The sequence below is a fragment of the Camelus dromedarius genome, chromosome 3, assembly GCF_036321535.1.
Source record: "Camelus dromedarius isolate mCamDro1 chromosome 3, mCamDro1.pat, whole genome shotgun sequence".
In the NCBI taxonomy this organism is placed as follows: domain Eukaryota; kingdom Metazoa; phylum Chordata; class Mammalia; order Artiodactyla; family Camelidae; genus Camelus; species Camelus dromedarius.
This window is the reverse complement of record NC_087438.1, coordinates 555,404-679,196: the sequence shown is the minus strand read 5'-3', so window position 1 is coordinate 679,196 and position 123,793 is coordinate 555,404. Positions and strand designations below refer to the sequence as shown.

Genomic DNA, 123,793 nt, shown 5'->3' with positions numbered 1-123,793 from the left:
AGGAACACGGTGGGCGCAGCGGGCGAGCAGGAGGCCTGGGGACCCCGAGGCCTGCCGGGAGCCCAGGGCCCGCCCACAGAGCCCTCCGGCTTATTCTCATGGTTAGAAAAAGCAGACAAGACAGAAGCTAAAGGGTCTAAAGTGATCTGGCCAGGTCAGTAGTGGCATGTGCACATTTGTCTTTTTGCCGCTTCTGTGATTATGAAATTAACACATTTGTGTAATGGAAATGTGTCATGTAACTTGGAAGATTCAGAACAAACGCAAGAGATGAGTAAAAAGCATTCGTGATTTCACGATCCGTAGATGGCGGTAAAAAACCAGTCCAGCATTTTTATCCTCATGTACGTGTGCACACACACACGTGCACACATGCTGCACGTACATGCTGATACTCATACATAACGGGTGTCATTCTGCATTTTTCCGCCTAACGTGTTATTTTCCCACACCACAAAATTCACACTGCCCACTGGCCCTCATGTGGGGCCGTACTGGAGTTTGTGTGACCATGTTACCCATTTTTCTATTGTTGGGCAGTTCTGGTGTTTGAGATTTTAGTTATTATAAATACTGCTGCAATAAACATCTTTGTTCAAAAACCCTTCTCCCCATCTTTGAACTCCTGGGATGGATTTTTCTAGAAGTGGCTCAGGAGGCTGAAGGAAATGAAAGCTGCTTTCTGGAAAGACCTCGGCGCAGGAGTGCTGACTCCACGTGCCCCTGGGAAGCACTGGACGTCACTCCAACCGTTGCCGGCTTAAGTAGGAGTTCGTGGCTAAGATACTGGTTTGTGTGTCTCGTTTCTGGCTGCATTAAGGTTTTTCAGGTCCCTCAGCTACTTACGTATTTTCAGTAGGTTAACTGAAAACAGTAAACAGCCAATTATTTTTTACCAGAAATCAGATTCGCTCAAGAACAGCAAAGAAGTGCGATTCTGGACACGCGAGTGTGGTGACGTGTGAGCACCGTCTTCTGGAGGAAACGGGTTTCGCGGGGGTGGGTTTTCATTGGCTGAGCGGTCGCCGGGCGTGGGGCATCTTTCCTCCTCCCGCTGGTGTGAGGAGGTGGTGACGTCCTGACTCCCTGCCGGCACCTGTACTGATGTGAGTGGTCCCTGCTGGAGGAACCCCCCACCCCTCGGTTCTAGCTGGGGTCTCTTCCATTGATTTTCATGATTGCAGTTGCCACTACCCTCCTTCTGAGAGGTGAGGGCACTGGGCTGTTTTCCCACCTCTCTGTGTCGGGGAGTCACACCCGAGGCTCAGAGCACTTGGCCCCGGGGCCTCCCAGAGCAGAGCAGCGGCCTGACCCGCCCTCCCCAGCGAGGCGGGAGTTTCTGGGCAGGGCGGAGGGCTGCCCCACGGTCAGTGCCCAGCTGTCACCAGCTGCCCCTGCTCAGGGCATTCCCAGAAACGGGTCAGATTGTTTTCCAGCCGACGAGCAGGATTAACCATCAACCTGAGGAGATGACTTCTCAGCGGACGTCCAGCCCAGTAATTTTCCACGAGACCCTGCACCCCACCCCTAACTAGTGTCCTTGGAGAGAAACCCTGAGGGGCGGGCAGGAACCTTGGGGGTGGGACAGTCTGGGAACCTGGCCTTTACACCTGTGGCCCCTTCAAGGGTCCCCACATGACACCCCCACCCCTATTCCAGGACCCTCTTCCACAAACCTCTGGCCCCTCAGCCCTCGTCCTGCCCTCCCGGACTCACCTGGACCAGTCCCAGAGCCTCAGGCCCCTGCAACCGCCCCTGACCCTGGAAGTCAGCCCCCTCCTGCACCCAGCTCCCTCGAGATGCTGACAGCCTTTCCTCAGTCCTCGCAGAACGAGCTCAGCAGACCCCCAGCCCTGGGCTGCCCTCCCCACAGCCCCCTCCTCACTGGGCGCCCTGCATCCCCCCGGGGAGGCAGGGATCCCCACTTCACAGCTGCCCTGTTTGGGTTTCAGAGCAGATCTTAGGTGCACAGAGACACACAGAGCAGGTCCCGGGGGTCCATCGTGGGGAGGGGCACAGAGCCCACAACTGTGCCCTTACGTCCATGCCCAGCCTCCAGGCTGGCCGCCGCCCACAAGCCGCTGCCGTGCCCTCGGGGACACGTGAGCTGCGTGTGAGCAGGACCCGTCACTCTGGAATTTGGCTGAGGCTCACTGTTGACCTCTGGCAGGCAGGGTGGGTGCCAGTGCACCCAAGCCTCGTAACAGAGGCGCTTTGAAGGGAATGCGGTTTGGGAGGAACATTTCTATCACAAGAACAAAATTCGAGGTTCACCCCAACGACCATTTTGGAACCGTTTCTCCGTAATCCCACAGCTCCTGTGCACCAGGGCCCGCCCGAGACGGACCTCACTGGAGGCTACACTGACCGCGGGCCAGAGCGCTGGTTCTCAGGCTCTCTCAGTGTGGACTCTGCCGGGGTTCCCGTGGCCCCTTTAACAGATGGGGCACAGCCGAGCCAAGAAGCTGGCGTCTGTGTGGCTGCGTTCACTGGTAGATCTTAAAGTGCCTTGCAGAGCTGCCCTGTATGGCCCTCAACACAACGGCCCCATCAGGTGCCATTCAGTGGTAGACAGGCCCGGGGGTGGGGGGGGCGGGGCGGAAGCAGAGAAGAGCCAGGCGAGGAGCCCCAGGGCACCCCCCACCATGTTCAGGGAGGACCAACGGAGTCAGGGGCAGAGAGCAGGGCCTGAGAGGCCGGCAAGGGTCAGGCCAGAGGCCAGGATCACTACCCAAGGGTGAGAGGCATTCCAAGCCAGGCAGGTTGGGGGAGCCCTCCCCATCAGAGTTCCTGGGGCTGAGATGGTGCTGGCTGCAGTGAGGGTGTGAGTGGAAAGGGCGGAGGGACAACCCCACCAGGGAGGGAGCCTTGGGGCCCAGGCCGGGGGTGGGGCCTGGACATGCATGTCTAGGGGACACTGGAGGACCTGGGGCTGATGCCCCAAGAGGGACACAGGAGGGGGGCTACAAAGACCCTGCCCCGTGTGCCAGCCTCCCTGAGGTGCACACGGGTGTGGGAGATGACCCACCTCCTGTCCTCTGCAGCCACTGGAGGACAGGCCTGGGGCTCCCAGGCAGGGAGGCGGGCAGACCCCAGCAGTTAGAATTCAAGGGTGGACTCTAAAGAGATAGCTGAGCAGGAAGAGTGAGAGAGAGAAGGGAGCCCAGCACAGGAGACCACTTTCACAACTTCAGCTGCGCATTTTGCAAGAACTCGTGTGAAGGAGAGTTAATTCTTTTAGAAGAGCTTCCCTGGCAGGGACGGGCAGTGGGGATTAGCCGGCCACAGGGGTGCGGTCAGCTCCGCCACTCAGGCTGCCTGAGGCAGGCGAGGGGGGCGAGGAGGGGGAGGGGAGCAGCACACAGAGTGGGGCTACGGGATCTAGACCCCACCCGCAAACTTCGGGGCAGGGAGGTGGTCAGGAGAGGCCAGGCTGGACGTCAGGGTCAAGGACATGAGGAAAGCCTGAGGTGGGGGAGGGGAAGGAAATCAGGCTCTGGGGACCCTCCTGGAGGTCAGAGGGTCAGAGGGCCCCCGGAGGACATAGGGCTGCCCAGAGCCGACTCAGGGAACTCCGAGGTGGCTCAGGCCGAGGGCCAGGGCCCTGTCAGGGAAGTCACCCCCGGCCCAACAGGGCGTCAGAGTTGGCAGGGCCGAGCTAGGGGATCTGGGCCCAGGGCACCAGGTCATGGACCAGGCGCTCTGGGCTGGACACGGTCTGGGGGTCAGATATGACCCCGGATGGGGTGGGCTTGGGGAGCATCAGGCCTGGGTGTTGTCTTGGGTGGTGGCCAGGGTTCAGAGGGCAAGGTCACGGGGGTTAGGGGACAGTGCCTGAGTCAGCTCCACACGTGAGAGGCTGGGAAAAGTGTCCAGGAGGGTGGGGGCCTGACCAGAGTCTTCAGAGGAGGGAGCCAGGGCAAGGTCAGAGGGTGGAGGAAGGAGGAGGGGCCGCATGTGTGACCTGCTCCCTCTGGCCCTGGGACTCCCCAGGTCAGCCCCACGCCCTGTCCCTCTGGCTCACCTCAGCCCCGGGGGAGGCCTGGCACCCCCATAGGCCCTTAGTCACCGCGGCTCAGACTTAAGTCTCACCTGCCGCGCAGCTCAGGAAAACTGCAATCTTTGGAGCAGGTCTCCCGGGGCCTCTGCCAACCCAAGGGTGAGATTGGACGGCCCAGGAAGACGGTCCAGGAGAGGCATCCCGGAGCCACCTGACCCCGCCCTGCACGGCAGTCTGCAGTGCCAACAGACAAGCTTGTCTCCACCGCAGGGATAGTGCCCAGCCTTCAGTGTGCGGAGGCGGGGGGGAACCAAAGGAGGGGTGCCAGGGAGAGTTCCAGCAAAGGGACCACCGGCTGAGGCAGCGGGAGGGGAGGGGAGCCTATGGAATCGCCTCCTGGGAGGGGTCTCAGACTGCTCCCCACCACCTGCACTCATGGGAAACTCTCAGATGAAGCCAGGCCATCTTTGTGGGGTCATGCTGTCCTGGCGGAGGTGGGGGTGGAGGGTCCCCAGACCCAGGGCACGGGGGGGAGGGGGTGTTCAGCCAACCATGGCTTCAGGGAATGCAGCCCACACACCCTCCAGGGGCAGCCCCCTCCCAGCTGGATGCCAGCACGCTCACCCCCGGGGTTGAACTGCAGGACCAGAAGCCCCGCCCTGGACACCCTCCTCTCCCCTTGCCCCTCCACCCCAGGACAGGGGGTCCTGACCCCTCTACCACGGCTGACCCCACGGTGGGCACAGATTGTCCTGGCCCACCCACTGCTCCTCCATGCCCCCTGGCCTCCGACTGCAGTCTCTTCCTTCCTCTTCCACGCCTCCTGTCCCCCGGGACTCCACCCCTGCTCTGCCCAGAGGCCAGGTGGGTGGCCGGGTTCTCAGCCAGTCCCCTGTGTATACCCCACAGGCTCTGGACCCCTGCGGGCGTTGGGTGTGGGTCGCTCCCTGACACGTCTGTCCTGGCTGCACTAGGTCACGCGGGGAATGGTGCGGGCGGTAATTCCACAATGAGCCAGCAGGGGGAGCAAGCACTCCAAGATAATGAGATTTTACTCACACGGCACAGGGGCACGGATGGACACAGATGCACACGGACACGCACACTCACTGACAGGGCCCCCGAGACCCCTCCCCCGAGATTAAGGTTTGCAAGCCATCTGATGAAAGCCATGCAGACCCAGCACTGCACCATCCCTGCAGCAGGTCCCCCTACAGACCCAGGCTCCGTGGGACCCGGGAGACAACGGGAGCGGCAGCCTGGGGGTGGGCGGGGCTGCTTGCACCCACCCCACGGTCGACTCGCCCCCAGGCTCCCATTCCCCAAGATGACAGGCCTGGGTGCAGGGGTGACAACACCGAGGAGCCCTCAGGGCCTTTCGCTGTGCCTCTGCGGCACCCCAGCTCCCCACACTCTCAGCACATCTCTCCGGGGAGAGAAGCACCAAAGTCTCATTCAAGTTTAAAATATGTTCATTCTTCAACACGTAGCACTTAGCTCTTGTTCCCAAAGCTCCAAAGATCTTGGAAATGACATTCAGCCTCTGTCTCTGTGTCTCTCAGACCCGCTGCCAGGAAGGGCCTGGGTGCTCCCAGGGAGGGGACAGTCATCCAGCAGGGGAAGGGTCAGTGCAGAGGGCCCTGGGGGTGGGGGTGGAGGTGGGAAGGGAGGAGCCCCAGGGACACCCTGTGGCCCTAAGTCAGCAGGTGGTGAGCTCTGGGGCTGCCAGGCAGGAAATGGCCGCAGGAGGGCCCCCTGGTGCCCGCCTGGCCCAGCCTCTTCAGGCGGGATGGCTCAGACCCACCCAGAGTGAGTGTGTGCCAGCCTGGTGGCCATGGGCCCGAGGCCCCTCGCATGCAGGGTGAGGGCTCAGCCCCGGGGGGTCTGCAGGTGCCCCACGCAGACCCATGTGCCCAGGCCTGGGAGCAGCAGCCTAACGGCGGGTTTTCAACAGTTCAGCCAAGTGGGTGTTTGTGGTGGCCCCTCCCGCAGGGCACTGAGGTGGGTTTGATGTCTGCTCCTGTCCTGACGGCCCCCCAGGCCGGGCAGCCATGCATCAGCGTGGGTCTGCTGTCCTCCATGTCCACTGTCTCTGGGCCTCCAGGCAGCTGTGGGGCTGGTCCTCAGTCCATGGCCCGTGGCCTCCTGACCTGCTGCGGGGTCCTCCCCATCCTGCGTGCTCTCTGCTCTCAGGTCCAGAATATCCGGGGTGGGGGGTGGTTCTCTGCCATGCAGACCCCACTGGTCTTTTCTGCTCTGCTTGAGCCGACTCAACCTGGAATTCTGCCTGCGATTGGGACCAGGCCCCTGTGGAGGCTCGTGAGGACCCCCAGGAGCTGTCCGCCATTGCGAATGGCCCCAGTGCTCACCTCCTAGTGAGGCTGGTGACCTGCCCTATGTAAGCAGTGCACAGTTCGCAGTGTTTGCCACCTTCTGGGGTACAGGCATCCCACGTGGCTGATTTCAAGCCACCCCTGGTTAACTGTGGGCCCCCAGTTCCTGAGGATCCAGCAATTGCTCCTGTACTGGGACGGGGTGCCCGCATCCAGGAGGGGGCCCAGGCCTGAGCCCACGACTGACACTGGGGTGACACAGGGAGGGGGGCCAACCTGTGTGGGGTGCAGAGCAGGCCCAGCGCTGCAAAGGGGCAGATGGCAGCTCCTCACGCCACGTCCCAAGGGGACAGGGAGCTTCTGTCCAGGCCGGGGGGACAGGTGTCTATGGGCGGCCCTCCCCTTCCCTTCAGCACAAGCCCCTCACCTCCACGTGCCCTCTGCCTCCAGGCCCCCAAGAGGCCAGGCTTCCACTGCTCTGTGTGGCCTGGACTGGTGATGGGGGCTCCCCCAGTAAGGGCTGCTGGGGGTCCTGTGTTCATCCTTGTGGGGTCCTGTATCCGGGGCTGTATTACATAGGAAGCAAGTTCAGTGTTTGTCCCCTGGTTTCTCCAACAGAATGTGGGGTGCATGAAGGGGAAGTGAGGTCAAGGTTCCCCCCCGCTGTGGAGGGGGGCTCTGAGGTGATGTCACTGGGTCCCCTTCCGGGGTTGAGCACTTTTGGGCTGTGTAGAGACCCCTGCCACGTACCTTTGACACCAGCACTGCCTCGTCCAGCCCAGGCCCCGGGCACCGGTTCCTGTCACCCTGCACAGGCAGACCTTGGGTGGGAGCTTCTCCCCTTTACTCCCCAGGCTTCGGGGTCCCACAGCCCAGACACGAGCCAGACACACCCTCAAGACAGGGCCTCCCAGCCCAATGGAGGGGCTGGCTGTCTCCAGACCCTCACTCAGGTCTCCCCTCGCCCCCCTCCCCATCACTGCCCTGGCTCTGGGGGAGGGGAATCCCTAGTCTGGGGCCTCGGGACCCCCTGCAGCCAAGTACCTTTCATTAGGGTGAGGGGAGCCATCAGGTCCGGCTCAGTGGGGCCCCCAGATGAAACCAGGAGTCTTTCCACACCTGCTGCGCCCACGAGGTCACTCACCTGCTCTCTCACACACACACACACACACGCACGCACACACACTGTCTCACACACTCACACACACACACACATACATCCTCGTAAACCCCCCCAGTCAGCCCCACGGGGGGAGCCTGTCATTGCAAAAAGAGGGAGACAGTGCAGCTCCTGCCCTGTGCGGGGCTGGGGGCTCACAGACGCCACCCCCCCCAGGCCTGGCAGCCCCAAAGCAGGCACGTCTAAGCCAGGCTGTTTGAGGGGAGGACTCTTGAAAAGTGATGCCAAGGGCCACGGGGAGGGGACTCAGACCCCAGCAGACGCCTGGGCGGCGGGACCTGATGCAGAGCCTCGTGGTTGGGGATGCAGGCTCAACACCCACCAGCTGGGAGCCAGGGAAGTTGTCACCTGCTCCGAGCCTGTATCCTCATTTGTAAGTTGCAACGTTTGTGCCTCTGGGGGATTCTACAAAGACGGCGTCAGGCACGTCCATCGGGTGTGGCCCCCAGCCCGGACGACAGTGGGGGGTGCTTTTCTCCGTGAAGCCAACTGAAGGCCAAGTAGGAGAGAGGCCAGGAGCCTCGGGGACCACCTGCCCCGTGAAGCTGGGGAGGGGCCCAGGGTGTGAGACAGCACCACCTGAGCAGAGAAAAGGAAGCACCTGGGTCTGGTCATTTCAGTTGTTTCAGCATCTCTCCCATCTGCTCTGAACCCCCATCTTTGGCCTGACGGGAATGTGGGCCCCACGCGCCCTTCCCTATGTACTGCCTACCACGACTTTGCCCTGCTTCTGGCGCCTTACTCACCCTCCGCTTTCCTGACAGCAGGCCCCTCAGAAGAGCCACCACAGGGGCTCCCACTAGTGTCCCCAGGCCTGTGTGCCCCATCCCATTCTCTGCAGGCCTTGTGCTGCAGATGGACGGACGGATGGACAGACGGTGAGAAAGTATGGATCGTGCACTAGGTACATTCTGTCTTAGACCTTCTCAAAGAGCAGGCTGTCTGTGACGTGAGGAGACTTTGAGACTCAGACTGCCCACCTGCGGGCAGTGCCCGGCCACTCAGCACGGGAGGCAGAGCCAACTGGTGTCTGCTGTCCCTTGAGGCTTGAGGGTCACAGGCTGCAGCGCACCACGTACCCCCAAGCCACGGGAGTGACCTCAGGGAGGCTCAGGGCCAGGGTCACCCCGGGCTTCTGCCGCTTGAGCAGGCTGAGCCGCCCAGCCCAGGAAACCTGACCCTCCAAGGGAGTGAGGAGGGGCTGGAGGAGCCCAAGGGATCAGGTCGCGGTGCTGAGCGCGGCCGCAGGTCGGGTGGCCCAAGTTTCCGTGTTTACACGTCCAAAGTGGGGCAGGTCTCACTGCAGGGAGGGTCCCAAGGCTGACAACTGACTCGATGACCTGGGCACAACGTGGTCAGAGGAAGACTGGGGTTTCCAGGTCGGGGAGGCACATGGGTCCACCATGGAGGGTCCTGAGCACCCTGACCCCTCATCCCCAGACACTGATCTAGAACCAGGCAGGCCTGTCTGAGGCTGATCCGACCCCCACAGCACTGGACACTGGACCGGGGCCACCTCTAACTGCACTGGCCACAGACTAGCAAGCAGACAGACCCCATGCCCAGGGGTAAGTCCCAGACCCCTGCCCGGGCCTGAGGAGGAAAGTGCCTCTCCAGCTGCGACCTCCTTGCCTGGCCCTGCAGAAATCATTCTCAGAAATGTTCCTTTTCTCCCAACCCTCACCCTCACACCTACCCCCACCCCCAGCTCACTGCCCAGCAAAAGCGGGGGGGGGGGGGGTTAGCTGCAGGGATGGGCTCAGAGCCTCGCCACCTGCTGAAGTCCTTCCAGAGAGGGAGCAGCCAGGACAAACCCGGGCTTCCCCAGAAGGGCAGAATGATGGGAGGGGATGACCGCGGAGGGGAGGGCAGCGAGGCCACCCCCCACTACAACCGGCCCCTCCTGCTCCATCTCCCTAGCCCTGCTCAGAGAAAATCGCAGCAGCCTCAGGGTCGCCCACCATCCCTGGGACCAGGCCTGGCATCTCCCCTACGTGCCCCTGCCCACACCCCGCCTCCCGTGGGCCTGGTTCCTGACTGCTCTCTTTCTCCCTCTCTTCATCTAAACTCCTTGAGGGCAGTTACACTGCCTGATCTCAGCACACAATTCAAGGTAGAGAGGCAGAGCTTAAGCCAAATAGCCATCAGGGTCCAGGGCAAACCAAAACCATTTTGACACTTTCTAGAAGAAAAGAAGGATGAAAATTAGGTTTTCTGAGTGCCAGCTGTGCTAGAAAGAAGGCTCCAGGCATTTATTCTTCCACCCATCATCCATCCACCCCTCCATCCATCGACAATCCATCTTCCCTGCATCCGTTCACCCCTCTGTTTCTCCGTCATCCACCCACCCATCACTGCACGCTAATTTCTGAGCGTCAGAGGCACTGCACACCATCTCATGTGCTGGAGCAAAGCAGGAAATAGAACAGAAGGGCCCACTGGGAGAACCAGGGCCACAGGCGGCTGCCTCATCCCAGAGAGGTGTGCTGGGCTGGCAGGACCCACCGGAAAGGTTCAGAACCTGAAGAGAACATTCTAAAGGTGGGAGAGTGACCCCAAAAGAAAACTAGCTCCCCCTGGGGACTAGCTCCTGCGGACTCTGGGAGGCACCTGCTGTGGCCCTGCATGTACAGGTCCAGCCCTACTTCCCCTCCTTCTTGGCACAGTGAGGACCCTCAAGTCAGGAATCATCTTTCTGACTCCTCCTGAGCCCCCCGTCACCTCCTCAGTCTTCAGCAAAATCACTCCCTGGCCAGCGTCACAGCTCAGCACACATCCAGCACCAGCCATCACACCCCCACCCCCAGCCTCACCCAAACCCCCCTCACCGCTGCTCTCCCTTAGACTCCTGATGGTCAGCAACAGAGGACCAGGCTGGCCAGCTTGGCTGGAACGTGGCCCTCGTGCTCCAGGGCCCAGGAGGCAGCCCGACCTCCAGGGCTGGGGATGGGGTGGCCGCTGTGGTTCTCTGCCCTTCCTGGCTGCGGGGAGGTGAGTCCTGAGGCAGGAAGGACCGCTCAGCCGGTGCCCCTGCCCGGGGTTGGAGGCACCGACCTCCCCGTCAGGGCTCTGTGTCCTGCAGCCGGAGGGGCCCCCTTTTCCCAAGGGCAGGGCCATTCCCGTAACAAGCCCAACCCTGAGCCTGTCCCTCTCCAGGCAACGTCTCAGTGCTGCAGACAGGAACCAAGCCTTCCATAGACTCACAGGGAGCAGCCGGCCAAAGGGATCCTTCACCTTCAGCAGACAAGGTGGTCGCTGCCTCTCAAAGTCTGGAGTCACGAAGGAAGCCTGTCTTCCTGCTCCTCTTGGCAGTCCCTGCCTCCCCTTGGTTACCAACGGGTCACACGTTTGCCATTTCTTCATTTTGTACCTACATGAGATGATGGGTGTTCACTAAACTTGTCGTGGTCCTCATTTCATGATGCATGTAAATCAGCTCATTATGCTGCACACCTGAAACATGCAGGGCTGTGTGTCAGTTACATCTCAATAAACGGATTGAGAAAAAATATGAATCTCCCAGGACGTCGTAGCCAGCTGGCGCGCTTCAGTGTCTTACAGAATGTAGCGCTTTCCCATCCCCTTGATGTTTTAAACTTACGGACTTAATTCTCTTACAGCAGGTCTAGGCTTGCAGAGAACACCGGTGGCGGGTACAAGCAGCCCCCGTACGCCTCCTCTCCTCGCTACGTGGTTTCTCCGCTAGGAACACCTTGCCTTAGTTTGTTACAACTGACGAGCCAACACTGATACATCGTTATTAACTCAAGTCTGTCATAATGTAATGTTCACTCCTTCGTGAACTCGCCTGAGTATTAGTGAGAGAAGGAGGTGGCTCCTGGCTCCTGGGCTCAAAAGACTGGACTGAGGGGCTGGGGGCGGGGAGAGGCCAAGGCCTCACTGTCCTGCCAGCTGGGACCCCTTGACCTGGCCTGTCCCCCAGAACACAGTGGGGTGCAGTGGGGTGGGCAGCATTAAAAAGACAGCTACAGAACAGAGAGAACTTTCACTGCAACGGGATCCGAGCTCTGTCCTCAGAGCACGAGGACGCAGGCACCCCCTCCACTCCCTGCCAGGCGTGTGGTGGGGCCCCTCACAGGAGGACGGTGCTTTCCTCACAAGGTGGGCTCAGGTCTGTGTCCCCCGGAAGATCCGCCTCCAGCCAGGCGTTTGAGGGCACCAATGTTGTGTCCACCAGGACGCAGGGATGCAGCAGAGGAGCTGGGTTTACCAGATGAAAGGGAATCTGAACACTTGCTGCTGAAACCCTCTGACGGCTGGGTTGTGGGTGGATGGGCCGTGTGGTGGTAGGTCAGGCTGTCTGCTTCATGCACGTCCAGACCCTTGCAGTGCAGCCGGGGAGAGCCTGTGACACTGCCGGCTCCCGCATTGGCGGCCGGTCCATAGCGTGGACCCCTCGCCACACGGCCTCCTCACTGCCCCATCCCGCCAGGAGACCCACTGGCAGCTTGTGACTCCGAGGTGGCATATAAAACAGTGACACTGAGAAGGTACCCAGAAAAGATCAACCTGAGAGATGAGGCCAAATGTATTTTCAGAGTAAAAGTGTGGTCTTCAATCTTTTCTTTATTTACCAAGACATAATGCAGATCAAGTTTTTAAAACTGAGTATCCAGACCACGACAGTAGAAAGGAGTATAAAGGAGGAGGTCGCGGGACGGCAGCAGACTCAGTGAACCAGAGAGGAGGGAAACGGGACGCCAGCTAGCTCACCCTCCTCCTCCAACCCCAGCCCCATGCCCTGCCCCAGGGCTGCCTCCTGTGCCCCGGCGTGTCTCTCGCGCTGGGTGTCCCCCCGCCGCCATCACTCTGCCCTCCATTCTTCACTTCTCTCTCACCAGGCACGAGGGAACTTACGTGGGCCAGGCTGTATTTTTCTGTTTCAAACATTTTAAAGAAAAAATCAATATTTTCCATTTTTTCTCTCTTGCTGCTATGCAGGCAGGCTCTGGAGTCACATGGTCCCACCCACACCACCAGGACAGGGTGAGGGGCCCTGGCCAAGGACCTCTCAGATTAGGCCATGCGGCCACTGCCCACGTGGCACCGAGAGGATGGTGGATGCAGCAAGCCCATTCGTCCGAGGTCCACTGGCCGAGGTCGGCATGGCCAGTGGTTTCCATGCACTTCCAGAGTGGTCCGGAATTCTAGGTCATCCAGGCGAGAGGCTCTGGTGGGCGTTGCAGAGGGAAAGCTGGAAACACAAGCCCAGGCTGGGAGGGACCCTCCCCTGATGGCACCTAGACAGAGGGAGGAACAGGCTTGAGGGCCAAGCGCTGCGGAGCCTCCCCGAAGCCTCGCTCCAGACCTCCTTGGTCAAGCCGGCCCACAGTGGCCGCCGGGTCCGAAGGCTGGCACTCAGGGCCGAGCGGGGCTGGTGGCCTTTCAGCGGCTTGGGGGGCTTCCGGTGACTGACAGCGACCACCAGGGCGGTTTCCATCTCAGTTCTGACCAGACAAGGAGCTCTAGCCAACATGTGATTTCACCTTGCCCTGGAATTTCTCGAAAATCCCAAAACAAGAACAAAGGGAGGAATGAAAACAAAGAAAGACAAAGCTATCGTCCTTTACAGGTAAAAAGATTCCCCTGCAAAACCTCAGAGGCTGAACTGGAAAAACAAGTGAGTAGTAGAATTGAGAGTTCTGGGAGGTGGCAGGTTACAAAATAAATACACAACAGCCCATAATGTTTGTTTTGTTTTTGTTTTTATATTTCAGTATAGTTGCAAGACCCCTTACATTAGTAACAAAAAATGTGAATGCATATGAATTAACTTAACGAGAAAGCCGTGTGGGAGCAGGGTAGAAAGCACTGACACCAGAAAGACATGTTTCCAGCAAATTTACTTTTAAATTGAATGCCTTTTGATCAAAACATAAAAGTACTTGGGGGAAAACTTTCCAAAATGATTCCAACATTCATCTTGAGAAAAAAAATTAATGGAGAGGGGAGAGAATATTGAAGACTGGGATAGTGGGGGGGGGGGCAGGTCCCCATGAATCATGAAGAACTGGAGACCTGTGGAAGCTGAAGAGCCCAAGAAGGTTGTGCAGGAATAAGAGGGGGCGGCCAGGTGTGCCTGCACGTGTGAGAACTCAGGCCTGACTGTCCCTGCTGCTCCCATGTGAAGGGAGGTGGGGGTGATGAGAGGCTGGGTGCAAGAAAGGAGGCTTCACCGTCCAAAGCCCCTGAACTCTCCTCCTGTGCTCAACGTGCCTCTAATACCTAACCTCTCACTCCTCCTCATTACCAGAGACACCAAACACTGGCAGGCACAGTTCCTGTCTTCTTAACAGGCGGGTGTAGTCACATGACAAAGTTCCGGCTAATGCGTTAAGCAAAGGTGCTGTGTGCAACTTCTGGGTCATGTTCTTGGGAGGGGTGCTCATTGCCCTTCCACGGTTTCCTCCCTCCCCTGCTGGAATACAAATGTGATGGCTGGACCAGAAGCAGCCATCATGGATCATGAGGGGAGTGAATGGAAACCATACACAGCTGACACCTACCTCCTTTAAGTTATTGCTTGAATATCATCTTCTCCCAGCACTGCTCCAGACATCCCGTTTAAAATCCGCCCCCCCACCAGACTCCTCTTTGTTTGCCTCTTACTCAGAGTTCTTATCTCTGCTGCTCCTCTAGAATGCATGCTTCAAAGAAGCAGGGGTTTCTGTCTTTTGCCATCCACAGGCCTGGCATTTCTAGGCACTAATAAACATTCACTGAACGAATGAATGAATGTGAAAAACACACTGAGTCTTGCTAAGTGCAACACAAATGAATGTGAGGTGGTGGCAATACTGACCTGAGCCTCGGAGGGAACGCAAACTGGAGAGCGCCTGGGGTGCCTGGAGAACAGAGTGGGCTGGTTCTGCCCAGTTCCTCCTGCCTCCCCACCCCCGCCTCTGCCCTGGGCCCTGTGCCCTCCAGGGGCTTGTTTCCAGGTAGAAGTTCCAGGGAAGCCATCTACCTGACCTCCTGGGCTGAATGGCCGGACCCCTGGCTGCCATGAGGCCAAAGTTGGTGGGGAGCAGGGGGGTGGCCATGCCAGGCCAGGTTCCCTCCCTCAGACCCTCCCCACTGGAGGCCTCCCCTCAGTTCACTCTGGGAATCTCTGTGGGTACCCTCAGTGTCTGGCACTGGGGGTGGTCGCCCTCCCCACACCAAAGACAGGTCTCCAGCGTCCCTGGCCTGTCCCTTCCCCAGACCAGGGCGTGGTGCTCTGACTTCTGGCGCCGGGGGTGGGCCCTCCAAGGTCTTGCAAGGAGACCCCAGGCTGTGCTTTTCTGAAGGGGCACTCAAGGCTTCTGTGTCTCATGGTGGGCAGGAGAACTCGCGAAGGTGGGCCACTGCCTCTACCCGGCCGCCGCATGACTTTCTCTGCTGCCCGCGCCCTGGCCGCTCCCCTGGCTGTCCCCTCGCCGCTCCCCGACGTCCTCGCTCGCTCCCAGGTCCCTGCCGGCTCGAGGCCGTCCACCCTCTTCCCCCGGTGCCCGCCCCGCCCCTCCCCGCCCCTCCAGCCTCGCGCCTCCCTACCCCACCCCGCCCCGTCCTCCCGGCCCCGCCCCCGCATCTGCCCGCCCCCTCCCTCCCCCCACTCCCACGCCTGGGGCCCCGCCCGCGGCCAGCTGGCTCCCATCCCGCAGCCTTCGCGGCGCTCGGGCTACCATGTCCCAGCGCTTCGTGGTGACACCCGCGGCCGGCGGGGCAAAGGACGCAGGGCCCAGGCCTGGGGGCGGCGGCAGCCAGAGCTCCGGCTCCGGCCGAGCCCCCGACTCGGACCTCGCAGCCTCTCCGCAGCCGCTGGGGATGGACGCGCTGCCCATCCTGCACTACTGCCGCGAGCCGAGCCGCTACGGTAGGTGCGGACCGTCCCCTCGGGGATGCTCGTCCTCCGCGTCCGGGGCCCGGTGGGAGGCGGGCAGTGGCTGGTGGCCGCTGGTCAGGCTGAAGGGCTGCTGAGGTGCTGGCTTTGGGGATAGCCGAGTGTCACTGCGTGGTGGAGCTGGTGTCGAGCTGCTGCCCCAGGGCCCTCCAGGCTCTCCTCCCGGGGACCTTGGCCAGATGCCCCCATCACTGGTCCCCCTCTGGCGAGGCTTGGACAGGACTGTGAGTCCTGGGTCATTGTCTGCTGGGACTGGCTGGTGCCAGCCCCCGGGGCACCCTCTGACCTCATTGCTCCTGGAGTGCAGAGCCCAGCCCAAGTCACATTGGGTGTGGGGGGTGGGGGGAGCTTGGAGACCACCAAGGAAGCGCCGGCTCCTCCTGTCAGGCTGGCGCCACTTGGCCTTCTGGTCAGTGAGGCCTGGGTCACAGCTGTGCTTGTGTAACTGCACCACCCTCCGGCCAGTCCCTTGGGTTGTGTCCTTTCCCTGTGCCCCATCCCTGCCTTTAATCACTGAACCACCTGCCACTCACCTTCGGTCTTGAGAACTCTGGTCAGCGTGATGGCGCGGGGGCACGCGCCTCCATCAGACCTGCTCTGAGGCCAGAGTCAGGTGTGGACCCAACACTGGTCACTCAGTGGCCGCTGGTTCTCAGGTCACCCTCTTGGCCCCGGGAGCCATTTCGTGGGCTCCAGGAGGGGGGTGTGCGGCACCTGATGTGTGGCCTGTGGTCTTAACCCCAGAGCCGAGGGGACCCTCCCCACGGCACCTCGGACACCGCGCAGACCCGGGAACAGGTGCTTTTCTGTTTCTCTGTGAGCAGCTGATTTCCACAGGTCGTCAATTAGTATGAGTCAGAGCAACTCATTATTTAGTTATTTCTGGGGTGTTGTGCCAGCATCCAATCCGTTCTAGGGGAAGTGTCTTTGACAAAGGGTGTCCCAGCGAGAGCAGCACTCAGCGGAGGGGTCTTGCTGACTGTGGCCAGCACAGTGAGCGGTGCCGGTTCTCCTGGACCCTGAGGGCCCCAGTCCAGGCTCCCCACTGACCTCAGGCTGGGCTGGCTGGGCCCCCACGGGCCTCCCCACGGAAACTGGGGCCTCCACGGGCCTCAGCCTTGCCTCTCAGCTGGCCTCCCAGTGGGCACCCTCTTGCGTGGGGCTGCTCTTCTGCCAGCAGAGCCTGGCCGTGGGGACAGCCCTGGGTCAGGCTGACCCGCCGGGCCTCCTTGCACCTGTGGCCCTTTCTGGCCCATCTTCTGTGCCTGCCCACGGTGCCCACGGTGCTGGCCTTTGCCCCGGGGAAGCCCCCTGTTTGGTTCTTGGCCTCTTCATCCTCTCCCGATGGGGGAGAAGAGGGTGTTGCCCAGGGTACGTGACGCTGCGTGGGGGAGAAAGCAGGCTGTTCGGGGCCAGGGATCCACCTGACCCTAGAATTGCCCATACCCATTCCCCTCTTCTCGTGGGCCAGCTGTCCAGGGTCCGTCCTCCTCCTCCCTCCCTCCCCTGCCCTCACTTGGGGCCAGAGGACCCAGGCAGGATGTGGGCCACCCCACCCTGCCCTCCACTCCCAGCCTCCAGTGTGGAAACTGTGCTGAGCCAATGCCAGTCGGCCATGGGCTCCAGTGGTGCGGGAGTTGCAGGGGCACCCAGCCAGCAAGGATCAATCAGTGGTTTTCTGTCATCCCCACTCCATGAGAACAAAAGACCTAGTGTCTGACGCTGCTGTGAAGACCATGCAGCCTAAGTTTACAAAAGCAAACGCAGGTTCTGTCGGCACGCCCTGGGGGGCAGCCAGGAAGCGGAGCGGTGGGATGCCGTCCTGTCTCCCTCTCACACTCGGGTGTGTGTCGGTGGCCGAGCGGAGGCTGTGTCAGCCCTCCTGGGCTCCTGCCGCTCCCGACCCAGAGGGGACCCCAGCACGTCTGGTCACAGGCGTGGCCCCCGCTCCCTGGGGGGAGTCTGGTTTGGCTGCGCTGGCCAGCGGTGGGCTCTCCCTTCCCTCTGCCTCAGACAGGGTGTCCACCAACTCTGGTGGCCATCACCCCGCATGCCCGGCTCCGCAAGCCGGCGGCACACACCGGGCCTGATGCTGCGCTTCAGAGCCACCTCTGTGCGCTCCGCGGAGGTGCCGAGATTTTGTGCTGGGACAGGAGCCGCCGGTGGCTTCTTCACCCAGGGGAGGCGGGAGCTGCTGTCTCCAGGTGTGACCACCGCCCTGCAGCCCCTGAGCTGTGAGCAGACAGGAGCGGGGCTGAGGGCGGCAGGGGGCACCTGCAGAGCCTCCGTCTCAGAAGAGAGGCCGGGCTCTGTGTGGTGACGGTGTCACGAGTGCCTGGGGGTGGGGGTGGTGGCCGGGGGATGGGCCTGGTGAACCGTCTTCCTCCCACTCTGCCCGGGAAAGGGGTGCTAGCGAGCATCCCCAGTGCAGTTCCTTCAGGGGAATCGACAGGGGGGTTCAGGGCCCCCACCTGCCCCCCTTCCCCCGTGTTCCCCCCCATCCTGAGTGCCACACTCCCCTCGGCCACCTCCGCCTCTCTGTGGCCGGGGTGGGCTGCGTCTGAAACAGACTCTGAGTGAAAGGTTCTGGACGTGGGAGCTGTGGCCAGGCGCCGTGGCTCAGGGCCAGTGCACAGTGGCCTGTCCCTTCCACGGGGAGGGACATCCTCCTGGCTGTAGGGCCTGCGGGAGGCCATTGGCATTGGCCAAGGGGACACGGGGCCCAGACAGCCCGTCCATCTGGGCAGTGGGAGCCCAGGGACCCAGTCTGGTCAGGCACTACCCTCAGCCAGGGTGGGTGGGCATCTCAACCACCAGCCCCAAAGCTGCCCGTGGACAAGGGTGGGTGTGGGCTGGCAAGGCGGCTGAGGACCCAGCAGGCTCTCCCTGGGATTCTCAGCAGCACCCACAGCCCGGGGCCTTCAGAGCCTCTGTCCTGCCTGGTCTGAGCCTGACGCCCCTACCCGATGTTGGCCTGAGCTGGTCTGCAGGCCTGGGAGCAGCGGACAGGGGCCTGAGGCAGAGGGGCTCCAGAGAGCTTCCTCCTGCCCACTCTATGGGCCGCCCTCTGCCCGGCTTCCCTGGCTCCCCGCTCCCAGCACAGCCCACAGGCATCTCCCTGCCCTCACCCTGCTTCCACCTGGATCTGACGCTGGGGCTGTCCTGGCAGTGGGGCAGCAGAGTCCCACAGACCCTCCCTCAGAGTTGTACCTGGAGGGCTGTAGCGCAGGCCGCCAGCTCCGAATACTTGTGTGAGTGTGTGTCTGTGTGTGTGCGTCCATGTGTGTCTATTGTCTCTGTGTGCACTTTGGTTTTCAGTGCTAGGGGGTGAAGGGCTGCCCCCCAAGCCTTGGAGATGCTCTGGCTGGAGAACAACACTGTGTGACAGAAGGCTCATACTCGAGGGGACGAGGCTTCTTCATGATTTGGGATCTGGGGGCCCCGGGACATGAAGGGGACGAGGCTGAGAACGGTCCTCAGGTCCTGCCCACGGTCCCTGCTCTGCCAGGCACAAGGACGCTTCCATGCATGGAGAGCTGGCTCCCCAGGTCCACTTCCGTGATGGGCTCGGGGCGGCCTGCACTGTGGGGGAGCCCACCTCCCCGCCCAGACGGTGCCACTGAAGGTCGTGCGTGTTGAAGGGAGGTTCGGGGAGCGGGTCGTAGTTTCTGCTCAAGGTGCATTTCAGGGAAAAGTCTGTTTCCCTGCCTGAATCAGTGCTTTCGCATCAGAACGAGGTTGGCGACCCTGTCCCGAGGGGACACACCCGAGCTGCTGTCCAGGGTCCAGGGGGAGGCCGCCCCGGCCCTGGAGTCAGAATGCCCGCCACCCGGGGCCAACCTGGCCCCTTTGGCGGAACTGCTTCCTGGCTCTCGGCCGCGTGTTCCTGGGGGAACCGCCCCGCCGCTCGCGGGCTCCGAGCTGCTGCTGAAGGGCCCGGCGTGGTGATTTCTGGCACGGCCTAAAGGGCACCATATGGGCATGTCCAGCCTTTCTCTTCTCTACTGCTTAACGTCCAGCTCGGCTTCTCTTTTGGGGGGGTGGGGGGGTGTAACTGTGGTGGGCTTTGAGGTACCAGCTCCCTTTACACATCAAACTTTTCTTTAAATAAAAGCTGTAACACCCCCAAGAGAGAATCAGGACTTGGTCTCAGAGTCGAATCCACACAGCAGGGCGGGGCCTCAGCCCCGGAGGCCCTGGGTGAGCCCGGCCCCCGTCCTCACTGCCCAGCCCCACACCTGCTCGGTTCGCGCAGGAAACAAGCACGAGGACGTGTGTGTCCGGGCGGCCACGCCGACGTCCCTCACCCGCCGCAAGGCTGCCAGGGCAGGCCAGCCTCTGGGGGCCCCCGCTGCCCTGCCCTCGCCCCTCCCACATGGGGCCATGTCCCCATGAGCGAAGGCTGCGCCTGCAAACGTGGGCGCAGGCTGGGCGACTGGACGTGTGCCCATGGGTGTTGGCTGCTGTGCAAATTGGGGGGGGGCAGTAAAAAGGTATCTGTAGACCCAGGGCTGAAAATTGCAGACAGGCATCGGAGGACGCTACCGAAGACGACACGCAGAAGGGAGGAAACGTCTGCAGCTCGCACATGTGATGAGGGGTTGGTACCCGAAACACGGCAGAGCCCCCACAGCTCGGCAACAAACAGCAAACCAACTTAAATGTGGCCGGAGGAATTGAATGGACCTGGCTCCAGAGAAGACACGTGGCTGGCTGATACGCACATGGGAGGGTGAGCAGCATCCCTGGTCGTTAGGGAAGTGCAGGCCGGTGCCACAAAGAGAAACCACCTCTCACCCACCTGAATGGCTGCTGTGAATAAGTACAAAGTAACAGGTGCTGACAAGGAAGTGGAGGAACAGTAGCACTGTGCACTGTTGGCAGGAACACAAAATGGCACGGGCCTGTGGAAAAGGGCACGGCAGTCCCTCAGAAAGTTAGGGAATTACCATGAGGCTCAGAGATGCCACTCCTGAGTGTGCACACAGAGGAGCTGACAGCGAGGACATGGACAGAACCTGCACCCCATGCGCACAGCTGTGTCGCTCCCAGCAGCTGAACGTGGAGACAACACAGGCGTCCGTCAGCAGGTGATGGACAAACACAGCGTGATCCATCCATGCGGTGGAGTATTATTCAGCCTTGAAAAGGAAGGACGTTCTGGCACACTGCACACGGATGACCTTGAGGCCGTGTTGCTCAGTGAAAGAAGCCGGTCACAGAGGCACAAATCCTGTTTGAGCCCGTTTCTGTGAGGTCCCCAGAGAGGCCAGATCCATAGAGACAGAGGGCTGGTGGGGGCCAGGGCTGGGGGGGTAGTGTTTCACAAGGACAGAGCATCAGTTTGGGAAGATGAGGTGGCTCTAGAGGTGGCGGTGACACAGCTGTGTGGCTGTGCTTGACGGCACTGAGCTGGCCCTTTCAAATGCCTGAAAATGCTCCGTTTTATATTGTCTGTGTGTTACCATGATATAGGGAAGTACTCAAAAGAGTGCAAGCAGGAGAGCAGGGCCAGGCTGAGAGGAAACACCCCTCCCCACCTGTTCCTCTGACAGAGCCCTGTGTCTCGTCTTCCGGGAGAGGCCAGATTGATTAAATCCAGTCGCACCACGCAGGCGTTCCCAGGAGTGGTCCTTGCTAATCTGAATTATTCTCTGCAGGGTGTGAGTTCAGGCCTCTTGTAGGAGTGTGTTTGTCCAGGGACCTTCCTGTTTCAAATGACTCCATGGGTGACCCTTCCAGCTGGTCAGGGAATGTGTCTGTGTGCATGTGTGTATGCACACGTGTCTGTGTGCATGTGTTTATGCACACGTGTGTGTGCATGTGTGCGAACACGCGTCTGCGTGCATGTGCACACATATATCTCTGTGTGTACGCATGTCTGTGTGCACGTGTGTGTGTTTGTGCACGTGTGTCTCTGGGCGTGCACATGCGTGCATGCACATGCATGAGTGAGGTTTCTCCTGCCCCAGCAGAGCCACCATCACACTGGGTCCTCACGTGGCACAGTTGCTAGGCCACACCACGTCATCATCTCCTGTGACCACCCAGTGAGCAAGGGGACGAGGGGAGCTGGCCTCCAGGACGTTCTCCAGAGCTGGGCAGACTCAGGCCCCCGTCCTCCAGGTGGGGAAGCCAGAGCCCTGCCTTGTAGCAACCTGGCCCCACATCATCCCCACTGGGAGCTGAGCCTGCATTGAAGGGCTCTGGGAAGTTCCCTCAGAGCCAGGACGGAGCAGCGATGCTCACAGACAAGATGTGGGATGTGTAGTGTTGGGCCCAGAGAAGAAGCCCAGCAGTATGTGTGGATACAGAGAGAGATTTACTCTAAGGAACTGGTCCATGAGACCCTGGCTTGGAGAGTCCAAAATCTGCAGGGAGGGCAGTGGGCTGGAGGATCAGGAAGGGCTGACATTTGAGTCCACAGGTCCCCTGCTCAGGGAGGTCAGCCTCCATTCTGTCCAGGCCGTCAACTGATTGGACGAAGCCCACCTACATCAGGGAAGGTAGCCTGCTCACTCCGTCCACCAATTTAAATGTTAACCTCACCCAAAAACACCTCACAGAAACATCCAGAAAAATCCTTGACCCAAGATCTGGGCACCATGGCCCAGCCAAGGTGACACATAAAATTACCACCACAACAGTGAGAAGAAAGTGCTAGAAACAGCTGCCATGGAAACCTCTCCTGGGGGTGGCTTTGTGTGCACCTTGCCCCTCCCCAGCTGGTGACCTGCCAGTGTGGACACTGGGGGACAGGCGCTCGTCATGGTGGTGAAGAGCCGTGGCCTCTGCTCCCCGGATGTCACTTTCCAGTTGCCTACAGGTAACCTGCCCCATCATTTAATCACCATCCTGTGTGTCCCCACCATGCACCCTCCACCTGCCACGACGTTTCCGTGCTTGCATTCCTGCCTCCAAACTGCAGTGATGATGCTCAGGCCAAGAACTGTCCGGGGCGGGGGGACCAGTTTAAAGTTGGAATTTGTGACTTGTGGATTTCACTCAAAGGGGCCTCTGCTGAGGATGCCCCTGGGCCGGGCAGACCGAGCTGGTGGGGCGGCGGCGAGGCCCCTGCAGGGGAGGGGAGCCTGGCAGCCGTCCTTTCTTGCTGTGCAGCTGCCCTTGGACTTGCTGTCTGTGTGGCTGGCGGGCCCGTTCGGGCAGCCTCTGTGCAACACCAGGTTGTGGTGCCCAGGCCCCTGCCCTGAGCTCGAGGGCAGGCGGGGCCCTCGGTGGACGAGCGGGGCTGGGAGGTGGGAGAATCGGGGGAGGTGCACAGCTCAGAGCTTCTCCGGCTTCTTTTGGGAAGGATGCCCGGTATGGCCCAGGTGTCCCAGGAAGCTCTGGGACACTGCACGCTGGCTCATCTTCCAGAGGGGCTTCCAGGGACCCTGAGAGCGGGGTCCACCAGACCCACCCTTAGCTCAGTGACACCTGAGACACCATGATGGCTGTGACCACTGTGACCACTGTGGACTGAGTCACGTCCCCAAATTCTTCTGTAGGAGTCCTAACCCCAGGAGCTCCGCGTGTCACTGTCTGTGGAGCTGGAACTTTAAACAGGCTGTTAGGGGAAACGAGGTCACAAGGGGGCCCTTCCAGCTCGTCCTGGTAAGGAGAGGCCAGGACACAGATGCGCACAGAGGGATGACCACGTGAGGACACGGTTTGTTCCGCCTGAGCTGATGAGGGCCGCAGGCACCCACTGCCCCCGCCAGATAGGCCTGTCTTGGCTCAGCCTCCTCGGTGACCCTGCCCTGAGCACCCAGCTGGCTCCCCTAATAGCCTCCCCATAGTGGTCCACCCGAGGTCACTCTGAGCCATCACAGATGTGCAGGGACTGTGTCAGGTGCTCCTGACACAGTCAGGACCGACGCTCCCTCCCCTGAAGCCTCCTCCACTGGCTCCCGGCCCCTCCCCCGCTGGCCACCTGAGCCCTCCCCAGGGCCGGGCTGCTGTCTTCCCGTTGCCTGGAGACCCGAGAGCTCTTGTCCCCCTGGACTAGATGGAGACCAGGCGGCACCACCATCCTGAGCAGAGGCCATGCTGGGCACTCTGGGCGGCGGCTGAGCCCTGTCCCCCGTCCCCCATCCCCCATTTAGGAAGGACACCTCTGAGGGGCTGCTGGGAGGGACCGGGGAACCAGCAGGCAATACCAGTGGCCCACCTCCATTCCCGTCCACCTGTGTCCACTGGCCTGGGGGTGTTAATGAGCCAAGGGTGCCCAGACGGTCTTCCACAGGGGCCCTCAGAGGGGCAGTCAGGACTAACTCAGGGACTGCCAGGCCACACTGCCCGGGCGGACACGGGGGCTGCCTTCCTCCACAGGACTAGCCTGGGGCCACACAGGCCCGTGGGCCTGGGTCTCCCCCTGGCAGGCTGCCTTCCATGGACGAGCCTGTGCACACTGGCCTGCAGAAAGGGGTCCCCCAGCCTCTGGGGTGTGCACCTGCCCCATGGGCATGCTGTCTGCAGGGTTCCTACCTGTGAACCTGCCCCGGGCTTGGGGCCATGCAGGGAAGGGATCGCTGTGTCCTGGAGCTGGTGGACTGGGCGGCTGCCTCCCACTTGGTCCTGACGGGTGACGCTCCGGAGTGAGCAGGAAGGGCCTCAGCTGCAAAGGTTGCTTCCAGGAACAGTGCCCTAGGCTGCCCAGTGTCCACCAAGGACAAAGGCCCTGGAGCGGTGCCAGCTTTAGGACATGGCTGTGGACGTGAGTGAAGACCGCCTGGTGGGTAGGTGGTGGCCGTGCCCCCGAGCTAGCAGGACGAGGGGGTCGCCCTGCCGTGCCACTCGTTTGACAGAGAGGCCGATGGGCAGAGGAGTGGCAGGGGGTCCCCGCCAAGAGGGGGTGCAGGTGTCCCGATGGGGCCGTGGCCTGGGGAGGCCGAGGGGCCGTGAGGAGTGGGCGTCGTCTGAGGTCGGCGAGGGTGGCCCTGAGCTGGAGGAGGCATCGCTGGGCAAGTCCCGAGCTTCAGGAGGCATCGCTGCTGAGGCTGTGGTCTGGCTTTGGGGATGGTGGCTGCAGAGGCCGTGGGCCGTGGATCCTTGTCACTGTGTCTCGGGAGCGCGGTGGGGCTGCGAGGAGGGTGGGCTCTGGGTCTTACTGGACTCGAATGTTTCGGTTATTGGCTTGTGTTTAGGTTCCCAGAGGGGACCCGTGTGCCCACCCGTGGGGGTGGACACCCCGCTGTTGAGAGAGTGTGCTTCAGGGGGACCGGGGGGACAGAGCCCCGCAGTGACCAGGGGAACGTTGCAGGCCAGGCCCCGTGGGGCGCTCCCGCCGCCGTCCGAGAGAGGCACGTACCCCAGAGCCGCGCCCCCGCCGCTGCGGACGCCCCGGGGTGATTGCTCCGCTGGATGGAGAAGCGGGCGGCGGCGGGCACGTGCCTCCTGCTTTCTCTTTCACTCTCGGGGCCCTGACTGTCCCTCTCCCAGGTCACTGGCCTCCTTGCGGCTGGAGGGTGCCATTCTGCTCCTCAGAGAAGCCCGTGGACGCTGAGTCATAAGCCGCTCGCAGCCACAGGAACACAGTGCCCTGTCACGCAGCCGGGCCCTGGCGGCCATGGGGGCCCGCGGGTGTGGGGAGGAAGTCCCCCTTTCCCTGGGTGTGCCCGCAGTGGAAACACCCTGCAGACGGAGGTGCCCTTTGCCCTCGTCCTCCCTGCAGCCCTTGGGCCCGGGCGCGGTGGCTCTGCCGCTGCCTCTTCCTTCCCCTCGTCCAGCCCTGCCTCCCGGGCTGCCCCAGCTCACCACTGACCCCAGGGTCCTCCCACAGCTGTCCCAGGGGAGCAGCCCCGACCCCATCAGGTGTCTGGCTGTGACGCCTGGTCTGACCCAGCTGCCACCCGAGAGGGTCCACTCACCTCCCTGCGCTGGGCAGCAGTGGGTCCCATGGCGGTGCAGAGAGGATGCCGGGGGAGAGGGGACTGGAGGGTGATGCGCACTCCTGGGGGGGCAGGAGCGACGCCCAGATGAAGGAGGGTGTCTGTTAGGGGGTGTCGCCTATCTGTGCATGTACATGTGTGCCTGTGGGTGTGTGTGTGTGCAGGTATCTGTGTATGTCCATGTGTCTGTGCATCTGTGTGTGTGCACACCTGTGTACTTCTCTGTGTGGGCATATGTGTCTCTGTGTCCATGTGTGTCTTGTGTACATGTGTGTGCACATATGTCTGTGTGTGTGTGTCTGTTTACGTGTGTGCATGTGCGTCTGTGTGCATGTGTGCCACGTGTGTCTGTTTACATGTGTGTGCACGTATGTCTACATGTGTGTCTGTTTACGTGTGTGCGTGTGTGTGTACGTGTGTGTGCGTGTGTGTCTGTTTGTGTGTGTGTGCGTGTGTGTCTGTGTGCACGTGTGTTGGGGCTGAGTTGGCCCAGGTGGGCAGCTGGCCTGGGTCTGACAGGCCAAGGCGTCAGCAGGGACTGGAGCGGGAAGTGGCCTGATCAGAAGGAGGCCGTGGGGCCCTCCCAAGGATGGGCTCAGGGTGAGGAGATGGGGAGCCAGGCCTGGCTGAGCAGGGAAAGTAAGTTTCAGGAGAGAATCAGGGGTCCTGGGGGCAAGGAATGAGGTGCTGACCCCACTGCACAGCCCACCTCAGGGCAGGGACCCTGTGGACATCACGGGGTGGGGGTGGCTGACAGTCCCACAGCCGCAGGCGCTAGAGCCGGGCTGAGGGCCTGGGATGACTCGCTGGCCCCATGCTGCGTGCTGAGGCCAGAAGAGCCTCCTGGTGACCACTCACCGAGCCAGCTGGACCTCGGGCACCTTGGGGGGGGGTGGGACCTGCAGGAGCCCCCCACTGGCTAGAGCTTTCTTTCTGTGGTGAAATACACAGAACATAAAGTTCACTCTCAACCATTTTTGTGCACAGCTCAGTGGGGTCAAGCACAGTCACACAGTGTGCAGCTGCCACCACCACCTCCAGAAAATTCTCATCTCCCCAGAGTGATAGGGGCACCCATTAACGCTAACTCCCCGGCCCCGGCCCGTTCCTGGCCCCACCACCTGCCTGCTGTCTCTGTGACCCCGGTTCCCTGGGTCCCTCATGCAAGTGGGGTCCCGCTGTGACCGGCTTCTTTCACTGAGCATCACGTCCTCAGGGTCCCCCAGTCACTGCAGGAGTCAGAACTGCCTTCTGCTTTAAGGTTGCATAACATCTCCTCATATGATTGGACCGTGCTGTGTTCGCCCACCCTCTGCTGATGGACACAGGGTGGCTCCCGCCTCCCGGCTCCTGGGAACACGCTGCTGTGAACGTGGGGGCGGTTATCTCCCCAAGACCCTGCCTGCCGTTCTCCTGGGTAAATACCAGGCGCTGGATTGCTAGACTGAGCGGTGATTCTGTGTTTAATCTTTTGAGGGATCTTCACACTGTTTTCCACGGTGGCTGCACCGTCTTACATTCTCTCCAACAGTGCACCGGGTTCCCATCTCTCCACATCCTCGCCTGTTATTGTCTGCTTTCTTGATAATAGCCATCCTAACAGGTGTTGAAGTTTTGAACACTTTGGAACCGTGTCACTGGCCTGGCATCTGGGAACTGGAGCTGCGTGGGGACTAAGGACTGGTTCCCCCAGAGCAACGCCAGCCCGGAGCTTCCAGGGCATCCGGACACTTGCTCTCTGGTGGCTGGAGTCTGTCCTGAGAGCACCCGCGGTGCCGAGGGCTGGGCAGGTTTGGGGCCACCCCCAAGCGTTCTCTCCGCTGCACTTGTGTACCCCCAGCCAGCCTGTCCAGGTGCTCACTGCCTCTGTTGGCCAGGGTTGTAACCCGGCTCACCTTGGGAGTACTCAGGAAGGTAATGACAGAGTGACAGCTGGGCCGTGTGAATCCACCGTGCTTCCTGGGCCAAGCCCCCAGTCGCTAAGTTCTCTGAGCTTCCACCAAAGAAGAAAGCTTGAAACTCCAAGCTGAAGCTGAGGACCGTCTCCAGGTGCTTCCCGGTGATGCGGCCGTGGGGCTGCCAGCCAGCGAGCGCCCCCCAGTGGCAGGCCAGCACCGCTCTCAGGACCTGCCCTGGAGGCACTAAGCCAGGCACTCTTGCCGGTCTTGCAGCAGGGCCTGCTGACTAGAAAAGAGATGACCACGTGCACCTGAGTGCTGGGCGCCTCTTGTCGAATTGTCCCTGGGTAGGGGGCTGTGGGGTGGAGTCCCACGAGCGCACGTGAGAACCTTCCACCCCCTGGGAGAGGCAGGTGGGCGCAGAGGCCTGAAGCCGGGGCAGGCTTGTCTGCCTGCACCCCCACCACCACCACGTATTGCAGCCAGACCCGCCGATGACGCCAGGAGCTGGGAAAGCTAAGTTTCAGACAACTACAAGTAATTCTCATGGCAGGCGATTTGTGGGACATGCATACCCAAAAGCTCGGTATTTACCTGAAATTCAAATGTAACCAACGCCCTGTGCTTACCTGGCCACCCCCCTACTGGTGCCTGCACCACAGATGTCATCCTAGAGTGGCTTCAGGACCCCTGGAGGGAAGGAGGCTGGGACCTCGCGTAGCAGAAGGGGCCTGAACTGATGGAGGAGACAGGGGGGCAGTGGTCCAGGGCCACTTGGGAGCAGAGCACGGTCCAGCCTCCTCCTGGGACCGCCTCCTGAGGCCCTGTGAGCCCTAGAGAAGGCTGGACGCTGGGACAACTGGCAAGTGTGGCCCAAGGGCGGGTCCAGGGAGCAGCTGGAGTCTCCGTGGAAAGGAAAGAGGAGAAAACAGGACTGTGCACAGGTGACCTCCCGGCCCACTGGTTGGCCCTAAAGCACTGTCACTTGGGAGGCTGCTGCCGGGCTGCCTGCCTGTGAGCCCAGGTGGCCCAGCTGGGGAGCAGGGCGGAGCCGGCACCATACCTGGTCCAGGTGAGGGCCACGAGGTGAGAGAGGTCAGGGAAGGCCCCAGCTCAGAGCAGGCCGGGAGCCCCCAGGCCATCTGCCTCTGCTGTCCTCAGGGTCCGCGGTGACTGCCAACAAGGAGGGTGGCTGTGTGGGGCTCTGTATGTTGTGAGGCCAGCAAGGGGTTGAGTTTCCAGAATCTTCCACGTGTGGTGCCGACACTGGCCTCCTCCTAGGCCCTCCGTTGCAGGCTCCAGCATCCAGGCGTCTGGCCTCCAGGGGGCCATGGGGCGAGTGACAGGATGGCCAGCAGGGGGCAGGAGGACTGTGCAAGCCATCGCCTCCCAGTCAGGTCTGAGTCCTGCTGCGCGGCTCTGCCTGCAGCCGTTCTCCTGTGAGGCCTCCTGTCCTTGGGTTGCTCTGGGCCCCCATCCACCATGCTGCACCCTGCTGGTCACCCATGGTTTCTCTCAGATCCTGCCCAGAGGCCAGGCATTGTGGAGGTGTTCCAGAAGCTTCCAGCCCAGCCTCACAGCCCTCACTCCCAGACCCTCTCCCATCCTGCTCACCCTGCAGCTCAACTCAGGGTTGTCTCTTCCCCATCCCCACCCCACCACCCTGGGCCCACTGCAGCCCCCAGAACACTTCCCTGGACACATTTTTGCCAGGCCTCTGGCCTCCACCATCTGGCTCCCTGGACCACCCCCCTCAGACTGGCCTGAGCTCTGCCCCCCTCTCTGCCAGCTATGGCTGCATCCCCTCATGTCCCCTTGCCCTCACGCCTGGTGGTCCTTATCCTCTGCTTCCCCCTGCTTCCTCCCCAGGCCCTGGAAGCCTGGGGGTCTCTCCTCGCACCTGTCCAGGTGTGTCCGAGGCTGCACACAGGGGTGGGTGGAACCCCCACCCCTCCCCCCACCACCCGATTCAAGGTCCACCAGGTGTCCACTCTTGGGGGTTTGGAGACTTGAGCTGAGCCCCTCCCTCCCTCACTTCAGGCTGACCTTCCACTCTGCTGCCCATATGGGGGGGTCCTCCCATGTGTCAGGGCTCAGGGCCCCCATCAAGTTTCCCCTGACCCCGCAGAGGCTCTTCAGACTGGCCTGCCCACCCAGGACACTTGCCGAGGGGGCACCTCCTTCTAGCCAGCCTCCCCTGGGGGCCCCACAGGTCACCTGGTCAAGTTCTGTGGTCTCTGGAAGGTTCTGAAGGCTCTGGAGCTGCCAGTCGGCCACCTTGATGCGGCTGCAGAAGGCACCAGACGAGACTCCTGTGAACCACACAAGCACAGTGTTAGGTGACTTTTCAGCCCACCTTCTGAAACACGCCCAGAAGTGAAATTGTGGAGGTGCCATCAAAAGCTCCTCGGGTTTTTAACTCTCTCTGCTAGGGGACATGGAGATGTGAGCCCGGGCTGCCCTGGCGCGGACGCCCCCCCACATGGGCTGACCTTGCCCCTGGGCTCCCAGCCAGGAGTCGGTGACAGTGAGCAGCACTGCTTCCCAGCCTCTGACGACCGCCGACAGCCGGACTTCTTTTCCTTTTGAATCTCCTGGTTTTCGGGGCAGAAGAGTAATGCCGCGCGTGGAAGCCGGGCTCCCTGGTGTTTTCGAGTGTAATCTCAGCCGAAATCTTTTATTTCCTTCCTGTGCAACCTTGCGGGTCGCAGCCCACTGGAGCCGAAGCGGAGACTTTTCCCGAGACCGTGGCCTCTGGGCGCTCCCGCGCCTGTTCTGTGGCGACTTTGGAGACCCCGGCCCGGCCCCTGATTGAGGCCAGTGACGCTTGGGGTGCAGGCGCCTGGAGGCCACCCCTTCCCTCTGCGGGGGACCCTGGAGGTGATTCCATGATCTCTTCTTACTATGTGTATCAAGTTCTTAAAACTACCGTAACAAATGACCACAAACTGGTAGTTTGAAACAATATAAACGCATCCTCTCAGTCTGGAAGCTACAACTCCTGAATCAAGCGGAGGCCCGGGGGAGGGTCTTCCTGCCTCCGCCTCCAGCCCCTCCTCCAGCCCCTCCTCCTGCCCCTCTTCCTGCCCCGCCTCCAGCCCTGCCTCCTGACCTTCTTCCAGCCCCTCTTCCTGCCCCTCCTCCAGCCCCGCCTCCAGCCCCTCCTCCTGCCCCTCTTCCTGACCCTCCTCCAGCCCCTCCTCCTGCCCCTCTTCCTGACCCTCCTCCAGCCCCTCCTCCTGCCCCTCCTCCTGCCCCTCCTCCAGCCCCGCCTCCAGCCCCTCCTCCTGCCCCTCCTCCTGCCCCGCCTCCAGCCCCTCCTCCTGCCCCTCCTCCTGCCCCTCTTCCTGCCCCTCCTCCTGCCCCGTGTGGCTCCAGGCATCTCTGGCTTGTGGCTGCATCCCTCCACCCCCAGCCCCTGCGGACACTTGACCTCCCGCCCCGTGTTTCTCTGGTGACTCCACATCTCTCCTTTTAAAGCCACCCACTGTGTTGGATCAGGGCACCAGAGTCCCCAAGACCTGGCCTTGCATCTGTAATGGCCCTGTATCCAAAGAGGGCCACTTCTGAGCGTCTTCAGCCCTCTGTGCGCGTTCTCCTGTCACTCTCGTTACACGTGTGTGTGGTTCACGACTTTGTCTCTGCTGAGCTTGGTTTTCTCGTGTGTTTGCTTCTGCCCACTTGTTCTGTCCACCACTGAAAGCGTCTCAGAATAACTGTCCGTGTGGCAGCGCCCGCTTCTCGCTGGAGCTCTGTCAGGCCTGCCGTCTGGAGCTGAGGAGTCGGAAGGGCTCGCCTCCCACGGCGCCCCGCTCTCGCCTCCTCTCGCCTCCTTGGCTGTCAGCGTGTGCTTTTTACTTTCCGGTTCTCTCCCTCTGATACCTGGTCAGCTGCGCTTTCTCTCGTTCCCTGGGGTTGCCCTGTGCTTGCTTGGGGAAATTAGCACTTTCTCCCGGAGCTCAGGAGCCGGGGCCTCCCCCACCTCCCGACGTTGCTGCGTGTTAACTCCACAAACCTATTTAACGCTTCGACCGCTTAGACTCGCACCCTGGGCTGTTGCTGGCTTACGAGGTCCGTGTTCTGACGCATTTCCTCCATCCTCACCCTCTGGTTGTCCTGTGCTTCTGTGCTTCTGCTGGGAACCTCATTCCAGCCACCTTCAGCTTGGGAGGAACTCTCTCAGGTTTCACCCACCTGGAAGCGTCTTCATTCTGCCTTCCTTTCTGACTCCCAACCACGTTGCTGGTGTCGAGTCTGGGCGGCAGCCGCCGGCCCGCTGGCCTCTCTGGCCTCCGGGCTGAGGTGGCAGCGCCTTGCTGGTTCACTTCTCTGCTCCGTGGCCCCGTTCTCCTCGGAAGACGAGTGTCGCCGTTAGAAGGTCTTGTCCCCTGACTTTGCCTGCCCTCCCAGCTCACTGCTCCTGTGACCACAGGTTTTGGCCCGTGGACGTTGTCTCCGAGAGCGTCTGTCTCTTGCGTTGGGCACAGGCTGACTTGGTGGTTCTGAGCTGTGAGGCCCGCTTGACCTCGGCACCCTTCAGTGGCAATCAGAGCTTTTTAAATGTATTTTTAGCTCGTTGCCCTGAGAAAATAGTAATCAATGATGTGCACTATTTACACAAAAAAAGCTGTTCTCTACAGACACAGCTGCCCCCACCAGCACCGCCCTCGGTCCGCTCTCACGTGAGTCGAGCCAAAGATGAACGAGGGGATTAAACCAAGAGACAGTTCCCTAACCTGGAGATGGTTGATGGGGCATCCCTCCCTCTCTCTCCCCTTCGTGGAGAAGAAAGTGCAGAAGAAGAGGTGGTCTGGTTCAGTTCGTCAAGCAGATTTGAAGTTTAAAACATGCGGTGACACCTCAGCCAGTTTGGGAAACGTTTCGCAGAATCAAGCCTGTGGCCCCCCGGCCCCCACGCAGCCCCGGGTCCACGGCGCACAGACACACACGCGTGTGTCCCACGGAGACTCAGCCTGGAGCCCCCAGCCCATGGGCGCGGGGCCTCTCCCCTGGCCACAGGACCCCGGCTGTGACCTTGGGACAGGCCTCCCTCACCTTATCTGCGCTGTGGGTAATAATAGGGCACAAATCACCTTCCTGGGCGCCCGAGCGTGACCTGCTTATCTCCTGGCTGCGGCGGCCGTTTAGTTTAAATGGTTGTGAAGTATTTTTGTCTCGGCAGTGCTGGAACCTAGAGGGTCCAGGGCGCAGCCAGCGGAAATCAGCCCCCTTCCTCTGTCAACCGAGGTGTCTCCCGTATCCTCCCAGAGTCGTGTGTGTGCGCGTGTGATTCTTACAAAAATAGTAACGCAGTATGTACGCTTCTGTTTCTCACTTAGACAAATACCCTGGAAAGTGTTCCACACCACTTGACAGAAGGGAAGTCACGTGGTAAAGAAAATGTGTTCACAACGGTCAAGAGAAGGAAGCAACCCAGGCGTCCGTCCGTGGGTGATGGACAAACACAACGTGGCCCGTCCACATGCAGAATGTTATTCAGCCTTAAAAAGGAAGGGACCTCTGACACAGGCTGCAGCAGGGGTGCACCCCGAGGACGTTGTGCTGAGCTGGTCACAAGAGGACAAACACTGCAGGACTGCCCTTACCCGAGGGTCTGGAGGAGTCAGATCCATAGAGACCCAGAGCAGACGGTGGTCCTGGGCTGGGGAGAGGACGGGGAGTCACAGTCCAGTGGGGCGAGCCTCAGCTGTGCGTGACGAGACACTTCTGGAGACCGAGGCAGCGATGCTTGTGGGCCGTGTGGGGAGAGGTGGACTGAGGCACATGAAACATTTTCGTGGTGGAACATGGATTCGAATCTGGCAGAAGTGGTTGGGGGGCCCCCCAACAGGGGCGAGGGGGGAGGCTTCTGTGGAGAAGATGGGATGACCTGATGGCGGGAGCTCAGGTGTGGCCCTCTTGGGGAGAGGGCTTTCTGTGACAGCGGCCCTGTGCTGGTGACTGTGACAGTGGCCCTTGGTGATGGTGGCCCTCAGTGATGGTGGCCCTCTCACTCCCTGCACGCATAACATAAAATTGGCCATGTTAACCGTATGCGAGTGTGCAGTACAGTGGCGTCAAGTCCACTCACTCCTGTGAACGTACAAGGAGGCCAGAGGGCGGGGTCGCTCTGGTGCTGGCCCTGCCCATGCCCTGAGTCATCTCGGGCCGGGCTGGGGGTGGGGGTTGGGGGGAGCCCAGGGGCCTAGGGGCTGGATCAGAGATAGCAGAGGGACGGCAGGGTAGGGGAGATACTTGGCCCGGAGCCCCGTGGCCTGAGAGTCATTGCTGTTCCTGGGGCCTGACGGCTGAGCCGGGACTGGCTGCCTGGGCCCCCAGGGACCTCGAACACGGGTGAGACACAGTAGTGTATGTGGGCAGCGGTGGACGGAGGGGTAGCTTCAGACATTTCCACACGGCCAGCGGAGGTGTGTGCCTCTCCAGCGCTTCTGTGGGGCTGACGGCCCTCGGGGAGTCTGGGGATCGCCGTGTGGGTGCCAGGCGTCTGGGCTCCAGCCGTGGCCCGTGGACAGGGTTGGGAGAGGGTGGTGGCAGCTGTGGGTCTGGTGTCTGCATCCCCAGTGCCCAGGGGCTTGATACATGTCGACGTGTCGGTGGCACCTCTCTCATGTTCTGCCAAACAGAGGGTGAATTCTTCCAGCTTGCCAAAACCTCTTTATCTCCTCCGTGTACAGTCTCAGGTCGGGAGCAACACTTGTACTTTCACAGATCAGACTCTGGTTTCACAAGAAAGAGGCAGGGTCCTCCTTTCTGGGCCAGTTATAAAATGCCGCTCCACCCTCTTCGGGAACAGGCTACCCGTGGGGGACGGTCTGGCATGCTCGTCCCCAACAACTGCAGGCCACTTTCCTTTTTGAAAATTTAAACAATCGTGTCTATGATCGCGGAGGCTGCGAGCCTCCCGGGAGTTGGGCCTGCCTCTCTCCCCGCCCCTCCAGCGGCTGATCTGGACTGGCTCTGCCTTCCCCGGAAATCAGGCTGAGGCCCGCCAGTCGCCTCGCCACCCCTGGAAGAACCTCCTCAATGGTCAGCGTCTTTGGGGTTTCAGCCCAGTTTGTTCTGAGTGCGGTCGCCCAGGACCCTCCACTTTCAAGACCATGGCTGAGGACTCACCCCAGCCCCCTCGGGCCGTGCTGGCCAGGGCTCCACCTCCTGCAGACGCATTCTCACTTTCCTGGTGGGGTGCACCCTGTCTCCAGTGGGAGACTTCCCGAGACTGCCCGTGCCCAGGGCGAGGTCCTTGGCCCTGGTGTCAGGGTTTGTCCACTTGTCTGGCTCCCAGTTACTTTCCTGAACATCGTGCTGTTACTGCGGAGGACCCTGCTGGGTCTGGCGGCGGCTCCCCGCTTCACTTAGCAGGCTGCTTTCTTTTGCTGTAGTTTTTGGAACGTCTTTGCAAAGTCCTCAGGTTACAGGGAAAAGTTCTCCGGGCGGGGCCTTAGCACACTCTCATCCGGGCTCTGGGTCCTCCTAGAGGAGGACAGGCAGGAATCCCCTTCCAAGGTTGCAGGCCCAGCTCTCCCCACCCCTGGCCAAGGCTGTGTTCCACTCAACCCCCACCACCCACTAGACACCCCCACCTCCCACCCTCCCGTCCCTCAGCCGAGGCTGCCTGTGCTGCAGAGGGGAGGTCGACAGTTCCGGGGACCCCAAGTCAGTCCCAGGTTCACCCTCCGTCCGACTCTGGAGCTGGCTTCTCAGTGCCGGTTCAGATGGATCTAAACCCATTTGGACACTGGTGTGGACTTTCCTCTGAGCTGACAGCAAGCATTTATCCAAGACTCATTTGAAAAGAGATGACTTGTGGAGCCAGAAGGGGAGCTGGAGGACAAGACGGCATTTGGGCATCTCAGACTTTAAAGATACTGGAGCCTCCGGTTCGCTCCAGCTGGCAGCGTCCTGGGAGAGGGGCGGGAGTGAGGGCACGGCTCCCACGGCACAGAGCCCGAGCCGGCCGTGAAAGGGCTGTGACTCCTCTCCGGCGCTCGAGTCCCAGGCTTTCTAGCTTGCTCCTTCTTTTGATGTGACTTCCTTTGCTCTGTAGGAAATGAAGCCCAGCGAGGTCTCAAGGGCTCGGGGTCTGCAGCGGGGGTGGGGGTGGGGGTCCCACCTGGACGTCTTCAGATCAAACCTGACAATACTTCTTGGGGGTCTGCTCCCTGCTCCTCTGTGTGCACCCCGGTCCTGGGGGTGGTGGAGCAGGGGGGTGAGCCTGAGACATCCTGGAACCGGGAGTGGGCCACTCGGCCACAAGCACCAGACATCCTGAGCCGGGGACAGGCAGAGTGGGGCCAGCTGGGAGCAGGACGTCAGCACCACTCCCTGGGGGCACTGAAGGTTGTGGAGACAACATGTTTCAAGATATGGTTGTGTGTCACTCTGCAACGAGGAGCTTCTACCTAGAGTTAGAACATGGTTTTATTTTGAAAAATTCTGAAGCTCCAGGAAAGTGCAACAATAGTGTGAGGACTCCCATGTGCCCCATAATGTCCTTCACAGTTGCCCCTCCATTTCCCCTTCACCTCCTCACCCCTCTCGCCCGCCCGCTGAGGGCTGGGTCCTGTTTGCACTCTCAGGTGACAATGATGTGATTCAGCAGCCAGGCCATTGTTCTGCAGAACCCTGGAACCAGCGAGGCGCTGGGGGATGTGTTCCCAGGGTGGACTGCGGGCTTCTGAGTGGGCAGGGCTGGGGCACCACAGCAGGAGTCCTGGGGGTGGAGGGACCCAGATATAGGGTCACAGTGAGAATCTGAGGGAGTCTGGGGGTGAAGGGCCTGGACGTGGGGTCACAGAGGGGGTCACAGTGGGGAGCTGGCTGTGGGGTCACTGGCAAAGGCTTCTGCAGACTGAGCCCTGATTGCCACCCGAAGGAGGGTGAGGTTGTACTGGCAGAGCCCCAAGGGCAGGAGGGCAGCCACCTCCCAGGGTGGGTCTCGGCTCCGTCCAGCTGTGTTGATGACCACAGGAGCCAGCACAGGTCCAGCCCTTATCTTACAGATGAGGAAACTGTGGCCAGAGGTGAAGGATTGTTTGCAGGGGGCTGGGAGGGTGTCTCCCGTCTCTTTCAGAGGCTGTGGTTGGTCCTCCAACTTTGCCACCCCAGAGTCAGCTGTGGCCTCATCTTTCTGGGCTGCGGACCTGCTGTCCTGGAGGACATGTGGGGCCGGGGTCTCAGGTGTGGAGGTTCCCAGGTCCAGGGAAGAGGCCACAGCCCCTTCTGAGCCACTGCATGTGGGGCAGACATGGGGTCCTTGCGGGGCCTGGGGAGAGGGTGTGCCCAGCACCCAGTGGCAGGGGTGCAGGGGACCCTATGAGGTGCCTGTGCTCCCACCACCCACTTCAGCACCACATCCTTGGTTTCGCAGACTGATGCTCACACCTTTCCAAGAGGGCGGGCCGCCTCCCTGGGAAGGACACCTGGGGACCCCCCTGTCTTTTGGGGTGGTCTTTTTCCCACCTTCCATGCTGCTGACGTGGAGAAGGAGCTAACAGCCACCTAGTGCCACCCGCAGCCCTGACCTCTGCCATGTGACACTCCAGCCCCTTCCTTATGTGTAGGTGGGTGTGAGCGTGGCCCAACTCAGAAGGCTGGTGCTGGTTGGGGGCGGGGTCACAGGGAAACATCCCTGGAGGGCCCAGGTGCCCAGCTTCTGCCTAACTGAGACGCCCTACCTGCTTCTCCGTTGTCTTTTGCTGCGCGTGGCATTCCTCGTTGTGATTTTCTGTGGTTTGGCTGTTGAGGGGAGCACAGTGCCTGGAAGTGCAGAGCCCCTGGGGCCCCCACCCCGACGTACACAGCGCTTCCCTGCCTCAGGCCCGGAGAAGCCCACGCAGGTTCACGCTCGATCCCACCCGCGCATCTGCTTGTTGTTACAGTGTGTTGTGACCATCTTTGCCCACACCGCCTGTATTTCTGCTCTACTTTTGTAAAACTGTTTTGGGGTGATCATTGCATCCAAATGTCACAACTTTTTGGACCAACTTCTCTTTCATGGACATTGGTTGTTGCCGGCTTTCCTGTGTCTTTAATAAATTTCCAGGTGCTTGGAGGATACGAGGCCCCTAGATCCTGGTAAGTGCCTGGCTGGGGTCCCAAGCCCACCTTGCGGCCTTTCCTGCTCTGTACTGCAAGCTACCCTTGGGGCCTGCCCAGATGTGCCCCAGTGGGGTATGGGCAGGGGAGGGCTCCTCTGAGCCGCGGGGATGGGCCTGGGGTCCCCAGTGGGCAGAGGTCGTGTCCCAGAGCCCTGGTGACTTGTGTCTGTGGGGTTATGTCCGTTGTGCACGGAGCCCCTAGACTGGCCCCCCTGCTGGAAGCGCTTCCCTGGATCCCTGGCTGGTGAGCCTCAGCCCGGCGAGGGGGAGGGGAGGGGAGACCGGATCACCGCCCCAGGTGGTCAGTCCCACTCTCTGGCTGCAGGTGGGGGACAGAGAGGACTGGGGAGGGACAGTGAAGGCAGAGGTGGGTGCAGTTGCGGGAGGGGGTGGAAGTGCGGGCTTGGTGGGGGGACAGAGCAGGCAGAGGCCTGCTTGGGGCAGGAGGTGGGGCGGGCAGTGCAGGAACCGAGTCAGCCGCTGGGGGAGCGGCGGCACTGGGGTCCGGGGGCGCAGGCAGCCTCCGGGAGCAGGCTGGGAGAGGGGGGCTCTCTGCGGAAGGCGCTCCGCCACACCTCGCCCCGCCCCGCCAGGCGGCACGCAAACTTTTCCAGGGCCCGCGGGGACCGCAGGTGCGGTCACGTGGGGCGGGCGGGCCGGGGGCGGGCCTCGCGGACCCCGCCCCTGCGCTCTAGTCCCGGCGCGTTGGCCGGAGCGGGCGGAGCCGGGCCGGGGCGCGCGGAGCGGAGCGGAGCAGGGCGCTTTGAGCGGCCCGACTGCCGAGCGCGCCATGCCCACCAACTTCACCGTGGTGCCTGTGGAGGCGCGGGAGGACGGCGGCCAGGATGAGGTGGCCGAGCAGACCGAGGCGCCGGGTCCCCCCGAGGGCGGCGGGCCCGACTTCCCGAGTCCGGGTGAGCGCGGCCGCACCTGCCCGCCTGCGGGACAAAGGCGGAGGCCGGGCTGCGCACGGCCGGCTGGGGTGGCCAGGGCCGGCACGGGAGCGGAGGGTGGCCAGGGAGGAGGGGGCGGCCCTGGAAGGAGGAGGAGGGAGGCCCGGGAGGCGGGAGAGTTCCCCGCGGTGGGGAAGGGAGGGGGAGGGCGACCCGGGAGAGGCCCGGAGGGGGTGGGCCGGGACGCCGCCCGAAGAAGGGGTTTGGGGCTGCTCTCCGCCCCCTCCCCGCCTCCCCGGCCCCCTACCGGTTCCTCTTCTCCTCACTAGTCCCCACTGCTCTGTTTGCTCCTGTGGTTCCCCTCTCACCGCCCCCTCCCCTCCTGCCTCCAGAGCCCCGTCACCAAGCTTCGTGGTGGGGGCGCAAGGCGATAGGGCCCAGGGGCCTGTGGGTTCTCCTTTGCTGCGTCCCCGTTGCCCACCCCCTCGGGACACAGGAAGCACTTTTCCCTCACTCGGGATGGGGCACTTGGGGAGGTGTGGGACGCCTTGGGTAGCTATGGAGACGGAGGAGGAGCCTCTCTCTCCGGCCCGAGTTCCCAGGCCCCCCAGGCCCCCCAGGCTCCCCAGGCTTGTCAGCCAGTAGGGCCTCGGGATCTCGTGGTGAGGCTTCCCGGGGCTGGAGCGCCTGCCTGCTTCCTTCCCGGCCGCCTCCACCCTCGGCTCTGCTCTTGCGCGCTGGGGCAAAGGGCCACCAGTCAGATAAGCCCGGCTGACCGTGGTTAGGCCCAGGCTCTGCGGGGCCATCGGCAGAAGGACAGCAGGGCCCTGGCGGGTCGGGGAGGGGGCCCCGCCAAACCCCACGGAGCTAGTTCCGGCGGAGTGTCCTCGCCGTCTTTGCTTCTGGGATCAGGAGGTCCCTGGCACTTTCACTTTCTCGGGCGGGGTGGGGGTGGTCCCCATCCTGTTACTTCATCATCCAGGCTCCTAGCCCCACTTCTCTGCAGCTGAGGGATGGGTCACCCTGAGTGAGCTGCTTCATCTCTGGGTCAGCACCCCTGTAGAATTTGGGGGTCACTAGCCAGTGTTTGGGAGGGGCTGCCCTGCTCCAAGCAGGAAACAGGCTGAGATCAGTGGAGGCAGCAGGTCCTGGGCCCAGGCCTTGATCCTCTGGAGCCCCCTGTCCTGGCAGGAAAGCCGGGCAGCCCCTGGGGCACTGTTAGGAGCCCCTGTGAAGGTGCTGTCCCGGTGGGCGGGGGTGGGTTGGTGGGGTCCTGCCCCCTTCCTAAGGCGCCCATCCCGCTTTCCCCTGCATGTGGGTACGGGACTGGTCATGACTGCCGCCTGGCTGGGAGGCACAAAACCAGAGTCCACGGCCCAGCCTTTCTCTCACCATTGCTCCAGCCCGCCGGGCCGCACCTGATACCAGGAGCTGTTGTGTCCTCAGGGGACCCTGGGCACCTTCCTGGATGCCCGGCTCCCAGTCTGCTGGCCCTTCTCGGGTGGGCCATGCTCGCTCTCTGTAGGCTTGGAGTGTGGCTGGTTTTGGCCCCATTGTCTTTTCTGTCGAGCGGCGCCCCCGGGCCTGCGAGCATCGCCCGGCTGCCCTCAAGCCCCCAGCCCCTCTCACTCCGAGGCTCCTGCTTTCTCAGCCCTATTCCCACTTCAGCTCCACCAGCTCATCTGGAATCCTGTTTGCCTGCGTGACCTCAGGCAGGAGCACTGGCAAACGCCAAGGGCGGGCTCCCTGCACGCCTTTCAAGAAACCCTTTAGGGTCTGAGCTGAACTTGTGACACGTGGCTGAGCTGGCACAGAACTCAAACCCAGGATTTGCGTGCTCTGTGTTCTGCGCTGGGCAGGAAGACTTCCAGACTGGGTCCGAGCCCTTGTGGGGCCACAGGCATGCATGCTCTTGTCTTTTAGGGTCTGCTTGGCTGGACTTGAGTTTTACTGTAAGCCGTCAGGCCACAGTTGTTGCCCAGAGAGGTCCTTTGTTGGGCTCCATGAGGGGGGTCTGGGGAAGTGGTGTCACCCCCTGCTTGCTGATGGGACAGGAGCTGGGCAGCTGGCTGGAGCCCCCTCTGAGGGCCCATGTGGGGGTCCTTGCCCTGTGGTCCAGCCCGCGTTCACTGAAGTTCCTCTCCAACTCCGTGACTGGCCTTTGAACACACAGGGAGGCACCTGGCTTCCTGGGCAGGCCTCCGGGTGGTGGTGAAGCAAGTTTGGGGAGACCCTTCCTAGGTGTCCCTGGGGCTGCCGTGGAAGTAGGAGGCGTGGGACCCCCAGGTGAGGGGGGAGCAGCAGCCCCCTCTGCAGGCCCACCTGGCCTGGCCCAGAGCTTAGTGAGAGCAGGCTTGGGCCTGCCCGGCCGAGGCCGAGGGCATAGTTATGAACCTGTGACACCTGGAGGTGGAGGGAGCCGTCCGTCCGTGCATCCATCCTGGGCTGCTTCTGCTCCTGATGGGAGCCCTGTTGTCCGCATGTGGGGCCGGACCCATTCCGGCTGTTGGAGCCCTGCGCCTCCATCCGCACGGCTGGCCCACACCAGGCCTTGCCCTTGAATTGCCCCTGCTGCTTTGACTTGAGTCCTTCCGGCAGCTGGCCTGTGGGTGGTGCGGGGGGGGGGGGTCCCAGTGTCTTAGAAGTTGCCGCTTGCGCCCCCAGGAGGGTCTGCCCGACCCCGCCTGCCCTCCTCCGCAGGGCCCAGTAGGGCAGCCCTGGAGGGGTGGTGTTCCCGCCCGGCTGGGGCCTGTTCCTCCAGGAACTGCCTGCAGCTCTACTTGGGCTTCCTCTTCCTTCCTCATTGTTCCTCTTTTTGGATCTTTCTCTGTGATTTCATGCTCTGCTGCTCAGGTCCTGCTGGCCCCCCCGGGGGTCTCTGGCCCTCTGTGAAGGGGCGCTGTGTCCCCCACCCGCTGACCCAGGCTGCCCTGGGGAATATCACCTTTGACCCGCGGGGGCTCAGGAGGCACAGGGACCTCGGAGGCTGTCAGCACACTTTCTGCTGTTGTGTGTGAGACCCTTGAGGGGCTGCCGCTGCCAGATGGCTAGACCACAAAGCTGAGGCTCTGGGCCTGGGGACGTGGAGATCGGGGGCCGTGTGGCCGAAGATTGGGCCCGAGACAAAGCTTCCAGGTTCCGTCCGGCTGGGCGAGGCCTCGGAGCAGTAGCTCCCTCACTGGGTTGCAGGAAGGAAGGGACGCGTCACGCTGGCCTGGAGCAGAGCAGGAAGGGCAGGCGGCGCCGGCTGTCCAGCTGTCCCTTCGGGCTGAGGGGTCAGCGTCTGCCCGGTCTCCGTGGGAATCACCGTGGGTGGTCCAGGCTCTGGACGTCATTCGGGAAGATTTCGTGATGCTGGACGGAGGGCCAGGGGAGGTTACAGAACGTGTGTTTTGTGCCGGATCCTGCTTTTAAAGGCAAAGGACAGCAAAGGGGCTGGAGACTCGCGGAGAGTGGGGCGCTGCCTCCTGGCGCATAGCCTGGGTCTTGCACCCCCGGCGCTCACAGGGGCTCTGGGGCCAGCTCCAGGCAGCTGGTCCTTTTCTTAGAAATGGAGGGAGAATGTTCTAGGTTCTCCTGCCGAGCCCTTGCGTGACACGTGGGCACCCGTGTCTCTGCGTGTGTGCATGTGTGGGTGTGTGTGCACAGCGCACTTCTGTGCACGTTTGTATGAGCTTGTGTGCAGGTGTGTGTGTGTGCTCGCGGGCTGGTGGGTAGAGCACGCTTGGCGGTCACAGCGTTGGGTCACACACTGGGGTGTCAGGATTCCTGTTCTTTCCCTCTCGGCCCCCAGCAGACCCTGCTGGTTGAATGGCAGGAGCCACATCGCACTCGCAGAGGGCGGCCGTGCTGACACCTGCGTCCTGATCTGAACTCTGTTCCCAGCTTGCGTGCCCTTTTCCTAGCATGGGAAGCCTCTTCGATCCAGCTCTGTGGTCTCTTCCTCCGGGAAGTTCCCGGACCTCCTGATCTCGACGCTGTGCTGGGTGGGCATCTGTGGACAGTGGGGAGTCTGGGTGTGAGGGGTGCCTCCGAGGGTCCAGCTCTGCCCGCAGCGCCCCGAGGGGCTGGCCTAGTCCGGGCCGCTGGGCACTGGTTTCCATCAGCTACGGTCTGTTCAGTGAACACTGTGAGTGTCCACATCGGGTCCACTATGATCCTGGGGTGTATCACTGACCAGGAGGTCTCTGCCCTCTTCCTGGGGGTTCCAGCAGCTGCAGGAACCAGCACGTGATTTATGGTGCGATGGGGAAAGCAGGACACCACAGCACCTGGGCGGTGGTCAGCATGGTCTTTCAGAAGGGGACACTTGTGCAGGCAGGTTTTGGGCACTGAGGACAGTGCCACCAGCAGGTGGGGGTGGCCTTCAGATGTGAACCTCAGCCCCATCCACGCGGAGACCATGGGCTTTGGAGCCATTCTGGTTCTGATGTCCCGGCCATGTGACTGTCCAGACAAGTGGGCTTCTTTGAGCTGCAGCCTCCTCGTGCAGGTGGGGGCACCCAGTCACTGGGAGTGAAGGAGGCAGAAGGGGCTCCGTCCAGGCGAACCCACCACCCACCTGTCTCTATTCATAAGGTGGGCTGTGGCCTGGAGTGGGGAGCAGCTGGCCCTGCAGACAGACTGTTTGCTTGTGTGGCCACCTCCATTGATGTGGGCATGTGGCCGGTGGCTGTCCGTGTATTGTGTGCTGGGCCTGACCCCACGTGTGGGCCAGTGGGATGGTAACAAGGACCAGCAGTCTCCACCCCAGGAAATCAGCCCCCCTCATGCAGCCCCCTGGGGTGCAGCCCCTGCGTTGAGTGAAGTGCTGTGGCCTGCGAGGTGAGCCTGGCCTGAGACAGGCACCTTGGGGCAGTGAGTCAGGGTCTGAGGCCACGGGGCACTGAGTTGGCCCAGGGGGACTCCACGAAGGGCAGCCTGGAGGCACTGGGGCAGCCGTACTGTCCCGCGTGCGTGTTTGGGGGGCTGTGGGGGGACTGCCTGGTGTGTGGGTCCCGGGCCGTGTGCTCAGCTGGGCTCTCAGCACTGCTGGGGAAGTAGAGGGCCCTGGGGGCCAGTGGGGCTGGATGTGTGCCGAGTGTTCTAGGGCGTGCTAACCTGCCTCTGCCCGGCAGCCCTGCGGGGCTGGGTGGGCCCTGGAATTCCCTGCTGTCCCAGCGCTTGGATGGGTCCTGCTCATTGGTGGTGTCCTGTGTGCTGGTGGAGAGTGCGCCCCCTTCTCACTATGGAACCTGGGAGGGGCAGGAGCCACATGGCACCGTCTGTCCCTCCCTCAGTGGCTGAGGCTCAACTGAATCTCAGGGTATTTCTTTCAAGTACTTGATCCCAAATGTCCCCTCTTTGAGGGGTGGAGCGAGCTTACAGGCTACCGGGTAGGAGGCTGGATGAAGTACTTGCGGGGCCATTGGAAAGAGGGGGTGCCTGGGGAGGGTGAGGGGCCTTGTGTGGGCCAGAGCTGGTCAGGGCTGAGGCATCACAGACCACGGAGGGGATGGCTGGTGTGGCCAGAGGTGTCTGCCAGGTTAGGCCCCATGGGCAAGGGTCTGGCCTCGCCTCCCTCCTGCTGCAGAACCTGCCATGGAGGGGGCCTCTGCCCAGCAGACCTGGGGCCCCGGTCCTGAGCTGACCTCAGGAGGTTCCTGCAATGGGGGAGGGATGGCCTTGGGCTGGGGTTACCTTTGCAGGGCCACTGTCCACTGGGCTGCTGTCCACGAGGCCGCTGCAGACGGCCTCTCCACCCCGCCATGCAGCTGGGGTGCAGCAGCAGGGCAGCCAGGCTGGGGCGGAACTCGGAAGCGGAGGCCCACGGGAAGATGTGTGATGTCCAGCGGTGTAGACAGAACTCCTGTGTGCCACTGGCCAGCTGCCCGCGCCTCCTGTATCACCCGTGCTGGGATCTAAGTGGATCCAAGTCCTGGCCACCGATGTGAGGCTGGAGGGCAGGACTGATGTTCAGCGTTAAGTGTTAACCAGCATCCAGGCCGCAGATGCTCTGGGGCGTCCCTCCTGCAGGGCCGCTTTGCAGCAGGGGCAGTGGGGCAGGCGTCTGCAGGCCGCTCTGAGAGAGTGAGGCCAGTCTGGGGTCCCGAGAAGGAAGACCCCCTCCACGATGAGGCCCTGCCAGGCTGAGGCCAGGGTGCGGTCTGGGGTCCGGCGGGGCCTGGGAGTGGATAGCACTCAGGAATAGAAGCCGGGCGTGGGGCTCCCTTCTGGAGGACGCTGGGGCAGCGCCCTCTGTGGAGAGAGCAGAGTACAAAGGGTTAATGCCTCTCTTTTACGAGAAAGAGGGAACTCCCTCTTCAGAGCAGAGGTCTGGGCCGTGCAGATAGGCCTGCAGCGCCAGCCAGACCTGCGGAGCGATGAGGCGGCCCGGCTCCCCCAGCGTGGCTGCAGGTGCCAAGTGGGTCCCAGAGCCTCCTGCCGGGGGCCCTGTGGCGGCCGGGGCAGGGTGTCAGCAGGGCTGGGCGCCCGGCTGGGCAGGGTGTGAGCTGTTGGTGCTGGGGCCTTGCCGGGGTCTCGGCATCCGCGCGGGGCTCAGAGGCGAGGCCCTGGCGCCTCTGCTCCGGCTGCTGCCGCGGTTTGTTTCCCCTTTCCTCCCTCGGGTGGTCTCTATTTGAGAACGCAACTGGGGGGGCCGTGGAGGTGCCATTTCTGAGCTACGTGTGGCCTGGGGTGAGACCCGTGATCGTGGTCAGGCGGCAGTTACGAGTTTCCTGCCTTCTGGGTTCTGAGTTCCTCTGGAGCAAAATCCCCGATGGTCCTGGTTCCGTGTGCATGTGGCCCCTGGGGAGTCTCTGTTGGGTGTTGGGAGGAGAGCTGGATGGCCCCCTTGAGCCTGCGTTCACCATGCGTAGCCGGAATCACTTTCAGTCCGCCCGGCCTGCAGCCGCTCTGAGCTGGTCAGGCAGCGTGTTGCAGCCCAGCCTGTCTGGGCATCCGCGTGCGCGGGCAGCACGTGGTGGTAGCCTGGCGCCGTCCGCAAGGTGGGGGCACCCCCGCTGTCCACGTGAACCCCATGGCCATCCAGAGTGTCCTCCTGTTCGTTTCTCTCTCCTGGAGCCGGCCTGTCCCAGGGGTGGCCCCGTCCTGGGCTCCGTCCGGTCATGGCGCCTGCGGGTCAGGCCTGGGTTCTCAGGGAGGCTCTCAGGACGGTCACTGGGGAGGGATCACGTTGAGCCGAAATCAGAGGAGACAAGCGCCAGATGGTTCTTGGGTTTCCTCTTTCATCTGACGAAGGGTCTCGACCACAGCCAGACAGGAGCCTGTGTTGGAAACGGGAGCCGCCCCGGGGGGCTGGTGGGGGCCTGGCCGCCCGCCTCCTGCCTCTGCCTGCAGCAGGGCCAGCCCTTCCGCCCTGATCGGCATCCCACCCCGGGGCTCGGATCACAACTGCCACCCGAGGACGGGGAGGGCAGACCAGACCGTGAGCAGGCAGCCGTGGGACCGAGCAGTGGCGGGAGCCGGTTCCCGGAGTCCACCGGAGGCTCAGCCCCGCTGTTTCCCCGGAGGGGGCAGGTCCAGCTTGGGAGGGCGTGTCCTGTAGACGGGAAGTCCCCAGACAGGCTCTGCTCTTGAGCAGGTCTCGGAGCCATGGTCCCGGCCATGCCTGTGTGCACGTGCACGTGTGTTAACGTGTGGGTGCGTGTCCACGTGGTTTCTCCGTGCTGGTGCCTCTTTGTAGCTGAGTGCCTCTTCCCTTGCTTTCCCGACTGTGCGAGTGTCAGGTTTCAGTGGGATGAGCCACTGAAAGTTGAGTCTTTGGCTCAACTGCTGGGCCGAGGCCCTCTGGTTGGGGGCAGAGGAAGCTGGTGGTGGCCAGAGGCAGTGGTGGCAGTGTTAGTCCTGGTTGAAGGGTGGCCACGTCCCTCCAGCGTCCAGAGCCTTCCTGACTCCTCTCAGAGCCCCCAAGGAGAACCTTCACCCCAGGGCTGTGGGGTGGGCAGTGGTGGTGGGAGCCCTGTGGGACATGCTGGGTGGGGGTGTGCGGGGGATATACCTGGGCCAGGTGGCTTCTGCCCTGAGGCTGCACTGCCTGGTGTCAGGGGTTGCTGGAGACAGGATGCTTCTGGAAGTGAGGGCTGAGTCCCTTCAGGGAAGCTGCAGAGGTGCTGTGACAAGCCCTGCCACCTCTCCAAGTGGCATGTCCCCCCCCCCCCCCGCCAGGTGCTGGGCTCCGGTGTCCAGGTGCCTGTGGCTGTCACTCGGGTCTGGGGCCCCTGGCATGGGGACAAGTCGTGCCTCCGCCCTGGTCCCTGGGCCTGGACATTGCTGCCTTTAGTCCTGAGCAGCAGGGCTGTGTTTGCTGGAGGAGGCTGGAGGGCAGGGCAGGAGGGCCTGTGCCCAGAGTCACACATCAGGGCCTTTGGGAAGAAGCGTCTCTGGGTGTCTGGTCCTGTGTAGGATGGCACAGTGACCCCGCAGGCCATGCGAGGTCCAGCAGGGACACGTGGAGGCTCTGGGGGGACCAGGTCCAAGGGCACAAGGGGTGCGTCCCTTCTGTCCTCTGGGCTCCCACCTGCGGGCAGATGCCTCTCCCGCTGGAAACCCAGGATGAGAGAGGCTGGCCTGCCCTCCAGGGGATGCCACAGGCAAGCAGCCACATCTAGCTGGAGGGCTGTGGGTGATTCCTGGATTCTCAATGTTTCCTCTGTTTTTGCCATAGAATGGGTTTCTGTTTTAACCAGAAACTTGCTGTTAACAGCATGGGGACTCTTGGCCTTGGGCCTGGACACAGAGCTGTTTCTTCTCAGCCCATGTCCCTCGGGGACTCCCACCGCCCAGGTTGCCAGGCTGCTGGATTTCAGATTCCAGCACTGATCCTGGCTGCGCAGGCAGAAGGCAAGGGCCAGACGTCAGGAATTGACCTCAGACTCTATTCCAGTGCTTGATCACTGCAAAGAGAACCTGCCACCATGGACGTGGTTATATGGGTGCCCTGGGGTCCGGGGACGGGCCCCATTCTGCTGGCAGCACCCCAGGAGATCATGTGTCCCTCCCCCACTGCCAGTGCCACAGGGCAGACCCTGCCCTTGATGGCAGGGAGGGGCCGTGCTGCCGATGGTGGCCAGGCCCAGCTGACCCTTGGGAAGCTGTCTGGCTCAGGGCCCTGCCTGCCCCTCCCCTGGGAGCCGTCCTGGGAGAGATGGTGGTAAAATCCCAAGCCAGTCCTGGAGGGGGAGGACTCGGGGCAGAGAGCGCTGGCATGCCGGGAGTGGGAGACGGGAGAGGAGGTGGTGCGTGGAGATGGGGAGGCTGATGGGGGCTGTAACGAGGGACTCAACCAAGCGTCCACAGCAGACCGCTGACTGGGCTCCCAGGACCCGGCTGGACGGGGGTCTAACAGCGCTGCTTTGATGCTGAGCTGGGGCAACCTCCCCTCCGGCCCTGTGCCTCCCGCCCCACAGAAGGCTCTGCTGCCGTCACTCGCCGGTGCCAAGGACGCATGCTCTTCTCCAGGGACCGGCCCAGCGTGCCCGGCAGCTTCCTGTTCCCACCCCGTAGCCCAGAGCACCACGTCGCGTGCTGTCTCTGCTCAGCACTTCATGTTTACTGATGTCAGAGTTAAGTTTGCATTTCATGGAGCCAGAAACTGGGCATCAAAACCGATGTGGGAAAAAGAGCAGAGGCCTCCTCTGGGTTTGGGCGGGGGCCTTCTGGGCTGCGGTGTCGGGGGTGGTCCGCGTCTCCGCGGGGCCGGGCACACGGAGGTGGGGTGGCTGCTGTGCTCTGGGCCGCGTCCGGTCTCGGTTGGGGAGGGTCCGCGCGGCTGCGTGGCTAGCACTGGCGGGCGCGGGGCCTTCTCAGAGCGTCTGTGATGAGCTTGTGCAGAGCTGCCCTGCCGCTGCCTTCACTGGGATGGGGGTCAGGGCCGAGGGCCCTGCCTGCTGACCCCTTCCTGGCCCGTGTTGGCTCCCTGAGCCCTGGGTTCTCAATGGCCGTCCCATCCATTTCTGGGAGGGCTGGTCGGAGGCCCAGCTGCGTTGCTGTCAGTCAGGAAGTGCCTGCTTGGCCGCCATCCCCCGTCCAGAGCCATGACCTCTGGGGCTGGATGGGCTCAGGGTGCGCGTTTCCCAGGTGCTGCTGGAACTTCCCTTAGACTTTGAGGGAGCCCAGCGGGTGTGTGGACACCAGGGCCTGGCTTCCTCGGGCTTCCCAGGGCTGGCAAGCACGGGGGCACCAGAGAGGGGAGGCGGCTCTCCGCAGGCCCCTCTTGGGCCGTGAGCGTGTCTCAGACCCTCCTGTTTTGTGCCCTGGGCCGCTCTGAGCGGTGCTGGCCGGGTGTGGGTTTGGAGGAAGCCCCCGGAGGGCTGAATTCTCACCGTTTGACAAGGCGCCCGCTGTCACCAGGCTGGTTCCCCAGGGAAGCCCCTCTTCTCCTGCTGCATTTGTTCACAGGAAACACGACATCAAGTCCAGCCCCCCTCCCCGAGCCTTCTCATTCGCCTTTGAACCCGTGAGGCCTGGTTTTAGGAGTTCTTCCTCGGCCTGGGACCAGTCACCACAGCTGGTTTTGCTTCTCAGCCGGCCCCGTCTCTGGGGGCCACGCTGCGTTTCAAAGGTGTGGAAAGATGAATGACAGCGTGTGGCCGCCACGTCCTATAGGGCAGAACGGGTGTGAGTGGACGTGGGGGTCCAGAGCCAGCTGTGTGGCCCAGGGCCTGGGGCCCGTGCCAGCGGCCCGTGCTCAGGCCACGTGGCGCTGGTGTGCAGTGTCTTTAGGTGTTTGGATTCTGGTGGCTTTTCTGCTGAATTCACCACCTGTGGGGGGGGGCGGGGGGGACCGTCACAGGCTCCTGGGGTCCCTGACGAGGCAGCGCCCTGCGCACGGGTGCCAACGCCCCACTGGTGCCAGCACGTGGGGCTGTGTCGGTGAGAGCTCCCAGGTCCCTGCCGTCACCCTGGATCCTAGGTGCCCTTAGGCCCTCTCTTTCCCCCAGGGGCGTCTCTGGCGCTGGGAGCCCCGTCGTTTTGAGGCATTCGCGGGCAGGCCCTTGCGAGGGGTGGCGTGACATTCTGAGCCTTGTTTGTTCCACGCGGGTTCTATTGGCTGAAGGATCCTCGTTTTAAAACTGAGTCAGACCGTTTCCTGGATGATGAGAGGAGTGAGCCGCCGGCCTGGCCCCACCCTCACCCCAGCTCCACGGGGGCTCGAGTCACAACGGGGCCACCCGCCCGCTGCACCCACATGGCTGGACGCACGCCCTGCAACCTTTGATCACGTGGGTTGCGATTTCTGTGGGGTGGGCACCAGAGTCGCATCTGTCACAGGAAGTGAGCAGGTTTAAAGCTGCGTCTGAGCCTGGCTGTGTAGGCGAGTCAGGACCTGGCCGGTGGAGGGAGCCTCCAGGCCGTGTCTGTGGTTAAAAATCTGATGGCCGTGGCCGCGCCGGGCCGTTGTCCTGAGCACTCCTGCCCAGAGACAGCAGATGTGTGTCCTACCCTCCTAGCTGCCTTGGCCCAGGATACCTGACCCTTGTGGGGCCCTGCCTCCTCATGTGACCCGGCAGCCACTGTGTGGCTCAGGCACCCGGCGACCTCGGGGGTGCGTGCCTGACAGGGGTACCATGGGGGACCCGTCCCAGGAGGGCTGGTGAGACCAGCCGCCCTCCAGCACCTGCACCCCCAGGATTTCCTCCACTCAGGCTTGTCCTACGTCCTCATGTCATGAACGAGCGGAGTGATGAAGGGGGCACAGGCCCAGGTGAGTGACCCCTTCCCCAAAACAGAGTCTTGGCAGAGGAGGACCCCTGCCCTTTGGAGCAGCGACCAGACCCGGCAGGGTCGTGCCTGGTGCTGTCAGAGTCCACAGAGGGGTGGGGCCTTCAGAGCCCCCTGCGTATGTGAAAGGATCAGGCCCTGGGGATTTGGGGACTGTGGTTTCCTATGTGCAGATTTTCATTGTAACCTGTCCTCCCCTGAAAAGTGACAGCTGCAAGTTGCGTGTCCTCCAGTGGTGAAGGCAATGAGGAGACGCTGAAACTCACCCAGGTAACGGGTCACCGGTGTTTCCGTTTTTACGAAAGTGCAGGTGAGGCCCTCAGGTAGAAGTGTTTGGTTTTTAGCCAAGTCTTCCTCCGGCAGAACCGAGGAGTCGGCTGCCGCCCGGGGCTGCTGCCCTGTGCCTGTGGCCTCTGCCTGGAAACCCTCTCCCAGACGGGTTTCCTTTCCGTTTGTGAGAACGTCCTTGGGGGCTGACTGGCTGGAGAAGTGGTCCTTGAGAAATGAAGTGTGTTCCCTGTAAGGGCTGGTGATGAAGACGGCCACCCTGGCAGCAGGGCTGCTGTGTGGCTGGTGCGGCCCCCAGCGGGAGGGATCGCCCCCGACGCTGAGGGCGTGTGCTGTTACCTGTTTATTTTGTGAGAATTTCCCCCCCACTTTCTGTGCGCAGCGTACGTGTTACTCTGGCCATAAATCAGCAGCAGAATGGCAAAGCTGAGGTTCACAGTCGGGTGCTGGGCTTCCTGCGCACACGCGACCGGCCACTGTCCACGCTGGGTCGTGGCCGTCCTGGTCTCGTGGGGCCTCATCTCTCCGTTCCTTGTCTCGGTCCTCGGGTCTCCTGTGTGTGATAAGTTGCTGACGTGCACTGACGCGAACCGGTCGTTCCGGGTCCCGGGGAGCGTTCACGGTGCCCTTCTCACCTGTTCCATTCCTTTCGAGTCCTCCCTTCTGGGTGCTCTCAGTCACGGCGGGAAGGCGGGCGGGCTGTCTCAGCTCTCCTTTCACAAGGTCGTGACTGGCCTTCCCAGCCGGCGGCTCCGGGAGCATCAGATGCTCCGGGAAAGATGTTGCTTCTGTGGCTTTAACGTCGCTGCAGGTGCCCTCCCTGAGTCTGGCGGGTGCTCAGGTGAACCTTGGAGATCCCCCCAGGCCCAGGCTGTGCTGCCCACAGCTGCGCTGCGAGGAGGCCCTGCCCGCTCTGCCGCCCCTCCCCGGACCAGAAGCAGGAGACGAGGAGCCAAGAGTTTGTCCAAGGTCGTGGCAGAGGGCGAACCCAAAACTGGGTCGGCCCTCTCCCCGCCCCCACCCCGGGGGGCGGCCGTGCCCCGGCCTGCTTGTCCTCGAGTCTGTTCTGGAGAGAGCTTTCTTCATCTTCCGTTTACTGGTTGGAGCCGCTGATTTCTTGTCCCAGGAAAAGGATGGTTCTTACCGGAAAATAAAGTCGTTCTTACCGGGGAAGGATGCTGAGCAGAACAGGAAGGAGGCCCGGCCAGGGGCCGAGGTGGTGTGGGGAGAGGACTTTTAGAAATTATTTCTTTCTTATTTGAATGTATTTGTATTTTCAAGCTTTGTTTGGACCTAGTTTAGGCTCCAGAAAACTTCCAGGAGGAGCAGGGAATCGTGTCCTGGGCCCGCGTATTGGTGTGGCCGCGTGCTTGCGTCTCCTTTGCTGCCCCGTCTCACACCCTTCCTAACCTTCCCTAACCGCTGAGGATACAGCGCTGGTCTGACGCCCTCTCTGGGCGTGTTTACTAAAACACACAATCCCTGCGGTGCAGTCACCAAGGTGGGAAGCCTGCCCTGATTGAAGGTCTGACACGGTTCCCACCCTCAGCCCGGTGATGCCCTTCACCTGAGGAGCCGGTCCTCGCCCTCCTTCCTCCGGAACTTTCTGGAGCCGGCCTGGTTCTCTCTTGGCTCCCCCAGGAGGGCCGGTGCTGAAGGTTGTCCTTCCCGTGGGTCTGCTTGGGGCTTCCCTGTGATGGGGCTCAGGGACACTGTGTCTCCGGGTATCGGTCAGCTGTGACCGCGTGTTTACCTGGCCCCAGCGTGGGTGAGTGGGTCTCTCCTCCTGGCACTGCCCTGCACCCCCTGCCACCCCCGTTGTACTGAGTCGGTTCCCTGTGGGCCTTGGGTGCAGTCCCTGCCCTGTTCCCTCCACCTCCCACCGGGTTCCCTGAGTCTGCAGGCAGTTTCTGCCCCAAACCATCACTGCGGCTCAGGGTCCAGCAGGGCTTCTGCCCGTGCTGCTCCCACATTGGTAGCTGGGGCCTGGCAGTGAGGAGGCACCCGGGGTTCAGCAGTGGGCAGGGGTCTGCTGTCATGTGGCCCCACGGGTGGAGCCCTGGGAAACCTTCTGGGGAGGGTCCGGGAGGCCTTGGTGGGTGGGTGTGGGGCTGAGCGGGGTCTGTGGGATTTCGGGGCACTGGTCGGCTGAGAGGGGGTGAAGGGCCATGGCCCTGGACCCCCAAGGCCCCTGGCGTTGTCTCCCTGTGAGAGGCCGAGGACATAACCTAGAGCTTCCGTGAGGACGGACTGCGGGCGTCACCTCCCTGAGCGTCACACTTCAGTGCCCTGCCCGTCTCTTTGGGGAGTCTGTCAGGAGGTCAGGCCATGGCCAGTCACCCCCGGCCGGACCTGTGTGGGCCGGTGATTCCCTGCTAAGCTCATGCTCAGGTCGGCCCGGAGACCCTGGGGGCCTGATGCTCAGGTCGGCTCGGAGCCCCAGGGGCCTGAGAGAAGCCGGTTTTGGACACCTTTCCCTGGCGTCCTCCCTTGGTCCTTCTGATGTGGGGTTAGGCTGCAAGCAGAAGGCCTTGTGGGGCCCCCAGGCCCATGGGTGGTGCTTACTTGGAGGGTCAGACAGGGGTGCAGGCAGTCCCAGCCCCACTGCTCTCTGAGTCCGGCCTGTCCCTGCGGGTGGCTTCTGGGATGGCGTTGCCCCGTTGCAGTGGGATGGGCAGGGCTGGGGATCAGAGCCATGCCGTTTTGGTTTTTCTCTAAACTTTAAATTTGGAGCATGCGGTCGGGCCAGTGTTTGAGGGTCTGGGAGCGTTGTAGACTGAGTTGGGGCTGACCCTTGTTCCTCTGTGGTCTGGCCACGGTGAGGCCTTGATACACTCGAGCCTGGGGCTGGAGGGTCAGGCCCTCTGGACAGAAACAGCCATGAAGACAGCAGGGCAGCCCTGGGCCACCTGCCACTTGGGCTCCGTGACAGCCCCGTGGGGGAATCACCGGTGAGGCCACCAAAACCGACGGGATCAGAGGAGTTGGAAACCCACAGCTGCTGTCGAAACAGACATCAAACCTCGTGCCGCCCCGTCCACCGTGGACGGTCACGGCCGGGCTCTCGGGAGCTGCTGGTCCTGGGACGTTTATCCTGGGAATTTCAGCAAATCTGGGGTCTGCGGACTTGAAAGGGTGCGGGTGGGGCTTGAAGCCCTGGTGGGAGGAGCGCTGTCCTTGACTGTCTCCTGCCCGGGCCTCCTGCCCCGAGAGTCAGAGGCGTGCAAGGAAGCCCCTCCCCAGGGCCCCTCGGGGCCTCCTTCAGTCCCTTCCGAAACTGACCGATCTCTCCCTGCAGGAGATGGAACCCCCAGGGAGAACAGCCCGTTCATTCACGGCGTCGAGGTGGACAGGGAGAGTCTCTTTGAGCGAAAGAACATGGCGCTGTTTGAGGTAACTCGCACTTTCCCCTTCGGAGCAGGAGGTGCGAGAGAAGCTGTGGTTAGTTCAAGAAAAGAGGCCGTGGTCTCGAGGCCCCCAGTATCATGGAGAAACGCGGGTCATACAGAGGCCTTAGGGAGCCCCTCAGAGAAGCTGAATCCGGGCCGTCTGGGGACCCCCGGCCTCCCTCTCGGCTGGTGGCCCCACTCAGCGTGTCCTCGAGCCCCTGACTCTGACCTGCCGAGCGCGTGTCTGGGGCCTCAGACCCCTTTCAGGTCTGTTGACTTCAGGGCAGGTGGAGCTGAGGCCCCAGACAGCCCCGGAGTCGGCAGGGTCCCCACTGGGTGGTCAATCCCATTGGTCTGGGGGCGTCTTGGCTGGGGGTGAGTGTCTAGCTCCACGTCTTGGCCCCAAACAGGAGGAAATGGACAGCAACCCCATGGTGTCCTCACTGCTCAACAAGCTGGCCAACTACACCAACCTGAGCCAGGGCGTCGTGGAGCACGAGGAGGCCGAGGACAGCCGGCGGCGCGAGGCCAAGGTGGGGCCCCCCACCGCCCCGCCGCCGCCCCGGGACTCCTGGGCCCGCACCGCCCTGGGCCCCCCTCCCCCCGGGACTCCTGGCCCCCCCCCCCACTTTGTCTCCCATCGTGGGACTTACCCTGCACCCATCTTCCTCGGAGCTTTATTTCCTACTGGTTATTTCTGGGAATCTGTGCCAGGTGAAGCCACGCAGCCCTGAGGGCTCTGAGCGAGGATGCTGCTGGGGAGGCTTTGTAGGAGCCGCACCTGGAAGCATGGAGCTGCTCAGGAGAGGGGCCGTGGGGCTGGGGCGGCCGGGGCCGGACACCCGCCCTGCCTGCGGTAACTCGGGAGGGTGCTCAGGAAAAACACCTCAGGCCAATTTCCGGAAGAGTTATGCTCGTCCCTTCCTCTCTGGAATCTTGACCAAAAACCTGGCCTCTCACAGCGGTTTTTACCCTCTTCGACTCTGCTGCAGGCGGCTCGGCTGTCCCAGTCCTCAGCAGTAACATTTCCTTCTGTTTTCCCCAGCTCTCAGCTGGAGAGCAGGCTGCAGGTCCTGTTCTCAGAGGGAGCAGGAGGAGGGCAGGTGTGGCCTGAGCCCCGGCTTGCCTTGAGGGGTGGCCCCCAGCTCGGATGCTGAGACAAAGCTGGCGGGCGACCCTGGCCACCTCCCTGCCCTGCTGGTCCGTCCATCCCTGGGCCGAGGTGCCTGGCTCCCCGAGGGCCTCCTTCATGCCTGGTCCAGACTGACCCCGGCCCCCCGCGGCCGTCAGAAGTCGGGCCACGGGCAAGCACCCCCTCTCTTTCCTCCTCCTGTAAACCAGCAGGCTGCAGGCTGCGTCCTGTGCACCTGAGGGCGCCTGTGCGAGGGAAGAACCTGTTGTTCGGGAGGACGTAACAGAGGCGGGATGTGGGGTCTCGGCCTCCACTGGGCAGCCTGGAGCGCGCTCCTGTCCAGCCTCGCGCTGGCTGCCCTCCCCAGGCAGAGGGGCGGAGGCCACTTCAGTGGACCCCCACCAGGACCTCCCTGGGGCCTTCCCGGGAGTGGGGGACGCTGCCACGCTGGGAGGTGACCACTGCCGTGGTTGTGGGTGAACTGCTTCCGGGCACATTTCTGGGGTTTCAGGCTCTTGCTCTGGCTCTGGACCATGGGAGCCACAGGCTGTCCCTGTGCTGCATGTCTGTCCCTCTGTCTGTCTGTCGGAGATCGTGTCCCAGGGGAGCCCTGCCCTGCTCTGGGGAAAAGCTCCCAGGACCGACCCCCGGCCTCTGCCCGTGGCCCCAGCCCACTGCCGGGTCTCCCCATAGCCTTCCTCACGCACAGATGGAAATGCAGCCCACACTGCTGCTGTAAGTTGTGCTGTGAGCCCTGTCCAGGCTGTGGAATCTGCACACAGCACACAGCATGGGCAGGGCAGGGCCTAAAGTACCTGCCCTGGGGCAGGCAGCTGCCCGGCCTCCGTCCCCGGTGACCTGGGACCAGGTGCCACAGCTGGGCTTCTGCCCCAGGAGGGACCCAGCTGCTGCCCATAACCCTCAGCACAACTGCTGTGTGGCCAGCTGGGTGGGTTTGGTGGGGATGAACCGGAGCCCCACTTAGGACTGAGTGTCGGTCCCCTGGGGTGAGAGGGCGGAAGCCCCCTGCATGTCTGTCTGACCAGCTGGCACAGAGGTGAGGTGCTGGTCCCCCAAGAGGCACCTTTTCCAGGGCCCGGGTGGCCCTGGCATCATGGGCCTTGTGACCGGGTCAGATTGACCCTCAAAGCTGCCTTTTATGAGAGGGTTGGAGGCCCCATCCGGCCTTTCAGGACAACTCAAGGTCATCTCAGCCACTGGACAGAGAACAGCCCTGCACGAGCTGGGCCTGAGGCCGGGCGGGGGCCCTGCTGCCGCTCAGACAGGAGGGGTTGCATCCGGTGTCTCGCGCTCCCTGAGACCATGAAGCAGAGCTGGCGCTGCTGCCGCCTGTTGTGCGGATAAAAGCCCCCAGGACCGTGCACGCCTGCCCTGCGTGCAGGCTGCAGACCCACAGCAGCTTTTATCACCTGCTGGGCACGGGTGTGCTGCCCAGCTGCGGTGTCGCGCTGGCGCTGGGCAGGCCGGGCAGGCCCCTGGCCTTGTCCCCGAGCTTTCCTCTGGGCTGGTTTGCTTGGCTGTGGCCTTTCCAGGTTGCGGAAGATGTTTGAGTCAGGCGCCCTCCCCGACGTCACCCCGCGTTGGGCGGCCCTTTGGGGAGGGGTGACTCCGGAGTGTGCCTTCTCTGAGCTCCGGGTCCCTTGGTCGCTCCCACCAAGTGGGCAAGATGCTGTAGACTTCTGTCTGGACTTGGTGTTTCTGTACTTCCTGATGTTTTGGGAACGATGGCTGGACCCTAAGGATTCCTCTCTGTCTCGTTTCCCTCATGTCTGGTTTCCGGAGGCTCTATCTGGGCTGCGGGTGCAGTGAACAGAGCCTGGGGCAGCTTGTTCCCCATTCACCCCAACACGCCCACCTTCCCACAGAGGAGGCGCCAAGCCCTGCACCCCCGTCTGCCCGCTGGCGTGGTTCCCACTCTTGGGCAGCCAGGGTTCTTGCTCTTGCTTCTCCCATTTTCCCTGTAACTGAAGCTTGTGCGCTTTGCTGGTCTCCTTCCTCGCCCTCCCATCCCCCGACCTCGTCGCGGCCCCCAGGGCCCACGCTGTGGATTCGGCTCCTGGGGGAGACAGGGGAGGGGCTGGCGGCCCCCGGAACCCACCCGCTGTGCTCTCTTCCAGGGTCCCCGCATGGGCACCTTCATTGGCGTCTACCTGCCCTGCCTGCAGAACATCCTCGGGGTGATCCTCTTCCTGCGCCTGACCTGGATCGTGGGGGCGGCCGGCGTCCTGGAGTCCCTCCTCATCGTGTCCATGTGCTGCACCTGCGTGAGTGAGCCTGGCACCCTCGCTGGGGCACTCCAGGGGCCCCTGCGCTGGGCCAGTAGACTGTCCCCACGAGCAGTCCCTCCCAGGGCTGTGTGAGCACAGGACGATGGCCTCCCGGGCGGGCGGGACCAGGCCCATGAGGAGCCTGAGGGGGTGTCTGGGGCTGCATCTGCAGGAGCGCAGGGTGTGCGTCCCCCCCAGGCACAACTCACAGCCACTCGTCCTGCGTGTAGACGGGGTCCCCCTCCAGGTGGCTGTTCTCGGGGCCTCCCGTGGAGAGGAAGGGGCGCTCGCTGGCGGCACGCTCAGTCCTAGGTGCGTCTCCGTGGAGCACGTGTCTTCTTCCCACAGTTTGTCGGGCCTGGCTTAGCCTTCACGTGCCCTCAGCACTCAGCTCCACCTGCCTTGCTCCCCTCTACCCCTTCGTTTGTGACCAGGAGGGCAATTCAGCCCAAGTGCTGCCCGGAGATGCAGTGTCTGAAAGACTCAAGCGATGCAGTGGGGCCGCTCGGCCGCCCGCCCGTCCCCTGCTGCGTCCCCACTGCGCCCCCCGCCCGGGGCCCTCCGTGCCCACGGTCCTGGGCTGTCTGCCCCGAGGTCACGCCTTGTCCTTCCTGTCCTGAGTGCCTCTTACACTTAATGAGCCTGGAAGTATCTTCGGGGCAACTGCCCCCAAAACAGACAGAAAGCAGGATACGGGGCAGGGCCTCGTGAGGCTGGAAACGTGCCCAGGCAGGCACGGGTCAGGGGGTCACTGGGGCCTCACGCTTTCCCAGAGCTGTTCTTCTGGTCCTCGGGTTGTGAAGTGATCGTTCCCCAAGCTACAGGTGTGGCCCCTTCCCTGAGCAGGTGGTGCAAGCCGGAGGTAGCCCGCCTTGGGCAGGGTCCGGTGGTCCTCCAACCCCATGGGGGGTGGGCACCTAGAGGGGGTTCCCAGGGACCCCCTGGGCAGGTGAGTACTGGGCGGGGTCCTGCACACCCCACAGGGAGGTCAGCGCCACGAGAAGCCAGCCCTCCACTGTGGGACAGGGTCCGGGGTCAGTTGTTTTCTGAGCTGCCCTCGGGAGCTTAGCTTCGGGGGTCGAGGGGGAGAGAGTGGGGCTGAGGTTCTGGCGCCCGGGGGAGCTGAGGTCAGGAGCTGGGAGTTGGCAGCCAGCCTGCAGGTGGGCACCGCCCCAGCCGGAGCTGTCCTCGTGCGGGTGACTCTTCAGACGCTGTGTTTTCTGAAGGGCACCCATCCTCTTGCAGACGATGCTGACGGCCATCTCCATGAGTGCCATCGCGACCAACGGCGTGGTCCCAGGTATGGGGTGCCGCGCCTGGGGCGGCTGTGGGTGGCTGAGCAGGCCCTTCTGTGACCGCGTTGCGCACACGGTCTCCTTCCGTCCTTCGCCCCCTCCGACCCCAGCAGCCGCAGATGAGGCAGAAGGGGGTCCCGGTGTGGACACGCCATCGCCTGCCTGGCAGGACAGGCCTCGCATCTGGAGGGGCTGGCGGGTGGGGACACATCCTCACACTTCGGCCCCTCAGCCGGGACCCTGCCTGCAGGCAGCAGTGCTCACAGCTCCGGCCCCACTGGAGCAAGGGTGCTGCGGGCTTTTCTAAGAGCAGACGGGGTGCTACCCTGCCCCTTGTCCCCCAGAGCCTGGCTGCGCCCTTGGGGTGGCTGTGAGGCTGGGGTTCTCCCCAGAGGGGGACCCTGCAGGGAGGCCTCTGAGCTCCCTCTCCTCCAGGTCACACGGCTGCCCCTGGGCCAGGTGGGGCTGCCGGCCCTTCACCAGCCCTGCTGCCCTTCAGTTCTGAATTCTGATTTCCCACAAGCTTGTTCCTTTTTTAAGCCGAGGCGTTTCCAGGACCAAAGCGTCACAGGACATGGTCTCTGCTCGGGCAGTGGCTGACCAGGATGGGGCGGGGGGTGGGCCAAGCGGGCGAGGCAGCAGGGCTCCGGGGGCCGTCGGTCAGCTCCCTGCGGCCCCCCGGGCGCTCGAGCCTGGAACCCTGGCTGCTCGCTGTCACTCCCCTGCAGTGAGGGGAGCGTCCCCATCGCTGTGGGCAGCGCCTGTGGGTGGGTGGCCTCGGGCGGAGGATAGGGTGTGCAGTAGGGCCTGAGGGGGCCGCTTGCTCTGTGAGCAGAGGGGCAATGAGGAGCCTCCCTGGACTCGAGGACCCGAGAGGAGGCCGCCTCTGCAAGTCACTCAGTTTGTGTGTGTTTGGTTGAGGCCCAGTGGGGTCTGCGCCCCGAGTCCTCGGAGGGCGGCCCCCAGGACTTCCCAGCGGGCAGCAGAGTGGGGACGGGGGTGTCTGTCCTCTCTGCCCACAGGAGTGCTGGAGGGGCCTCCCTGGTGGGTCCACCCCTGGTGAGGGGACGAGTTTTGTGTCGCTGTGGCTGACACGTCTCGGGGGAGCACCTTCGTAGCCTGAGGCCTGGCTGGGAGGCAGCGCCCACGCTCCCACTGGAGGAGGGGGTGCAACCCTCGCCCTTGGGGAGATGGGTCAAGCTTGCTTTTCAGAAGGGAGTGCATCCCGAGACGTTCTCCAGGTGTTGGGGTCACACGTGGCCCCTGGTGGGGGTCTGAGTCGGGTCTTAGCTGACCGACAGGGTGACCAGGCCTGGCCCGCGAGGCCCTGGGTGTCGGCATGCTCTCAGGTGTGATGCAGAAGTGATGCTCCAGCAGCCCTCGTTGTTTTGAAACCCTTTTGGGCAAAAGTTAATGGAATCATGGTGTCCGGTGTGGGTCAGCTGCAGGCTGTCTGGGGCGCGGCGCTCGGGGGCGGGCCTCCTGCCGTGGCTGCTCGTATTCTCATCAGTCACAGCTTCCAGACCCGGCGGCTGGTGTGGAAGGTGCTGGGCTGTGGGCCAGGCGTGTCCCCGGCCGGCCACCCTCTCGGCCCGGCCCCCGCTGCGTTCGCGGCCCGTGGCGCGTCTGTGACCTGCCGCTCCTGCTTTGGCGTCTTTTGCAGCTGGCGGTTCTTACTACATGATATCGCGGTCCCTGGGCCCGGAGTTCGGGGGCGCTGTGGGCCTCTGCTTCTACCTGGGCACCACGTTCGCGGGGGCCATGTACATCCTGGGGACCATTGAGATTTTTTTGGTAAGTGCTTTGCTTTGGGCTGGTTTCCGTGGCCCAGGCCACAGCCAACCATCAGCTGACGGGATATTGAAAGGGGCCGTGTGTCCGTCCCCTTCCCGGGACACGCTGCTCCCTGAGCTGTCCCTTCGCCTCATCACCCTGGACGTCTCCTCAGACTCTGCAGGTCGGTGTGTCCATCTCTGTCCGGGCACGTGACGGCCAGGCACGGCCGCCCAGAGTGCTCGGCAGGTGAGGCTGGAGCCTCCCGAGCCGGCAGGCTTGCCAGGCACGGGTGGTGGGTGGTGTGTGGCCGACTGGAGAGTGGGAGCCCCGAGGCCTGCAGGCTGTGAGCTCGGGTGCGGCCAAGGGACGCCCCAGCCCGCCAGCCCCGAGGCCAGCGCTCCTTATAAGTGGGTTCAAGGCAGAAGAGCCCCCGGTTTGCCAGGCTCCTCCGACGTCACGGTCTCTGGGAAGCCTGCCGGCCCTTGCCACCCTGCCCCAATTTTCCTCCTGCTCTGTCGCCATGGCTGTGGAGGCTGGAGACACTGGTGCTGCCCCCACCCCCTCCAGGTTCCTGATGGCGGGCGATGGGGTGACTGCTCCTGGTCTGTCACCCTTCCCTCGGGCCCGCGTGGCTCTCAGAGGGCTGCGCTGGCTCTCCAGGCTGGAATCACATCCCTGTTGGCAGAAAAACACTGCCTTGACTTTCAGTTGGGGCAGCGGGATGTCCTTGTGTTCTGCTTCCCTGGGGGGCGCCCGAGTTTCACCTTGGAAAAGTGCTCCATCCCCCGCCATCCAACGCCCCTGTTTTTTGAGATCCTGTCCTAGATGCATTCTGGTGGGGTGGGGGCTCTCAGGGAGGGGGGAGCCCAGCGCTGAGCCCCACCAGAGAAGGCCCTTTGGAGGTGCTGGAGTGCATCCAGCCTGTCCCTCGCGTGTCCCTCCTGGCCCTTGTGGACCTCGCTCTGTCCCCGCAGACCTACATCTCCCCCAGCGCAGCCATCATCCAGGCCGAGGCGGCGGATGGTGAGGCGGCAGCCATGCTGCACAACATGCGTGTCTACGGGACCTGCACGCTGGCCCTCATGGCCATGGTGGTCTTCGTGGGCGTCAAGTACGTCAACAAGCTGGCCCTGGTGTTCCTGGCCTGCGTCGTGCTGTCCATCCTCGCCATCTACGCCGGCGTCATCAAGACCGCCTTCGACCCTCCGGACATCTCGTGAGTCCTGGGGCCGCGTCTGCTCCCTGGCCGGGCTGGGGGCGAGCGGGTCATAAGGCTCTTGTAGCCGTGCTGTCTGCAAGGACAGGACAGGCTTGGGCACGGTCTAGGGCCGTGCGGTGGCCGCGGCCCTGAGGACGACCAGCAGCTCCCCTAGCGCTCACGGAAGCCCCCGGGTGGCAGTAAGTTCCCGGGGGAGCTGCACGGCTCACTCCCCGCTCCCGCCCCAGGGTCTGCCTGCTGGGGAACCGCACGCTGTCCCGACGTGGCTTCGACGTCTGTGCGAAAGTCCAGGCCGCCAACAACGGCTCGATGGCCACCGCGCTCTGGGGCCTCTTCTGCAACAGCTCCACGGCCAGCACCTCCTGCGATCAGTACTTCCTCCAGAACAATGTCACGGAGATCCAGGGCATCCCCGGTGTGGCCAGCGGCGTCCTCCTGGGTGAGCGTCCGGCGGCCTCTGCCAGGGCGGGTGGTCCGAGGCCCAGTCCCTGGGGCCCCGTCCTTCTGCCCCAGCTGTGGCTGTCAGCTCGTCCCCTGCTGCTGACCCACTGGGGCCCCTGTCTGGGCTGATTCTGCCCGAGCTGTGGACGCCGCGTGTGTCATGGCGACAACAGGTCAGGCTTCGAGTTGGATGCTTTATCTTTAGGAACTCATAGCAACACGCATGGGGTCACGGTGTTAATAAGGAAAATAATTAATGAGAGGTGACTTGTTTTGCTGTCTCTGCTCATCCACGTAGAAAAATCGAGCTGGTCCTCCCTGCTCCAGGTGAGAGGTCTGCCCTTCTAGGGTAGAGACCAGGCTGGTCCTGGCTGCCTGCTCTGTGGTGGGCGGTCAGTTGTCGTGTGTCCGTCTGAGGCCAAGACGACAGTGGGTGTTGGGCACATGGAGGCCGTAACACCATCCTCGTCCTGCAGGTGGAGCTGGGCGGGGCCGAGATGGGGGCGGGGAGGGAAGGGGCTGTCGTGCTGCCCACCTACATGTTCCTCGGAGCACAGGGGTCCTGACGCCCAGAGGGTTCTTCTGGATTCTGGGTTCTGGCTTCTCGGTGGAAGTTGCAGAGCAAACCCCTGGACGGGCAGCCACCAACAGGTCCCCCAGGGCGGGGAGGGCAGCGTGCAGAGGGGCCGGGGTTGGCAGGAGGGAGGTGAGGTGAGATGTCTGCGGAGGGGGGGGTCCCTGTGTGGGAAGGGTCTGGGCAGGCGAGGCTGCCAGGCTGGTGTCAGCACAGGTGGGAGGGGGCCCAGCTGCTTACCTCAGCTGTGTGTGTGTGTGCTGGGGGTCTTCCATCACTGACTGACTCCCTCTAAATAGAGATCTTCACTGGGGTCCCGCAGGCGGCTGTCAGGGCCGCGTTTGTTGTAGGAGGTAACTTTCTTGTTCAAACTTGACTGAAAGGCTAAAATCTCTCATCTAGAGATTAGCAGAGAACAGTCAGTCTGAGTGAGGTGTCCCCATCCTTCTGTGGAGCTGGGGTCTGGGGTCAGTGGGGGGTGGTCACCCCGCCAGCAGGTCCTGGAGTCTCAGCCCGTCTGTGTCCCCACAGACAACCTGTGGAGCGCATACGCGGACAAGGGCGCGTTTGTGGAGAAGAAGGGCCTGCCCTCGGTGGCCGTGCCGGAGGACAGTGGGGCTGGCGGGCCGCCGTACGTGCTCACCGATATCGCCACTTGCTTCACCCTGCTGGTCGGCATCTACTTCCCGTCTGTGACCGGTGAGGCCTGCGTGTTCCCGGTGGGGCGGTGCCGCCCGCAGCTCCGCCGCACACCGCTCCCCTTCCTCTTTGCTTTGGCTCAAGAAACGCACCTGTCTGTTCTGGGAGTGCAGCTCGGGGAGGCATGTGGCTTAAAGGAGCTCTGCTCATGCTCTCCCAAGAGGCCCGTGCTGTGAGAAGTGGCCCTGTGATGCTGGAAGCTAGGAGTGGGCACCAGGGCTGACAGGCTGGGAGCTGCGGCCGTCCTTGTCCTTTTAAGTGGGTCAGCTGACTTCTCGGGGGGCGCTCCACACAGACTGGTCCCCCATCTCCCCCACATGCACACACACATGCACATGGGCACACATGGGTTCACACGCATGTGCACACACACACACACCCCCGCTCCTGGACGGCCCTCAGCCTGCCTGGGATCAGTGGCCCCCACCCAGCTGGTGCCGGCTGAGAGGCCTGCGGCTGTCAGCATGTCTGTCCCTCCTGTTCCTGCACCTGCTTGGAGCCTGTCCGCAGACTTGGGGAGGCTGCCCACCGGGGCTGCTCACCCTGTCTCCCTGCCGCAGCCATCCCAGGGCGTGGACAGTGAGGCCCAGGCTGGCTCTGGGAGGCCCAACGTAGGGACGGCGGCCTATGCAGGCGCGGGGTCTCCCTGGCGTCGTGCAGAGTCCCGGCCTCATTCTGACTGCCCAGACGGGCCTGGGTGGCAGCATCTTGCTCTGCACTGTGATCCATCAGCTATCTGTCTGTCTCCGTAGGCATCATGGCGGGCTCAAACCGGTCTGGGGACCTCAAGGATGCCCAGAAGTCCATCCCCATGGGGACCATTTTGGCCATTGTGACCACATCTTTTATTTGTATCCTTGGGGTATGGAGAGTGGAAGGCCAGGCTGGGGCAGGTGGCCCCGACACCCTGCTCTGCTCCCTGCTGCGCTGTTGGCACCTCAGGGTGGGGGGAGTTCTCTACTGCATGCAGTCCTAACCACACGTCCACCTTCAGAGGGGCTGGGCCGGTGGCCTGACATGGAGAATAGGACATCAGGACCCCAGCCTTGGTTGGTTGTGGCATGTGAGGTGTCCGTGACCCACGTGTAGTAGCCACAGTTACGTGTTAGTGACACATTGTAACATGTAGTGATACGCTTGTCCCGTGACAGTGGTGCCTGTGCACCCTTGTCACGGCTTTGTCCGTGGGTCACTGGCTTTAAGGTGCCAGTGGAGCCATTTCTCGCTGGGTTTGTCCCTTCCCAGCCAGTGAGGTCCCCTGCCCAGTCCCTGCAGCGGTCATGCTCCAGGCCAGGCCCACCCTCCTGAGTGCCCTGAGGTCCCTGTGGAGCCAGGATGCAGCCATGTGCCCAGGGCGGGGCCCAGTGGGGACAGGGTTGGGGCGGGGGGAGGGCGTGGGGCCGGTCTAGGCACACCTGCGGCCAGTGCATCGCGCCCACCGCTTCCTTGACCCGAGCGCAGACCTCTCCTGCATTGTGCTTTTTGGGGCCTGCATCGAAGGCGTGGTCTTACGAGACAAGTATGTTGGTCTCATTTATGTATGGCTTCTGGAAACTTCTGGGGTCAGCACTGGTTTTCCTGAAGACAACTTTAGCTCCAGGGTTTCTAGCTTTGCTCGCGCGCGCTTTTCTGTGTGTGTGTGTCTGTGTGTGCGTGTGTCTGTGTGCGTGTGTGTCTCTGTGTGTGTGCATGTGTGTGTGCGCGTGTCTGTGTGTGTGCATGTGTGTGTGTCTGTGTGTGTGCATGTGTGTAGTGGGAAGCCCCGGGGCCGTGTGCTGGGCTCTGACTTGTCCATCCCTCTCCTACTTGAGAAGCCTGGAGCTGGGCAGAGCAGCCTTGGACCCAGTAGAGCAGGGGTGCAGGGGCTCCCGGGAGACACCATCGTCCCACTCAAAGGGTGGGAGAACACTTCTGTGTTCAGCTGGTGTCTGAAAGCTTGCCCACCTCCAGGTTCGGGGAGGCCCTGCAGGGCAGCCTCGTCATCGGCGCTCTGGCCTGGCCGTCTCCCTGGGTCATTGTCATCGGCTCCTTCTTCTCCACCTGTGGGGCCGGCCTGCAGAGCCTGACGGGTGCCCCACGTCTGCTGCAGGCCATTGCCCGGGATGGCATCGTCCCCTTCCTGCAGGTAAGCATGGTAGCCATGGCCTCCTGGGGGCAGGGGACCCTCGGGAAGGGCCGCATCTGGAGGGTCCTGAGGGTCTGCCCCAGAGCAAGATCTTTAAAGCAGTTAAAGACAGTGGGACCCAATCCCCACCTGCAGCGTGGCAGCCCCTACCCTGAGGTCTGCATTTTGTGTCTGGATTTCCCTTCCCAGAACTGCCGTGCGGGAGGGAGGTAGAAAGGCTTCCTTCCGGGAAGCCCATTGTCCCACGTGGGGTGAAGGGCCCTCACAGAAGTCTCCCAGGGTGGGGTGATGTGAGGAGACCCCCGACCAGCACCCTGGGGTGTCGCCCTGCATCCTGGCCGGCCTTCCCCAAGGGTCTTGGGGTCTGCTGGTACCCAGGCCATCATCCGTCTGCAGGGTGTCAGGCTTTCTTCATGGCTGGGGAGGTCTGGGATGCACTGTAGAAAGCCCATTTCTGCTTCTGTTGTATCCCTGACCTCTCTTGTGTTGGACCCAACCACTTGGCCTCCCACAGCCCCCCACTCCTCAGCCCCCTGCCCACTTGCCCTTCTCCCTGCAGGTGTTTGGCCACGGAAAGGCCAACGGGGAGCCCACGTGGGCTCTGCTGCTCACAGCTCTCATCTGTGAGACTGGCATCCTCATCGCCTCCCTGGACAGCGTGGCCCCCATCCTGTCCATGTGAGTGGCCGCTGGTGCCTCTTGTCAGCCTCCCTGGGGACGTGAGCCCTTGCTCCGGGGCTGCCTTCTGCCAGGGGACAGCAGGGATGGGTGCGGGCACGGGGGCCAGGCAGTCACGTGGGCAGAGCAGGGGGCCACGTGGTGGGCGAAGGGGGGCAGGCAGGCCCCACAGGAGGGGCGGTGACTGGGGCTCGGAGGGACCCCATGGGACCTGTCTGGGCCCCTCATGCTGCTTCTTGCGTCCCCAGGTTTTTCCTCATGTGCTACATGTTTGTGAACCTGGCCTGCGCCCTGCAGACACTGCTGCGCACGCCCAACTGGCGTCCACGCTTTAAGTACTACCACTGGTGAGCAGGCCCGGGGATGTGCTGTGGCTCTGCGAGGCTGGTGGCTGCCTGGGTCCCTGTTGGTGCTCTGCGGAACAAGCCCGGCCGGGCTGGGGAGGGCCATGTGCATGTTGTCACCCTGGACGCCCGGGCATCGGGAGCCACGTGGCGCCTGGTGCTCAGCCCTTGTCCCCCCGGGCTGGAGTGTGGGGCTGCCCGGTCTCCACATGCCCAGTGCGGCAAACACCCTAGAGAATGCGTGAAGCTGGCACGTCCGGGAGCGCAGTGGGCGTTGAGCGTGGTCTCTGAGTGGGTCTCCTGTGGGTGACCTGGGGGTGGAGGCGCCAATCACCCGCGTCATTGCTGTGTTACTGCTGTAACAAGAACGGTTTTTGCTGGGGCCGAGGGACCTTTTCAATGCAGCCGCTCAGATGCCTGCGGGGGGGGGGGTGTTTCCGGCCGTGAGGGGCGGGGCCGGGGTGAGGGGCGGGGTCCGATGGTGAGGGGCGGGGCCGGGCGAGGGGCGGGGCCTAGAGCTGCGTGTCCCCGCAGGACCCTCTCTTTCCTGGGCATGAGCCTGTGCTTCGCGCTCATGTTCATCTGCTCCTGGTACTACGCCCTGGTCGCCATGCTCATCGCCGGCTGCATCTACAAGTACATCGAGTACCGCGGGTGAGCTGCAGCCGCTGCATCGCGGCGCCCGGGCCACCCTCCCGCCTCCTTCCCGCCTCCCCGGGGTCTGCCGGCCCATGCTGTGGGGCCCCCTCCTGATGGGCAGTGCGCAGGGACCTCTAGTGGCCAAGCCGTCGAAGCCCACACTTGGCGCCAGGATTTTCTGCCTGTGACTTTTAACAGATGGAGAGCCGCGTTTGCTGTTTGTAGTTGATTCCAATCTGTTACAAGTCGTTAGGTTTATCTACGTCTGAGTATAAAAGCCTACCTTTTTAGCGTGCTGTTTGTAAGCTTTGAAATCCATTTAATCCATTTTAATCCGTTTAACTGACGTGCGCGGGATTTCCAAATTTCTGAAAGGTACACCATGAAAAACCAAAATGATGGTCAGGTTAACTGCATTTCAGAGCCCCTGGTCCATCATGGGGCGTTTCCCCTGGACGCCCTGGCCCGCTTCCAGGGGGAGAGAGGTGGGGTCCTGGGGGTGGGGCTTCTGGGGGGGATGGGATGGGGGGACCCCAGCGGTGCTGCCTGAAGTCCCCTTCAAGCTTTTCCAGAGTGGTTTGGAAGGAGGGTCTTGGGGCTGTGACTTCTCTTGCTGGTGAGCCCGGCCGCTGCCTGCCCAACAGATCCCCCTCCGCACGCCCTCTGCCCCATTGATGGCCCCAACTCTGAGGTCCCACACAGCTGCCAGCGCCTCCCCCTGCCCTTCCACCCAGGGGGGCCCCTCCCCCCGATCCTGCTCCCTCCTATTCCTGGCTGGTCTGGGAAGCCCCTTCTCAGTCAGAAAAGCTCTGAGACCCCAGGGCCTCCCGGGGAGACTGCCCCTCAGGTACCTCCTGGGTATGCGGGGGGCAGGGCCTCACTGCTGCCCCTTCCTACAGGGCCGAAAAGGAGTGGGGTGATGGCATCAGGGGACTGTCACTGAACGCCGCCCGCTACGCCCTGCTGCGTGTGGAGCATGGCCCCCCACACACCAAGAACTGGAGGTGAGCGCCCAGAGCCTCCTCATGCCCTTTGGCCCCACAGAGTCCTAGGTCACGGAGTCCTAAGATCAGACTTTACCAAGAGGAATCGTCCTCTTCTCCCATTGTTGTCTCGGTTGTTCTGGCATCTGAGCCCATGGTGCATCAGCCTGGGCGTGATCAGCGCGTATCTGACTGCCTGGCGATGAGACTTGGCGAGGGTGGAGGTGGGCTCTGCCGGGCCGGGCTGTGGGGGGTCGAGCTGAGCTGACCTAGCGAGGACCTGCTGTGGGTGGAGGACCCCTGCGAGTCCTCTCACTTCTGGGAGGAAGATGGGGAGGCTCCCCTGAGAAGCTGGGATTTTACCTGCACTGAAAGCCCCTCGGCCCTAGAGGTCCTCAGGCACACGGCCCCGGGAGGGGTCTTGCCTGTCAGTGAGAACGTGGTAACTGCCCCCCCCCCCCCCGCAGGCCCCAGGTGCTCGTGATGTTGAACCTGGACGCGGAGCAGAGTGTGAAGCACCCCCGCCTGCTGTCCTTTACCTCGCAGCTCAAGGCCGGCAAGGGCCTGACCATCGTGGGCTCCGTGCTGGAGGGCACCTTCCTGGACAAGCACACGGAGGCCCAGCAGGCCGAGGAGGTGGGGCTGGGTGGCAGGTGAGGGGTGGCGGGGGTGGCACCGGGCCTGGGCTTCGGGGACCAACGTGGGGCTGAGCCTCCGGCCTCCGCGTGTGAGGCTGGGACTTTGGCCAGGGGCCCGCCCACCGCCCACCCCGACCTGCCTGTGTCCCCAGAACATCCGGGCTCTCATGTGCACCGAGAAGACCAAGGGCTTCTGCCAGCTGGTGGTGTCGTCCAGCCTGCGGGACGGCATGTCCCACCTGATCCAGTCGGCTGGCCTGGGGGCCCTGAAGCACAACACGGTGCTCATGGCCTGGCCCCAGTCCTGGAAGCGGGAGGACAGCCCCTTCTCCTGGAAGAACTTTGTCGGTGGGTCAGGGCCCTGTGCTGGGTTTCGGGGTCCTGGGCTGAGACCTGCTCCCCGGGGGCCGTCAGAGGCCCTGGCTGTGCTGTTTCTAGAAAACCAGCAGCCGTTCAGTAGCCTGGAGACGGGAGCCCCCTCCCCGGGCCCAGCCCACGTTTGGCAGTTCCCGGGGGCTCTTTCTTACCGGGCCGGGGCCATGGAGTGATGAGGGTGTGAGCGCGGGATGCACCCTGTGTGGGGCTTTGTGGGGACCCCAGGCTCAGCCATTACGCAGTCCAGGGCCTGTGACGTGGTGACGTGCACGTCGCTCTGCAGACACTGTCCGAGACACCACAGCAGCTCATCAGGCCCTGCTGGTGGCCAAGAACGTGGATCTGTTCCCGCAAAACCAGGAGCGCTTCAGCGACGGGAACATCGATGTGTGGTGGATCGTGCACGACGGGGGTCTGCTCATGCTGCTGCCCTTCCTGCTGCGGCAGCACAAGGTGGAGTGCTCAGGGCAGGTTGTGGGTGGGGTCATGTAGGGGACGGGTCCATGCGGGGGTGGGGGAGCGTAGGTGGGGTGGGGGCCCAGGGGGCGGGTCCATGTGGGTCGGGGGTAGGGCACATGGGGCCAGTCCATGCGTGGAGGGGAGGGTGCATGGGAGTGGGGTCACATGGGGTGAGGTGGGGCACATGGGGCAGGTCCATGTGGGGTAGGGGAGGGCGGGCATACAGGGGCGGGATCACGCTGGGGGTGGACAGCGGTGGGACTGACCACCCCGCCCTGCCTCGCCACCAGGTGTGGCGGAAGTGCCGCATGCGCATCTTCACGGTGGCCCAGGTGGACGACAACAGCATCCAGATGAAGAAGGACCTACAGATGTTCCTGTACCACCTGCGGATCAGCGCCGAGGTGGAGGTGGTGGAGATGGTGAGGGCGCGCCGGCGCCGGGCAGGGCTGCATGTTGCGCCCCAAGGGTGTAGCTCTGATTTGCAGGGTCCCCGGGACACCCACCGCCCAGGGCTGCTGGCTCACCTCCACCCCCAGGCTGTTGGCTTCCGCTTCCCCCAAGTCCTTGTGTGCCGTCTGGTGGTGGCAGCCTCTCAGATTTCTCCCCTTTCTTGTGACCCTGGCAGCTCTGAGGAGGCTCAGGCACCTTGTGCAGTGTCGCTCAGTCTACGTTTGCCTGGCGTTTTTCCCATGGCTGGACTGGGTGGTGGGTTTGTGGGAGGAAGACCCCAGCTGGACCAAACATGACTGAGGACCGTGGGATGGTGCACTGCGGGGCCGTCCCCACCAAGCTCGGGCCAGTGGGCGGGGAGTTACAGACTGACCCTGCGCTGACGAGCGGCCCTCCTGAGCCCGAAAACGCCTCCTGTCAGCCACGCCTGGACCTGCTTTCCTGGTTCCAGTGGGCGGGCTCCTGTCCAGAGCCACGGCTGTGGTGTTTTCCTCTCTGTGTCTCGTGTGTTAGTGAACGTGGGTCCTGGGGTGGGCAGAGGGCGTTCCGATTGACAGCCGTTCACAGACTCCTGGTCGCCCATGCACACACGTAGTGCACACACACCCCCCTCGGGGAGTTCGGGGCCCGGGGCTCTGAGACCTGCCGAGGGCACTGAGGACGCACGGCACACTCATTGTGTAACTGGGGTTGCCTGGTGAGAACGCATCAGTTTTGTACTGGCGTTTACCTCTGCGCTTTGGAACTTGCAGGTTGAGAATGACATTTCAGCGTTCACTTATGAGAAGACGCTGGTGATGGAGCAGAGGTCCCAGATGCTAAAGCAGATGCAGCTGTCCAAGACGGAGCGCGAGAGGGAGGTGCGTGTCCGGCTCGTTGCACAGGTGGTCGTCCCGGCGCCTTCGACAAAAGGCTGGCCTGCCTTTTCCAGACCCCACGTGACCGTGGGGACTGGGATCATTGAGGTCACTGTGAGCCCTTCACCGCCACCTGGTTTGTGAAAAGCTGGTGATGCGGCTTTTGCTCCACCTCACCTCCCCACTCAGCTCACGTCACACCCTCCTTGCCACCCAGGCCGGGCTCAGGGGCTCTGCGGCCCTGGGCTCACACGTGCGGTCCACACAGAGCTGGCGTCCACCCAGCCATCCTGCTCACGCACAGTCCCCCCGTCTGGAGCCATCTTTTACTGAACACCACGGCCCCCTTCCCCGTGACACCCCAGTCCCCAAGCCAGCAGCCACATGAGTCCCTCAGGGCCACCTCATTGCCCCTCTCCCAGCTCCCTTCCACCTCACACGTCACCACCTGAGAGACCTCACTCTGGCCATACGGGCCGACCGCTCATCCTCACAGGCCTCCCTGACTCCCTCTGGCTGCCAGTCAGCGCCGTCTTCGTCCGCAGCTTCCCAGGGCGCCTGTGTGCTGCTGCGCCCCCCCCCCCCAAACTCCGCAGCTCTTACTGCCCCTCCCCGGGGCCTGGGCACCCTGGCTGTCTCTGCACTGCAGATGAGTCAGTGGGTGGACAGGTGGCTGGAAGGCTGAGGGGGAGGGTGGGTGGGCAGGCAGGTGAGCAGGTCGGGGTGGAGCCCACGTGTCCACGTGGAGCTGCATCAGGTAGAGTCTTGGGTGTCAGTGCCTCCTGTCAATGTGGAGACCAGGGTACTTTCTTGGGCTTTCAAAGCTGGGGCAGGAGGAGACAGGAGGAAGCCTTGAGTTTGGTCTGGATGCCCGTGGGGCTGGGAGGGCCAATCCAGGCGTCCCCGGGGATGTGGGGCTGCCAGCCTCTCTGCCCGCTCGCTCCTCTCTGGGGGTTGGTACCTGGCATCACAGTGAGACTGGCGCTGCCTTGCCCTCCCGCCAGGCCCAGCTAATCCATGACAGGCACACCGCGTCCCACTCTGCGGCGGCCGCTAGGACCCAGGCCCCATCCACACCGGACAGAGTGCAGATGACCTGGACGAAGGAGAAGCTGATCGCCGAGAAGCATCGGAACAAGGACGCTGCTGTGTCTGGGTTCAAGGACCTCTTCAGCCTGAAGCCGTGAGTGTCAGCCCTGTTCTGACCCACAGTGGGGACGGGCCCCTTCGCTGCCCCTCGGCCTCCTTTCAGGCCAGTTAGCAGGGAAGTGGGCAGCAGTGGGTGGCGAGGTGGCAGGCAGTGTTCCGGGGGCTCTTGCAGCACCCGGAGGTTGGGGCTGCCCCCGGGCCGGACTCCCCGCTCTGACCCTCCAGGCTGCCCATCAGGCTGGCCCATCTGCCTGCCAGGGCTCCGCCTGTGGCGTTGAGCTGGGAGCCCAGGGCTGGCACCCCAGTGGGCGTGTGGCTGGGCCTGAGGAGGGTCCCGGATGGGAGAGTCAGGGCGGCATCTCCTGGGTCTTCAGCGTAGCCCGAGTTGTCAGAAGGGCCTGGGGGGCTCTCTGGGCCGAGGGGACAGATGCCCTGGAGGAGGAGCACAGTCAGCGGGCGCGTCGTGTTTGCTCTGGAAGTAACGTGCACTCTGTCTTCTCTTCCGCATAGAGAGTGGGGAAACCTGTAAGTCCTCCCAGTCCTGGGACCTCGTAGACTTGGTTGCCTGGCATGCGCTGCACGCACTGCCCCTCGCGACCCGCGCGTGCACGTCAGAGTGTGTGCACGGCCCTGTGTGTGTGTGTGTGTGTGCAGAGCCCCTTGTGTGGATGTGCCCGTAAGCACACACATGTGCAGTCCTGTGTGTGCACGGCCCCGTGTGCGCGTGTCCCTTCTCCATGCCTGGCCTCGTGCGCGCGTCCATGTGTCCGTGCTCAGCCCTGCGCTGCTTGGCTTTCAGGAACTTCCTGTTTAACTCACTCCCTCGCCCAGAGTGGCTTGGGGCACATACCCGACATTCCTTCTCTGAACAGCGCCTGTGGACGAGGTCTGGGGAGGGTTGGTCCTGAGCGGCCTCAGAGCGGAGGGCGAGTGTTCTGGTAGCTGTTAGTTTGATTCACCCACATTCCTCAGGGTCCCGGGGTTCAGATGCACCCAGTCTCGGCTGTGTGGGGACAGCATTTCCTTCTGTCTCGGCAGCGCCCGGTGCCTTTTTGCCCTGTAGGAAGCAACCGCGTTTGATCTCGTCAGAAGGGATGTGTGTGAATCCTCTTTTGGGGCTGGCCCTGGGGGTTAGGGCCAGAGATCCAGGGCCTGGAGGGGCTGCTGTCTGTCTGTCCGCCCCAGCTCCCCTGTGACTTCCGGGCTGTCTTCCCTCCGGTGCCCAGCAGAGCCTCGTGACTCGGTAGCCAGACTTCCTGTTTCAGCCCCTAGACCCGAGCAGCTCACGCCCCAGGGGCCGCGGGAGTGTGGGTCCCCGAAGGAGCCCCGGGGGCGAGTACACAGGACTCTGCTGCCTGCTCTGTTTTTCCATAAACGTAAAGTGACCTCCAGGTGAAGCATTTGATTAAGAACGCACAAGCCCGTAGCGCAGCAGTAGGCGTCCCCTCCAACCCCCCGTCAAAGGGGCTGCGAGCGGCAGGCCTGGCCCGAGTGCAGCCAGCTGCCACTGTCCCGGGCCTGCGGGAAGCGGGCAGGAGAGCCAGTCTGCCTCTGCCGCAGGGGTTGGGCTGCGGGAAGCTCCCAGAAGGTGGGAGGTCAGCCCACAGGTGACCCCGTGGCGGGCACACTGTGGCTGTGTGCTGTCAGCAGCCAGGGGCCAGAATCCCACCCTGCCAGCACGCCGGCCACGGGCCTCCCCCGCCCTCCCCCGCCCCGGCCAGCCCACCAGCCTGACCGCAGGTCCAGCCTCAGAGAGCCTGGCTGGGGAAGCGCTTCTCCACCAGACTCAGCATGTGATGACGCGTTTCCCCATTTGGTGTCTTCACGGCTGGCTGTCGGGTAACCAGTGCAAGTGTCTGTTACCTTCTGGACACGTGAGGGCCACCCGGGCCTCTCTGGCCTCCACGGGCCCACAGTCCTGGAACCGCGGGTATGTCCAGGCCCGGCCCTTGATTTTAAGATTATATGTGTTGTCAGACTCTTAACCCCGAGGCCCTTTAATGTCACAGACACGTTTCTAGAATTGCTGTTGTGTCCCCAAACACACCGATAATAGGGATCCATCCAGGCAACTAATTCATGGTTCTCGGAACCAAAGGCCCCTGGCTGTGCCGAGAACAGAGACCCAGCCTGTAATTTTATCTGATGAAACTGGAGCGAGAAAACCAAGGGTTCCATTTCCCCGTTTTCTCCTGGTAATTGGCAGTTGTAATTGGATTTATTTGGCTTAAAGTTTGAGCTGATCAAAGGCTGTGGCCCAGGCTCCCGTCCTGCGGGCCTTTCCCGACCATCGCGTGGCGGCCTCGTCTGTCTGTCTGTCTGCCTGCCCAGCCGCCCGCCCCTCTTGTGTCCTGGGCATGGTGAGCTCCTTCCAGCTGCAGCCCCTGCACTGGCCCCCCATTCTGCCTCACGTGGCCTCTGGCACCGGCAGCTGTGCAGAGGGAGGTGCAGGCGCAGGGGCTTGGGTCCTCCCAGTTGGGGTTTGCTGTGTGCTTCCCAGGGTGCAGCTCATTGAGGGGCCGATGCAGAGGAGGAGGGCTTGCTGGCGGGCGCAGGGCAGCATCGTCCCCAGTCTTGCGTCCCCGAGGAGCCTCCCTGGGAGGCTGGCTGCCCAGAGCACCGTGAGAGGCATCAGTGTGCAGCAGGCTGTGGGGCCTGGGCAGTGGGCGAGGACGTGAGGCACAGGGTCTGGTCACCGGTGTGGGAGCGGCTGCCATCGGCCAGGAGCAGCAGCGTCCGGGCAGGCCACGAGCCGGGGCGGGCCTCGCGGTGGCCACATACTGGGCCAGCGTCCCCAGCTCTGTTAGAGGGGCTCAGGCCTCAGGCACTGGTGGTGGGCCGGGCCCTCCTTCCTCACCCACTGGGCTGGTGGCCGCAGGTGGTGCTCACTCCGGCAGCAGGTTCCTCATGGGGCTGCATTTAAGGACGGGCTGGCCGCGGGGCAGGGGTCTCGACGGAGACGCCTCTCAACCTGGAAACGGGCTCGTTGTGCCGTCCAAGGTTCCGCTTCCGCCCACAGGAGTGGCCTCCGGCTGTTGTCTCTGCCCCACGTGGCATCGCGTCCTGTGGCTTCTCCAGGTGGCGGGTCTCACCTGTCTCCACCTGCCCTTTCTGATGGGAGCCAAGCGGGCAAGTTGGGGCTCAGACACAGCCTGGTGCCCAGGACCGCAGATTGGAGGTGCCGTGTGACTGTCTCCCTCTCACAGGAATCAGTCCAACGTCCGGAGGATGCACACGGCTGTGAAGCTCAATGGTGTCATCCTCGACAAGTCCCAGGATGCCCAGCTGGTCCTGCTCAACATGCCGGGGCCCCCCAAAAACCGACAGGGGGACGAGAACTGTATCCTTTCCCAGATGCTGCCCTTGCTGAGGTGGGGGACAGCTGCCATGTGGTGGGAGGGCCCCTCACCCCGCTCCTGCTCAGGGGAGGCGCCTGGGGCTGGGGTTGGGAGCAGTGGGGCCCTTAGCATGGGATGTGGGTGACCTGAGGTGCCTGGACCAGAGCTGTATCATGGGGGCTGTGTGGGGCTGTGGGCCAGCGGGCGCAGAGGCTGTGAGCAGACCCAGTTCCTGTCATCTGCCTGGTCCCCACATTTGAGCTATTGATGGCCAGGGAAGCTGGGCTTGGGGAGTCTCAGGAATCACCCCTCACTGACTCAGCGTGAGCACGGGGCCGAGGAGACAGTGTGGACTTGTGGAGGTGAGGAGATAGAAGACGTGCTTGGTGCTCTGGGTGACAGAGGCCTCCGTGGAGAGCAGGCTGACACCTGGGGAATTCAGGTGATGAGTGGGGTGAACATGGGCCCAGAAACCATGTCACTGACCCTGCCTTCCTGCCTCGGCTTCGGCTCCAGGACAGCATCGGCTCTGGGCTGCAGGCTCTTGCCTGCCCAGCTCCTGTCCCGGCCTTTTCCCAGTCATCTGGGGGACGGGGCAGAGCCTGGGGGCCCAGTCCACGAGGTTCTGCCGGTGGCTCCGCTCTGAGCCCTTCCCGGCACCAAGTGCCCCTCACTCATGGAACCCCGTCAGCTGCTGCGTGGAGCAAGGCTGCCAGGCCTGACCTCGGGGGTCACAGGTCCTCCCCACCCTGGGTCACCCAGGGGGCGTGCAGCCTGGCCATCCTCTGGGTTCAGCCCACCCCACCCTGGGGGGCAGCAGGCAGGAAGCTGTGAGGAGGCCGGCAGCTTGGTCCTCGGGCTTTAAGCCTCAGGAGGACCACACGCCCAGGGATCCATGCCTCCTTGGAGCCAGGACTTCTGGTCTGTCTGGGTGTCCTGGTGGTGGACGTGTCTGTTGCATCCTTCCCCTTGGATCTGTGCCCAGAGCCCCTGGGCAAGGACGGGGGTCCCTCCAGGTTCCTGGTCAGGCAGCTGCAGGTGTAGGCCGACCGCAGCCCTAGCTGAGGTCTCTGTTGGGTGGGGTCAGCACCCCTCTTCCCCTCGCACAGTCCCTCCCTCCCTCTCCGGGCCTGCCGCCCCCGTCCTCCCCCTCTTTCTCAAACCGATCCTGACTAGACACAGGACCAGGGTGAGTAAAGCTGTCCCTTTCACACTTCTGGCTTCTTGCATGGTTGGGTCAGCTGTGTCCTTAACTCAGCGCACCGCAGATATGGAGTTCCTCGAGGTCCTGACCGAGGGGCTGAACCGGGTCCTCCTGGTCAGGGGCAGCGGCCGGGAGGTGGTCACCATCTACTCCTAACGCTCGGCCACCCTGGGGGTGCACTGGGCAGGTGGGGTCGGTGCTGCAGTGCGCAGTGGCCAGTGCGTGGTGTCCTGTAGAAGTTTCTAGATAGCACCGGGGCTCTCCAGGCCGAGAGCTGACGCGTGACTGAAGTCTTCCCCGCGTCCCAGGGCAGGTTGCGACACCCTCAGTGCTCCCCGTGCCCCCGGGGGTGCTGGCGGTGACCTGGTCTGTGCCCGTCCGTCTCCTGACGGCAAAGTGAGACAGGGAGCACCTGGACTCTCAAACTGATCTCCCTGGGCTGGACCTGCAGGCTGTTGTGCAGTCAGGGTCACTCAGACCCCCGGCCCCCCCACGGTGCCAGGAGAAGCCCCCAGGCTGAAGCTGACCCGTGGCTGAGGGCTCGTGTCAGCTCCCCAGGCAATGCTGCCCACCTGCCCCTCTCAGTAGCCGGGCTGGGGTTTCTGAAATGGAGACAGAGTAAAGACTGTCCCCTCGGCAGTGGGCTGATGCGCTGGTTCTTGCGGACCGCAGGGCAGGCGTCTGTGGGTGGGTGGGCGGGTCCTGGTGGGGTTCGTGCCAGGAAGCAGCCAGTGGAAGAGCCGGGCCGTGCTCGTGACCAGTTGTCTCCCCGCACTGACGGCCCGGCTGGCACCCCAGAGCTGCTGTACCTGGTGTGGGTGACTGTGGGAGGCCAGGTGCGACCCTAGAAATGGCGGGTGCCGGGAATCCCCCACTGCAGGCGGCAATGGAAGAGCCTTCAGGATGGGGAGTGCCACACGGTTCAGCGTCTGACGCACTGGCTCCTGCAACCTCGTTTCCATGCTTCGCACTCTTGAGAGGGGACGGGGTGCAGCCGTGGGAGGCCCTGCAGCCACTGCACACGGCTGCCAGCTGAGCCTGTCACCTCCCGTCGGCACCGCCGGGCCTGGGGCATTGTGGCTGTGGGGGCAGGGGTGTCCCCGCCACATTCAGGGCACCGACAGGCACCTTCCCGTGATCCTGGACTGTTTGCACTGTACACGCACTGTCATGTTCACCGTGTGTTGCTGCCGTAATTTGTGCCTCACTTTCTGTATGGGTTATTTATTTATTTAAACGCCCGGGGGAGTTTCAGTGATAAACGTCGTCCACAAGGAGGTTGTGTCTGTGAAATGGGCTCCGAACAGCCAGGTCCTTGGCTTTCTCTGGTTTCCATGGGCTCCCAAGGGAATCGGCCCTGTCCACGGGCTTGAGGTCAGGCAGGGGCTAAGCGTGTGTTTCCAGATGTTTCTGAGGGGCAGTCAGGCAGCATGGAGGGTCAGCGTCACCGTCAGGATGACCACGGCCAGAGCGTGTGCCAAACACCACAGCTGAGCTTGGGGCGGGGGTCTCAGTTCAGTGGTGACTTGTACCTCCTCTTCAGGCCCCTCTCCTGGGTCCTGGGTCCCTGTGCACCGGCTGGCAGGTTGGTCAAGGCTGGGAAGCAGCTGCGCATACAGGACCCCCCACCCTCTGCGACACCCGGCCCAGCCGAGCACCTGCCACGTCTGTGTCTGCACCCCAGGTCCTTCCTGTTCTGTAAACTGTGGGACTCTTAACTGTGGCCGCTGGCTTCGTGTTTGCCTTTTCGAGGTTCTTTGTATGATTTTGTCAGTAGAATAAAATGAAGATCTGAGTGTGTTGGGGAACGCCCTGTCTCATCGAGCATGAAAATTAAACGTGTGGAGAAACGCACCCCGCCCCCGGGTTTATTTCAGGTCTGATCATGTGGCTGGAGAGTTAGCATGTGAACTGGCTGAAAGAGTCAAACCAAAGCAACAGGCTGATGGAGTCAGTAGGGAGCAGCCCCCTGCCCCCCAGGTACGTGTGCAGCGCAGTAAGGAGACGCTGCTGCTCGCTGGAATTACCCAGCCTGCAGTTTCCCTACGGGTGGAACCAGCAAAGACTCTGATTAAAGGGGACCCTTTAATCTGATACATGGGCTCACGGGACAGCACTTCACACGGACTAGGATGTGGGTGTGACCGAGGAAGAGGAGACGAGCCCGTGTTGCAGGCGTGTGGAGGACACTGCCGGTGGGGGCGCAGCTGGGGCTGCCCTGGGAAGGGAGTGGCGGTTCCTAGGTTTGCTAAACATGGAGTGACCATGTGACCCCACGGCCCCGCCGAGGGATGCTGTCCACAGTTGTGGAGGTGCATGGCCCTGCGCTCCACGACAGCCGAGCGTGGCAGCAACCTTCGTGCCCCGCTGTCCTGCCCCGCTGGTCCCGTTGCCTGGCTTCGCACTGGGCCTCGCACACTGACTTAGTTATCGCGGCTCCTGCCCTGTTAGCATCAGCTATTTGACGGCTGCAAAACCGTCCCCTGGAGATTCCGATTGGGCTGCGTCGCCGCTTCACGTGGGTGTCTTCGGAGCTTAGCTTTTGGGGAGGGTGCGTATGTCCCCCATTAGACTTACTGGCCGACGCTGATGTTCACAATGGTAGGACGCACCCCGGCAGACGTCAGAGGAGGTGTGATTACGGGGGTCGCTCCACGTTGGGGGCTGAGAGGCCCCGTCACCTGCCCTCAGGCTGGAGGCCCAGGAGCACGGGCAGCCAGCGGTGTATGTGCCAGTCCTCAGGCCCCAGGCCCAGAACCTGCGACGCCCAGGGCCAGAGGCCACGGCCCGGTTGGAGCAGAGGGAGTCGGCCCTCCCGTCACAGCTGTGGTCCACGGGTTGGACGGTGCCGCCCACAGCCAGGAGGGTGAATCTTTGTTCAGTTCACTGAGTCAAAGGCTGACCCCTTCCAGAAGCCCTCACAGACACACCTGGAAGTCACGCTTCACAGCGCACTGGGCCTCTGAGCCAGTCAGGTTGGCATGAAATTAACCAACACGGTAACTTTAAACATTAGCTCCTGACTGGTGGCAGCCTGACAGAAATGCTTTTGGACTTTGAGCACATGTCTGGGGGCTTTGTTGGACTTGCCGAGCCTTCTGTGGGCACCTCGGCCCTCCCCCTGCTCAGCCCACGCTCAGGACCCTCAGGTCCCCGTGGCCCCAGTCAGTGTGCATTTACTGCCTCTCCCGTGATCTGGAATCTTTTCTGGGGAGCCTTCAGGGCTGAGGGGCTCATGAGCTGTGATTTCTGAGCTGCTGACCGTCCTCTGTGGGAGTTCTCGGCACGCCCCACTCTGCCACCCCCGCCGCTCCCTCCCCACCTCCACGTTGTCGACCGGGCCTCCCCAGGTTTCCTGGTAAGTGAGGTCTGACCACCACTCCCTCCAGAGCCCCTTCTCATCCTGTCCCCTAGGACCTGCTCTCCCCAGCGCCGCCGGGCGCACACCCTCACCGCCTGCATCAGCAGTGGCCAGGGGCGCTCGCCTGGGCCACCAGGTGCAAGGAGGTCAGGGCCCTGGGTGCCCCTTCCTGCGCAGGGTTCTGGACCAGCGTCATGGCACCAACTAGGATCTTGCTGGGATGCAGCCCCACCAGAATCAGCTCCAGACGGAGACCCCGGGGCTGCAGGCACATCAGAGGGCGAGGAGGGTCTGGGGGCACGCGCTTGTCCATGGTCTGCCCCTCCCAGGGGCAGAGCCCCACCCTCAACGCTAACGGAGGCGTTGAGTGTTTCGCCGGAGCTGTGGCTCATGGAGCCCACGGGAGGCCACTGCCCCCATTCTTAGCTGCTGGCTGGAGGTGGGAGCCTCCCTCCCCACCCTTCAGGCTCAGGCTGGGCGGCTGTCCTACATCTGGTTGTGGGGGTGGGCGGGCCGGGGGCGGGGAGCCCATACGTCCAGTCACTCAGTAACCCTCAGCTCACTGGGCCCCTCTGCTGAGGAGCGTGGCACCGGGGACAAGCTGTGGGGCCCCAAGGAGCAGGTGGGAACAGGACCCGAGGCAGCAAGGCCAGCGTGTGGTGGGAGCACAGGGCTCCCCTCAAGTGCAGAGAAGCATGAAGGCTGTGGGCAGAAGAGAGTAAACGAGGCAGAGAGGGGCCCGGGGTGGGGGTGGGATGGGCTGGGGGTGGGGGGCCCTGGGCCGGGCCGTCTCCTCCCACATCCTGCACCACGTGCCAGGAATGCAGAGACGTGAGTGACCCGTGTCCTGCCTGTGCTCAGAGGGACCCGGGAAACAGAGAGAAAGAAGTGTGGATGGGGGTGGGGAGGCTGTGGCCCCGCGGCCTGCGTGCTGTGGACCGGAAAGGCCAGGCTGCGCTGGGCCAGGTCCACAGGGCAGGGTGGCGCCACTCTCTGGACCCACCTCTGGGCTGGGAGGACAGGGATGGGCAGGGCAGCTGAGACACAGGCCCATGGGTCCAGACAGGTGGGCAGGACTGACCTGGCAGGCCTGGAGCCGCTGAAGGAACAGGACTGGACCCCGAGACCCCAGACAAGGCCTCCCCTTCCCTGGGAAGCGGCACAGGAGGGAGACCAGGTGTGTGTGGACGGAGGGTCCAGAGGGGAACCGGGGGGCGTGGAGCTGAGATGACCGGCTCTGGGGTCAGCCGGAGACCAGAGGCCACGCCCTGGGAGCGCCACAGAGAGCTCCCCTCACTCAGCTCCAGGTTTATTTGGCAACACACTCTCCAAGGGGCCTTCTTGGGCCTGTAAGATACAGGTTGGTCCACCTTTGAGATGATCCAGTTGCAAAGTCTACACTTAAATCAGTGGCAAGACCTGACTGTTCACCACGCATCCGTGGTGTCTTCAAGGAGGGTGGACTCAGCGTGGGAAACCGGCTCCGCGACCAGGGCCCCGGGCAGGCACAGTCCTCCTCCATCTCCGCCTCCAGCCACACCCCAGCCTTTCTTCCAGGGGGGGCCTCTGCTTCCCCGACACGTGGGTTCCTGTGGGCCCCCAGCCCCGCGCCCCCAGCCCCAGGGCAGCTACCGCATCCACGGGACAGGTTCTGCACAGGCGGGTGTTTGGTTAATGTGTCCACATCAATGCTCACAAGCGGTCTTTCTTGTTGACCTCGTGAGTGAAAAGTATGGCAGCCACACCAGTAAACAAAGGACGCTGTGCCATCAAGTCATCAGACAGTACCCTGGCCCCCAGGGGCTCGCAGGGAACTCGGAATGCGGACAAGCAGGCAGCCCGGCCTCTGCTGCCGCCCCGGGCGGTGCCCCCGAGGGGACTCGGGTGGGGAGGCACGGGACCCTGGCCCCGGGCAGCTCAGGTGCACGTCACAGGGGTGGCTTCAGTGAGCCCAGACGCCTGCATCTTCCCGTGCGTAGAGAAATGCTAAATTCCCCAACTTGAGACGTCTGGTGTTCCTTAATTAACAGTCACCGTCTGACGTTCCAGCTACCTGGTCTTTGCTGAAAAACTCCTGCACGTCCCGGTTTCTCCCTTGCTTCCCCTAGAGCATCTGAGAAGCCGCCTCCCGGGCGCGAGTCCCCACTAAGTCCACCAAATAAAACGTAGCTCAGCTTTTAGGGTGGGCATCTTTTCTGCAGTCAACACCCTCAAGTGGTTTTCTGTCCCTTTGGTGCTCGAGTGCACCGTCCTGGGCCCCACTGGTGTCGGGGAGCTGGGCTTCCCTGCTTCCCAGCCCCACAAGCAGCATTCACTCAGCTTCTGGTCTGTTTGATGGTGTTTCCCTCACATTTTGTCTTTAAATCCAGGGTCTGGAGTCAAAGAGGCCAAAGCTCAGGCCTCATCACAGCTGCCAGCTGGTCGGCCAGCATGCACCCAAGGGCTCAGTGGACAGTCGCAGGGCTGGACAGGTCTGCTGGGGCCAACTGAAAGGTCCCCTCATGTGTGAGAGCTCTGCACGTGGGAAAGGGACCAGGGTCGGGGGTGATAAGGTCTCTGCAAACACCTCTTTGTGCAGTACTCACAGCCAGTGAACAGAATGTGGCCGGAACATGGACCTGTCCAGTCTTCCTGCCTGGCCGCTGGCCTCTGGCCCACCAGGCACGGCCTGAGTCTGCTTCTGCAACACCCGGAGCACCACGATGTGCGCGTCCCCCAGCCCTCCCAGCACGCGGACGCGGCTCACGGAGATGGCAGCAACTCGGAAACCCCGAGGGACTTTCAAGCAGCCACGAACACCCCGTGGAGAGGGCTGAGAGAAGAGGGGAAGGAGCACCGGCTCCTCCGGGCGACGTACTCACCAGGAGCCAGCGCCAGCACGGGAGCCTTGGTCCACGTGGCCCCAGACAAAGGCGGGAAGTGTCCCCGCGCCACGAACCCAGTTTGGGGCTTCGGTGTTTCTGGCTGTGCCTTTAGGGCAGTAAGTGGGGAGGGGTCACCCATGAGTGTGGAGTGGCGTGTGCTGCACGCGTGTTGACCCTCCTCCCACCCATGTATCAGCAGACACAGACACACGTTCCCATTGCAGCGTGTGCCTGCCCCACCAAGCCACCTGCTGTCTGTGCTGGTGGCCGGTGCTGGTGCAGGACGGCCCGGTTCTGTTTGGAAACTCACTTTAAACAAGGTATGACATGTTACAAAATGCACGTATTTTTATTATGACTGGGAAAAACTCAATCACAAGTCAACCACCAAGTTGCTTTATCCTTAAAAACTGCCGAGGAGCCAAGGACAAAGCCAGCTGCACAAATTCACAAGCCTCTCATCTCGGACAGAGCAGCAGCAGTTTCCCGGCCTGGGGACGCCCCCGGCCGAGGCCCAGGACCGGCACTGCCCGTGCTCTGGGAAGTCCTGCTGGTCTGACACCCTCTTCCCGACCTCCCGGAGGGACTCAGGCTTGTCCAAAGCTGAAGCTGTGTCCCGAGAACCCGATGGTTCAGATTCAAGTCCACAGAGGAGGGGACACCCACCTACTGCCCAACTGTCTGCGAGTGGGTTTCAGGAAGGGCCCTCACCTCCCTGGCCCTGCTGACCACCTCTGCGTCCACTTACGATGCTGGCAGTGCTGCCCTGAGGCCGAGCCCAGCCGGCACCCTCCTCCCAGCTCTGACCTCTGCCTTTCCTGACTGCTCTGCCGCGCTCTGGGGAGCCTCCTAGGCCGCCCGCCCGCCCGCCCACACGGCCCCCTTCTCCTCTGTGATCTGTGCCGGCCTCGTGTGGCAGAACTGGCCACCGCACGTGTGGGCCCGGAGAAGCAGCTGCTCCTCAGGCCACGGCTCCCGGCTTCAAGAACGATGAGCCCAGAAGGCCTACGAAGCTCCCTGCCCACTCGAGCCCGGGGACAAGTCCACACCCCCAGCCCCACAAGCCGAAGAACCCCGAGTGCGAGGCCCCAGAGGAAGACACGCCGAGAACGTCCGAGCAGACCCGTCGACACCGCGGGGCTGCACTTTGGTTTCATGATGAAGGCAGGTTCAGGTACTTCTGTAAGCGCAGGTGTGCTGTTACGATTACACAGAGCAGCATGGTGACGGGGACGTCAGCGGCAGGGATGCGGTCTCTGGATGCCCGTCGGGAAGAGCCGAGGGAAGAAGGGCCTTTCAGAGCGTCCCTCGGTGCCCGGGGCCGTGCTAGGACGGGGCGTGGTGGTGGTGGTGGTGGTGGTGGTGGTGGTGCTCGTGGTGGTGGTGGTGCTCGTGGCGCTGGACCACGGGCACCGCACAGGCCTCGCCCAGCAGCAGGGGCGGCAGGTCCCGCACCACCTCGTGCTCCAGCACCGCGGGCTGGCCCAGCGCAGCCCTGAGAGGCGAGGGGCCCTCCCTGCCCTTCTGCCGGCACCGCCTGTGGCCGTAGGGTGGTGGCGGGGGCTGGGGCGGGGGCTGTGGGAGGTGGTGGCCATCCTGGGGGGCCTGGGATGGGGGGGGTGGCGGGTGGTAGCTGAAGGCTCTCCCGGGCCTCGCCGCCCCGCTGGGCGCCCCAGACGGCCTCCCCGCAGCCTGGGGGGACTTCAGGAACTGCTTCTCCTGCCCCTTCAGCCGGGGCTGCAGGTCCAGGGCGCGGGGGGCAGGCTCCGCGGCCAGCAGGGCGTGGTCGGCCGGTGCAGGACACCGGCGGTGGTGCACGGAGTGCGCGTCCGACTCCTGGGAGCGGGACCTGGTCTGGGGGTGCGGGGCCTTGGCCTGGTGCTCCTGCCTGGCCTGCCCTGGGGGGGACCCTGAGGACACAGGCACCTGTGAGGCCCTCTGCAGGGCCTGGACATCTCACCTGGACCAGGCCCACGCCCACACGCCTGTTGAGCCCACCTTTGGAGGCGGCGCGGGGCGGGGGCCGGGTCTCCGGTACCTACCGGGTCCAAACTTAGACGTGTAATTCTCGATGCCAGCCAGGTCCAGGTAGTGGTTTCTCCGCTCTGTGTTCTCGTCCACGCAGTACGGACCCCGCTCGGAGCAGGGGCTGGGGTCCGCACTGGGCCTCCTGCGTGGGGCACAGGGGGCGGGCCTGACCCCTCAGGGTCCGACCAGCACCCCCACCGGGACAAGAGGCTCCCACCAGCAGAACCACAGTCACACCCACTGGCCTGTGCTGTCTTTGGGCTCACCTGGGACACCTGCTGGGGCTCTGTGGCCGCCGCCCCCGTCACCACCGCAGTGCAGGAGTGGGACCACAGGGCACCGGGGCAAGGGCACCGGGCGTCTGCAGGCCAACCCACTGCTCCCCTCCACGCCCCCGGCCTCTCAGCCCCAGCCCGAGCGCTGGCCTCCACCCCGAGCGCTGGCCTCCACCCCGACTGTAGGGTGTGCCCAGGCTTCCCTGCCTGCGTCCAAGCCTCTGCACCCCGGTGCCCATCCTGTTGGGCCACTTGGAGCAGACGGCCCCTGAGGCCAGTGGGCAGCAAGGACTGGGTGGGATGCTCCCATCTGAGGAGGGCGGACCTGGATCCCAGCCCCTCACCTGACGTGCGCAGACAGCCTCTTGTCCGCCACCCTGGGGTCCTCGGTGAGCTCCCCTTCCGTCCTGCAGCGCGTGGGCTCCCGGTCTGCAACAGGTGGGCATACGTTCCCTCCCTCCCTCCCTCCCTCTTCACTCTTCCCTCATTCACTCACTCACTCATTCTCTCTCCAGTACTCACGCTCTCAGTCATTCCTTCACCAAACAGTTTCGAGGCCCTGCCAGATGCCAAGCCCCACCTTCCATGTTCAGGAAACCACAGAGGTTTTTGTCCTGATGGGGACACTGAACAGCAGACACAGTTAACAAGGAGCCCATGGCACAGTCAGCAGGAGTTAAGAGCGATGGGGAAACGCAGCATGGGGGCCGGGGGCAGGAGGGGTGGCTGCAGGGAGTGTGGGTGGCCATTTAGAGCAGGGTCTTCTGGCGTCTGATTTGGGGGGCCGCTGCAGCCCCAGAGCTCTGGCCCTCACCCTGGCCAGTGGGGGTGCCTTCCTTCCTCTTGCTGGAGGGCTCTGGGCTGACAGTCAGCTTCACACGGAGGGTCTTGCTGCTGCCCGAGGAGTGGCTGACCGAGGCGTCGACAACCTCGTAGATGGTGTGCATCAGGCTGGACATGTCCTAAGGGTGGCGTGGGTGTCACGGACACAGGCAGACTGAGGGGGCACTGCCCAAGTCACGCTGCCCGCTGCCGCCTCCAGGCTGCCTGCCTGTTTGATTTGCTCAGCATCCTGACAGAGCCCGGCGAGATGGCAGCTCATCTGAGCAGCCCTCCTCAGCCTGGTGTGGGCACCGGGAGGCCCGAGTCAGCGGCCCTGCTGGAGGCACACCTCTCTGACTTTGTAAACTTCAAACTGGATCCATGTTCAAAGAACTTAGCAACCTGGTAAACTATCAAAGTTTTGTTTTTAACATGAACACACTTATTTCAGTCATCCTATGTGCCTGTTTCCTTTCCAGGAGCACCATGTGCCTCCAAGACACACAGCCCAGCAGAACCGAGCACTGGGGGCACTCCCGGGACCCTCACCACCTGGCCAAGGGGCTGCTGGCCAGGGCAGATGCAGGCTGCACAGGGTGACGGGAGCTGACATGGACTCCAGCCAGCTCCATCCGTCACCTGGGTCCTGTGGTGGCTCCCCTCCCACCCACCCACCCCAGCCTGCCTCCTGGGAAGGGTCCCGGCCTCTCCTCCCACCCTAGACAGGCTCAGTCCATCTCCCCATCACAGAGATCCGGCACTGTCATCCATCTGCTGCCAGCGCCCTTCATGGGGACTGATGCAGACACAGTGAGTCACCTCTCTGGTGGCCTTCCCACTGTGGTCGAAGCCGTACAGGGTGAACGTCCACTCCTGGTGGCTGTCTTCCTCCACTGAGACATCACACTGGAGCGCCTATGGGGGTGCACAGGGGCAGAGGCAGCAGGGTTGGCCTCACCCCTGGGCAGGGACCCCCGAGCCTTGCCTCACTCCAGGAAAACGGACCCCTCCCCTCCTAAGTGGGTGGGGGAGACAGGATGGTCTGTGAAGTCAGCTTCTGGGTCACTCCCCTGTGCCGCAGGGACGCCCGGGGACATCGCTCAGTACCTGGCACCACACTGGCTAGCCACGGCGACACCTCCACCCCTGAAGCCTGCCCACCGGAGCAGCCCAGCCCAGGGCCCTGTAACTCCCCCAACCCGCTGACCCTCAGGGGAGCCGCCCAGGCCGCAGGGCGCAGGGACGTCCATCCCGGCCGTCGGCCCCGCCCCACGAGGTAGGCAGGAGCGAAGACCTACGTCAACGTTCAGGCGCTTCCTGCCCAGGCCTCGGGGGCCCTCGCGGGCTGCCGCCCTCTCTGCACCCTCTGGGCTCAAGAGCTGTCCCAGGCCCTCTCGGCCCTCGGCCTTCTCAGGCGGCAGCACCACTGCAGCGACAAGATGACAGGACAGGTGAGAAGGGCCGTCTGCCCAGGCCCAGCCCAGCTGATGCTGCAGGGCAGAGGGCGTGGGGAAGGGTGGCCCGAGAGCCCCCGAGTCCTTGCTGAGCCTCGGGGCCCCTCCAGGATGGTTCTGAGCCAAGAACCTGGCCTTCCCAGACACTGGCACCAAGAGACCCAAGCAGACGGCTGAGCAGCTCTCGCCCAGGTGAGCCACGGCCAGGTGTGTCCCCAGCTCCCCCCGCCCCGGCTGAGCCATGGCCAGGTGTGTCCTCTGCCTCTGCCATACCTGACCAGCAGTCGCTTCGAAGCACAGGGCTGGGAGAAGGTAGGCCTGCAGGCCCGCAAGGAGGTCCCAGCCCGCGGGACCCCCAGGAGAATCACTGCATCGTCTGGCTTCCCCTGCCCGTCGACACGGCCCGGTCTCCCAGCAACCCTCAACCCGAGTCCACGGAGGCCTGTGCACTGGGCAGCGCCCTCCCTGACCGCTGGGTGAGGGTGGACCATGAGCTCTTGCTCCCGGGTGCACCTGCTCTCCAGGGTGGGCACCCGGGTGTGCTCCTCTCGCACCTGCCGATGGCACTCGTCCAGCTGCCAGGAGGATGCTCGGTGCCCGAGCTCCTGACTAGGGCTCTCAGGGCCCCTCTGAAGCAGCCCTGCTGGTTGGCCTCCTGCACCCGGAGCGACTCCTTGCCCACATGATAGGGACACTCACCCTGGGACCCGTCCCCCAGGGAAGCCTGGTGACCATCTGCCGTGCTGCACAGAGAACCCTCCGCCGCAGACACCTGTGCGTGGCGGCCACTCAGGGCGGCTGCATTTCACATGATGACCACTGGGACAGCCTGACACTAACACAGCATGCTGGGCCTTACCCTCTAGTGGGCGCTGGTCCTCCCAGAAATGTCCTTCCTTGGGGTCCCCGCTGGGCAGCTCCTGCAGGGAGAAAGAACAGGGCAGACTGTGGACATTCCAGTACGAGATCTGGGAACTGAACCGAACCCCATGCCCTGGGGTGTCAGGCACTCACGGTCCAGAAACGCCAACCTCCCCACACCTCACTAAGCCTTGGGTTTTTTAAAGTAAAACAAACGCACGTCCCACAGTGTTGTCCGGTTCTATCAGAACTGTCTCCAGGACTAGATAGGGCACCTGCAACAGTGCCCACAACTGCGCGGCCACCCTGAGAACAAGGCTCACTGCCAGTCTTTGCCAGGAGAGGTGGTGCCGAAGAAGACAGCAGGCTGCGAGCAGACCCACCCGCCCTCTGCTCCCCAGCCCACCTGCAGCACCCCCTGCCGGAGCCCGACAAGAACTGGGCTGAGCTGCCCCACGTACCCGTGAACCCGGGGGCCGGCACCTCCCCCAGGCGGCCGAGGGCCCAGATGGAAGCCCCCTGCTTCCACAGCCGCCCCAAGAGCAGTTATGGAAAAATGGGACCAGACTTCCAACAAATCCAAAGGACAATTCTGCCGGGAAACTACAGGACAGACATTTGCGTGGTCCTCGGGGACAGGCCACAAAAGTAAGAGCACGGACACAGGAAGCGGGTGCAGCGTGGCCAGGCCGCATCCCAGTCCCTGGTAGGGGGTCGCAGGGCAGCGCCCCCCAGGAACCGGGCAGGCCGCGGTTCCCAGCATTTCCGTTTCTGCTGCCGAGGGTGCGGAGCTGCTGAGAGCACGGCCAGGGGTGCACAGGGGAGGCTGTGTGCATATGGACGTGGGCCCCCACGGCCGCCCGCCCACCGGCCCTCCAGGCCCCAGGGCACTATTGCAGCCGGGTCACAGGGTCTCTCCTCTCTCCCGCGGGCTCAGGCCCTGGCCCGGGCCCAGCGCGGCAGGAGGCCCAGTGGGGTCACCCCACAAGGTCACCTGACATCCCAGGTGCTCTGGGACCTTGGTCAGAGTCCCTGCAGTGCCTGCTGGACGGCTCTGATCAGCTGCCACCCCGGTTACAGGCAGTGGGGAGGGGACTGGCTCCCACCCTGTCCACAGAAGGGCCTGACGCCACCTCCACGGTGTGGTACTGTCTCAGATCATCCTGCTGGCATTCCTTGTCATCTGGACAAACTGGGAGCATTCTCACCAAGAGGTTGAGTCCAGGACCGGCTGGCCCAGGCCTTGGAGGGCGTGCCCAGGTGTTCAGGCCCACCCAGGAGGGACCACGTCCAGGGACCAGCTGGCGTCAGGGAGACCACACGTGGAGGGGCCTCCACCTTCACGGCTCATCGGGCGCATCTGACCCCATGCGTGGCCTGGAGGCACCCTCACTCTGGCCTGCGGTGCCCCACTCACTGCAGAAAACAGGAGGCTCCATGTGGCCGCGACGCTGGCACCACACTTTCAGGTTCTCACCGGGGCCGGTGCCACCAGCCGGACCCAGCACCCTCGCACCAGGCCCGCCAGCCCCCTCGAGGGGGCCGTGTCCTTTGGCAGGAGAGAAGGGACACAGGCCGCCCTCAAATGCAGCGCTGCACCTCCAGCTCATTCTGTCTGAGGCTTGAGCACAAACGAGATGAAGCCCAACCACAGAAACACCTTAACGCTTTGGCCCAGATGTACAAACCGGTCCTTTTGACGGAGGAGGTTCCTCGACAACAAACATAAAACACACCCTGAAGCCCCTGAGCCTGGGAACGAGGAGCCTGAAGCCCCTGAGCCTGGGAACGAGGAGCCTGAAGCCCCTGAGCCTGGGAACGAGGAGCCTGAAGCCCCTGAGCCTGGGAACGAGGAGCCTGAAGCCCCTGAGCCTGGGAACGAGGAGCCTGAAGCCCCTGAGCCTGGGAACGAGGAGCCTGAAGCCCCTGAGCCTGGGAACGAGGAGCCTGAAGCCCCTGAGCCTGGGAACGAGGAGCCTGAAGCCCCTGAGCCTGGGAACGAGGAGCCTGAAGCCCCTGAGCCTGGGAACGAGGAGCCTGAAGCCCCTGAGCCTGGGAACGAGGAGCCTGAAGCCCCTGAGCCTGGGAACGAGGAGCCTGAAGCCCCTGAGCCTGGGAACGAGGAGCCTGAAGCCCCTGAGCCTGGGAACGAGGACCTTGAAGCCCCTGAGCCTGGGAACGAGGAGCCTGAAGCCCCTGAGCCTGGGAACGAGGAGCCTGAAGCCCCTGAGCCTGGGAACGAGGACCCTGAAGCCCCTGAGCCTGGGAACGAGGAGCCTGAAGCCCCTGAGCCTGGGAACGAGGAGCCTGAAGCCCCTGAGCCTGGGAACGAGGACCCTGAAGCCCCTGAGCCTGGGAGCGAGGATCCTGAAGCCCCTGAGCCTGGGAACGAGGAGCCTGAAGCCCCTGAGCCTGGGAACGAGGAGCCTGAAGCCCCTGAGCCTGGGAGCGAGGATCCTGAAGCCCCTGAGCCTGGGAACGAGGAGCCGAGCACACGCCTGTGACTGTGGCGCACACTGCCCAGTGTGCTGAGGCCCAGCCCAGCGGCCCTCTGTGTGGGGAAGGGACCCCGGCAGGCTCGCTGGGGCTGCATCAAGGGCGGAGCCGGGGGCAGAGACGGGCTTGTCTGCACGAGATGCCTCCTGGGCCAGGGGGCCCTGTGCACGTCGCGGGAAGGAAGCCGGCCGGTCATTGGCCACCGCGGGAGGACATGGATCGTTCAGGAACCATCGCCGTGCCGACGGAGCTTCGAGGGGATGAGTGGGTGGAGCTGGCATCGCCGGGCCCAGGAAGGAGGGGGACCCCTGCCGTCTGTCTCCGGAGCTCCCACAGTGGCCCCCTCCCGGCATCCTCCTCCCTCCTAATCCCTGCCCTGAACCGCCACGCGCATCACCCCCTCAGAACGAGGCTGCCTCTGTGGGTTCTTAGGGTGCCAGGTGGGACATGGGCTGGAGTTTGTTTTAATAAGGAATAAAACTCCTGATCACTAAGAGACCCTCCACCGCATGCCCTCTCCAGGCGTCCAGCCAGGCTCCGGGGGTCAGACGCCCAGACTCTGCACGGTTCCAGAGGATCCCAGCCCGGCCCGAGCCTCCCTTGCCCATCTGGTTACAATCACAGAAGTAAACATATCGGCGGCAGCCGCCCACTCTTGATGGAAGGATCTGAGGCCGGGCGGAGCACAGCATTTCTTGCGGAAAGAGCCAACGTCACGGGTGAAACGGCCGGAGCCCGGAGACCAGCTCCCGCAGGGCCTGGCAGCAGGCAGCCTGAGCGGCGGGCTGCAGCCCGGGGGTCTCAGTCGCTCCCCTGATGCAGCCGAGATGCCAAAGGGAGACAGGCCCAGCCAGGCACCCTAACACGCAAGGCTGAATTAGCTGAAAGTTCAAAAATACGTTCCAATCTTGTTTTTAAAATAATGTGAGCACTTGCTTTTGGCGATTGTGTTGGTTACAGACAAGGGTACAAACGCTTTGGGCCGGCGGAAGGTTCAAGACAGAAAGTCTGCACAGACCCTTGGTGGGACCCTGAGACGCTCCCAACACTACAATAACAAAAACAGCACAATAATGCTACAATTACACAATAATGACACAGCGACACAACGCCGACGGCCCGGGATGACCCCGGGGTCGCAGCGATCACGACGGCCAGCCGTGACGGTCCCTGAAGCGGCAGAAGCGAGGGGCCTCTGAGGAAACGTTCACCCACACTCAGCCCGACGTCAGACGGCGCAGCGTGGACCCCAGTCAGCAGCAACCTCTGAGGCGCAGGGCGGGGCCCGTGTGGGAAAAGAGGGCGTTTGTGGGAGAAGCAACCCTGCTCGTCCCTGTGATTGGTGACTTCAGTCGAATCCGTCCTGGTCACACAGAAATGCCCTTTAATCCATTCTGCTTTGGAGACACAGAAGGGCCGAGAGCTTTCATTGCAACGTCGGAAACCCACTGTAGGGCTGCTGGCCAGGAGTGCGGCCGCTCCCTGCCGGGTGACCTCCCAAGTGTCCAGATAGCCAGGGCCCTCAAGCCAGACTGGGGTGCACACGGACGCCCATCTCTAACGTCCCCAGGCAAGGCCCCCTCCTGCAGCAGCACCTCCCCCGGGGCGGGGCCCGCCCCACCCCTCCTGGGATGCCCCAGCCGTGCTAAGCGTGCACCCGGCCCTACTCTGAGCCCCTCCTGCTGCAGAACCCCCCAGCGCCAACCTCACCCCTCATGCCCTTTGCCCCCCGAGAAAGGAGCCCCAGTCTCCCGCATATAAAACCCTCCAACCCCGCCTGTCACTCCGTTCTGGCCCCCACCCTCGCCCCTCCCTCCTGCCTGGAGAGGGTCCTTGGCACTGTATGTGATGTCGGCTCTACTGACCCCCAGGCCCGGCCTGGGCTGCTGTCCCCTCGCCTCCCGGCTCCCACCTCCTGCAGCCCTGAAGCACCGTGTGTTCACTCTCCAGTGCCTGCCAGGCTCTCTGCTGGCCCCGGGGATGGGATCAGGGCCCCCACAGTCCCATCCCTGCCCCTCTCACCCTGCAGGGGCTCTCAGGGGAGACCCCAGGCTCGTGGGTCACTGCCCCCAGAGGCCGCCATCCACACAGCCTGCCATGACTCTGTCCTAAACTCAGACTCCCGAGGCCGTCTGCTTCACGAGCCACAGCACAGAACTGAGTTCTCTGTCCTCCCGGGAGGTGGCCCCTGACCTGGACAGGTCCTGCTCTGAGGCCCAGTACAGCCCATCTGTCCAGGTAAGGCCCACCAGACGTTTCCCACCGCTACCCATGGGCATGGAGACGTCAGAGATTTCCCCTGAGATCTCAGCTCCCGGCCTCCCAGGAGGTCCAGGGGTCCCCACCCTGCATCGGCGCTGGGCTGTCCACCCTGTGGTGCCAGGTCTGGGGGGGCCACACACACCCTGGTCGAGGCGCAGGAGATGGACTCCTGTTTCAGGCCACGGGGGCGTGGGGATGTCCCGGTGATCGGAGGAGAAACCTTTGGCGACACAAATAACCACCTCCTGAATGCATCTGCTTTTCCACTGTCAACGTTCACATACTCCTTCAGACTTTGGTGCATCTGTGATCACCTTCCTGGGTCTTCAGGGCCGCCTGCTGACCTTGAAAACCCCACACTCTTGACAGAGCAAAAGCTCTCCGTTTCCCGTCTCCTGGCTCCCAGGAAGTCCTCCAGGAAACCGGGGCGGCCAGAGTTACTGCTGCCCCCGTGGAGACCTGGGCCAGGCGAGTGCCATGAGAAGACCCGCTCCATCGTCTGCCTGCTAGAGTCTGGTTAAAAACCTCTGGGTGCCCTGGCCCGACCTTATGGTCTGTTGGAAACATGAGGCCCCAGGGAGGGGACACCCCTGTGAAAACCCCACGGGCTGGCCCCCCCTTTCCTCTGGCTGCATGGCGTGTGATCATGCCTTGCAGCAGAGCCAGCTGGGCAGCCCTGGACACGGGCTGGGAGTGTGTCCGGCATCCACTTGGGGGCTCGGCTTCTGAACTCAGGGTCCACCCAAGGTCCTGGCGTGGACACGGGTCTGTGGCAGGTGCTCAGTGGCTAACGAGCCTGGGGCTCACATTCTGACCCCCCAGAGCTTCTGTCACACCCCTCAGAAGCTCCAGGAGAACGAAAGGTCTCCAGGCGGCAGCCCTCGCGGTCAGTTCAGGCCTGGCTTTGTCCCAAGAAGGGTGGGCATCTCTTCTTTCCGAACAGATGAAACCTGCCCTGAGCTTCCCTTTGAAGACCCAGCATAGCTCAAACTAGGTGCTCCGTGCGAGTCAGCACAGGGGTCCGGGGTTCCTGGGCTTCAGTAAGCAGGAGCTGTCAGGGATAGAGTGCCTGGGGGACAGCAAGTCAGCGTCTGGGCTGCTGTGACAAATGGCCACAAACGGGGCAGCTTCAAACAAAAGGAATTTATCCTCTTCCAATTCCGGGGCCAGAAGCCTGGCATCCAGGTGTCATGGGAGCTCCTTTTGGAGGCTCCAGGGAGGCTCCTTCCTGCCTTCTCAGGCTCCCAGGGGCCCTGGTGTCCCTGGGCCTGTGGCCACGTCCCTCCAACCTCAGCTGGTGGTCACACAGTCTCTCCTGTGTGGTCCATCGGAGCCCCACGGCCTCGCCCTCACAGAGACACGTGGGGGCAGTCAGTGCCACCAGGACAACTTCCGTCTCAAGATCCCTCTCTTAATCCTGTCTGCCAAGACCCCTTTTCTGTCGGGTGTCAGTCATAGGCTCCAGGAAGGCGTTATGAGCACGTGTTCAGGGCTGCTATTCAGTCCAGCATCGTCCAGAAGCTGTGACTGGTCTCCAGTCCGGAACCAGCTGCCTGGCCACGTGGCCTCCACGTCCTTCATGGGGAGCAAAGCTGGGATGCAGGAGCGGTTCTTACCATGCACATGCTCGAGGGGGGCTACACCCCGAAACAGGGCGGGAGACAAATGCAGAAATATATTGGCCATGAACCCCAGCTCAATGACCAGCTCCTCTGGCCTGAGGGGGCAGAGAGACTGCGGCCCGGCTTCAAAGCCAGGGTCACAGCTGGAGACGCGAGGAGAGACGCAAGGAGGAGAGACGCGTGTCCGCCCCACAGGTGGACCCTTCACAGACCCCTAAGGACAGGGAGCTTCCGGCTGGCGCATCCGGTATTGACTCTGCTCAGAATTCCAGCTGGGTGTTGAGTCCAGAGGACCAAGAGCGCGGTTTCCTTTCTGTGAACAGCCTCAGGGATGTGTTGCTGTGACAAGTCTCCAGGGCGTCCCCCGCGGAGAGCGGGGCTGCGCCGCCAACCTCGTGAGGAAGACCCCTGTCCCCCTGCCACTGCTCCTGGAACCGCCCCCTTTCCCTGAAAACAGGGTGTGACCCCCTCCACGGGGGCTGCAGCTGCCTTGTGCCTCATGTGCAAAACCTCTAGGGATCTGGAAATCCTGGCTCCGTGACGGCCGCCCCCTTGGACTGGGTGAATTCCCGAGTCCCGAGATGAGGGGCACTGAGGGGGGCAGAAGGGGGCTCAGTGTGGATGGGAGTCCAAGTGAGGGTCGGGGAGGAGGAAGACAGAGAGGGAGAGATAGGGGAGAGGGGCTCCTCTGGGGGAGGGCGGGGATTCTCCCCAGGTCCCTCAGGAGAGGCTGGTCTCAATGCTGGGCAGATGTCTGGGGCCACAGGGCCTGCAGGTCCTACACCCGGGGCCACATATATGATCTAGAAGGTGCCGTCACCAGGTGTTTCCCAAAGTCAGAAACAAGCCGGACCTCTCCTCTGACACCCCGTCACCAGCAGACGAGCTCCCAGGCTCCCAGGCGCCTCTCTGCAGCCGCACCGCCTGCTCCCCCATGGGCTGCCCCCTGCGAGGCAAAGGGGCACAGCCAGGGGAGGCACCCACCAGGCTTGTGCTGCCGGTGACCAAGGCCACTTGAGGGCAGTTTAGGAGGCACCTGGGGCTGGGCAGGGAGCAGGGGACAATGCGACATTCAGGCCAGGATGCCTGGGCCAGGGTCGGGGGCACCTGAGCCCCTGCTCAGGGCTGTCAGGACACTGGACGTGGACAGGACTGGTGTGGGGTGAGAGGTGGGGGAGGCTTGCGGTCATCACGCACTGGACAGAACTGGACCATGCGGGAAAAGGCAAGGGGTGAGATTTGAGAAACCCCAAGGCGGGGAGAGGGAGAAGCACCAGGGCCAAGGGTCAAAGGTCAAGGGTACTGCAGGGTGATGGCAGTGAGGGCTGGGGGGAAGAAGAGGAAGGAGGCAGGTGGGGCAGCAGGTGGAGGGGGAACAGTGGCCTCAGGTGGCAGAGAACGCCGGGGCCTCTTTTACCAAGTCGGGGGTGGGGCTTCTGCCAACGCAGGACCGAGGGCTGGCGGGGGCGCACCTGCCCGGGCCTCCTTCTCATCAGAAGCACCGCGAATGAGATGGAGGCGCTTTCCGCCTGGGCTGCCGGCAGAACGGACTGGAAGGCGCTGGGGCAGCGCGTCTGTCTGAGACGCCGGGGCAGCTTGGCGGTGGGAGTCCTGGCTGCAGCGGCTGAACAGTTTCAGATGTGACGTGTTGTTTTATGGGCTCAGCAGTCCCAGCACAGTGAGGCCCACGGAGGGTTTCCATTCAAGGGCCACTGTGCACGTGACTGTGAACTTCTGATTTTAAAGCGAAAGAGTAAGGACCACGCGGCATCCGGGAGGGGCGGCTTCTGCACAACACACAGGCTTTCAGCCTCTTCCTTCCAAGTTCACACCAGGCTTCCAGATCCCTGGGCTTCGCCCATCGGTGCTTCCGGGTCAGGGCCGTGTACCCGGGCTGAGTAACCAAATGTGGAATTTACATCTACAAACTCAGTCGTTGGGGATCAAAGGTTCTCCTGAAATAAACATCTGTAGACCTCCGGCGGCAGCACGCTGCCATAACCTGCTTCCTGTGTGAGGCCAGAAAGCGGAAATGGCTCCTGTCTCCATGCTCACCTCAATCCTCACCTCACCCCACCACAGCTGTTCATAGTTCTGCTATCACACACCATGGAGGTTTATTTGTTGGCAGTCACCCCCAAAAACACCCTGACCCGAGAGGGTCCCCAAGGACCTGCACTCGGACCTTGCCGCAGAAAGGCTGCCATGCCCGTGCAGGGGGCTGGAAACACACACCAGGGGGACACACCCCGGGCAGCTCAGCCAGTGGCAGGCCCACAGGGCACGGTTATGAATGAGTTACTGGGGGGGGGGGGATCCAGGCCACCTGCTGGGGAAGTAACTCCACCATGAGACCCGTGCAGGGAAAGCATAACCAAGGGGAGGCCAGTGAGAAGCTATATAAACACCTTACATATGTGTACACACACTCACACACACACGCACGAGCACATACACACACGTGCATGAACACACAAGTACACAGACATGTGCGTGTACACTGTGAACACGTGGGTGCACACATATACACATAGATGCATATGCACGAACATGTATACACATGCACGAACATACACGTGTGTGCACACGTGTGGGCCCATAGATACACTGTGAACATATATACACATGCATGTACGCATACATACCTGTGAACACACACTTACACACGTGCATGCACACACACACACAATCTCCACCCCAGAAAATTGAGAAGTGGCCACAAAGTACGCCAGGAACTTCCTCAGTGACTTCAGCTCTCAGCACCCTGGAACTCTGGTTTTAGCTTAACGCTAGATCATCTTGCAGCTTGTCTGCAGACCTAGCTTTCTCCCAGTCACGCCTGCTACTGTTTCTCTCTTCAGAGCTGGCAGTGAGTAACTTCACAGAAAAAGGCAAATCATGGGTGATCGAGCTTCCAAATTCTGCCGCTGCCCTCGGAGCTTCCCGGCCGCAGAGGTCACAGCACAGGCACTATTGACAGGACCCACGCCCCATGCGCCTGAACCATCGCACCCGCCATCATTCTGTTTAGATGAAGTTTAACGCCCCTGGGTGTTAAATGCAAACCCAGATTCATCTTCCTCCACCTGAATTCTTTCTCAGGAAAAAACACTGGACTTTCTGTTTTCTTGCATTCGTATTAAAGCCTCATGTTTCCTATTTCAAAGGAACAGTAATTCCAAAGAACCCCATGCATTTTATGTTTTTTTTTTTTCAGTTTAGAAGGCTCCGTGTGTTAACACGTGATGTCCGGGCCGCAGCAGAGATAAAGACTGGCAATGTCACGGGTGTGTATGTGATTACAGCCCCAGGACCCAGTGGGCTGAACCACACTAAGAAAAGTAATAAGGGTTTCCCTTCCTTTGAAAGCTCCTCCCTAGCGTCAGGTAGAAAGACTCCCTGAGAGGTAATTACCCTCGAACCAGCTCTGTTGCTGCTTCCAGGCCCCTGGGGTCAAAGGGGAGTGCAGTCTGCCCCACCCTCACCCCAGCCACAGCCGGATCTTAAAGGAGCAGGGACGGAACCGTAGCTGCTTTTACAGGCAGAAACCAAAGTCCACCCTTGAAGCGATTTAGTTGAGACCCCACGTGTGAAAGTTAAAAAGTGTTCTGAGGAGACCCATACGTGCCCTTTTAAACCCTTTGACCCCCTTCACCCAGTTCTCCTACCCACCCCCCACCTCCAGCAACCAGCAACGCGCTCTCTGTACCTACGAGCTCGACTTCGTCTGTTTTATTCTACGTTTAGGAGGATCACGTGGCATTTGTCTTTCTCTGAGTTATTTCACTTGGCTTAAGGCCCTCCACATCCATTCCTTAGTCACAAGGGCGCGATCTCACCCATTTTACGGCTGAGAGGTGTTCCGCTGTGTGCGTGTTCCGTGTCTTCCTCGTGCCGCCATCCGTCGCTGGGCACTCGGGCTGCCTCCACGTCCTGGCTGCCGTCAGCAGAGCCGCCGTGAACACCGAGGCACACGCGCCTTTTCTGACCGGTGTCTTCGTTTGCTTTGGATACACACCCAGCAGCGGGACTGCTGGGTCACACGGTAGCTATGTTTTTAGTGTTTTGAGGAACCTCATGCTATACCCATTTACATTCCCGCCAACGGCGCACGAGGGCTCCCTTTCGTCAGCACGCTCGCCAGCACTTGTTATTTGCTGTCTTTTTGATGATGGCCATTCTGACAGGTGGGAGTTGATAGCTCACTGTGGTTTGGTTTGCACTTCCCTGATGATCAGTGAAGTTGAGCACCTTTCCATGTACCCGTTGGCCATCTGTAGGTGTCTGGAAAAACGTCTTTGTTAAACGATGCTCTTGTCTCAAAAGCGGTACCAGGCCTGGGCAGTTGTGTGGTTCCGGACACCCTGGGGAGCACAGGCTGAACCCCAAGAGCAAGAGACCCGCCGGGCCCTGCAGCCCTGCTCCGGGTGGTCCCCAAGAAACCTCGCATCAGGCATGATGTGCCTCTGTCCCGGGACCCGGAGGACAGGCACTGTCCTTCTCCAGGACAGGCCATAGGACGGGAAATGAGGGCTGGGCACCTGAGCACCAGGCCAGGCACTTCTAGGCAGTTCCATCTCACACAGCCGGCAGGCCAGCATTGCCTGAGCTCCCTCCCCGGAGGGTGGCCTCTGGCCAGAGACAGGTCGGCACAGGTCTGCGGAGTCCCAGGTGAGGCCTTTCAGCTGGGCGGGCTCAGCCCGTGGGGAGAGCACCTGCCGCCTTGTCCCCCACCACCCCAGGGACAAGGGGCCATGGCATCCCTGCCTTGGCATGAGGACCCCAGACACAGCTGACTCATCACCTCAACCCTCCCTGAGCGCTGGAAGAAACCAGAAACACATCTCAGGCCTCAGGGGAGACGTCGAGAAACACAAAAAAGCGCTGTCTTTCCTGAAGGCCAAGCCAGCTCTGGTTTAAAGAAACTTACATTGTTTCAGACAAACCAATGGAAAGAGAGAAAGGGCTCCAGCCTGTCTCCCCAAAGGTGGGAAGACGCGGGGCTGGGAGTCCCCGAGAGGCAGCGGGTGGCTGGGTGTGGGGTCCTCCGCCCCAGTGCACTGCCGCTCCCCCAGTGGGCGACGCCATCTCAGACCCTCCTTGAGCCGCGCGAGGTCTGGAAAGCAGCCATGTGGACACTGGGAGGAGGGAGCATGGGTGTGGGCCCCAGTCATTCTTCCTCCCTCCCCTGTTTTCACAAGTCCCCTGCACGTGCCACCTCAGCTGAGAGCCGGGGGCACCTCCCTGTCGCTCCCCGGGTCAGGCCTTCTGTCAGGGCCACCTCCCCGCTGTACTCAGGCCACCACATCAGCGGAGGACATCCCCTCCGGTTTCTCTCACGCACCACTGTGCCATCTGACTGATCCTCCCGGCCTGGGAGCCGCAGATGCCTGGACAGCAGGACCGGGAGTCTGCTGAGGGGGGCGGTCTCGGCCCCACAGTCCCTCGTGCTCTGACTTTGGGCACATCACTTAAGCCCTCCGTGAAAGGAGGCACCAGTGAACAGCATCACTCTCCTGGGTGGACGGCTGGAGGCTGCAGGGGTCACCCCCCGTGACCAGGGCCACACAGCAAGGCTGACGCCCTCCTGCCCAGCCGCGTCCCGGCCTCTCTCTTGATTCGGCTTCCAGGTCACTCATCTTTTCTTCCGCTGTGTGTCGCTTGCCATCCACGGACTGTTCATTCAGATACGGTTCTCTCACCTCCAGACACTCCCTCTGGGTTTCCAGCGCCTTCTTCCCCTTCTCACCTCCCATGACCACATCTCCTCCTCCTCCCGGAGAACTTACAGTGTGTCTGTCCTTGCTGTCCTGACGTCCCGTCTGCTAGTTCCATCGTCACGGTCGTGGTTCAGTCTGTTTCTACGGAATGCTTCTCTTCCAGTGATGGATCGTAACTTCTCTGCTCTTCTCATGCCTGGAAAATTTTGATTGTGTGCTGGACATCGTGACTTCTGTCTGTGCTGGATTTGGTTATATTCCTTCAAACAATGTTGTATTTTGTTACTGAGTGCGGATTTTTGGCCTTAGGTTTGCTTTTAAGCCTGTAGTCTAGGTGCTCAGCCACACTGTGAAGGTGATGCCTTCCGAGGACCTGCCTGTTCTGCTCCGATTGATGGAAGCAAAGCGTTCGCCCCCCTGCCCCCCACCCCCCGAGCCCCAGGGCTTGTGGTGCCACCCCTTCCCAGTGGTTCTTTCCCGACCTCTCACACACCAGCAGAGCAGCCGCCAGCAGACCTGGGTGCTCCCCAACTCTCTGAAAACCCCTCTCCTCCAGTGGGTCACCAGGGCCCTCGGGAGCTGTCTGGGTCCCCTGTTCCACGCCACGACCTCCAGGCTGCAGCTTTAATCTGGGCACCTGGCTGGGTTCCTTCCTCTGGGGAATCGCCACCTGGCACTAACTCGCGCCTGAAAATCACACACACAGCCCCCCAGCTTGGCTGGGTTAAACACCCCTCAGCATCAGCTTTTCAGGCAGCTCGGGCAGGCCCCCCCAGCAGCCCATTCCCAGGCACACATGGCCCGTCAGCACCGATGCCTGTGGAGTCTGGACCCAGGACTTTACCTCCCATGACATCCTTTCACTGCCCTCCCTCCTCACCCACAAACACCAGCACTTCTGATCTCACAGGTCAGTGGGAAGACCCAAGGCACTGACTGTCCCTCCCACATTCCCTGCAGCAGAGTCCACCACAGATTACAAATCAGGGCCTCACAGCGTCCTGGCCAATTTCATCTGCGGTGCAAGGTGGCTTCCCGGCAGCCCTTCTGCTGCTCTGCCAACAAACCTCCATGGGCGAGAAGCAGGTGGCGGTGGGTCCCCTGGGCCCCAGGACCACCAAGAGCGGCCTCCCCCTGCTTGTGGCTCTGGCAAGGAAGGAGGTGGTCAGTGCCCCCGAATGCCTCCACACGTGCACATCTGGGTGCGTCACCTGCCGCACAAAAGCAGGAACTGCAGAACCCTAGTGCTACAATCTGCTTTGCTTTCTTACATCTGAAAAGCCTCCTGCCAATTTAAAAACCAAAGCCTCTAGAGTGTTCAAAAATGAGCAGGGTTTGCACATGCCCTCAGGACACTCATTGTGCCCACCTCGGTGATGAGGCCTTCACAGGAGTGACACCCGATAAGATGGCCTGGGCTCTCCGCCTCCAAACTCCAGCCACAGAGGAAGGAGACATGGGGCTTGCTGGATGCCAAACGGTGCTTTCTGGAGCCGTGCTGTCCACGTGGCATGCGTTTACATTTATTAAAGTGAGACCACGTTAGAAATCGGCTCCCTGCCACACTAGCCATGTTCCAAGCACAGACGTGGCCAGCGGTGACTGTCGAGGGCATGGTGGATATAGGCCACGCCCGGTCCCGCTGGACAGCGCCTCCCAGGAGCATCCCGTTCCACCTCCCACCTACTGGCAGGGACGCTGGGCCTTGAGACACACAGACTGGCTGAGGTCACAGAGATTGCTGGCTGGGCTGCAGCCCCGCAGCAGGGCTCCCCCCACCAACACCCTGCCTGCAGCTCACAGGATGGCCCCTGCACAGCTTCTGGGAGGGACCACGGCAGTCCCACCTCCCCCAGGTTCCTGGCCAGAGGCAGTAAGGTCAAGATTGCTTCCAAATACAGAGGCCCTGATGTCTGACCCGCTACTTGGCAAAAAGGTGCTGGAAGCCCGCTGGGAGTGGACCGGCGTTGGCCACAGTGCTCACAGCAGGCGCTGTCCAGGTCCTGGCCGTCCACCATGGTGTGGAGCCCACCCTGCACCCCACCTCAACCTCCAGGCGGGGGCTATCGATGCACGGAGCCCACCTGGGCTGCTCGGGAGGCAGTGGGGGGACCGCAGGCTCCGGGCAAGTGACTGTGAGCTGACCAAGGGTGAACTGCAGCCGGCGGGGAAGGTGCCCACACCCACCAGGAGCAAGTTCCTCCAGTGCAGAGAGGACATTTATCTGCAGCTTGCATGGGGCTGGCGGCTCAGGAGGCTTCTGGGTTCCCAGAGGACTTATGGGCCAAGTGCAGTTGTGTCCCAGTCTTCACAGGCCCCTTCAGTGTGGAACCCTGCTCCGCACCACGAAAGCAGGTTCCAGGCTCTCGGGCACACGAAAGGCCAGTCCTGAAGCCCCCAGAGCAAGCAGGTCCACCCCAACGGGCAAGGCCTTGCTGAGCAAGGCCCAGGAGGGCCTGCAGCTGTGTCTGCTTGGAGCCTCACCCAGCCAAGACCTTCATAACCCGCCTGGTCGAGCTGCTTACTCAGCCTAGAGCAGACCCCCAAGGTCTCCTCCTCAAGTGAAGTAATTCAGTGCTCTTAAAATGGCTGCAAGCTAATCAGACTGTTTCAAATGCAGACACAGCCACATCCACAATCCAGCTTTTAACAACCTGGGTGTGGGCTGAGCTGGGCTGGGCTGGGCTCTCGGCGAGGCCCTGCCAGCCACCTTCCCCTCCAGGCCGGCTGCACAGAATCAGGAATCCATCTCAGAGAGGCGACAGGCTGGGAGCCGTGACTGGGAGCTAAACGGTGACTGTCCCTGAGTCGGTGCCATGACATAGAACTTATCTTCGTTCTACAAGTATGGGGCCGGTTTCCTGGGCCTAGAAGTCGATCCAGAGATACAGTCTTAAATCAGCAAATACTAAAACGTAGCAACTCGGCCGCTCGTGGGGACACTTGGGGCGGTCTCAGAATAAGGATCTCAGATGGACGCATCACCTGAAGATGCACAGATCCGGTCAGAAGAGCCTGGCTGCCGACGCTCCTTATGCAAGCCCCTTCCACGCCTGAGTGGATCCCGGTGCCAGACACCGTTCTCCCGGTGCCCCGCAAACCCACACCCACCCGGAGCCTCAGAGTGTGGCCTCCCCTGGAGACGGGCTGGCCTCTGTAGCTGTGATTGGCTGAGTACGGGCCCCTGATCCAATGGTGGGGTCCCCGTAAGGAGAGGAGAGACACAGAAATGCAAAGAAGCCACACAGAGGCGGAGGCAGAGACCACAGGGATGTGGCCACACGTCCAGGGACGCCTGGAACCCCGGCAGCTGGAAGAGGCAGGAAGGACCCTCCCCCGGGGCCTCGGAGGGAGTGCGGCCCTGCCGACAGCTTGATGTCAGGCTTCTGGCCCCAGAACCAAGAGACAGGAAAGAGCTGCTGCCTTAGGCCACCCAGTTCGTGGTTTTCGTCACAGCTGCCCCAGGACCTCAAAACAGGGAGACTGAGGCTGCTTTTTCACATAATTACTTCAAAATATTTAATTTTAAGGCATTCCTAACCTTGATTAGCTATCAAAGTCCCAGAAACTCCAGGATGATCTACCTTCAAACATCCAGTGTCCTCTGACCACGAGTGAGACCAGGGGTCCAGCTCCCCGCAGGAGGAATCACCCAAAGCCTCCAGGAGGAAGCAGCAAGCCCTGGGACGGCCAGGGCCCCTGGCCTCCAGGCGGGGTTGGCCAATCTCCCACAGGTCTGGACGTAAAGGAGAGGAGCCGGGGAGAAGGGGGGAGGGGGAGAGGAGAGGCCAGGAGCTGCAGACAGACCCCAGCAGGCGCGGCGAGGCCGTGGGTGTGGGAAGCACCCAGCCCGCGGGCTCTCTGCCTTCCAGTCAGGGCAGGAGCTCAGGACTCAGAGAGAGGGCGCTTCCCGTGCTTCTTCTGGGGGGGGGGGGCATTCACAAGTGCTGCTGGAGGGGGCAGGGGAACGGCGCAGAGGCAGCCGCCCTTCTCCAGGCACAGCAGCCAGCAGGATTACAGGCTCTGGCTCTGGACACTGGAACCAGAAAGCCAGGCATGCGGCCCCTCCCCGGCCCCACCTCCCAGAAGCCCTTCCAGGGGGACCTCCGGGAAGCAGGGGACCCTGGCGGGGAGCAGCAACGCTCAGGCAGCTCCTGCAGCCAGGGTGCAGCGGCCGCCTGGCCGGGGTGGAGGAGCGTTTGGTCAGAGCGGCTGTGGGAGACCCTGATGTTGGTGGACCAGGCCTTCCTCAGTCCTCTCTCCCCAGGAGACCCCATCCTGGGGACGCACTGGTTCAGGGACTCAAGCCACTGGCCTGGTCTGGACAGCAGAGCCGAGAACGCCAGGTGACACTGGGGTGAGCGGTGTGGAGAGAGCGCATCTTGGGGTGGACAGACAGACAGCCCAAGTGTCGGGACCAGGGGATGTGGAGGGGTCTCAGGAGGGGTGGAGCCTGGAGAAAAGCACAGACGTCGCACAGCAAAATGGTTGTTAATAAAACGCCAGGAAAAGGAGCCCAGGGGCTGAGGCCGAGAGCGGGCACGGCCTCGTGTTCTCAGGCCACACGGACACCTCACGCTCGGCCGTCACAGCGGGACAGCCCAGCAGCGGTGGGGCTGGTACAGGGTGGACGTGGAGGGGCCAGGGTGGCGGGAAGTGGAAGCCAGTTCTGAGCTGAGGAAACCTTGTGGCCTGTTAGGGCTGCTGTGCCCAAGTTCCTGAGGACGTGGCTGTGTGCGGGGCTGGGATCACTGCAGAGGTCCTCACTTAGGACGAGGTCATGAGGGTGGACCCTGCTCCGCAGGCTGCTCTGACAAAGAGGACATCACGTCTTGGGAGCGACCCTGTGAGGATGGCCCGGCAGGAGGGCCTGGACCCCTGGATCCCCAGCCCCCAGGACCGGGACGAGGAGTTCCTGCTGTGACCATGGCCCCAGGAAACCCAGACACAGCCGGACGCCAAGGCCACCTCCCCTGGGAAGCTCACACCAGCAGGGTTTTCTGCTGTGACACTGGCAGCCCCACCCCCACACGCAGAGTTGTCCACGGGCGCCTTGCTGGATGGAAAGGGCACCGGGCCCGCTGAGGACAGCAGACCCACACATGGTCCTGGGCTGTCACCAACACGACGGCCAGGCAGGGCTGGGCCCTCTCCCTCCACGGGGCCACCCAGACGGCCGGGACAGCCCTCTGGGGCACCCGTGCCGGGACCTACGCCCAGGAGAGGGCTCCACAGGGATCCACATGCCAGGCCTGCCTCGGGCTGGGGGAGGTTCCTGGAGAACTTCCAGATGCCACAGGCTTTTCTTCCAAACCCAGCGAGTTTCTGATGCAGGCGTCGCCGACGGCAACACTGTGCAGCCAACCCAGACAGCTCCCCTAGAGCCCCGGCCGCCGCACAGACTCGTGAGCGGGACTGCACTCCGGCCCGGCCGGAACCGGCGTTGGCAAACCCAGCCTCTGCTATGGCTGCGGCGGCCACAGCTTCCTTTCTTCAGGGAGGAGGAGGGCAGGGGCCCCTGCGACCACACGCCTGCCACGCCTGCTTGGGCACCTGGCTCCTTGGGGGCTGCCAACCCCAGGGGGTGGGCACAGCGCCCTCCGGCCCGGAGCACCTGGTGTGAGAGCCGAGACGGCGCCCGGCTGCACGCCGTGCTGACACCTGCGTCTGGATCTGCGCTCACACCCCCTTAACAGTGGGCACGGTTGACCAGACAGCTCCCGGGGCCGAGGGCTGACTTCTGAAGACTGCAAACCAGCATCGATTATTAAAGGAAACATCAACAGAAGCCCTCAAAGTCATCCAAACGCCTTGTCCCCAAGTAAAGATGAGGAGAGAAGGGACAGGCACTGCCTGGACGCATCCCCGAGTGTCCTCACGCGGCCAGTCACGTCCTTGATGAGAGCAAGGTGACGTCAGGTCTCTCCTTTCACTTCAGGAAGTCGAACTCTCCGCTCACCCAGCAGCAAAGTCGGCTGTTACAGAGCCCGGCTTCAGTCCCACGGGCCCCTCCTCTCGCCGTGTGAGCTCCCGGCTCCAGAACAGCGTCCCCAGGGCAGGTGTCCGTGTGCTCCCGCATCCTCCTTCTGTGAACAGCCCCTCACCTGCACCTGGGGCTCCTCGAGAGCAGCCCCCAAGTGCACACGCAGACGTGGAGGGCCCGTATCACGCAAGGCCTGCCCGAGAAAAAGCACGCCTTCACGTGCCGAAGCGACCCTGGCCACCAGGAAAGCATCTCGAGAGACCAGCATCCAGGGAGGAGCCCCCTTCAACCACCCTCCTACCGTGGGAGACGGGCTCTGCCACCCGGCCTCTGTCCCCCACAGCCAGCGTGGGTCCACTGCCCCTGCCTGAGGTCGGGGTGCCCGGCAGCCTCTCCTGGTCCATGTCCCTGCACACCCCTCACAGGCACCCCAGCGGGGCGGGGCTGCACACATGGTCTGGCCCGTCCACGTGCCCTCAGGCCCTCCTGGGCATCAGATGCTCCTGGCTGCACGGTCACAGACGGCCCCACCTCCTGTACCCCCGCAACCCGGGGGTCTCTTCCCCACATACAGCAGCCACCCAGGTCTGCAGGTGCAGACGCGAGGCAAAGGTCAGCCACTCGCCCTTGGAGACAGAGCAGCCGACTCCCCCATGGGGTCCTCACCTCCCCACCCCGCTCCAGGAGGGGACCTTGTGGCTCTGGGGTCCCCCGCAGGAGGCCCCCTATGGGCTAGTTGGGACCGCTTGGCGCATCCTCGGTCTAGTGGGTGCAGTGCGGCCATGGGCAGTTCCAGAAGCAGGGGTGGGGTGAGGGCACGGATGCCGCCCGACCTCGGGAGGGATTCCCTGGCCTGATGTCAGTGCCCCCCGAATCCAGATGAGCCCCCGGCCTCTGCGTGTGTCCGTGTCAGCCTCGTTCATGACTGGGCCAAACAGGCTTCCAGTACCCAAGGACCAGTGCGCAGTGGGCTCCTAAGAGAAAATGACGCTCTCTGGCAGGTCCTGGCATGGCATCCAGACACCCCACACGGGCTGGGACTCTAGAGGTCATAGTGTCCCCAGAGCACAGGGGCCAGCCTGTGGAGCCGCACTGTGGCCGCAGTGCCCACTGCCTGTCTGCTGAACGCCACACAGGCAACATCACTCCTTCCGAGTGGCCTGCGGCCGGACGGCATCCGCAGGGCAGGACACACACACGCACACGCTGTCCCACCCTGTGCCTCCTGCCAGCGTGTGGTCACTCCCCGCACCACGGCTCTGTGCTGACTGGGGACTGGGTGGCGTCCGGGCCGTGTGCGAAGCCACGGGGAGTCCCACCCCAACTCGAGTCTCAGTTGAAATGAGCCTCCAGAGTTGGCTGGAAGGTCCCCTTTTCAGGCTTACTTAACAGAAATCTGTTCTATTCACAACAAAATCTCAATTGTTACTGGTGACTCCTGTTTTCTGAACTATCCCGCCCCTCAGGGAGTGCTGGAGAAATCAGACGGGGACGTGGGGAGCGAGTGTGTGCGGAGAAGGACAAACGTCCAGGACAGGGACAGCCAACCTCCACAGAGCCTCGCCAGGACCCCCGCTGCTCGGTGCCGACCCCACCAGTAACCCTGATCCCGGCTGCTCCGCTGCCATGAGCCCGCCCCGCACTCCTCATAAGTTTAGTGCAGCACAAGTGCCAGGTCAGGCACGCCGCTTCCTAGACCCTGGGCCTCTCCTGCCACCATCCTCATCACCCCCACACCCGGCACAGTGCTGACCCTCTGGGGGCACCTGGCAATGGAGCAATACAGCGCAGCTCAGGATCGACAAGGACTCCTCCAGGTGGTGAGGCAGGCAGTCCACCTACCTAGAAAACACTAACACCGATCAGAGGTTGCTTCAGACGTGTGCCAAGCTGGCACCAGGAGCCAGCACTAACAACCAGTGGGCAAAACCAGCCTCGTCTCCTCTATTCCTGGGGGCGCGGGCGAGGGCAGGCGAGAGTCAGTTACCTGGTAGACACTCACATGATCTCCGCCAGGTCACTTGCCACAGTTCTTGTGCCAACGCGACCCACCAGGGTTGACCTGCAGGGAAGCACCTTCAGGAGAGGAGGATGTGTCCCCTCTTGGGCCCTAGGCAGATGGCACTGGGTGCTGGCCTTCCCCAAGCATCACCTGGGGAGGCAGGGACAGTGGATGGGGCTCTGGACACCACACGAAGAGTAGGGCCAGAAAAGGGAGGGAGGTAGGACTCGACACCCCAGTGTCCTCTGACTGAGCACCAGGGCAGAACCAGGGGTGGTGGGCAAGGGAGGGGACAGGGACACAGCAGCGAGGTGCCTGTGTGTGCCGGGGTGAGGGGCACCTGGGCCAGGAGGTCTAAACCACAGCCCTGTGGCCAAATGAGGGAAAGATGGGGAAACGTGGAAAAAGAAAAAATGTATTTTACTTAAAGGACCATCCATTGTTCTGAAATTTGGCCTTCCTACATCATGGTGTTAGAAGAACCTGTCACCAGCCGGGGCTGTCTCACTTCGCCAGCGGCCCGAACAACCCAGACAGACTCGCACCTGGTAAGCCCTTTCTGACCCAGAGGCTGCCTTCTGGCTATGACCTCTCGTGGCGACAGGACAAGGGAGCCCTTTGGGGTCTTCATCGGGCACGCAGCCCAACATGAGAGCTCTTCCCTCAGGTCCCAACACCTCCCGGAAGGGCCCCCCGACACCATGACACTGGGGGTTTCCAACATGAATTTTGGGGGAAAACACACATTCAGACCACAGCAGAGAACAGAGTAATAAGGGAACAACCCAAGCCACGCGCCTCATCACTCCCGAAAAAGCCCCAAGTGTGCGGACCCCGTGGGCCTAGAAGACCAGCGCAGCCCCAGCCCCGCCACCTCACAGTTTCCAAGGGCGTGCTCTCCGTGAGCCCGCTCCCCTAGGGAAGCCCTGCCTTGGTGTGGGGGCCGCCCTGCTGCACCGCGGCCGGACTCCCGTTCACAAGCGCGCTGCCCGTGATTCCAGGGCCTGAACGGACAGTGCAGGCCGTGGTGCCCACGCCTCCCAAGAAGGCCGCAGGCCAACGGCTGGCAGAACAGGGCCAGCCTACGCCACTGACCGCTGAATTCCTCGCAGCAGGAGGACCGAGCTGTAGGAGACACGCCCTGTTACCAACACCCACCTCCCAGGCAAACTGCATCAGGCAAACTGCATCAGCCAGAGGTCCCGCCCGATCCCCAGGGACGAGGAGCGCAAGTCCGTCCAACCTCACTAGATGGACCCAGCAAGTACTTTAAAACGTAGTTCCTACCTTCACACGTGTGGGATTAAAACTCCACTCCCAGAAAGCGAGAATCATAACTCTAGTATGTGGTTTCAGGGCATATCTGGGCCCCTTCTCAGAATGCCATACCAGTGTTTACAGATACTCTCAAAACTTATCATTTATCAACTGGCCAGTAGAGTGTTCTTCTGTAAAGGGAGTGGACATGCCTGTGAGCTGGTGCTCTGTGGACTCCAGGGGCGGGTGGGGAGCAAGCAGTGGGCAAGGAGGGTCTCAGCCGTCTGTGTGGCCACCTACTTGAGCCCCATCTGACGTCCCCTTTCTCCTCGTGGCCAGTGTGTGGAGTCTAGTTTCCCCAGGGCCCCTCTGGCACCCCAGGCCGGGGCATTCTCTGCTTCTGGACAGAGCACTTGAGCGGGACCCCTGTGGCCCCTGCCGGCCCTGCTGTTTGGGTGGCCTTGGCTGTCCGCTTGGAGCCTGGCTTTCCCAGGAGCCTCCCTGCAGGCCAGCGGTCACCCACGTGGCAGATGAGCAGCAGGGTGGCCTTTAACTCTGGTGACGTTGCTGTGCAGGACATCCATCCTAAAGGAAAGCAGGACTCAGCCCTGCTATCCACTGCGCCAGAGGGGGATACTGAGGCCTGTGCCACTGGACCCCCACCTGGAACCTGAAGGTGGGAAGGGACTGGCTCTCTTGGCCCAGCAGGAGTCACTCCCTCTCGGCCATCTGGGCCTTTGCCTTCTCAATCCCGGGTCCCAGCCAGGGGGGCAACTGTGGTACTCACATCCACTGGCCTCAGTGGGGCCAGGCCCACCACGCCTACCTGCTTGTCCCTCGCACTGTGCTCTGCGCAGCCGCCACGCCGCTCCACCTCCTCCACGCCTCTGCGGCCACTCGTGTACGCAGACACCACAAAGCTGTCCCCTGCAGCCCCGCGGGCGGACGCGCGGGAAACAGGGCGCCGAGAAGGGAAGGAGACGCGCAGTGAGGGCCGGGGGAGCTGCGACTTGGCGATGCCCCACCGCCCAGCGCGCCCACCCGTCTCCGCGGGGGCCTGGGACGCAGGGCTCAGGCGTGCGCCGGGGTCGGGGTCTGGGACCGGGGTGGCGCAGGCTGCGCGCTCCCAGAGGCCCCGCGGCACCGTCCCCCAACCCGAGGGCTTGAGGGCAGGCCCCGGGTCGTGCTCTGGCCCCGGGTCCCGCCCGGGCCGCCCGGCGCGCTCACCTTCGGGGCTCTCTCTTCGCTTGAAGGCTGCGGCGGCTGCGGCGCGGCCGGAGGGCAGGGGGAGAGGGGAAGGGACAGTGAGTGGCCAGCGCCCGCCGCCCGCCCTCCCTGCCGCCCGCCGGCCCGCCCGCATCTCACCGTGCTTGGACTGGAATTTCCCCATGTCTCCCCCGGGCCCCGGCCCGCCCGCGCTCCCGGCGCCGCGCTCAGGTGCGGGTCTGGGGTCCAGCGCGGGGGCCAGGCGTCCCCGGCGGCCGCAGGGACCCGGGGGGCGGGGGTCGGGTGCAGCCGCGGGGCGCGGGGCGGGCGGGCCGGCGGGCGGGGGCGCAGCGCCGGCGGCGGCGGCGGCGGCCCGGCTCCCTCTGAGCGCGCGCGTCCGCGCCTGGGCTTTAACCGCGGCCGCCGCAGCGCCCCCCGCGGCCGCCGCCCGCAGCGCACCGGCCCCCGGGACTCGCGCCCGCCTCCAGCCCGGCCCGCCCACGTCCGCAGGGGAGCCCTCCCCAGTCCGGGCCCCCGCTGGGGCGCGCGCCAAGCCGGGGACGTAGAGGGGATGGCGCCTGCCAACGACAAGGACCCGGGACAAGCCGCCTGTAAGGATGTCGGGGGCTGCAGTGGACCCCGCGGTCCCGAGCGGATGCTTTCAGGGGCAGCTCCCCACCCCCTCCCCCTCTCATCCCAGGTCAGGCACCCGCATCCTACAGGAGCCCAAGGGCCCTCTGCAGGAGAGAACCCTGGGGCACCGCATCCCTGTCTGGCGGTGATGGTAGTGGGTCTCCTGGGGGGTGGGGGATGGGAGCCCACAGGTGGCCCGTGGGGGAGAGTCGGCTGGAGGGACAGAGGACGGAAGAGGGGGGTCTCTGGGAAAAACCAACTGCTAGCCCTGGTCCGGCTAACGTGGAACCGCTGGCTCCTTCCTGGAAGGTCCAGCTCCAGCCTCTCTACCTCACGTCAATCAAGGACAGGAAGGGACTGGGGTGGGGCCCCAGGGTGGGTTTCCACCTGCACCCCATCTTCTTGGACCTGGCTGAACTCCTGGGCAGTGGGGGAAGGGTGTCAGCCAAGCTGGGATACCCAGGCCTGGTCACCTGCCCTCGGCCTCCTCCACATGAGGGACAGGTGCACCTTTCCTGCGTCTGCCTCCCTCCAGGAGCCCAGCTTCTCCGACCCCTCCCGCAGCACCCTCTCGGCTCCTTCCCCTGTGATGGCCCCTACCCTTGCCTTCTCTGATCGCCTTGGGAGAAACCACCCCTTCTCACCTCCTCCTTGAACCCCAGCTTGCTACTCCCCTCACTTCACCTGAACACCCCACACACACACACACGCACCTGAATCTCCTGCAGCAGCTTCGACTCCGCGGGTGCCGGTGACCCCGTGGTCACTCCCACATCTCCAGCTCTTTGGATGGCTCGCAGCCCTGGAGGTGGGCTGCCTGGGCAGAGGGCACACCCCACCCAGGCGTGGCCCTTCCCCTCCTTGGAGCTGGGCTTCCCCTGCTCACCGCAGCCCCACAGCTCACGTCTAGCCAAGTCTGGGACCCGGGCGATTCACACACACCATCTGTCCAGCTTTCAGGCCATCAAGTTGCAGGTGTTGTTGTCAATTTTACTGCTGCCCAAAGTGCCATGTGATTCCCCCAGGTGCACCGCTGTCAGTGACAGACTGGAGACTGAGGTGGAGTCCTGTGCTGACCCCTAGCCTGGAACCAAGCCGCACACAGGGGCGTGAACTCGGCGTGGGAACAGTGCTATGGGCAGCCCAGCCTGCCAGCCCTTCCCACCATCCCTTCTGAAGGACCCAGCCACACTGTGGGCACTCTGGGCAAGCAGACCTCCCAGCACTGGGAGGCAGGGGTCTTGGCTGGACCTGCGGCCAGCGCAGTCTCTGACCCTGGGGACAGCCGCCTTCCCTGTGGCACCCAACTCCAGGGTGAGATCAAAGACCCTCTCTCCCGGCCATGCTCCCATGCCCTTCCAGCCCTCTCTCGCTACCTCCAACCCCCATGTGGCCTTTAACCCCCAATTTAGGATGTGATGGTTTGTCATCTTGTGGTTTCCTGGGTCCTATCCGTGTTTTTGAGACAATAATAGTAACAATGCCATTGTGCGTTATGGAAAGTGACAGCTGGGAGATTACACCCCTTCCGAATGCACTGTTTATATCCACGCCAGGCAGCAACTCAGCGATGGGCTTGCGACCCCGTGTGGGAATACATTCCTGGACAGAGCCGTGCGAGACGCCTGTGTGCTCACTGGTGCAGATGCTGCGAAGCCGGGTACCCCATGCCCCACAGAGGGCTTGTTGGCTGGGACGCCTGTCCAGGTGTGTTGGCCGGACTGCTGAGTCTCATTCCTTCTGGCAGAGGCTCTGCGGATGTCAGGAGGTCTGGAGAAGGGGGACAGGAGAGCAAGGGTCCTGGGATGGCAAGCAGAGTGAGGCTGGCCTGCCCTGAGCTGCTGGGCATCTGTCCTCACGTCCACCCGGTCACACAGCACTGGGTGGCAGAAACCTCACCCATGTTCCACGTTGACCTGCCTACCTGTGAGTGTTTTAAATTTATTCTTTATTGAGTTCACATGCCCTGCATTCGCCCACTTGGCATGCTCAGTTCATGATTTTTAGGGTTCTCACAGATGTGTGCAGCCACCACTGGTGATTTCAGAACACCTTTGTCGCCTCGAAAAGAAACCCATCACCCCTAGCCTTCCCATCACCCCCGTCCCAGGGAGCCACGGCCTGCGGTCAGTCTCTGAGAGACACCCGGCTTGGACATTTCCGGGACTTGTGTAATGCATGGCCTTTCGTGTCCGGCTTCTTTGCTCAGTGTGAGGTGCCCCAATCATCACAGGTCGCAGTGTCGCTGCTTCACTGTCTTCATGCCTGAATAGAGTTCCATGGTGTGGAGGGACCCTGTTTGTTTTTCTGTCCATCTGCTGGTGGACATCTGGGTGGTTTCCACCCTCAGGCGACTGTGGACCTTCGTGCACACACCCACGTAGACGGATTTCCAGTCTCGTGGGTTCCCACCTGCAGGGGGTTCTGGGTCACATGGGGCGTCTGTCTCACATGTGAGGAACAACCTCCCTGAGGCCCCGATGCTCTTCCCAGTGGCCACTCCATGTCCCCACCACGTCCCAGCCCGCCAGCCAAATGGGAGGCTCCATGCCCTCGCCGACTCTCGTGGCTCTTGAATGTTTTGATTCTGGTCGTTCTGGTGGGTGACATGGTGTCTCACGTGGTCTGGGTTTGCATCTCCCTGATGGGTGATGATGTCCAGTGTCTTTTAATGTCCTTGTCTTTTGCTCACCTTCTCAGAAGAATTGTCTATTAAAATCTTTGTCCTTTTTATTATTGGCTGTTAAAGCTCTTTACATATTGTGGATACGAGTTCCTTATTGGGTATATGATTTCCAAATATTTTTTCCATACTGTAGCTTGTCTTCACTTCTTTAATGGTGTCCATTTAATTTTGATATTTCCAGTGTGTCTGTTTTATCTTTGGTTATTTGTGCTTTTGGTGGCATACCTCTAGTTTCTTTGGGTCCTAATTTTTGACTTTCGGCCCATGTGGCTGCAGCCAAGAGGCAGGGCACAGCTAGTTGTCCTGGGAACTCCCTCGAGGTTATTGGTGCCAGGAATTCTTGACTGCAAGAAACACAGCTCAGACTCACTGAACCCCACACAGGTTCATGTACCGGAGCCCCAGGTGGGCAGAGGTGGGACTTGCCTGGGGCAACTGGACCGGGGACTCACCCACCAAGACACTCTGGGGCCTCTCTCTGCCAGAGACTCTGGACTTCCTCCGGGTGTAGACATGGCCTTGGCAGCCCCACCCACACCCAGAAACTGCGGAAGAAGCAAGGACAGTCCGATCAGCTCTTTGGTGGTGGGCGGCCTGCTCTATGTCCACCCCTGTGCTTGGGGGGACGGTGGCAGAGGGGGTTGTGCTGGGTTGACGTGGACAGCAGCCACCTCAGAGTCCAAACCCAGCGTGGGTCTCAGCCAGGACAGAGGCACCGTGTGCCCTCACCTGTGTCTTGTGCCCAGGAGTACGGACCAGAAATCCTGAATCACCTTCAAGGAGGCCAGGCAGACATGCTGACTATTTGTAATGTCCTGAGTCCTCCACTTGGTCTTGTTTGGATGCAGAGTGGCCTGTGGCTTCCCAGCCTCACGGAGCAGGGCCGCCAGGTGTCCCACATGGGCACAAAAAACGGCATGGATGGACATTTCCGGAGAACAGCCACCGCCACCCCCTCCCTTCGGCTGCGGGCTGCCATCAGCTGCACAGACAGATGAGTGCCATGAGAGGACAGGCAGCAGACTGTGCCCCCATTCAGACCCTGAACAGTCCCCCAGGATCCCTTGTCTGGGGTGCTGACTTTGGAGATGCCGCCTGGGGCACCGTGCTCCCCACTGGGCAAGGCTGCAGCTGTGCCCCTACCGGGCACCCTGCACCGTCCGCCTGCCCTGGGCAGGGCACTAGCCCCTTCTGCTGGGCTCTCTGGGCTCAAGGTGGCATCTCAGTGCCTCGAGGAGCAGCAGGGTCCCCAGACCTCAGCTCAGGCCTCAGGGACCCGGGTGCCAGCTACCCCCTGGTGCCTCCCAGGCGGGTGAGTCTGACCCCCACAATGTGCACTCCCCTTCACTCCACTGAGCCCTCATCGTCCATGCAAGGTCAAGGGCGTTCTGAGTGTCCAGGAAGCCCCCGGGCCTCAGCAACAGCCCAGAAGAGGCCGGGAGGGAAAGGGAGCTCGGGGAAGGACCTTCACCGCGGAGCCCTGACTGCCAGATCTCAGGGTGCACTCACTGCTTGAGCTCAGGAAGGAGGGCCTGGAGCACCAGCTTGGGAAGTGCGGGCATCCGTCCAGCTGTCAGGCTCACCAGCCAGACCTGGCACTTTGGCCTCCAAAGCCCTTTCCTCCATAAAAAACACTGAAGGTTTTATCTTCCAACTGCACCATCCTGGTCCTCAGCTTGTCAGCTTCCTCGGCGTCCCGCCCAAAGGGCTGGGTCCGCCCCTCCCAGCCAGCTTGAGCGACTGTGCCCGCGGTGCCCTGGGGGCCAAGGCTGCATCCACCATCCGGCTGGGCCCGGGCCCTTTGTCGGGAGCCGGTCCGAGCTGAGTTCCACCCACCTGTCGGCTGGCCTTGTCTCCATCCGGCCGCCCGGGGAGCAGGGAGCGCGGACACAGGAAAGGCAAGTCCTCTGCTCCCAGCTTGCAGCAGTCACTTAACTTCTCGGGAAGAACCTCCAAGCTAAGAGTCTTTGGGTTGCTCCCTGGTGATGCTCACCTGTGATCTCAGCTGCAACGCACACATTAGCAGCAGTGCCCAGTCTGACCAGCGCTGCGCTGCGGGCGCAGCTTTGACTGAGCACTGGCCACACCCCGACCCTGCCGAGGTGTAAAGGCTCCTCCCCCTGAAGAGGGCGTGCTTGTGAGCAAGGAACCCTGAGAGCGGGCGGAGGGGTGGGGCTCTGACCCAGAGCCCGCCCACTCCTCCCCAGGCCCCAGAGGCAAGGGTGCTCCTGCCAGGGGAGGGGCCGGATCCCTGGGCCTGAGGGATGGGCACCCTACCTGAGTCCAGACTCTTCCCCAGCCCTGCCTGCAATCCCAGCTCAAAAGTGACCAGGCATGCAGAGACCCCAATCCCTGCTGGACCCCGAGGTGCCTGCTGGACCCTCCCCTCCCTGGCCAGCCTCCAAGGGGGGCCCTTCTGGACCCCGTCGTCGCCAGCTCCAGGCCCCACAGAGACCCTGGCTCGCACGCTCTCGAGACTCAAGCCTGGAGCCCACTGTGACCACTCACGACACAACGTGGCCTTGTCCCCTTTGTCATTTTGTGGGTGGGAATGGGCTGGGGGTGCTCTGTGACACCCTAGTCCCGGACATTCCGCACTCTGGACAGCCTCTCCCTGTCGCCCGCCTTGTGCAGTGGGCATCTGTCTGCATTAGTGCTGCGCTGCAACGTGACCCTGTGAGGCTGCGTGGCCCCTCACATGACACCAACTGGCGTGTCCTGGCCATGGCCCTTGTGGGATGCCATTTACCTCCTGCCTTCAAGGCGGATATTCTGCCCGGGACTCGACTTTCCTGCTGAGGCCCCTCTCCCTCTCCTGAGCTCAGTCCCTCTCCATGTCCTGGTCCCCCGGGAGGGCCAGTGCAGGCAGGGACACTGGCAGTGTCCTGTCCACTGCAGGTGGAGGAGCCGGGACCTACCAGAAGCTGTGACTGGCTCAGGCTCCCTGCAGCTGCGCCCTGAGCTCCGCCTGGAGGCTCCTGCCGCCCTGCACGTCCAGGCATCGAGGTGGCCCCGAGGGAGCTGGGAGGGCAGAGGCGGCAGGAGGTGGGGCCCATGGGGGCCCCTTCCAGGTCATGGAGCCTTCAGGACAGTTTTGCTGTTGATAAAATCAGTTCTCAGCACTTTCAAAGAGAAGGGCTGTGTTGAAGCATCTTTAGTCACTAGTCCGTGCCCGGCAGACTCTGAAAGCACCTTCTCCTCGTCACACCAGCTCCCAGCAACCCAGCTGATGGGTTGGGAGGGCCCGTGCAGGCCACACGGTGGACAGCAGCCCCAAGCCACACAGTCTGTGAAGTCTCGATGCCAACGTGCTGAGAGGACCCCAGCCCTCGCCCTGGGATCCCCACCAATCGGCACCTTCCAGCACCCCAACCTGTGCCTCCCCCAGGGCCCCCAGGGAGTGTCCCCGTGGTCTCTGCCCTCAGTGGCAGTCGCAGGTATGAGGGCTTTCAGAGTCAGCGCTGACATGGGCTTTTTCCCAAAACCCGCGGAACCGGACGCAAAACTGCCGTTCGCTGCCCTCACACATCAGGACGCGCACAGGTGTTCATTCCCATCCCCTCAAGTGGGCAGCGTGGGCTGGATCTCTGCTCAGAGCGGCCCGCGAGTGGCGGGCTTCTCCCCACAGCCCCCAAACCCTCCTGGTGGGAACTGAGCCGCCAGCTCCCTGACCCCAAAGGACCCCTGCGAAGGAGGCAGGAGGTTTCCTGGGCCCAGGCGGGGAGTGGGCTGGGGGCTCAAGCTCCCTCTTCCTCCCCCAGAGGTGGGACACTGCCACACAGAGGTCCTGGAGAGGGAAGGCGAGCCGGCCCGGCCTCACAAGGGGGCCTGGGACATCCCCCTCACACGCTGGCCGCCCCGCGTCCTCACTCAGGTGGCCGCCAGGAGGCCGTCCTCCCCTCCGTGTGTGTGTTCATGGCCTCTGGCCACTCAAAGGTCCTTGGAGCCTGGGAATGTGAGTGCTTGGGCCGCTGCCCGGCACAGGACAGTTGCTCAGAAATTATTTGCTGCGTGGATGAATGAGTGAATGAAAAGTGCCCGGGAATTCAGGGGGAGTCACCTAAACTTGCCTTGCAGATGAAAGCCAGAGAATCACTTCTTTGCAGACTGACACAGAGCCTTGGAGGTTGTGTGTCTCAGCCACAGACCGGGCAGTTTATACACGACGGACATTTATTTCTCACAGTCCTGGAGGCCGGAGGCCGGAGGCCGGAAATCAGGAGGCCGGCTGGGGCGGGTTCCGGAGAGGCCTCCTCTAGGAGCAGACGGCACCTGCTCACTGGGTCCGCCCCCGGCAGAGAGCAGAGCCAAGGGACCCGGCGCCCTAGTGACTCTTACATAGGCACTGACCCCAGATGAAGCCTCCACGCTCCTGAATGACCTCTAAATGCCATCGCTCGGTGGGGCAGGGCTTCAATGTACAAATTTGGGGGGATGGAACATTCAGTCAATATCATGTGGCCAATAGAAGAGTTATGAACTGAATATTTTAAATGCTCAGGGATGCCTTGGTCCAAGGGGACCTGAGGCTCCTCTAAGAAGATGAGTTTTTGCCGCATCATGAATGTACCCCCACGTGACTCCCCGGTGGGAACTGGACGTGTTGGGCTCACTCGAGTCAGGTCAGGGAGCTGTCGGGCGATTTGCAAGTGGACGTCAGCCTCTGGGGAAGAGAGGCGTGTGGGAAGTGCTTCTGACAGTCACGGGCTGACGTGCTCTCTCAGGAGACACAAGGGGTGGCCAGAGCCACGCCCTCTGCTCATTTCTCCATCGGGGCTGACGGCACAGGGACCCGGGGGAGTGGGCTCCAAGTACCACGTCCCCTCCTCAGGACACCAGAACGTTTTGGGGAAGCTCTTGGCGTGTCCTGGGGGAGGTGGGGCTTTCCTGGCCCGGCCCTGAAGTCGGGCGGGTCCCTGTGCTGCCTTCTGTCCTCTGAGGCTGTCAGATGCCCGTGTTGAAGGGAAGGGACAGGCCGCCCCGTGGTGGGTGGAGGCTCCAGGGGTCCCATGCCCTGGACTGCCCCGGGGACGCCCTCCATGTGCGGTGCAGAGTCGCTGCGGCCACTCAGTGCCCTGGAGAGAGTAGAACTGTCTCAGAATGAGGGACAGTGCCTCCGTGATGCCCTCGGACCTTCACAAGGAGCCCCTCTTCCTCTGGGCCCTTTTCCTGTCTTCAGCAGATGGAGGACAACTTGGTTATGGGCTCCCCCTGCCTGGGGGCCAGTTTCTGGGAACCACTGGGCAAGGCTGCCCTGGAAGAACTTGCAAATAGAGGCAGAAAAGAGGGAGGGATGACCGCAAGGCTGGAGTGGCAGCGCTGATTCCAGCGTGGCCAAAATGTCCCGACAAGCAGGCTGCGGGAACCGCCCTCTCCTTCCTGCGACCAGCAGGGAGACAAGTGACACCCGGTCTAGTCCGCGCGGGCCGCGGCCCAGCTCCACACCCTGTAGGCCACGTGGGCTGCTGGATGGTCACAGGAACGGGGCCTGCCAGCACCGCTTCGAGGAGTTCCCAGTGAGTGGCCCACTGAGGGCCCTGAGCCTCCCCATTTCAAAGCCTCCTGACCTGGCCGTGTGGCCAGGGCCTGCCCCTGAGACCTGCTGGGTCCATCCCAGGCCAGGGTGATCGTGGTCACCATGCCATCCTGACGGAGACTGGGACCTGCTGCCCGGAATGAATTTGCATGGAGTTTGGCCAGCAGGTTGAGGTCCGATGGCTGGCGTCGCGAAGTCATCGGCCCCGTGGGATCTGAGCCCTGGCTGGAGCTGGGCTGGGCCTCACCCTCATCTGCCCCTTGGAGACCAGCGCCCTCAGCCTGGCTCTGAACTCTGACGACCGTGGATGCCGGTGGTGGGTGAGGCTGAGTGCCGGACAAGACGTGAAGGAGAAAGAAGGTGCCCTGGGCTCGGCAGCCACTTCTCTTAGCGGGCGGGCTTGTCCCAGGGGACGTTTGATTGGGAACCCGATGACCTCGTCAGGCCCAAGACTCAACACAGAGAGGCCGGGGCTGGTCCCCTGGGGTGGGTGTGCCACTCATGGGAGCCTTTCCTGCAGACGCCTCAGGGATGAGCACAGGTGTGTGTGTGCGTGCGAGTGTGTGCATGTGTGCACATGGTGGGGGTTGTGGCGTCATCACAGCCCTGCTTTTAAAAAGATAAAATAATTGGAAACAGCCTCACGTGCCCCAGCGGGAACAAGTAGTCACCACTCCCGCCTGAGGGACGCCGCGCAGCCTTCAAGTGGCCAGGACCCGAGCAGACTCGGAGAAAGAACATCCGCCCCAGACTTACTGTTGAGAGAAAGACGTAGCCAGTTTCAGAACATATTTTTGCTATGATCCTATTTGTACAAAAGTAATTCTATCTGATTTGCATGGGGTGTGTCTGGAAAGACGCATATTAAATCGTTAACAGAAGTTACTTTTATTAGAAGAAGGATGGGGGGCTTTTTTTCAGTTCTGAACTTAAAAAAATTTTTTTTTTACAATAAACACATGTTTTTTAATAGATGGGAAAAATTTTTAAAAAGTACAAGTTTAAGGGGAGGCGGATGGTAGCGCCCCTCCCCCGGGGATCGTTGGCTCCAAGAAATCAGCCTAGGGTTGATTCCAGACCAGAGTCCCTTGGCAGCAGAGTCTCACCCACAGGACTGGTTAGCTGGCTAACTAGTCCTCAACGCTTCGGTTCTAAGGTAACTGACTAGCTCTACTGGGCAGCCCCCAGCAGGGAGGGCAGAGGAAAGGGGGACTCCGAGGAGAGGGGCACCAGGGAGCTGCCTGGAGGGGCCTCGTTCTTTAAAGACTAGTCCGGGAAGCTGAGCTGCATGGCCTGGGCGGGGGCGGGGGCGGGGTGCGGTTTGATCGCTCATTTAGCTTCAGAGGTAAAAGGGAGTGAGCACCAGACTTCTCCGCCGAAGTCCGAGGGTCAGGGCTGGTGTTCCTCATCAGTGCCGGGCACCCGGTCGACCCCGCCATCTGGCAGCTGCACCCCCAGCACTGGGCTGGTTCTCTGACCGCTGGGGGCTGGACCCGGGCCCCAGCTCCAGCGCTGCCCCCGAGACGCACGGAGCTGGGGAGGGGGCTCTGCTGGGACATCAGCCGGGAGCAGACCTCTCTCTCCTGAGTGGGGCTCCTCCTGCTGGACCTCATCCCCGTTCTCACCTCACCCACACCTGCACTGTGGATCCCGGAGCAGTCAGTCCTGCCCAGCGTCTCCAGAACGGCGTGTGAGTGGCTGTGGCGAGTCAGGGGTCAGGCGGGTCCTGGAGAGACAGAGTCAGAGACAGCGACAGAGGGAGAGGCAGAGACAGAGCGACAGAGAGACAGAGCAACAAAGAGACAGAGCGACAGAGGGAGAGACAGAGTCAGAGGGAGAGACAGTGGTGAGGGCCAGTGCGGGCCCACTGCAGGCTGGCCGTGTGGGCTGAGCCATCCTTCGGCGGAAGGCTCCTTCAGCACAGACACGGGGACACTGCACGGAGCTCTGGGGCACCTGGGCACTTGGTTACCTGCGTCCCTGGAAGCCAAGATCTGGGAATGGCAGTTGAGTGTGTGCCCCTGAGAACGTTTTTGCCTGGTGTTTTATTTCCCAATCTCTCTTAACCCGAGGGAGTGAATCGGGGCCAGGAGCAGCCCACGTCCTCCGTGGGGCACCAGCCTCACCCAGACACACCTGTGGTTTTTGCTCCGGGAATGGATGTGCTACTCGCTTCGGAGAAGGACCAGCAAACAATGTGTGTCTGTTTATCCTTTGAAACTGTGGCGTAAACGTTCAGAAGCAAGGGGGGTCCAACTGCAGTTTGATTAAACTGAGAAGGACCACGGTGCCAGCCACCCCGGAGGCCCCTCCCAGCCAGCGCCCACTAGACCCCTCGGGGCCCAGGCGCCCCGCAGATTTGGTGCTGCTGCCCCCGCACGCACCCTGCATTCTCGCTCCAGTTTCCGCCTGGCGCTGTTGTCAGTGCTGCTTCCAGACCCCGCAAGCCGGTCTGAGGGCACCCTCTGAACTCCCCGCTGAGGCTGCCAGCCATGGGCAGGAGCGGGGCCGAGGGGAGGGCGTGCGGGGAGCAGGGCAGACGCCACCAGGCAGCCTCCCGCTGGAGCGGCTCTCCCCCTCCCTCCTGCGGCCCTGTGTCCTCGCCCCTTGGGTCCCCCAGCCACGTGGCCCCTGCAGAGTCGGCTGTCACAGGTTGAGCTGTGTCTCCCTGCTTACCAGCCCACTGAGCCCCTTCCTGTCGCTGGAAAGCCCCCTTGGGAAGTGCTGGTTCGGGCCCTTGGCCCGGTTTCCGGCATCTGTCTGCCCAGCTCTGGAGCAAGAGTCCCTGGCAGCCCCGGGCACTGCCCCACGTCGTACCCGAGTGTCCCTGCCACGTCTCCCGGGCTGCGGCTGGACTTTCCCCTGGTGTCTCGGATGGACAGACAGACACTTTCAACTTTACTGAGGCCCGGTTGACCCCTCTCTTCTTTCATGAACACAGCTCCTCTGTCCTGGTTGAGAAGTCTGCCTCCGGGTCATGAGGACACGTTCCTGTTTCCTCCAGAGGTTTGTTTCTCGAGTCCCCATTTAGGCCTGTGATCCACTTTAAATTTTTGTTTCTGACAAGCAGCGCAGGTCTGGGTTCCCGTTCTCTCCCATGTGCGTACTCTGGGGACCATTCGCACCAGCTACTGGAAAGTCTCCACTATTTGCAGACCTCACGTGCTCTGTTCCGTGTCACTGTCCCTGCTGCCCGGCCGCAGCCACCCAGGCGGGCAGAGCCGAAGGTGCCGGGGACCGGAGGCCTCCCCGAGGGCCCAGGCCACCCAGCCACCAGGCACAGTGAGAGTCAGGGCCAGACACACGGGCTGGTGGGGTCTGTGAGAGAGCCCGGGAAGACTGGGCCCGGCGGCTGCCCCTCCGGCGGGCCTCCCGCCCCCGCGGCCTCCCGCCCCCACCCCCGCCCGCCGCCCACAGGCTCCACAGAGGGCCCTTTCTGAGCCACGGGGACATCCAGAGTGCTCTGGGAGAGAAGAATGCATTGTTTTCCAGGAAAGCGTTTGACGAGGCTCACCAGCCAAGGCAGCACAAGAGAAATAAATGAGACACAATCAAATCCTCTATTCGAAGACGTTCCCGACTTCGCTGCTCCTGCAGATGCGTCCGGCACGACCTCCCTCCCCAGAGCCGCAGCCCCATGGGAGCAGCGGCCTTTCCCTTGGCCGAGGGTGTTTATTAGATCTCGACTGCAGTCACAAGAAACGGTTCCTACAAAAGTCAAGAGGAAAAGGAAACACGTCAAGGAAGCGGGACCGTTCAGCTCGTCTCGTCTTCGGGGGCGGCTGGGGCCCTGCAGCACCGGGGCCGCGCCCACACAGAGCAGAGGCTAGACGTGCAGGCCAGGCGCCCCCGGCGCCTCGCAGACAGACATTCGGGGGAAGTGGACGGGGGTCGGAGCCGGGCGTCTGTCACACTCGCCGCGGGAGGCAGCGCCTGCACATTGATGACCGTGTGAGCAATAAGCAAGTGCGGGAGAGAAGTCTGCCTGGAGCCGCCCGTGGGGCCCCGTGGGCACTGGGGTCCGGGGGTCCATGGCGTCTGGCCCCGCAGCCTGTTACCTGGTCCGCGTTGTCCACCAGGCGCGGGCGGCTGAGCTGAGCCAACCTCGCCTGTGGCCTTGGCCTGGCCACCCGGGAGGCCGCTTCTGCCCCGCGCTGGGGCCCCGACAGCTACACCTGGTCCCTGCGACCGACAGGTGCTTCCCGAGAGGGGAGTGTGGGCTCCTCATTTCTGAGTCTGAGTCCCTCTCACCACCACCCAGGTGCCCAGCCAACCTGAGCGAGAGTTTAGTGTCCCCTCCTGCCCTTGGCCCAGGGACCTCATGGACAAAGAGTCTCGAAGAGATGTGATGCCCGAACAGCCTCGCAGTGTGAAACGCAGCTACCTGCTGAGGGTGAGCCCTGGGCCATGGGGGCAGCCGTGGGGCAGCCCTGACCCTTGGAGGAC

At 62.6% G+C, this 123,793-nt stretch overlaps 2 protein-coding genes and 2 long non-coding RNA genes across 5 annotated transcripts; 2 read left to right on the top strand and 2 right to left on the bottom strand.

Annotated features, from left to right (window-relative positions):
- Positions 1-26,751: 26,751 nt before the first annotated feature.
- LOC116149377 (uncharacterized) lies at positions 26,752-30,211 on the bottom strand. The gene is made up of 4 exons (XR_010380450.1): positions 29,697-30,211; positions 29,422-29,516; positions 28,268-28,696; positions 26,752-27,490 (listed from the first exon to the last, which is right to left on the bottom strand). It is a non-coding gene; the product is annotated as an uncharacterized LOC116149377 (long non-coding RNA).
- Positions 30,212-38,036: 7,825 nt separating this feature from the next.
- On the top strand, positions 38,037-78,133 carry SLC12A7 (solute carrier family 12 member 7). Of its 2 annotated transcripts, none has more exons than XM_064479215.1 (24): positions 38,037-38,236; positions 53,523-53,617; positions 54,024-54,146; positions 56,884-57,030; positions 58,279-58,333; positions 59,992-60,122; positions 61,079-61,320; positions 61,551-61,762; positions 62,870-63,037; positions 63,790-63,888; positions 64,499-64,556; positions 64,988-65,162; positions 65,722-65,840; positions 66,089-66,187; positions 66,719-66,838; positions 67,723-67,827; positions 68,274-68,442; positions 68,597-68,792; positions 69,103-69,272; positions 69,569-69,700; positions 70,484-70,591; positions 71,593-71,771; positions 74,944-75,077; positions 76,344-78,133. In XM_064479215.1, the coding sequence occupies exons 1-24, from the start codon at positions 38,113-38,115 to the stop codon at positions 76,433-76,435; spliced, it is 3,252 nt and encodes a 1,083-aa protein (XP_064335285.1). In that variant the 5' UTR covers positions 38,037-38,112; the 3' UTR covers positions 76,436-78,133. The 2 variants fall into 2 exon arrangements, with proteins under 2 accessions (XP_064335285.1, XP_064335286.1); XM_064479216.1 differs by lacking the exon at positions 38,037-38,236 and adding an exon at positions 44,560-44,611.
- Positions 78,134-83,364: 5,231 nt separating this feature from the next.
- NKD2 (NKD inhibitor of WNT signaling pathway 2) lies at positions 83,365-110,791 on the bottom strand. The gene is made up of 10 exons (XM_064479205.1): positions 110,652-110,791; positions 110,514-110,549; positions 110,113-110,213; positions 87,943-88,003; positions 86,928-87,055; positions 86,449-86,544; positions 85,622-85,769; positions 85,152-85,236; positions 84,547-84,674; positions 83,365-84,414 (listed from the first exon to the last, which is right to left on the bottom strand). The coding sequence occupies exons 1-10, from the start codon at positions 110,674-110,676 to the stop codon at positions 83,831-83,833; spliced, it is 1,392 nt and encodes a 463-aa protein (XP_064335275.1). The 5' UTR covers positions 110,677-110,791; the 3' UTR covers positions 83,365-83,830.
- Positions 87,022-88,170, top strand: LOC135319335 (uncharacterized). The gene is made up of 2 exons (XR_010377865.1): positions 87,022-87,080; positions 87,194-88,170. It is a non-coding gene; the product is annotated as an uncharacterized LOC135319335 (long non-coding RNA).
- Positions 110,792-123,793: the final 13,002 nt, after the last annotated feature.

What these genes read in the sequence shown, in the direction of transcription:
- SLC12A7 (XM_064479215.1), top strand. Translation starts at nt 38,113, where the DNA reads ATGCCCACCAACTTCACCGTGGTGCCTGTGGAGGCGCGGGAGGACGGC. An exon ending in AAGTACATCGAGTACCGCGG is followed by an intron (nt 66,839 to 67,722) that starts GTGAGCTGCAGC and finishes CCCTTCCTACAG; the next exon opens with GGCCGAAAAGGAGTGGGGTG. An exon ending in AGACGGAGCGCGAGAGGGAG is followed by an intron (nt 70,592 to 71,592) that starts GTGCGTGTCCGG and finishes CCCTCCCGCCAG; the next exon opens with GCCCAGCTAATCCATGACAG.
- NKD2 (XM_064479205.1), bottom strand. Translation starts at nt 110,676, where the DNA reads ATGGGGAAATTCCAGTCCAAGCACG. An exon ending in GCGAAGAGAGAGCCCCGAAG is followed by an intron (nt 110,214 to 110,513) that starts GTGAGCGCGCCG and finishes GCGGGGCTGCAG; the next exon opens with GGGACAGCTTTGTGGTGTCT. An exon ending in AGGCACCCCCACTGGCCAGG is followed by an intron (nt 85,237 to 85,621) that starts GTGAGGGCCAGA and finishes CACCTGTTGCAG; the next exon opens with ACCGGGAGCCCACGCGCTGC.